Source organism: Saccostrea echinata, unplaced genomic scaffold, assembly GCF_033153115.1.
Source record: "Saccostrea echinata isolate AGI-Se365-2 ecotype Australia unplaced genomic scaffold, CSIRO_AGI_Sech_v1 ptg000010l, whole genome shotgun sequence".
NCBI lineage: Eukaryota > Metazoa > Mollusca > Bivalvia > Ostreida > Ostreidae > Saccostrea > Saccostrea echinata.
This window is the reverse complement of record NW_026889759.1, coordinates 4,321,597-4,455,675: the sequence shown is the minus strand read 5'-3', so window position 1 is coordinate 4,455,675 and position 134,079 is coordinate 4,321,597. Positions and strand designations below refer to the sequence as shown.

The window sequence follows — 134,079 nt, the reverse complement described above, 5'->3', positions numbered from 1 at the left end:
CTTGCGCGCGCGCCTTCGCGTGTCCCCTGTCAGTATCGTGTTAACAAGTACCCCTATTAACCTCGAAAACTAAATAATGAGATACAAACTGAATATTTCGTCTCGTATATTTCATAATTTCTAGATAATGAAAAACCACTCTGAATTAGACATTTGCATAAACTCAATCAAAATGTAAAAAGATTTCGGTAAAATGATAGCAGGTTTGGTTTCGAGTGTAACCTTTAAAGTGACAGAAAGATGGAGCGGGAAGAACATCTTCCTATTGTCCCGAGGTTTTCCGAATCCCAGCTGGCCAGCTTACATCGATTTCAATACTTTGTTTTCTATGTTTATTTACATGTCCATCAATACATAATAGTGAACGCGAAAACGAAATTTAACCGAAAATTTATGCGATATCTTTTGTTCATATTATCCAATAAATTCTTGTAAAACCTCGAGGATTTTTACTTTGTTGTGAAAGTTCATTATAATAAAAAATAACTTACCGACTGGATTTGCTTTTAACCAAATATAAATATATCTTTTTAACTACCATTTTGTCAAAACGTGAAATATTCTTATAATCGGTGCTATCGATCAGTTTAAGAGATTTCGTCCAATCGCAGACGGCGTATTTCTGTAAGTCCATCCCACGATAAAACGAGCGCACCTGTGCTTCCGATACCGCAAGTATCATTAGGTCAAGCTCTGTACCAAAAGAGGAGGATCGCAATATCTGCAAATATTTAATTATCCTTGCATCTGTCAACATGAATTTTATTTCACAACTTTTACATGCCATGTTCACAATCCTTAAATGGTTATTAATAAAGGTACATGAAGTGGGCCATTGACGGTTCTATTTTCTCTTGGGTCTCCGTGGCCGAACTTTGAGTGGACCACGTCGATGAAATATTGACGTCTATTGTGGTTTTAATTCCTCTCAATATTATCTTTTTCAACGTGGGTGTCTTTATTCGGTTTTCTAAATCCAAAATTTTATTTCCCAAAATGTAAAAAAAAGTGTAGTTTCTTGACATGTCTGATTTACTAGCTGGAAATCATTTTTTTTAATTGAATAATTAAATATTTCTACTTATACATTTTTTCCCTCAAATGTATTTTCTTTTGATGCACATGTACAGTTGTCTTGCAATTTAATCTCAAATATATGCAGTTTTACATGTTTATGCTATGAATTTAATGGTTTTACAAATTCTCCATATATAATCAAAAGCAATGTCTAAAAATGTAATTTCTTATCAAATTAACATATTATATTTAATAAGTGTATAAACAGTATCTAGCAACAAACATTATAGTACATAATTCCATGATTTTATGTTACTCTAGACAATATTACTTAATTATCAGCAACGATCAACATTTTCGGGATAGCATTATGGTTTGTTCAATGCTCGCTCATTATTTCCATATTACCAAACGTAAATAGATTATATTTGTGGGAATCCTCGTTGCTCAGTTGACACTTATTTTTCGGGAAACCAAGTGACACGCTCCGATCCCCTTGGAAAATCGCAACATGAGTTTCCTCGGGTGAAGAACTACGACCACCAAATGGATCTTGTGGACAGATTTGGACGCCAATCTGAAAAAGAACAATACGTACCAGAGGTCAGTCATCAGCGAAGAAATTGGATTTAGATACAACATAATGTGATTTGAGTGGCCCGCGGGATGAGGTGGTGGTCTTCGGTTATTCGCAGATGCTTAGGAAACAACAGAGAGGGATGGTCTATCACACGGACAGGTTTAGTTTGAACGGCTACATATGGAAATATAAGGCTACATTATTTGTATAACTTTATATGTAGACTGCATTTCCTGATGGAAAAAAAATCATGAGAAAGTCACGTGACATCCTGTACTTTTTTTCGTGTGTGTTCGAAATAAATGAAAAAGAACTGTGATCAATCTCATAAATCCTGAAAACGACACTTCAGCGTGAACAGGCTAAAACACGGACCCCTCAAAACACCAGAGACTAAATACAAACATTTAAAAACAAACTTTGTTTAAATTCTTTTTATTTATATAGTTATGAAATCTAATTAATTTTGTGGGGTTTTTTAGGGGGGGGGGTTACTGTATGAAGGTGGATATACATTGGAGTACAAAGTAATTGCACCGTTTATGCGAATTATCATGTACTTTAGTCCCCCCCCCCCCCCAAGGCTTACTTTGAAATTATTTAAAACAAATCTTTTATTTGTTCCCCCTTTTTTTGGTTTGGGGAGGGGGGTATCTTTCTTTTCCTTTTATTTGAAGTTTCGTTTTCAATTCTTTTGTTTCTTTGTTGCGTGTGTTTTGTTTTGTTTTGTTTGTTTTTTGTTACTTTGTTTGTTGTTTTATGGTTATTTTTGTTAGTCTTTGTTTTGTTTTGTTTTTTTTTTAATCATGAATGGACCGTGTGTTACGTATAGTGTCTATTTTTGGTGATATATTCCTTTACACTATAGTGATATTTCAGCAGAATATAAATTGCACCTGATTATCAAACACGTGCCGGGAATTTATTGCCAACAGGAACAAGAGCTAGCGCATATTAAACGAATCAATTAGGGCCGTCTGATTTCTATTGTTTTATAACTGTTATAGAAGACATTTGATCCTCATAGAATTTATCTATGAATTACTGTGCAGACAGCCCCGGGGCTTCAGGCATTTCTGCTTTTTTTGGCCAGAGTCTTCTATTCATCACGGCCTTTGGTCATCGGCAACCTGTAATTTTCTTGTACCCAGCACGTGAGAAAACCTGCTTGGGTCGAGTGCCTTCGATTCCAATATATTTACTTAACTTAGGTTAGATAGGGTGAAGGGTCAGCATGAAGGGAGAATCTTCCCCCTCATACAACCCAGCACACGCGGAGGGTATCAATCTTATCTGTACAGATGTTATTTTAAGTTTTGTGACAATGGGATTAAAAATCTCAAAAAGCCTCTATACACATTTATCATAATTTCTCAGTATTGCTGGCAATACTTTATTGGGATGATCAAATAAGTCTTCGTCCAGAATATGCGTTTTGGCGTCAAGTTGCGGGTAGGCGATCCCGCGCCTGTTCGCGTGGCTTTTTATCCTCCCATCCTATGGGTTTTACTTTTTTGACTGACTTTTAAAAAAAATATATAGAATTCTAATTATACGGGCATTTTGTTAAACACTCGCAAGTTTGATATTGTGAGCACCGAGTACATTTAACGTTTTGGTGACATTTCATTCGATACACCATATGGCTACATGCGGGAGGATGATTTGCTCTCTATAGTTCTTTTAACTACTGTTTTATATCCTTGTGCAATGTTACTGAAGACTTCAGTCCTCTCTAATTACAGTGGAACGAGTCTTAAATAGGAGTTATGTTCAGACGTGAAAACTTCACTAAATTGTTTGCACCTTAAGGAAATTCAATTCTGTAAATACATTCGTTCTCTTCACGAATTAATAGGATTTGTTGTGGGTTTTTTTTTCTTATCTTCCATTTTAAGAAAGCGAGATTATATATCATAAAGACACTAATTAGGTTTGATAGAAATGAGAAATAAATTTATATGTATTTAAAAAAAAAAAAGAATATCGCCTTTTGCAAAAACACATAACTGAGTAAAAGACAAATGGAATTGATTGACCAAGAGAGAATCTATTTAAGCTGGTCGATTTCGTTTAAAATGCTCTTTCTCGGGATTTTTTTTTTCATAACCTAAAAATCATGAAAGATATGATGTTACAAAGTTGAAGAAAATTTCTATTGATCTGTTTTTAAGGACCAGTGGATATACGATAGGTAACAGTCACTAACTCAACTTTTCTATTTCACAAAACAATGATAGAACAGGGCAGTTTTTATGGAGGGAAAAGGAATTTGAAATTTACGGGTTCATTCCTTCATTGGGATAAAAAAGATATCGGGAAACTTTATAATTTCATAGAAGCACTGTCATTGTATGCAAATAACAAAAGAACTACGCTTTAACAGTACTAAAATATATGCAAAAGAGGTTAAAACACGTGTAAAATTCACACAAGTGCTTTACCAGCAAATATTGCAATATTGAAGTCTATTTAATGCATTTTTGGAACAAAAATCCGCCAAATATTACCAAGTCATGCACGATAACTCTTTGATATTGAAATAAATAAACATATTGCGATTGTTCGGATGCAATTTTGAATTGACTTGGCCATCCTTGCAAACAAAGTCATTTAGTGTTGTGCATCAACAAACCCAGATTTACGAGGGAAGGCACAAAAAGGAGCCTCCTCGGCATTTAAAACTGTATGCTAATATGCCTTTGAATGACCAAGAATGGAGGGGAACACACAGGTCACAGAATAAATTGACCACCTGGTATTACAAGTAATACGAATGAAATCATAGCAAAGTGATTTGAAAATTGTAAAATCGTTATTTTTTGTAATTGCTTTACTTTCGTGCATTTAAAATTTTGAAAATCCTTTGCAAAACTCCATTAAGAAAAAAATTATTAAAAAAGTATATACATGTACTCAAAGGGAGACCAAAAAAATTTTAGCGGATGGCAGTAAATACAAAATTTATAATATTTCAAGTAGGCTAGTTGTCACGTTTTAAATTTTGTATTTACTGCCACCCGGTAAATTTAGAATTCACAACATGACACTTGGCAAACCACTTTTATTTGTTTTGTTTGTTTTTTCCTGTCGTTTTTGTTTTTTGTTTTTTTGTTTTGTTTTGTTTTTTGTTTCTTTCTTTCTTTTTTTTTCTTTTTAATTTTTTTTAAAAAGTTTTTATTTCATTTGGGGGGGGGGGGTTGAAATATTTTAAAATCATGTCAGCCTTGAAGTTCATATACGAGTATTGAGAGTCAGAACTCAATACAAGTTGACAACTCAATCGGTGACATCAGAATAAATTATTTACGATTGCTTTGAAAACGGTTCATCTTTCTTCTTCATGACTTCATCAGAATTAAGTTTTAAAAGGCCAGTATTGGTTAATTTGTGCCTTTTACATTGGACATCTGGACAGAGTGTTTCAGAAGGTGCTTTTAAAGAACATCTTCCCAGGAACACGCCAAGCCGTGTATTTCCATTTATTCAAAAGCATGTACCCTTGATATTCATTTCTGTAAATAATATTTTCATTTAAACTAATCCTAAAATCTTTATAAATTCAAACACACGTATATTTTACGCAACACCAGCGAACTATATGAAAATCATCGCTCAAGTTGAAAAAGAAGCTTTATTAGACATAATTTCATTGAATTTCTAAAATGAATATGAAATAGGATCGCGGCGGGCAAATTTTTATACAAGCGATTCACAATGTCAAAATGAATGTTTAATTATGAATTTATAATGTGTATCAAATTGTGCAGTGAAAGAAAACCACATTTCCGAATCTTTTCTCTGTTTTCACAGCGCGTGGTCAATTCTTTTGCTCGAGCTGACCTCGATGGCTTGAACAGTTGAACGCCAGCAATAACGGAAGCACCGCACGTGCTTATGGTTTGATGATATTTCTTTTGAAAATCAGCATGTTTTGGAGACATTTAACTCGTTTGAATTAAATGTTTGCGGTAATACACTTGGTTTGAAACCTTGTAAAATACTGTCTGATCTGTGCATTTTGCAGCATAAAGTGACATTTCTCTCTCTCTCTCTCTCTTAACTATAGGTTTCACAAAGAGTTGGATATAGAATCGTACGTACGTACATGTATATACAGATTTTACTGCAAAATTGTTATTTCTGGTATTCTGAGGTCAAACCTAACCAATAATTTGTATTTTTGTTATGTTTTAATTGAAAATCGATAGCAAATTAGAAGCGAAATAAATTAATTTTCATATATACATATGTTGAACTTGATCGGAGTAATCACTTCATTTTTATAAAAACCTTCTTAACGAGGTCTTTTCCTAAAATAGCATCGATATTCTCACATCCCTGAAAAGATTAAAGAATTCAAACTCGGAACAAGCATGCTCATATTTTTTGAGCGCGAGAAACATTCGAATTCTTTAACTTTTCTTGAAAAAAGAAATAGATTTTTTTTAATTCTTTCATTTTTTTATCCTTAATTATGTCTTACTGCAAGGGATCAAAAAAGTTTTATTTTCGATATGCTTTTCTCTGCTACTGATGTTCTTGAAAACATTTATTGAGAATTTTGATAAACAACGGTTGTTGATATGTAATATTTCGTTCAAACGGACACGCGCGGAGAGTGAGAGAGAGAGAGAGAGCATAAGATACTAAAAAATAAATTGCATTATACTCGAAGAAAATATAATTTATTACATAACTTTTACATCATTTTTTATGTGCAGTGGATATGCAGATCAGGTTTCTTACCTTCTAGCGTGGGAGGAGGGGGAATGCATCATCCTGGTGTCCGCATGAAATGGCCTCTAGCTACGTATCTGAAAGCTGAGGCTATTTTAATATTGCTAAATTTGTGTTGAATTTTTAGTTTATATCATGTCAATATGAAAAATGTCGTATTTGTTTGAATTATTTCTTGGAATTTTAATCACGGCCTCAGAAAATATGTTAGCCGGTTTCTAAAAGCAAATTAACTATTAATTTTTCTTAAATTCACATGTGAAATTCTTCAAAAAAAAAAATACCGGACATGCTCTATTCCATAGTATTTTTAGACAACTAGAAATGCGTAAACCTCATAATGAATAAATTATTAAATTGATCCCTAGTTAAAAATTATACAGCTGAACAGCACAAATCTTAGCTAATATTTATTGTGACTAATTTATTTTATTAAATTGTACAATATTATGTATATTACGTCAAGAAATGTTAAATACTGTAAAAATAAATAAGACAAATATTATGTATTACAAATTGTTGATTATATCTTTTCTTTTGGGAAAAAATATACATATATTTGTATTTTCGAGAATTTTGAGCGATTAAAGTGGATATGCTATATATACATACATAAGCAAATTAAGTTTGTTGTGGAAGACATTACAAATGGACAACTTCATTCAAAAAAAAAAATAATAATAATAAGATCCAGCAATCATGGCAATATGCTACAAAAACTAATGCCCTGTTTAAAAAAAAAATACATATTGTCTAAGAATAGACTTATGAGGGGAAAAAGGTATTGTTTCGTTTCAAATGCTGTAAAAATTACATAATGATTGAACTTCCTGTCTGTCAATAAAAGGATATTCATAACAATCTGGTCTTTTCTATTTAAGAGTTGAAGTAAATTTTATTCAGAATATCCTGTAGGTAACATACGTTTTAAGGTTGCATATCAATTATTTTGTTGCCATGTATCTATTTAAACAATAAAATGCTTTCTGTGTTTGTTAATGCAGGGACAACGGTTGCGACATTGCAGAAAAAATACATAACAAACGTAGGCGGGTTATATGTACTTTTTATTTATTTATTTTTATTTATTATTATTATTTTGTTATTATTTCAACCTTTATCCCTGCATTAACAAAGACAGACAGACAATTTAATATTGTTTATACATGTATTTATATCGGTATATATTATTTGTACAAAGAGGGCGAAAGTGGGTAGAATATTGTGTTATTGGTCCATATACGTTACATTGATGGAAGAGCCCATTTCTTAAGAAATCTTTCGAACAGATGGCCTTAATTAGTTTAATGTTAATGGATTGGATGAAGTTCATCTCCTTAAACATCGTGATGAAGTATGAAAAATACATAGAAACCACACCCCCCATCCTTCAATAATGATTATGAAAAAAAAAAAATTTAAAATTCGTTGTCAGTTTGTTTTTTGTTTTTTGCCCACAGATTGTTCTACAAAAATATGTGACAATCTATGATACTGTTTCGTTTCGTTTTATCTTTATATTTGGCCCTCTACTTACAACAGCAATATTTCTGTAACTTTTATTCATTTTTATTTTGTTTTAATCAACAAGACCCTTAATATTATTACTTTAACAATGCATGTGAATAGATTTAATCAAACAACCAATTTTAGACTTTAGGAGGCAGTGACATCAAAACTGAATATAGGTATTAAAATACAAATTAGCCTTATGGTAATACTTTTGACATCTAGCACGTGTAAACCAGCAGATATTTAATGAATTTTACTCTTCACATTGCAGCACGCGACACGGCACATTTCCATTACACGAACCTATACGGGTCCCGCACAAATTGTTACTGCAAAACTGGCCAAGTATACGTCAACCCAACACTAGAAACCCCCACATACATTCTCCTTACTTAAAGAAGGACTCGTGTCTTGGGCGCATGAAGAAAAGATTAGCTCTAAAGGAAGGTTATTATCAAAATCTCAGCCTGAAAAGACATGAAGGATTGGGTAACCTTTACGACGCAGTTGCGTAACTCATTAGTCAGTGAGCTCTTAGGAGGCGCGTGGCGCTCGCTGCGATAACGGTAAAGCCCCCACCGAGTCGTAAGAATGAGTAGCAGGTACCCGAATCCTCTTCGAAGGGGATCACATTTCTGCACGTGTAATTATTTAACATACATGCACACCAAAACACTTTTTTGCATTAAAATTGAAATAAAGATGTCAAAGTCTTAACTGGAAAACTATGTTCGTGAAAAGGAGGGACAAAAATTAGGTACCTGCAACATATTTTTAATCTTGATAAAAATAAAATTTATAGATTTCTTCTTTGTTGGGATAAAGTTTTCCATATGTTTTTCCTTTTGTTATTAAGAACAATAAGATGAAAGCAATTAATATTGTTCTAATCGCTTGAAATACAATATGGAACCATCAAAGGCTATTCAATGCAACATTTAAATCTAAGCAAGAGACATATTAATGAAGCAATAAAAACCACCGCAATGCAAATATGGGCTTCTCTCGAGCGGGATGAAAATGAATGCCATTCTTAGGATAAAATAAAGATAAAAAAAATTATAGATGTTTGATTTTTAGTTAAACCCTTTAAAAAATATCCATGATTCTTAAAGTAATTCACTTCATAATAAACGTTCTTATGTATCCGATTACATTTAGTTTTGTGTGAGTTATGTGGGAGTCAATTGGCCGTGTTTACCTTTCACGCCCCCCTGAACAGGTATAATTTAATGCCTGCAGAAACCACTTGTTCCCCCAAAAAGTATCATATGTGACGATTGTGACCGTTATTTTGGTTTCTGTTTCATCCTTTGTCGCAAAAATTTATGAAGCCTTGCTGCATCTTTCAGTAGGATGAAACCACATTTTGGACATTTTTACCCCAGCTGTTGTTGTTGGTGCTTTAAGAACGGTTGCAATCTTTATTGGGGGAATCACTTTCTATGTAAGGAATTTAATTTTTTTCTGATGGATACGAATGAAGACAATATCAAACACTGTGGCTAATTTTAAACTACGCTGAATAGTTGGTTTGATCTTACGAAAAATGACACCTCTTATATTTCTATACAAGGCAGTCAAATATAGTAATAATAATTATAATTCTTTGTATTTTAAAATGCATTTGCAGTCATTGTCTTTTATATAGAAAAACAGACACCCCTGAAATTTTCAAAAAAAAAAAAAATAAATAAATAAATTAAAGTATTAATTAGGCAGTTTTATTGGTTGAAGGGCCAAAACGAATATTTCTAGCGTTTTGATTTGCACATATCTTATCGCTTTGAATAACAAAAAAGGTAAAAAAAAAAACAAAAAACTTTACCCTCGGATTTACTTGTTCTTGTATGTCTCCTTTTTTCTAAAACAATTTATTTTTCAAATTTAGATGTAGTTGAACGTGCTAAGTCCCTCCGACATTAACAACATGCCTAGAAAACGCATATACTGATATTAATTGATTCCCTTCTTTTTTACCTGCCAGTGAAGCACATTTAAAAATAACAACTATGATGTTTTAGTCCTCGTCTGTATGAAAGTTTCAATTTTTAAAGATTCAAGAAGCCATGCCTTCGCTAGGATTATTTTCAAAGTTTTGTATCGAATTCCGTTCCTTCTCCATCGGAATAGGGCTCCTTCCTGAGAGGAAATTATTGGTAGAAAAACTAACTATATATTATATTTAACCAATAGACGCTCCCTCCTTCTCCCAAATTGTCATATTATCAATATGTGATCTTGACAACATTTCACTGACTTTTTATACAAAAAGGAATAATTTTTGTAAATGACATGGGTCGTGACTTAGTCACGTACTTGGTATATTTGGACAAGTGAAATTTCCTTCTCTTCTAAAATCGGTGATTCTGAACAATAACAAAAGTCTTTAAAGCTTCGGGTCTAATGAGAGAGAGAGAGAGATTCAAATATCAAAGTAGGTCTTACAAAAACTGATTTTCGTCTAGCAAGTTTCATGTAAGCTACGTGTGGGCGTAAATACATGGTAAAACAAAATGGATGCATGGTTTCGTATATGTTTTGGGACTTATAATGTTATTTTGGTTTTAAATTATGCATATATCAGATTTCTAATTTAATTATTAAGAAATAATGTCTACTTTTTATGATGTTCAATTTTTTTCTTTTGCCTTTATCCTTATAAATCTATGCATTTTTTAATCACTTTATAGGACATTGTTGAGAAATCTTTAATGAAAAATGAAATTGTTTGCGGCTAAACTCATTAATTTTACACTTTTTTAAAAGCTTGTTAAAAAGCTCATTAATTTTACACGTTTTTTTTTTTAAAATAAGATTGTAGCATCTCTTCTTACCCCCCCCCCCCCACCCTTTAAATTCGCTACCGATTATTATATGATGATTTAGTGTTTAATTAGAAGAAGCAAAGTCACTCATTCTGAACATCGTCCGAGAACAAAATTCAGAATAATGTGGCTCAGACAAGTAATAGCATTTTATCTCACTTCAACTTAATTGGCATTTCGTAAAACTTAATTAAACACAAGTGATCAAATTTTATCTATGTAGAGAGGACCACTTAAGTTATAAAAAAAAAAAGTGTCCAATTCCATAGACATATTGTCAATAAAAGATCTTCAAAAACACCCCGCCCTCCCAAAAGGTTCAAAAACAAAATTGTTGAATACAAAATCCATGTTCCATATACATGTACATGTATCTACTGCTAGTTCATATTTCATTTTGACGCAAAAGTTTGCTTTTATTCAAATGAAATCTTGCCAAATACTCATGTTTCCTTCAATAATTAAGATCCTTCGTCTTATTTTCAATTACAATCGTATTTTTAAAAAAAGGAAGGAAAAAACGCCCCCTCCCAAGAAAGGATCGTGTCTTAAGCAGATCAGACATTTACATCAGTACTACTATAATTACTATTTTCTAGAATGAAATTATGTAAAAAAAAAAAAAAAAAAAAAAACACCCACACATAACAAAGCGGTATATTCAGTTATCCATCATGAACCCGAAAAGCTGAAACTATTTAAAGCACTCATGTTTTTACCTCACTTGAGCAATAAGCTCAAGTGTTTTTCAGATAATTTGTTGTCCAGCGTGAGTCTGTCTATCTATCCGGCCACCATCTGTAATGTTTATATATTTTCGGCTTCTTTTCTAGAACTCGGTTTCATTTTCAGACCAAACTAAGGATCAGTTTCTTTAAAGGGGAGATAGCGAAGGAATGCTAAATATTTGGTTGCATTATTTAAGAAACCACTGGGTCCGAAAAGACAGGATTTAATTGAAATTTTCCTTCATAGATTAAAAAATTGATTGTTGTCCCTTGGGTTAGGGAGGGGTCTTAATAGGGGATAAATTTTTTCTAAAGAACAGTAGAACCATGATAAGTATAAAATATCAATATGCACACATCATCAGGCTGGTTGCTAAAATCATGACCTCCAGCGGTTGGGTGGGTGAAAGTTTTACATGGGAGCATACAAGAAAAGAATCTCTAAAAATCTTCCCAATGATTTATTAGGCATATTAATATCAAAGCATCCTAAGGTAGTGCAAATTCAAGTTTGTTCGAATTGTGGCCTCAGGGCGTAGAATAAAGCCACACCAGGGAGAAGACTTTTTTTTTGTTTACGTGGGAATATATGGGAAAAAAATCTTTTCAGGTCTTTTTCTCAATTATCAAGGCCATGATAAGTCCCACTGGTATGAAAGCATCCTCAAGTTGTGTTTCAAAGTTCTGTTATGTTCTTAATTTGAAATTCCTGGGTGGAAGTATTATCATGTTCTGTTTTTTTTTATTTACCCCCACCCAGTTCAATACCCCGGGGTTACACATGACCTCTTCGTGCTAGGATGGTATCACTCTTTGGGGTAAAAAAAAATTCATGGGAACCACATGTAGGAGAGAAAAAAATCTTTTAGAAATCTAAAAAGTAATATAAAAAATAACCTCGAAACGGGAGGGGTCAAATTTTATTTATTTCCTTCTAGAGAATAATGAATCATTGATAGGTATTATGATTTACTTCCAATATTAAAGTATCTTTATGATTTACTTCCAATATAAAATCTTAAAATGAGCTTTATTGCTTCATGTTCCTTTTAAGAACAGATTCGGAGTAAACTACATGTAAATAGAGGTCATTTGTATCTTTATGAATCTATGGGTTAGACTGTGTCCTCTCTACCCCCCCTCCCCCCCCCCAAAAAAAAAAAAAAATAGATCAAACAATCAAACAAAAAAATGTTACTCTATACTAAAGACATAAAAAAATATACGAAATATGATTTGAATTTTAAAAAGGGTATATAAATGAAATACTAAAGCTTTGTTACCGATTAATTAATGACAATATTTAAATGTGTGCTTAACATATACTATCTGCAATACAAGTAAATAACTTCTAATGCCTCTAATCAGTGGCGGATCCAGGAATTTCATAATGGGGGGGGGGCAATAGAAGGCGGGGGGGGGGGTTCGGGGTGGCTGCATTGAAGCCCCCAGTGGGTCTAAGGCAAAGCCCTGGTAAGGGTCCGGGGACGAAGCCCCATGAAGCTGACGAATACTTACAAATAAGAGAGGTTTTTTCCTTGATTTTAGGATAATGGACATATAAGTTCTACATACAAAAAATTCAAACGGGGAGGGGGGGGGCGTGCGCCCGGCGCGCCGGCCCTGGATCCGCCTTTGCTAATCCAACTTTGCTTGAATTGGTAAATTGTTAATTTTCTAATCGTTCTTTAATACTAGCAGTATTGGCCCTATGCAAGAAAAAAATATTGCTATAATTTTCTCCACACGGTAATATTACATGAATATTCACACACATATATCAAGATTATTTTAATTTAAAAAATGAAAAAACGGAACAATTTCAAGGAAAAATAGGCTTCAATCAGGCAAAAATAATATATTATCAATACTTGATTTTAGATTTGATAAAACTTAGAATGAAATATGAAGATAATGAACAGTATTCAGTCTTGAAAGTCCAATGAAACGATACAAATTTGGAGCAGAGCACACATGGACCTCAAAATTTAGATTTGGGATCAGGTGCCATGGAGGAGTGAGCATCCCCTGCCTACCGGTCACACAGATGTTCAAGATCAATAGGTACTGAATGTTTTAAATATTCCTATTTTAATTTTTTTCACCACTTAAATCACTAATATTCTCATGTATATGCGTATACTTTTTGTCTTTCAACTAAGGGGTTGAGTTTACACAACATGGGTACCAGGGGATTCCTACAGGTATGAACTGACTACTTTTCATCACTTAAATATCTTGAAGAATACCAACTGCAAATATATCAAAACAAAATATTTTTATCTAAAAAAAATTCTTAAATAAAATCTTTGGATACACCCTCTCCCAAAACAAATGACATACAATATCTTTATCGAAACTGTGTCAGATTTTTATGAATTATTTCGAAGAGAACTAATGTATATCTGCATCCGTTATTCAGAAAGAAAATTTATATGTGTATGCAAAACAATAAGCAGACAAACATAATTTTCAAAAAAAGAAACCCACCCCATTAAAAAAATTCAAGCCAAAAAAATAGAATAAAAATGAATAAATAAAAAAATAAGAATTTAATAAAAATCATGCGAGGATTAAAGAGTGTATTCAGCTATAGTAATAAAAGTTGCTGATTGGTAATTTGAGAGGGATTTCATAAAACACCGATTATTCGAAATAATATGTTTTTTAGTGGTTCTGTGTCCTGTATGCATTGTCAGTAAGAAATACTGAATGTGGACATTGTACCGCCGTCCGCCTTATGTCAAGATACGGAGTCCGCATATGTCTCTCTCCAGAATGGGAGAGGATCACCTACAATTCGGCCGTGGTTTGCGACGATGAGAATGGGACATTAATATTTTTGTTCAGATGTCGTCAAAATCCAAGCAATTGCCACTGTCTGTCGGTATACAGTTAACTTTGCTTAACGGCAGAACTTTTTATAAATGTTGTAAAAATAAACTGAAGAATGTGATATCCAAAAAAGCCCCGTTAGAATCGCTTTGATTAAAAATTTTATTGCAAATAAATGAAATTTCAGTCGGATTCTTCAGTGAAAATTCATGGTTTGGAACGAACTTCTGGGTCTAAGTTTCACTGTTAATGAGGCATTGATTGGGTTCACGTTATGCAGTGTAATAATAATAAGCTTGTCTTACGCCACTGATGTAAACTGTCTTGATGATGATATTTCTTAAAAACTTAAGCCACAAGCAGCGAGGCGGAAATTTAAACCCCCTGCATGAATACACCCCAAAAGTTGACCAGCAGTGCGGAAACAAGATTTCCAGAAACGCCATCGGGTCTTGGACGAACAATATTATATCAATAATTCATAACACAGTATCCATTTTATAATTTGACATTTATTTGGTTGGAGATTCCCTCCACCCACTAATTACGGGGTAGGTTAATGAGGGTTGGATTATTGAGTAATCAAAAATCACCTTGCTCTGTTACATCCTATCATTGCACAAGGCTGATTTCAATTACTTTATGGCGTATTCAATACGTTTCCTCCCAATTCTTGACCAGTCAGGCGAGTTCTCATATTGTTGTTTGGCAGCTGGACGAGTTTTCATTGCCGAAGAATTAGGGGTTCATTACTCAACACCCTTAAGTAGAGACGCAGTGAACAATTTTCATTATTTCATTTCTTATTTCTAAATTTGCTCCTTAAGTTGATGACATTGCGCTGCTACCTCTATCTACTCATCTTAAAAGTTTTCCCATTCTACCCCCCCCCCCCGGTTTTTTTTTTACCATGATGATCTATGTTACCTCTTTTAGAACAAAAGTAGAACGCGAAAATCTAGGAATGTTGAAAGGCATAAAGAATTTCATGTATGTTTCAAATTTTTCTTAAATTGAAAAAATGAAGACTATTTATAGAATTTGTAGAAAAAAGAATAAAATCTAAAATAAAACAAAATCTTGCGTTATTTATATTTTCTTGCAAACTTGTTCAATATAGCAGCGGAACTTGTTAGTCTCTGATGTTCTCTAGCCCAAAATGTGTCGAGGATCCATCATTTCATTAAAACTTTTACAACTCCTACATTATCAAAACGATAATGTAATTCAACATAACATGTAGTTTAAGTCTAAGATCTACTCTGTATTTCATTTGAAAGATAGGGAAATAAAGTTGGGTGATGCATAAATGTCGATTCTTTGACTCTAATGAGAGGCTATAAAATTCAGCTTTTCTCAATGAAAAATGTTTTCTTGGTGGCATTGTTTTGTTTTCATTCATACCAATAAATTATTTGAAATTTTATACTGTGAAAACTAACAATTTTGGGAAGAGATAAAGAAAAGGTTGCAACCTCCCAATGTTTGTTTTTTCTTCAAGTCGTAAAAAACAGGTTCATTGAACTTAATGGGATTTAAGGGTATTACATTATAAGAATTGGAAGGGAGGAAAAAAAGAGAAAAGTCATTTGATTTTTGGACGAGAAAACAAACTATTTACATATTGTGTTCAGATCTTTCTCTCTTTCTTTCACTCTTTCTTTCTCTCTTTCTCTATCTCTGAATTTCTTTCATTACATGATAATTAAGATATGGGGATATCTAGCTACCCTCCCCACCACAGTGTGTGATTTTTATGCTTCTGACGCTTGTTCTTGTGGCAAATCCTTTTTACCAAGTGTTACTTTGGTCACTTTTTGTGACAAAGTCCCGTCCTTCGTGTGTAGTCGCACTTAATTCCAAGCTTTGAATAACAGCCAATGTGTTTGACGTTTTACAGAAGCAATTTGCAGAATGCCTGTTTCATTTTGTTCTAGAGAGCAGGTGATGACAGCTGCAGGGACGATATTGCCGATTTTACTTGATATTAAATGATACTGATCACTTATTTCGTAACATGTGCATCTGATTTCGCGGCATACGTCGTTTTCAATGCAGGGAGAGTTCCACTTGTAACGGGTAGGAGCTAAATCCCTAAGTCGGCCTGCTGCGCTGATTTCTAAACACTGCACATTAGCTTGATATCTTTGTTTTCCGAGGATCCTCGAGTACTGTAATAAATCATGACTAGGTTTACATGTGCATTTATTTGTGTGCTCTTCCTCAGAATCCTCCCGGTTTGGTCTTTGTTCAACTTAGTTCACCTGTCGACCCCCTAAAAACTCTTAACTTGTGCCAAGCGTATTTAACAATAGAGGGGAAAAAACTACTCAATAAATACCCTGCATTTTTTTTTCAGTTCCGATCATAATTAGACAAAATGTCGGACATTACTGGTGGAACATTATGAAAAGTGCACAACAATACTCCAGACAAGTATTTCACCATTCTTGTAAGAAGTCATTTTACATAACTATCAAAACAGCTGCAGCAGCATTAAAACAAGCCTAGAAAACAATATGCACCAAAAATAACCTCTTTCCGATGGGCTGAACGGAAATAATGCAAAATGGAATCAATACCATTAAGGGATACCCCTAAATCAACTACGTTTTGAGGTTGCAAAAAACATAAATGACTGCTAATTCTGAAAGACACAGTACACGTTTCTTTTAAATCAGGAATGTCTGCTAATTAAATTCTAGACATTTTTTAAAAAGTTGAATTCATTAATTAAAAGTGCGTCTTAATATTTTTGCGCAAAATGTAGTTTTCAATTTTCCCGCCGTTTTTGTGTCAATGAGCCACAAAATAATTAGAGTTGCCGATCTTGGGCTAAATATCGATTTTAGACGCTTGATGGCGCTCTTGTGTTACGCGTGTTTGTTTACAAAGAATCGAGAACAGGCAGATTGTTAGAACATTCAAGGCTCAAAGAGAGCAAATTTAGCATGGAAAAATTCAGATTCTTTGAAATTTGTATTTATAGTGTGCGTAAAAATCAACATGAGGCATTTTTATGATGATGAAAAGAAAGAGTCTGGACACGTATTATTTTAATATTTTTGATAAAGTCATTATAGTTCACATTTTAGATTTATTTTATAAACTAAATTCATTTGGCACGTTAGAGATTTTTCTTAAAATGTAGATGTAGTTGATTTATCATGCAAGATATTCTAAGAATGACAGCCACCATTCAGTAAACAAATTGAGCGGTATTTAATCGCTGTTTTTTCTGTTTATCAAAGTACAAGTAATCTAACAGGATTGTGACATTTGCGCGCCTTTTGCGCCATATGACGTAGAGTTCAAAGGTCAGTACGCAGAAAGGAAGTGTATCAATCGTCTGTCATGCCATGCTTGTTGATATGTTAGATGTTTACATAAAATTGAATGAACGAATTGGTTTAACGAGGGAATGTGAATGTCATTGATTGATTCTAGGTAGGTGCATAACTGCAATAGAATGTTCACAATTTTGCTTGAAAGACAGGCCTGTTCAAACTAATAAGAACCACCACTTTTAAGCTAAAACTCGATAGGTTGGAGTATACTACTGAAGATGCATAAAAAAAATGAAACTTGCATTGATTTTTTTCCCCAGTGATCATGATTTTAATTAAGTCCTGGCGAAAGAATCTTTTAGCAGGTTGGGACCAATCGACCAAATGGGATATTCATACCCGTCAGGGATATAATATCCCAAATTGGATATAAATTTACAGTGCAAAAAAAAAAAATTTTTTATGTTGGCTATAGATATCATAAATCAGCATCAAAATACTTAAATGGAATACCTTTTGGCATGCAGATTTTTCTGCAACCCTACAGTTTTTTAGATTGATCCCCAGTTAAGAAGTTTAGGAACTTAATTAATTCCAAGGGATCAACCTATAGCTCCTATAAACAGTGGGCATACAGCATTTTAGCTTGTTAACCAAAAGTTATTCCTTTATAAGTAAAGTAAAACTCGAACAGTCTTTTAAAATAATGACATGTGCAAAAGACGATGTCTTTATTGAATATGTTTCAAAAGTTACCTCATTAAAATTTTCGATTCATTAAAAGTAAATTGCAAGTTTGGTCTGGGCTAGTGATTTTGTGGTCAGGGCTAGTAAAAATGATGGGAAGTAGCCCTATTGGTTTAGTATTCGTAAAAGTTAATGTCAAACTCTGTAACTGTAAACTATCTTAAATTGTGTTCATTGAGGTCTGGATAAGTACACAGGCTTTCACAGGGTTGTGGTTAGTTTTTGAAACCTTAGGGGCCATGTGGGCTCCTAACTTTTCAAATTTTACGGGCCCACAATGTGATCCACGGGCCCACATTATATGTAAATTAAAAATAACAACAACAAAAATCCTTAATTTTTTCTAATAATTTTTTTATTTGTAGTAATTAGTATCTATACAGTGATTTATTTTGGTGTGCGTCCTGCGTAAATTACACACAAATTTTGCCCAGGACGCATTATTTCAATAAATGTGCATCCCAATGGATGCACTGAATTTAAAGAAGGACATTTATTATTTTAAATTGTTTCCATATAATCTGATTCAAAACTTGACCGATTGCATCATTTCCACGTGCTAAGCGATATAATATGCATGAGTAATTTTAACAGGTATAAGTTTGCCAACAACAGGTCAGATTTCACAATTCACTGTTAAATTGCATATAACAAACAATTATCAGAAAATATTTATAAGTAAGATAGCATAGTTCGATTATGTCTACGTGTACCAGGGACCTATATACTAACTATATAGGTCCCTTTGTGTACTAGGCTATACCTTTGTATTCAATTATAAGATGTAATTTAACCTATGTATTTTAATTTTTTCCTTAGAAGCCAAGACGTACATGTATAAAATACGATCATTTTTCTTTCTGACTATTTTTCATTTTTTTAAAAAACTTTCTCTACTTTTTTTAATAGAACAACTGATCTGCTTCTGTGCTTTTTATGACGAGATCTTATTTACGATCCCTAAGGCCTTGGTTTCGGACGCATTGATTTTGGCATGGGACTCATTATTTTCATTCAGAGGGGTCCTTTGGACCCATGATAACCATTTTCAAAATGAATCACTGTCTATATGTTCACAGTATATGAATTTTTGTCACGTTTTCTCTTTTCTAAAAACTTTGATCCGATAATATGTTCATTACATTTTGTAGTGTTTAACCTTATACAACTGCAGCGTCTATGGTTTAACAAGGTTACATGCAACCTTTGATGAAGTTTGATCCCAATCTTTTAATATGTGCATTTGACACGGTAATTATGTTCCCCAAACGAAGTTGGGGAACATATTGTTTTTACTCTGTTTCTTATTATTATTATTATTTTTCTTCTTCTTCTTCTTCCTGGGTACTTTTTTGTCCGCGAGTGATCTCGTCAACTACTCATCCGATTGAGGTGAAACCTTTTTAGGGTTAATAGGCATGTTATGTAGATTTGCGGAATCAAGGTCATTTTTAGCGCACGTGCATGCACGTGCGTGCGCGTGCAATGCGTAAAATGACCAATATACTTGATATAGCTGTAACTTTTATATTTTTTGATGAAATGCTTTGATACTCAGAATATAAGGATATATTAAAAGTGTAAACAAGATGACATGGTCAACATGCACATGCATGCACGTGTGCGCACGCGCAAAGCGTAAAATGACAAATATACTTGATATACTCGTAACTTTTATACTTTTTGATGAGATGCTTTGATACTCAAAATTTTTATATATATTAAAAGTGTAGACAAGACGACATGGTCATCGTGCACATGCATGCATGCATGCATGCACGTGCGCGCGCGTGCAATGTGTTAAATGACCAATATACTTAATATAGCCGTAATTTTTATATTTTTTTATGAAAAGCTTTGATATTAAGAATATACAGATATATTAAAAGTGTAGACAAGATGATGTGGACAGCATGCTCATGAATGCACATGCGCGCGCGTGCAATGTGTTAAATGACCAATATACTTAATGTAGCTATAACTTTTATATTTTTTTATGAAAAGCTTTGATACCAAGAATAAACCGACATATTATAAGTGTAGACAAAATGGCATGGTCATTATGAACATGCATGCAGGTGCGCATGCGTGCAATGCTAAGATGACCAATATACTTGATATAGCTGGAACTTATTTATTTTTTTGATGAAATGTTTTAATACTGAGAATATAAAGATGCATTAATAGTATAGATGAGATGACATGGTCATCCTGCACATGCATGCACGTGCTGCGCGCGCGTGAAATGCAAAAAACTATCAATATACTTCATTGGCTTATTTAATGAAGCTTACAGGAAATAAGACACCAAAAGGGTGTTGGGGAGCGTTTGGGGAACATCTGTAACGGTCCCCGTTACAATTATAACTAGTTCAAATTCTGTCTGTGAATAACTAGTCCAGATGGAGTGTGCGACAACCATAGACGATTGATACAATATTTCTATTTGAACAATGTCAAACATTTGCATTATCATGAGATTTAATGGAGATTTAACCGCTTCGATAAATTGCCTTGTTTTAAACTCAGTCACGTACATACTTGAATAATATGTAACACAAAAAATCTAGGTTAGTAGAGTGTTTTCTTAAAAACTGAAAGTACATAAAATATAAAACTGAAAGATGAATATGTTCTAGGGAAAAAATCGTTCGCCATGTGGGCGACCAGATTTTTAATATCTGATAGCCCACAGTAAATTTTACTGGCATTTGCGAGTGGTTATCCACAACCCTGTTTTATTTAGATCACTTTAATTCGATTGTCAAAACTGAGGGTATAAAAAAGGCGGGGAATTCAGAGACCCAAGCTAGTTTCGACGAAAGAAAAATAGGTCAATTTTTAAATTGATTTCGTATCTTAGGAAGTATACTGAATTTCGGAATGAACTTTGGTAGTAATCTAGTTTGTTTATATTTGAAAAGATATGGATAGAAAGTGTAATTTTAAATCATTTATTATGCCCCCTTCAAAGAAGGGAGGGCATATTGCTTTGCTGCTGTCTGTCGGTCCACCAACAGTTTCCGTTCATTTTCTTTGCAGAAGTTGCATATATTGAAATGAAATTTGGTATACAGATTGATCATAAGAATATCTAGGTCAAGTTCTGTTTTGGATACGATTGAGCAATTTTTGACAGAGTTATGCCTCTTGAAATTCCAATTATTGGGGGGGGGGGGGGGGAGGGGACATAAGTGTTTCACAAACATCTCTTGTTAATATTTCATTGGCAAAATTGGGTACCCTATTTGAGAAGTTCCACACCTTTATTTTTTTTTATACCTGGGTTTTGTCAGTTGGATTAAAGCGATCTAAAGGCCTGTGGCTAAGTATGATTGCTTCACATTGTGTTAGAATTTTATTTATTAATTATCTTGTTGACCAGAATTTACCTCCTTTAAAATTTTATCCAGGAAGTAATTGTGGTTACATATCAATTGCTTTAGATAGGCTAGCCCATAAACTTTTTTAGAACTTTGAGTGCAAAGACTGAACATACTGAAGGAGACACATTTTTATGAGTGATTTTTTTTACATGTATTGTTTTCAGAAGAGTTCAAAGTTTAAACTAGCTGTCACTGCACCAAAGTGTAACTTTTTTACATGCTGAAAAAATAAATTTAAGAAAAAAGTGTGATAAAATAGCTAAATCGAGCAATTCTGAAAGCTATTCATTATTTTATTGCTTATTCAAACTATATAGCTTAATTGTTCATTGCCTTGTATACCAGTTATAGTATTGTTCTAATTTTCTTAAATTATAAATTTGATATTGTAATGCTCAAGTTATATTTATGTTAAAATCATACAGTTAAAACATCTAAAATCCACTTTCAGAACAAATGTGAGTAAAATGTTCCAGATAATCAAAGGATGTCTGGAGAAGAGTACACAGAAATGGGATGCTTGTGTTGAAAAATCCCTAACAGAGAACGTTGATATTGTCTGTGAGGTACATGTAAACAATATATTTGTTTTAAATTTAACAGTTGGGATGAAGTTTTACTATTTAAAAAAAAAAAGCAACAATAAAACAATCTTATATTTGTAACAGTAGCAGTAATGATGTTTTTATACTTAATTTTCATCTTCCTTTTTTTTCTTAAAATTTCTTAATATCTGTATGAATAACTTTTGTAATTTCAGAGCCTACAGAATTGGGAAGAAAATGCAGAAGAACTCGGAAGTTTACAGGAAATGTTGTATGTCCTCTATACAGCAGCCTCAAATGCAGATGTGGCCAAAAAATTCATCGAAGTTGGAATAAGCCTGATGATAAGTGTTTTGAGATTTATTTAAGATTTTACTCTGAATGATGTAGTTAGCTTCATGATCAAATCTGAAGGAAGTGTGTTAATGGTTTCCAAAATGTTGAGCAAAAAATAAAGTTTGAAAGTACACCCACCAGTATATATACAGTAAAACTTGTTGAATCCGGATGTTGTGCATTCCGGCATGTTGTTCAGTCCGGCGTAATACTTTAGTCCCTTGAATTTTCTTTATAATTTATGTTTAATAAATGTTGTGCAGTCCGGATCTTGCCTATTCTGTAAACCGGCCGCTATTTAAAGAACTTACTGCTCATAATTAGTACAAATTATCTCCTCTAATCCGGCCACTTATTTTTACCTGTGCCCGCTGGTCATTAGAGAAGTCTCGCGTGGGGCAATTATTGTCTCATTAATGATCTATCCTGTATCGACAGTTTAGATTTTAACAAACGTGATAAAAAAATTATTAATGGCTTAAGTAAGGCGAGGAAACTCGCAAAAGAATGAGTGATATTTATGGTTGCGTGTAGCATGTCTGTAGAAAAACTTGGAGACTTTTCATGACCTCCTTTCTACTTTCGTTTTGCGTGCACGACGTGCAATTCGAATTACTTCCCTTTGTGTCGCTAGTTTACAACGACCAAAGCAACAGAAGATTTTGGTTCAATATTCATTACATGTATAACATTTGAAATTAACAAATACAGTGTCTAAATATTCAAACATATTAATTTTAAAAGAAAGAAATTAATTAGGAATCTGTCCCTAACAAAATAATATTTACAGCTACGATAAGGTTTTTGAGTGTATTTAAAACATTTAACGATTTTCAAATTTGATAAATGACCAAGAGATATTATATTTCGATACTGAATAAAAAACTTAAACAGAAATGAAAATTCTGAAGAACAAACAGAGTTCAAAACAAATGGAAATAGACGATTTTTTCAAGTGAAACGTAAAAAATGACACATTTGATCAAGTATTTATTTACCACTCTGTGTTTATATCTATGTAATTTTTAACTTGCTATAACGGTTCAATTTTCTCCAATCTGGATGTTGCCGAATCCGGCTAAAAATTTTGGAACCACTGGTCGCCGGATTAGACAAGTTTTACTGTACTATTATTTATAATTCATTTTTCTTGTTCACATTGAAAAGATTTTTGATGAAGCTCTTAGAAATCACCAAAAGGGAAAAAATGAGTGGGAAGTAATCGAGGAACAAATTCTGGATGTTGTCAATGTAAGTGCCTTCTTGAGAGCGTTACTCTTTAAATTTATTGTATATACTGTGGCATGTGGATTGGTCTGATAATCATTAAAAGTCAAAACTTATTTAATAATGCTAAGTGCAAATAATGTGAAGGAAATGCCCAACAACGAAGTACAGTCAACTCTAATTATCTCCAACACCAATAATGAAATAAAAATAAGGATTAAAAAAAATTATAATTTGGAGACATCAGAGGAACTGAGATATTGAGATAATAAAGTAATAGGGACTTCCAACTCACTTTGTGGTATTCAAGATATCAATGTTCAAGATACCAAAATTCAACAGCACAACTGTCTATATATACTTTGTATTAGTATGCTGAGAAGTAATTTATATTTTAGGCATTAGCAGAGGGTTTGTCTGAGGGTATGCAAACAAAATTCATGAAATTTTTTTTTGAAGTTTTATAGTTGTACATGTATTCACTAATTTATTTTGTTATTTTAAAAATAAGGTATCTTTTTCAAATGTCTGTCTGGATTAAAATGTGGGTTGATCATGGCCCTTTGGGCTTTATGGTGATCATGTAGCACCTATATTAATATCCCGGTAGATGTTTAAAAATGATACCTTATATTTACATTTGCAATGGCTGGACAACTTGCCCCCAAGACAGGTCGCCCCCAAGACAACTCGCCCCTATTCAGGATAACTCGCCCCCAATTCAGGACAGCTTGCCCCCATTGAAGACAACTCGCCCCCAGTTTAAGAAACCAACAAATATTAAATATATTATATAGATATTTGAATTTAAAAATGTTCCTAGAAAGTTAAAACAAACAACTGAAAATAAAATTTCTCAATTTTATTGAAAATAAAACACAACACAAATAATTTAAACACTAATATCTATGGTTGATATTGACACTTTTTTGATATATCTTCACTAAATTCACTAAATTCACACATTTGTTTACATTTTGATCACAAATAAAACTAAATATATGTAATTTTCAGAGCTTGCATGCTTTAATTCTTCATCACATTGAAGCTGCTTCTGAGCTTGGATACGGCACGACAATATATTATGATAAATCTTTTATGCATACATAGTGTTTTTATACAAGAATATGATGAAAATGCATAAAAAATTAAATAACAGGCCCGTAGGAAGCAATTTCAGTTTGGGGGGGCACAGCCATACATTTTCAGTTGAGGGGGCACTATCAACTACCAAAAATTCCTTGACAAGCTAAAAAAAAAAAAAAAAAAAGGTCCTTAGACGTTTTTATTGAGGGGGCACAAGTATATAGTAGCTATGTTTTCTATAGTAATCTATATATCGGTAAATTATTGGGGGGGCACGGCATGCCCCCCCCCCCAGTTCCTACGGCCATGAATAAACAATATTTAAAATATTTGATTATAATTTAAATTTGCATATAAAATATAAATAATTGAATAACAGGTATTTTTTTCCCTTGCAATTCACAAGGAAAAATAATGGGGGCGAGTTGTCTCTATAATGGGGGCGAGCTATCTTGAGTGGGGGCGAGTTGTCCTAAATTAGGGGTGAGCTGTCTTTAATAGTGTTGGAGGCGACTTGTCTTGGGGGCGAGTTGTCCCGATTCCTGTTATATAAGGGAAGACTTTAGGAAGTATATATATTTGGAAATAACATTGCATTTTAAGCTTTTCTAAATGTTTGCTTTTCTTTTCATTAACCTGTATTTGTTTATACTATGAAATAAATTTTGATAAATTTATACATTTAAAATTTTTTTAAAATCAATTTTAAGTGGAATAAATGAACATAATTGGTATGAATATACAGAGTACTGTGGAATCATTGTTGTTCTTGGGGGACCAATGTTAGTGGATTTTGTGGGCCTCCCTTACATTGGAATTTATACCCCATGAACCAGAACTTTTTCAACACATTGGTTTGAACCAGTATAATTTTGCTTGCCAACAAGTATTGAACCCCACAAAGTAGAAAGATTCCACAGTATACATTTCCCTTAATTTTAGTTTACTGTCTTATTGTAGATAGAGAAAGTTTTCTTTTGACATTCTGTCCAAAATGTTTGGAATTGATCTTGAAGAAACAAGAAAACTATCTTCATGGAATAGAGGTTTGTATCAGAGTTTCAGATTCTGCATGTTTTGACCTCACTATACAAGCATCAAGGTGAAGAACATCTGATTGCCTGAATGAATTTTATATTCTTGAAAGGAAATTGAACTTTAACTAAAATTAAGTTTTTTTTAGAACTCATACCATGCCCAGAACCTGTCATGGTCATTTTTGAATACTTCTGTTTTCACAAGAAAAGCTAACGCACATAAATTAATACATGAGTAAGATCATTCACAAGTTGTCTTTCATGCAACCTAGATTTAATTTCAGGTTGTCAAGATGAAATTTAGGATAAAATGCCATATGATACATGATATATTGCTTGAAAATGTACATTAATACAAAATATATAAGTGCTTTATTGGTTGAAAAATTTAGTCTTTTTTGTAGGTTCTTAAAGGTTGCAATATGGTAATGGAAAACTGTACTCTGGCAACAAAGGAAAAGATACTGAAGAGAACAGATATTCCTGGCAAATTGTAAATTATTGTAAAATATAGCTTTATCCACTGATATGTTTATCAGTCATCACTTAACAGTGTAAAGAAAATGTTTAAGATCAATTTATTTAACTTTCAGGAGAAGTGTTGCAGCTAAGTTAGAGATTTTGGGAGGTAACTACTTTTCTGTCATTGTCATTGTATAGTATTCACGGTGAAATAGATTTTAAATACATTTTAAAGGGATGTATGCAAAATAATACAGTAAAACTTGCTAATAAAGAACTTGCTTATGAGGAAATCTCCGTTTTAAGGAAACTTTTATGAATCCCATAGAAGACTTTTCACTCTATTTATTATATGGATATAAAGAATCTTGGTTAATATGTTGACGGTGCGACCGTTGGGGTGAGCACAATGTTCACTTAATTTTAAGATCCACCTCTTCAAACCGCACAAGACATTTGGAACATCTAGACTGTGACGTCAGATGACGTCGTATGTTAGCTGCATTTCCATAAATGGAGTTTGAAAAGTGCCAAAATTTTAACAAAGAACGTTTAATGTGCTATCTGTATGCAATATCCATTAAATTAAGGTGAGTTTATTTTTTTTGTGAAATTTAGTTGTTGTTACCGTGCGGACGAAGTTAGCAGTGAGAACAACAAGCGATGCCATGTGGGTCCAGAATTACTGCGGAAAAAAATTCTATTGAATGAATGTGCAGTAGTCCGAATTTTCTCTTCACCCAGGCGTTGTCGTTTAAGCTGGCAGTGACGAGCGGTGATTTGCGCCGCTCGCTGCACTCGCTATAAGGAAGCAAAATTTGAGGTCCCAGTAACTTCCTTATGAATGACTTTACTGTATTTATCGCTAGAATAGGAGGGCATTTCTTCCATGTTTAAAATCTTTTATATATATATCACTGCATGCTTTTAGAGAGTTTTTATGAATGAAAATACCCTAGTTATTTTTTCCAACAGATTATGAATGTCAAGTTGGAATAATAGAGTGTCTCTTTCGAATTATCCCAAGGAAGCAAAGAATGTATTTTGCTGAACAATTCTTCAGGGATGGAAAAATTCTACAACAATTCATGCTTATTAAGGATGCCAACTTTGAGACCGTAAGCTTTTCAATTTCAAGAGAGACAACCATTAGATTTTTATCAAAAAATGATAATTGCACATCATATAGAATTCTTTGAGGGAAATTTAAATTAATTGTTTTAAGAATTGTACGATGAAATGCTAGCTGAAATGCAAAAGTTAATTTTTTGGGTATCTATAAAAGAAATAGATCAAGAAAAGTACAATATATATACATAGTGAATCACTTGATACAGTCCAACCTCATCATCTCGAACTCGATGGGACCGAGAAAAAACTTCAAGATATCCAAAAGTTCAAGATATTGAGCTTAAAATGCAGGAAGAAAATAGTGGTTGGGACTTTCAAATCACTTTAACATATCGATATCGAAGTTCAAGATATTGAAGTCCGGCTGTATTTTATCAGTGACAAATATGAGTATTACAATGCCCTCATATTCCTACAGTGCATTTTTTCTCATACATTATAGGACTGCAGAATCTTCTTGAATGAGTTCAATGCTTCCTTGAACCAAAAGTTGTAAGTAAAAAGCAAGAAAGAAAATTTGCTTACATCAGCAGTTGATATGGATATCTTTTTTTATTGTGTCACCTGTGTAGCTTGGAAGACACACAGGAATCGCTTTGTCCATCATCTACCTGTCTAGGAGGATTCACACTTTAAACAAGAGGCACATGGGCCACAATGCTCACCTGAGTAACTTTTGGGATGACTCTCATATATAAAATCAATCATGGTCCTGCAGCTAATGCTGATCTTGAGAATAATTTTTTTAACAGCTTTTTCCCAAATATTCCCATGTAAAACTTTGATCTCCCATTGTGGCTCAACCTCATTGGGGGGGGGGGGTCACTATGATTTGAAAATTTTTGAATCAGCACTATGTCAATAAGATTTCAAGCCCTTTAATTTTTAAGAAGGTTTTTTAAAATATTTTCTTATGAATTCACATGTAGAGGATTCCCTATTTAGGCCCCACCCTATCCCTGGGACCAATTTAGAATCTATATTATCTAAGGATGCTTGTAGATTAAAAGTTTGCTGTTCTTGAGAAGATTTTCAAGAAATGAAACTTTTATCCCCTATCGTGGCCCAACCCTATCCCACAGGGATTGACATTTTGTTTCAGATCCACTTGCCCTTTGAGCAAATGAACAACTTAGAATGTGAAACTCACGATGCTCAGATGACCATTAAGGCCCATGGGCACCCATATCAAAAAATAATACATAAAAGTATATTTTTAATATATTTTTAATACAATCATTTTCGTATTGTTTAAAATTAATACAGAAAAAATATATTATTTTTGTATCACCAACAAATAGGTAGATTATTTTTGTATTAAAATCTGACTTTGATTTTTTACAGGGTATTATTTTTGTATTTTTTGGGACTTAGATTATTTTCGGTATATCATTTTTGTATTTTTGTGGACTTAGTTTTTTTCAAGTGTATTTTTTCTGTATTAAAATTGAACTTAGTAATTTTACAGAAAATTACATACAGTTAATCTGTATTATTTTTGTATTAAAATTGAACTTAGTAATTTGACAGAAAATTACATACAGTTAGTCTGTATTATTTTTGTATTAAATTTGGACTTAATAATTTTTCAAAAAATACTATACAGTCAGTATGTATTTTTTTTATATTTATTTTGGACTTAGTGTTCTCTTTAACTGAAATTTGTATTTATTTGAACTTAGGAAAATTTACAGAATGTCCTTGCAATAAGTCTGTTGGAATTAATATTTTTTTTCTCAGATTTTATTAATTAAGACCACTGCTATAAAGGTTGCTTTTATACTATTTACATTTAATTGCTATTTAGAACAGAAAATTTCAGTAGTTTAAATTTGTTAACTAAACAATTTCATTTTTAAAACATGTCTTTACTAGGTGTGAAATTGTCATTTTGAAAGAGATAGATACGTCTAAGGGAACACCTGTGCTGTACATGATAGTTGTAAACACGCGGTAAATTTTGAAGTTTCAGAGTTTCAGACTTTCTTTTTGTGTTGAAAATTTTACAGCGTGTTTACAACCGAGTGTTTACAACTATCGCCAACAGCACAGGTGGCCACCTGCAGGCTAACAATAGAGGAGTACATGTTATACTACTCAAAGAAATAACATGATTTACCCGTGAAAACACATCCCAACCAAAAAAAAAAAAAAACAAAAACAACCAACATGGAGAGTTCCACTAATTACAGTACCTACGATGTTTTCTTGACTAGACAACTCAAATTAGTATACATTATATTTAATTCAGTACGTATTACAATTACATGAAATAGAACTATTTAATTATCCGCTTTTAAAAAAAATTAAATAAGAAATTATAATGAAAGAATATCATGAAATAATATAGAAAATGTTGTGAAATTGGTGTAAAGGATAGTTGTTAAACATTATTTCAATCTCTGGTACCGTATGTATGAGTTAAGTTGTCCGTCAAAAAGGCTATATATTATGTATCTACCGCTCGTTTTGATCATTATATTTGAACTTTATGGTCTACTTCACAGGTCAACTTGAATATAAAAATGGCTGCTCTCAGCGGAAATGATGACCGGAAATAACGATGTTTCGTAATCGGTAAATTCCGTAAGGAATAAAAAAATGATTCTGATGATTAAATTGAACATCGTTTTTTTCTAACATAATTTTAGGTTTGTTCAATTGATTCAAGATATTTAAAACCATGTAAATATGTTTTCTCTAACTGTTCCGATCTCAACATCGGTAATTTTCGTATATATGACACAATATGATTGGTCAGATTTTAAAACTCTTCCGTACTGTTCTCTGATTGGTCAACAATATTTCACCCACGCCATTTTGAAAATTCTTCCCGGGACGTGTTGAGAAAGCTGCAGGTGATTTTGAATAAACTCTCATTTGCTCGCGAGTAAAATGGATCGAAAAACAGAAGTTCAGCATAATCATGGTACACAGGATCATATATATGAACCAAGGAAAGCAAATACATAAGGAGACTGACGTTTTTTAGGCATCATATCCGGACTTTTCTGGTGTAAACAACGACAGTTGCGGTAAGATTATGTATATTTTAGCACATTAAAGTTTCAGTTTTTTAAATAATAACTTAGTACAAAGATAGAGGAACAAAGAATGCCTTTTTTACCCATTTTGTAGTATTGTAGAAAGATAAAATAGTACGGTTATTGGCCATGTGGGGAACAAGGGTTTTTGTGATAAATTCTGATTGGGGAGGGAGGGGTGGAAGATGGGGGTAATTTTCAAGCCTTTGGCTTCCTAGTTCTAATTCATTCCAATTTTTTTAAGTTTACCAGAGACGAATTATTTATTTTCCCTTCAAAAACAATTCTGTAATTTGTATAAACTCAAATTTTTTTTAGGGGGGGGGGGTTAGGTTGGGTTCGGGGGGAGGGGGCAGTTTATTTAAATAACATTGGGGCACACATTTTGTTTAATCTTTCAACATTTTCAAGGACAGATTGTTTATTACAAATATATTTTTTAAAATATTTTATAAATCAGCCCCCCCCCCCTTTTTCTTCTCCAGATTGTCAAATCAAATGGTTGTCCCCTAAGAAACCCCAGATTAAAGAAAAGTAATTTCAATGGTACAATTGTATGGAATTTGGTGAACTCCGCTGGATCTTTTGGAATTTCAATTTATAATTATTGTTAATTTCAGTCAGCAGAACATTGAAGAAAAGCTGATTAGTCATGGAGGAAGAAGATCCCTCTCAAGAAAGCATTGCAGGTGTGTGAGCTAAACAAAATCTATATAGAATTATTTTGGATGTGAAAATGTGTGTTTTGTTGAGGTAATGGTTCATTAAATTTTATTATTATATCATTCTGTTCTATATTTCACAGTGATGAAGTCAGATGAGATGACAGGTTGTGTGATTTGAAGATGGACTTCTGCAACAAAGTAAACACTCCTCTACCTTTTCCATACAAAAGAAACAGCAAAGCAGAGAGATTGAAACAGTTGGTAAAAGTACAAAGAAAACAGGATTAGTTAAACTTGTGAAAAATATTAGGACTATTGAAGAGTAGATTATATGTAAAAAGAAAGATCAAGACTAGAATTGGTAGCTGAATCAGTAGCCTTGCCACATTAATTACTTTTTAATTAGCTATTTGTACATTTAAGGTAATCTGACTGAGTTACTAAAATTGTTATTTAACAAATATTTCAAATAAATAAAAGATTTTTGAATAACAATCAATAGATGCTATTAAGAACCTCAATCTCCAACCCCTTTTCTTCAAATAACAATTTTTGCCCATGATCATTTTTGTAGTTTTTAAAACTCTGTTTTGTATTATTTTAAGCATTTAAATGTATTTTTTGTCTATCATTCTTGTACTTTTTTGATATTTTTGAAATACAATCCTTCATGCTGATAAAAATACAAAAACAATACATATTAATACAAAATTAATACATTCTATATTTTTTTCATACTTTTTTGTGTACTGTATTATTTTCATATTTTATATCTTTTTTGTACTTTTAATTGTTCCAGATGAAAAAATACAAAAATAATATATGTGATACAAAATTAATATATTCTATATTTTTTTTGTATTTTAATTCTTAAAGGTGAAAAAATACAAAAATAATATATGCTAATACAAAATTAATACATTCTGTATTTTTTCTATACTTTTCTATGGACTGTATTATTTTTATACTTTGGAGAGGAAAATAGAGAAATAATACAAAAGTACAAAAACAATACGTTTTTACAGGTCATGTGTATTATTTCTGTATTATTTCGAAAAAATAAAGTATATTAAAAATATATTTTTCTGTGTTTGGCTTTTAAAAAGTCTATTATTTTTGACCTAAATTGGAACCAAGATTTAGAGGGTTCCAAATTTGGTCATTAAAAATATACTTTTTTTGTATTATTTTAGTATTATTTTCTTGTATTATTTTTGTATTCATTTTCGATATGGGCAGGGCTCTAATTGGCGACTAATTTAGTTGCCATGGCACCTAAAAATTTTGTTTGGCGCCTAAAATTTCTCTGTAAGTCGCCAAATAGGCGACCATTTTAAATTGATTCAGCGATTGTCAAATTCCTGAACTATAAATATATTTTCAACATTTTTTTTCTAAAGAGGAGAAAAAATGTTTAAAAGTTAGCAATGGTTATGCGCCTGGCGACTAAAAATTTGTATTGGCGACTATATTTTTTGGAGTAGGAACCAACTGGTGCCTAAATTTTAAAAGTCACTTAGAGGCCTGCCCTTGAGTCTCTTGTTCTATATATTCACATGTAAAACTTTTATCCCCTATTGTGGCCCCACCCTATCCACAGGATATGATTTGAACAATTTTAGAATCAAGAAGCTCATATTTTGAAAAGTTTACATTAAATGTCCATTAAATTACTTTAAATCAAAATTTTTGAAACTATTGAATTTCACCTGGGGACAACAATAAGAACTTTCTTTTATGTACATGTACATTGCATGTAATTTTTAGGTCACCTGAGTAAAAATTACATGTAATTTTTATGTCACCTGAGTCACTTGGGTGACCTATTGCTATCTGTATTTGTCCATCATCGTATATTTTATAACATCTGAAAGTTTTCAGCCTTTTCTCTGGAACCACTGATCCAATTTCAACCAGTTTTGGCATATAGCATCTATTGGTAGAGGGAAAAAAAATTCTTAATTTCATGGTCTCTGCCCACCAGGGGCCAGAGAGGTGTGGCTAAAACTATCAAAATTAATGCAATCTTTAAATTGTAATAAGCATTGAGCCATTTGCCAAAATTGTGAAATTCATGGCCTCAGGGTTGAAGTTCTGGTGTTAGGACAGGGCTCTATAGGTCATATAGTGAAAATGCATAAATTCTTCAAAAATCTTCCCATGTATGTTTAGCTGACAAACTAAATAATATTCTCTGCTTTTGAGTATTCATCAGGGAAATTTAGTGTATGGTTATGATGAGAAAGAGTGTTTATTTTTCAAAATTGTAAAATTTATAGCCTCTGAGACAGGGGTTCTGGAGTCAGGGTGGGGCTCTATTACGGTAAGATCTTGTATGGGAATGTTTACTCTGCTTTAAGAGAACTTATTCCCCTTTGTTTTTCACATGATAATTAATCAATGTGAATAATGTAATTATTAGAGAGATTAAGTAAAAGTATAATGTAAAAGGAATTTTTAACTTATAATAAGAAAATTACTTTCAAAGATTTTAATAGTCAGATGGATTTTTAAATAATAGATGAATAAAAATGAGACAAAAATATCATATTTGTACATCAAATATTATTCAAAGACCAAGAGAGGTCATTCAGGGATAGGATTTGTGCTGGATATACTTTTTGAACATTGTGTTTTATGTTAAAGTACTGTTGTAGTGTTTGATGATAGTGATGGAGTGTAGAAAACACTTCAGTAACTGTATACAGGAAAGTTTTTGAGTTGGTGCTGATTACCAAATTAAGTATTTTGTTGATCCCTAATCATCCTTTTTCTTTCAGTTTATTTTGTGTTATATAATTATTTACTATTCCATGGATCCTTTACATTGTTGTATTATACTCAGGTGACTGTTAAGGCCTTGGGCCTCTTGTAATACAAAGAGAGGTGATGCAATTGATCATTGTGGCCAATGGCCTCTTGTTATTTAAATTTAATCACCTTGACCATAGAGTACTTGCAAGAATCATTCCTTAAACACTCTAGTTTTTGATATATATTATTCATGTATGTTATATTAATTGCATTACAGAGTGTATTCCATTCCATGTGCTTGGGCTGTTTTAGGAGACAAAAAGGTAGTGTCCTTAACATACATGGTGTAACGATATACTGTAATGGTATATTGTGATGTATTTGACTTAAAGTCAGTTACTAGTGCAGCAATTCAGAAAACCATTTTATTTTTGATATAGTAAAATTTAGAATTCATATCATTTAAGCACTTATTTCATAAAATGAATATATGACTTTAAACATACTGTAATAATTAATGAATAATTGATTCTACGACTCTAATGTACATGTTATTAAAGTTGTACATGTATTTGTAGATTAAATAATACCTTTATTCTTAAAAGTATTACAGTACTGTTATAATTTTTGAAAAGTTGGTTTTTGGTTCTTTTTATAGAGAAAGAATGAAAAGTGATACTTATCAGTATGCATCATAACACACAAATCAAAATATTAATATATCTTGATAAGTTTTTTCTTGTGTCGATACTCTTTATCTTTGTTTTTGCAAAGAAAACCTGAAATGAATTACTTTGTTTATTTTAGCTTGTCAAGCCAAATGATGATGATTATGATCACTTCTGGGTAGATTTTAATACAGGAACAAAGAGAATAACCGTATTTTGTGAACAGATAAATGATTCAGTGGTATGAGGTTTTAAATATTTATTTTTAAGTTTGAATTAAAAATATTTAGAACTGAATATCATTTAAACATTTGAATCCTATTGTTATATAACAATTTTCTTCATTGCAGAAAGAGAGTGAATTTTGGGAAACCATTTCTATCAGGAATGAAGATGTAAAGGAAGTAAAAATTCAGAGTATGTGATAAAATCGTAATCTCTGGTTTAGATTTGTGAACTGTGTATCCTTAATCACTTTTGCACAACTTCAGGATTTTTGCTATTTAATAAAAATATTTTATCAGTGTATAAGTGCAAATTGCAAAGACACAAATCTCCTGCTTCATAGAACACTTTCATTATTTCAGAGAAAAATGGAAGTGTGAATCTTGAAATCATATTTGAAAAACCAATTGGAATACTGTTTCCAAGTCAATCATCTGTAAAAGGTCAACATATGCAGATACATTTTCCCACAGATGCAGATGTTGAGTTTGTAGTAGAGAAGACACTTCCAGATTGTTGTAATATCATTGAGGTGAGTTCATTTAAACAAAATGCTTTCTTTGTTATACTCCCCACTTGAAAAGCAGGGGTATGTAGTAATGGATGATGTCCATCCGTACACTTGGGGATACCCATTTCTTATCTGCAGCTTCTCCTGTACTACTGAATAAAATATAATGAGACTTTCACATAATCTTTATTATGTAGTGCCATTGTGCATCTCTTGAATATTGTTTTATCTTATTGGGGGGTGTCATTTTGTGAGTGCAGTGCTCACAGTACCTCTAGTTTGTTAATGCTGGATTGTATTATTGATCTGTATGTGTCACAGTATGTTTCATTGATGGAAAAGCCCATTGCTTAAGAAATCTTCATATAGGTGGTCTTGAAAAAAAACTGTTACTAAATAGTTTAGCTTTAATGGGTTGATCAAGGGAAGTAGTTTTCTTAAGAGAAAATATTCAGTGGATGTAAATTTATTTGTACTTCAGTACTTTATTTTAAATGTTCAACCAACAATTAAAGCCAGGCATTCAAACAAGCTTAAAGAATAATGCTACATCCCCACATTGTAGCAATAAATAATGACAAATTTTAGTTCATTATTTTGTATCCAAGTATGAATAGATATGTGTGTGTTTTTTTCTCATTAAAATAAATATAAAAATGAGTTCGAATATTGCAGAGCTCACAGAAAGCATCTACAGTGGAGTTTCCTGTAAAGATACAGAGAGATTTCTTCTGTGTAAGTTAGAAAAATTCTTATAATAAATGGTATTTACAACCTTATAATGGAGGGGATTAAGGAAATAAATAAAAGGATCTATTGTACTTAATGGTCATGATCTATCAGTCTATATTGATTCGCTTTTATATTTCTATTCTTTTCTTTGAAAGATTCTTTAAGTTGTACTTAGTTATTAATTAATTAAGGCTGTTGTATTGATACACATATTAATATCAGCATAGATACAATTTACATATTAAAGTTGAATATAATTCTATAATGCCTTCATAACAAACTACCAGATCATTCTTGTGGCTCTGATTTCTTTATCTAATATATGGTATACTAATTAAAACATTTATAAAAATATGAGATTACCATAAGTGTTTATGTCTCTGATGGCCCAAAAGTCATCTGACTTTGTGTTGCTTAATTTATGAGTACCTAGTATTTTGTTCAAATTCTGAATAGACTGATTAAATTCAAAGATTATTGTGCACATTTAATGACAGTTTTATACAAGAAATGATTGTTAGTTAAAGGCATGAATTTTAGCTCACTTGAGCCAAATGCTCAATTGAGCTTTTCTGATCTAAAAGGGTAAAGGTGTCCATTTGTCTTTGTGTCATTTGTCATCTGGGAACTTTGCACATTTTTGATTTCTTCTCTATTACTACTAGGCCAGTTTCATCCAGACTTGCCACAAAGCATATGTGGTTGAAGTTTGTTTGGATGTCCACATTCTATCAGGGAGAGATATTGAAAAATTATAACAAAAATCTTTTCAAGAACAACTGGGCCAGAGAAAGAAAAAAAAAACTTGTGCGAAAGCTTCCTTATTGAGTGTAGATTCAGATTTGTTCTAATTATGGCCCTATGGGATAAGATGAAGCTGCAACAGGGGTTCAAGTTTTACATAAGAATGTTTAGGAAAAATATAGTGTAGATTCAAGTTTATTCAAATCATGACCCTGGTGTGGGGTAGGGCAACAATAGAGGCTTAGAGTTTTAAATGGTGATTTGGAATAAGATATTTGAACATAGATAATCAAAGATTATAGTGCTCACCTCAACCAATGTTATCTTTCAGAAAGGCTAAGTCTCAAACAAAACAAATGTTCTGATAGTGACTAAGTGTACATCCATAAATGCAACATTTATGTTTGGTCTCGGGTAGGATTTTTAGTAACTTGGGAATGAACTTGCTAAAAAAAAAATCTTTTTTAACAATCTGGAAAATGTAAGATTCAGCACCTAAAGCAAGCGTGGTAGTGTGCATCCCTAGATGCATTCCATGGAAGTTTGGTTTGCATAAGACTTAGAGTCTTAAGCAAGTCTGGTAGCTTTCAACCCTGCATAAATCATCCATGCAAGTCTGGTTTAGGTAGGGCTAAAAGTTACTTGGGAATGGACCTGCTCCAAAAACTTTAACCTATTCACTCATCTGGAAAATGTAGGTGAAATCCAGGATCCAATGCAAATTTGATAGTGAGTCTCTGCATCCCTAGATCATTCATGCAAGTTTAAACACCATAAGTCTTACAATCACCTGAGAATGGACCTGCTTCAAACATTTTAACTTGGTCACTTAATTATCTGGAAAATGTAGATCAGATCCAGCATCTAAAGCATTTTGGTAGTGTGCATCCCTAAATGCATTCATCCGAACAAGTTTGGTCCAAGGACTGTATATATTAATGGACCTGCTCCAAAAACTTTTAACCTGTTCACTCATCAAGAAAATGTAGGTCAGATCCAGCATCCAAAGCAAATCTGGTAGCTTTCATCCATACATTAATCATCCATGAAAGTTTGGTAACCATAGGGCATATTGTTACTTTAGAATAAACCTGCTCTAAAAACTTAAATTTGGTCACTTATCCAGAAAACAGGCCAGGCTTTGGGGCAATAAAACTAAGACAAGCTCACTTTTGATCTCAGTCTCACTTTTCTGCTATTAATTCCTTTTGTAAAAGTGAGACTGGGATAAAAAGTGAGCTAGTCTAGCCCAGGGAGAGAATGATTACTTGGTTGAGAGTTGTGGCCTATTGACCTATTGTTTTAGGAAGTGCCAAAGCCTGCTGCTGAGAGAAATGCTCGAAAAGCCTCTAGTCCCTGTACACCCTTGCACCTAATTCAAAATAACAGGAAGATAGAAAACACAGAAACTGAACAACACATGGCAACTGAACTGAACAAAGAAAGAAAGAAAGACGATGACAAGGATTTATTGCAAAACAGAAGGAGGAAAGTCCAGGAAGATGAAGTTTCTCTGTCATCAAAGGCATCCAATGCTGCATCTCCACTGAAAATCTCTTCAGCCACTTTCTATTCAAGTGTGGTGGGCAGAAATGAACATAAAGGTATATTTAGATCTTGTTTTCATTGTCATACTTTTAAAAATTGTTAGATGCTGGACAGGGTATGAATGATATTTGCTTTTAACATACTTTTATCTCAGTAAATTGTGATTACTGTTTTTGTCAAACTTTTGAAATTAAACGATGTTGCTTTGTAAGAAATCATACATAATTTCATTGTTGTGCAATTTTTTTTAGTTTCCACCCCAAGGACACCAGGTTGCAGAAAGAAAAAGAAAGTGAAAACACCTGTTGTAACTGTCACGCCACCAGTTAAAAAGTTCAGATGTAATGCACAGAAAGTGCAGAAAAATAGAGCAGAGAATGAGGAAAATAAAAAAGAGGAAAGCAGCCAACCTAATGTTAAACAACCAAGTTTTAAAGGTACTTGAAATATGTTATTTTCACTAAAAATAGTACAAAATCAAAAATATTTGTAAAGGATAAATTTATGATCATACATATTGTCCAGATTAATGAAGTATCACATTACAGGCATATTTTTTTTAAATAGATGATTGATATAAGTGTAAATTCTGTTCCCCTCAACTTTCCTGCTGAAGGTGAAGCGTCCAGATTATTGGCATTCAAATTACTGAGGCTCGACCGTATTTAATTTTCATTTTCAATCTATTTTATGTTATTCTTCTTAGGTGATGCTTTTACTATGGTAGAAAAAGTAACAGCAGCTAAGAATGTTTTAGCATCAAAGAGTTTACCTGAAAAGAAGACTGAAAGAACTGAATCAGACATGGAAGATATTAACTTTGATGATGGTGATGCTGTTGAAAACTTTGGAAATCAAGACAGTGCACAGCTAGATTTTGTTGAGGAGTCAATTGATGCACAAGCTCCTCTAGTTCAGAAAAAGGCATTAAAAATGAAATTAAAGGAAGCAAAAAAATCAAATTTGAAGTCCAAATGTGAGGAAGTTGTGAATGACAAGGAATCATTAGATACAAGAACAAAGTCCGACTTGACCAAAGAGTTCAAAAATATCATATCAACATTTGCTAGAAAAGATGAAAAAATTTCTGAAACAGAAGATTTGAAAAGTAACAGGCCATCAAAGTTATCCCCAAATATTGTGAGGCCCAACAAAAATAACACAACAGAGAATGTGGAAAATACTACATCATCTAATGATGAAAGACAACAAATATTGACATCTAGAAACAATACATCAAACAGTGTTGAAGTGAAAATAGGGCTCACAGAACAAATGGATGAAAGTGAAACTGACTCACAAACTGATAGCGTCTGTCTTGTGACAAATGCAGGTATCAGTGTACAATCTGATGCTGAAGAAACAAGGAATATTAATAGTCAACAGGAGACTGCAAAAAACACAGATGGTAAAATCAAAGAGAACAAAATATTTAAAGCAAACACAGAAAATAAAGTATCAAATGGTACTGCAAGAAGCAAGAAGAATCCTGAGAAAAGACAAGGTAGAAAGAGAAAACCTGCAAAGAACTACAGTAACTACAGTAAGCAACAAAATTTATCACCAGTTGTGGAGATTGAGAGACTGGATTATGGTAAATTCAAGAATGTTTATAATGATAAAGAATTAAAAACTGACAAAGTGCATGCCTCAGAAAAATCTGGTCAAACAGGAAAACATCGTGGCAGACCAAAGAAGGCAGCAGCATTAGATAAGAAAACATTGAAAAGGCCCTCAACAGGAAGTCTGTTTTCCTTATCAGAAAAAACTCAAAGCTATTTAGAGCATGGAAACAAAAGAGATGCAGTATTTCATTGGAAGGACAGTGATGAAGAAGGTGACTCCTGCAGTACTAAAACAACTCTTAGACCATCTTCTCAAGCAGATCAAGATACCCAAGAAAAGAGTACAGAAAGTGAAATAGATGTCATTCAAGAGAGTCAGGACATTGCTAAGAATGCCTATGAATGTGCAAGTAACAAAAGTCTGAATACAGACCTTAGCTTCAAAGAGAGTCCTTGGTACAAATGTATGCCAGAGCACTCCAAATACAACACTAAATGGTTTAAAACATACGGGAAAGTTAGAAATCATCAAAGAGAGAGAATGAGAGGTATTCAATGTGTAGGAAGCAGTGGAGATAGTCCTGCTGTTCAAAAATTCTCTCAAAGTGTTACCAAGACATTGTCAGTGCAGATGACTTATTCTTCACAATGTGTTTCGTCTCCCAGAGGAGATGCTGATATTGATCCTTATATCTTTGATGATAATTGTTCTGAATACAGCAACAATATGATATCATCTAAAGAAAAACTTACTAAACAGAAGTCAGCAAAGAGAGGAGGAAGAAAAAATTCCAGTGATTTGGTACATCATGATAAAGAAAGCAGTAGTTGGAAACGGAGCAGATCAAAAAAAGTACAAGATGACCATGAGAGAAAAGAATGGAATCTTGAAAGTTGTAATAAAGTTTCAAACAAGAAAGGGGACGTATGCAACTATGAAACAAGGATGGGAAGTAGTCTTACCAAGTATTGGTACTGCAACCCAAAAAATTCTGTTTCTGTATATCAGATGGAAAATGTTTGCCAAGCGAGTAGGGAAAATTTGCCTCCAAAGTCAAAAAAATCAAAGAGAACAGAGAGACAAACATGCAGACAAATTAAGTCTGATGATGAGAATAATTATGCAATCATTTGTCTATCAAGTCCAGAGGAAGAGTGTGATGATGGTTCCATGTCCAGTCATATGTCGGAATCTCAAAATTTCTCTACCTCAAATGCAAAGTCATGGAAACCAACAAATTCTTACTCATTTGGAAAAGAGACTACTTGTGTAATTATTGTGGATTTTCTTTCTTTTTGGAGGCCAGTTTAAAATTTATAATATTCAGAATTAGAATTTATCTGTAAGTCTCTCCCTATTAAAGTACACTTAGTAAATAAGACAATGATATTTGAAATGAATCTTTTCTTCTTGCAGAATGGTATTAAAGATGTTAGTGAGAGTAGTGCTGATTCAAGTCCAGTACCTAGAAAAAAACACAAAAAGAGGTTTGTTTAGTGATTTAATATCATGTAAATATTTCGCAAAGATAATTTAGTCATTTGATATTTAGAAATATTGAAAAAAAAATCATTATTCTTGATCTTTTGTTTTTTAAAGGTCAAAGGTTTTGCAGCCTCTGGATTCTAGTCCTACCAAAACACCAAATCCTCAACCAAAAACTCCAGAATCTATTCTATCGAAGTTCAGAAAAAATTGTCAGGTACTTGCGTACCAAAAAATTATCAATAGTTCCTGGTTCAGTGTAATTTTAATATTGGAGATGTTTTGATGATATTGATTTTCTGCTGTAGAAATTGGTTGAAGAATCAATTTGCTCTGAGGAAAATGTCATTTCAAGGTAAATGTAGAGTCTATACTTCAAGTTACCGGTATGTATGATATTTATTTGAACAATTAAATTTATTACGACTCTAATGAATTATTGTGTTTAGGGTGAAATACCTATCATACTTCCTCCCCCCAGCTTATCCTTTGCAGTATTTAATTTTTTCGCTGTGCATTTCTGTATGAAATATTTTTTAGACATAGAAATTAAAAAACCTGGCCCCAAGACCATAAACAGAATAGACTTAAGTCAAAATTTCATATAAGTGTAACTATTGAAATCATTTTGAAATTGAAATTTTCTTCATGTGTTTGTATTTTTGTCTGTGTTTTTTTTTTATTTGTATCTCATACAAACTTTCAAGTTTGGTAACATTTTTTATATAAAACTGGAGATGTTAAAAATCAAAATTTTGACAAGTCTTTTCTCAGTTTATGGTCTTGGGGCCAGAATGGTGTCTGAGTACCATTACATTGAGTTTTGATTACCTTCCATAATTTTTATCTATAATAAAGTTCCCTTTATTTCCAGGAAAGCCATGTACAATATGTCAATTTGTTTATTTCAGTTTGCAGACCCCTCTTCTACCTATCAGTCCATACATTGAAAGGCATGGACAAAATGAGGAATGTGAAAATGTATGATTCTTTATGCTTAATCAAAGTGTAAATGTAGAAATTTAATTTGTATTTTTTTAAAGTTAAAGTAGGTAAATAGATAGTAGTTTGTGTCATCAAGAAATGTGATTAAATGTATTGATATAGTGTAATAAATTACAGAGAGAAGATCAGGCCACTTCATCACAAAAATCTGAGACTTCTCAAGAAAGCCAAGGTAACGAACTAAAAGATTCAGTGTTAAAAATAATCATGGAAAAGTCTATGGTAGATTAAATGCTTGTGTAGTAAAAACTTTGATGGAATATATTACCTAGTTGTAAAACACTTTCCAAACTGGTGTGCAGTGCAGTGACATTTTTAAGCCTTACCAGGGCTTTCAAAAAAAGGAAGGTCTTTTCACAAGGAATACTAGTACACATGTGAAGTATGACAGCCCTTGCACCAACTGCTCAAAAGTTATGGCCAAGGTTAAAGTTTTTTCCCAAAAGTAGGTCAAACTCCAAGGTCAAAGGGTCAAAATTCTATCCAAAACGTATCCAAAGGAGGGTCTTGTCACAAGGAATACACGTGAAGATTGAAAGCCCAAGCAACAACTGTTCAAAAGTTGAGTCTCATTAGATTTTGCAAAAGTGGGTCAAACTCCAAGGTCAAAAGGTCAAATATGATGGAACCCAAAGAAAGGACTTGTCACAAGAAATATACACGTGAAATATGAAAGCCATACCTCCAACCAATCAAAAGTTATGGGCAAGGTTAAAGTTTTTGCGGACAAACAGACAGACAGATGGACAGAGCAAAAACTATATGCCCCTGAATCTTCGATTACAGGGGCATAAAAAAGTGCCATATTAAACTGGAGGTATATTTATGTTGTTTTTCATATTGGCATAGCTCTAGCTATGAAGAAATTAGCAATTTTGCTCAAAAGCATGTGTTTTTACATTAAAAACCATTTGATTGGACTTTTTAAAATTTCTTTAATATGTATATAGTTTATGTAAAATTTTAGAATTTCAAAAAGCTGAATTTTAAGAAAATTTATTTTAGAGTCCATTGAAAGTGGCTGGAACCCCTTGAAGAGAAAATATGCAATATCCTTTTATGCTTTTGAACTACAAAGTGTGTTACATTTGTAAATAATATTACAGAATAATTAAACATTATTCAAAAGAAATTTCTGAATTGAATTTGTGACATTTGAAATAAAGAACTTGAGTATAATCACTCACTTGCCATTTGAATTAATTATTACTATATATAGTTTTTATTCTAAAAATAATTCACATCTTAGTAAAGTACTTTTATGTACTTGATTTAATAAAGGCTTTTAAACTTCTTGAGAAAAGGATGATATGTATGAATAGACTAGAGAGAAGTTTATTTAAAAAAATAAATATTGAACTTGACAAAGACAGGAAAAGGAGAAAAATTTAATCACAGAAGAGGAACAAGTAAGGGAAAATACTTGTCAAGCTAACTGGTTGAGAGGGATTCAGACAACACAACAATACAAAAGAGGTAAGCCTGAGCTAAAATTGTTTCAAAATCTTATAGTTTACTTCAAAAATTACAATTGTTAATAAAGTATGACATAAGTACATAAGTGTATGCCTCTTGACTTTTTTGTTAGCTCACCTGAGTCGAAAACTGAAGTGAGCTTTTCTGTTTCCTGTCATTGTTGTCATCTTTTCACAATTTGATTTTCTCCTCCAAAACTATTAAGCCATTTCAACCAAACATAGTACAGAGCATGTTTGGGTGAAGGGGATTCAATGTTTGTTCAAAGGAAGGGCCATGCCTTTTTAGCTCTGCTGGTCAGAGACGAGAAGAGCTCGTGTGATAGTAAGGTGTCTGTCTGTCCGTCTGTAAACAATTTTTCAAAACGCTACTCCTCCTACAGTTTTAGTCTGATTTCAATATAACTTGGCAAACAAGTAGACTACACTAAGATACATTAATTCTGTATATCGGTTTTTAATTTTGATGAATGGTGTTGCCATGGTTACTAAAATTAGAGATTTCTGGGAAGTACTTTCAAAATGCTACTCCTCCTACAGTTTTGGTCTGATTTCAATATAACTTAGCACACAAGTAGACTACACTATGATAAATAATTCTACCTATCGGTTTTTGATTTTGGTGAACGGTGTTGCCATGGTTACTAAAAATAGAAATTTCTTTGAAATACTTTCAAAACGCTACTCCTCCTACAATTTTGATCTGATTTCATTAGAACTTGGGACACAAGTAAACTAGACTATGATACATAATTCTGTCTATCTATTTTTTGATTTCAATGAACGGTGTTGCCATGGTTACTAAAAATAGAAATTTCTGTGAAACTCTTTTAAAACCTTACTCCTCCTACAGTTTTTGCAATCAGACTAAACACATTGAACAGCAAAGTTAGTATTAATCATTTTGATATGGAATCATCGTTAAGTAGTTAGATTTAAGTTTGTTCAAATCATGGCTCCTGAGTCTAGGGTGGGGGTACAACAGGAGATCAAAATTTTATATAGGAATATACAGGAAAAATCTTTAAAATTCTTCCTTGTATGAATAGCAAAGTTATTATTAGTCATTTTGAGATGCAAGCATCCTTGGGTAGTTTAAATTCAAGTTTGTTCAGATCAGGGCCCCTGGGAAAAGGTTGAAGCTACAATAGAGGTCAGGATCATACTTTTACAAGACAGTATATAGGAAGAAATCTTTCCAAAAATGTCAAGAACACATTAAATCATATTAAATTGCAAAATATACCAATGTTATGTGGATACTTTTTAGCTCACCTGAACCAAAGGATCAAGTGAGCTTTTCTATCTCTGTCCGTCCTCCATCTTTTTCATTACATTGTGTAGATTCAAGTTTGTTCAAATCATGACCCCTGGGGGAAGGATGAGGCCATTATGGTTGGTCAAAGTTTTACATAGAAATATATAGGAGAAAATCTTCTCAAGAAAAGCAGAGCCATGATTAGTCATACTAATAAGAAATCATCCTCAGGTGGTGTAGATTCAGGTTTGTTCAAATGATAATTCCCAGGGGTAGGGTGTGGCCCCAATCATAAATGGATGGTCAAAATTTCACATATGGTAGGAATATATTGGAAAAAATCTGCTGATGAAGAACAGCAGGGCAATAGTGACTCAGGTGAGCATTGTGGCCTGTAGGCACATATCCTTATTTTACATAATGCATGTACAGCAAAAACGAGTACCATGTTGATCGTATAGATGTCGAAGCATCCCAATGTTTGTGTAATCAGTTTTAATTAAATCATAGCTCTCTTAGAGCTAGTTTTTGGTCCACAATATGGAGTCAAATTTTTTATCAATATTAAATTAAAGAGGGAATTTTTTTTTTTTAAAAATCAGCTGATGAAGAATAGTATGGTTTAAGTAACTCAGGTGAACATCGTGGCCCATGGTCTCTTGTTTTGTATTTAATTTTTGTATACATATTTGACTTTTGAAATAGAGAGACTGAGACTAGATTTGACATGCAATTATTCTTGGAAAAAAATTTTTTACCTGAAAATGTCTTTTCTTGTAGGTGATGATGAGAAAGAAAATATGTCTATTTCTGTTAGTACTGCTTCATCTCAAGAGATAGAGAGTGTAGTTTCAGAGAAAATCAGTTCATTTGGAATTGAAATACAGAACCAAATGCAGGCAAGTCTCAATTTCTTGGTACAGTATACAGTTTTTGTCAGAATGGTTATTTCGTACACCATATATCTTTATCAATCTGAAAACCTAAACTGGTAATTTTATCAGGCAAAGAAGAAACAACTTGAAAACATTGCAAGGGATGTTCTAAGATCACTGATAAAGACTTGTTTGAAGTCCCATACACAACTGAAGGAAAATAGGTATAAACTTAAAACTACTGCAAGTAAGATTTTGTCTATATACATACATTTGCAAGCTAAAAAAAAAAAACTTGAATCCAATACTTGACAGAAAAGTTTGTTACTTCCGTAAGATGTGTGATGATCCTAAAAGCATCATTTATACAAGATCAGAACTACACGATAGATTTCTTATCTGAGCTTTACTTACGGTTGTTTGTAAAGTTTGTGTCATGCTTTTCAATCAAATATGAGATAAATTGAATAAATCTGGTTCAGTTGAAGGCAACCTTTTAACAAGAGGCCCAGGGGCCACATCACTCACCTGTGCACTCTGGCTAGGAGAAAGCAGAAATCAGTTCAGTCTTGAAAAGTTTTGATATAAAAGTGGTTCGAGGGGGGGGGGGGGGATTTGAATTTTATACTTCAAAGGGATGCTTTTGAATTAATATGACAAATAATGGCTATGCTGTTCTTAAGAAGACAATTTTTATTGATGTATCATATGTATTCCTTTGTATAACTATGATCCCCTGTTACGGCCTCTCTATTCTTCTGGGGGGTCATGATTTGAACAAAATTTGAATCTACATTACCAAAGGATGCTTCCATTTATATGACTTATTATGGCTTTGCTGTTATTGAGAAGAAGATTTTTAAAGAGTTTTCCTATATATTCCTATATAAAACTTTTGATTGCCCATTGTGGCCCCACCCTACCCCCAGGGGTCATGATTTGAATAAACTTGAATCTACACTACATGAGGATGCTTCCATATAAATTTGACCAATCATGGCTTTGTTGTTCTTGAGAAGAAGATTTTTAAAGAGTTTTCCTATATATTCCTATGTAAAAGTTTGATCTCCCATTGTGGCCCCACCCTACCCCCAGGGGTCATGATTTGAACAAACTTGAATCTACACTACCTGAGAATGCTTCCATATAAGTTTCATATTTTCAAGCACAGTGGTTCTTGAGAAGATTTTTAAATGATGCCATTAATTTTTCACGAATTCTCAATTATCTCCCCTTGGAAGAAGGTGTGGCCCTTCATTTGAACAAACTTGAATCCCCTTTACGCAAGGATACTTTTTGGCAAGTTTGGTTGAAATTGGCCCAGTGGTTCTTAAGAAGAAGATGAAAATGTGAAAAGTTTACGACAACAACAACAACGACAGACAACGGACAAATTTCGATCAGGAAAGCTCACTTGAGCCTTCGGCTCAGGTGAGCTAACAATGCATTATATCTTTTATATTTATTATCAATTTTAAGAATGATGTCAGTATTACTTTTACTCACTTCAACCTATGATATTTGTTTATCTAAGGGTTTCTATCTCTATGTTATAGTCAAAGTACATGTATACAAAATTCCAAATAGTTATATGGTCAAGTGCACCTCATTGTCCAGATCTCTTTTCTAACTACACCAATAAAGCTATTGTTTCATCAGAAATTTCTTGGGTTCAAGTAGAAATCAAATAATTTTCTTTAATTTTGTTCCAGAACTAAATATATTGAAGAATTTCAACTCCGGATATCAGAAGAGTTAAAATCTCTAGAGAAGGATGTGATAAGTCTCAAAAAGACAGAGGATGAATGCCTGGTATTATTTACTTAAGTTTTCATTTATTTATACATGTACTGGTAAAACCCTGAAAAAAATTTGTGCGAATGTATGTAGAGAGAGAGATATACATACAGTCAAGCATCATTAGCCCAGATGCTTGTGTTCCCAAGCAAATTGTTTAGATAAATAAAGTGTGGAGACTAATGAAACAAACTTGGTATATAAGGATATAAATTGTTCCTTTGTCCAGATTTCTGATGTCCAGATTAACAAGGCTCCACTGTATTTCCATTGGTGAAAGTTGACAAAAAACTGAATTCTCTTGGTGATGGTGAATTTTCTATAGGCGGGGGGTCTAAAAATCAGTGGTTATCCTCAGATAATTTTTACTGGAAAAGACCTGTTGTTGAAAATATGTAACTTGTCATTAAACAATATAACATGTTTATCTTTGTCTGTATGAAGATTGCAGTTAAAGTTATAGGTACGTGTGTTCAACTTGCATGTTCAGCAGATAATAAATAAATACCGAGTAGGTCAATCTTTTTCCAATCAATCAAGTAGATACATGTACTTGATTGCATGGATATAACTGGTTACAAGGTTTTGACAAACATTATTAACTTTTCTTGTAAACCTTTTTATTCAGGTGTATTTTGAAGAAAAACTTAAAGAGATACAAAGACATACCAATAGTCAAGAAACAAGGTAATGTGTGCATCATAGTGACAAGAAATTGTCTCTTTAGATGAAAGATTATATATCTTTTACACTAAAAATCCCACTGTCTTATGATTTATTTATTTTATTCTCTAGCATACAAAATATGGTAGCTGCAAAGGAAATTTTTGTGAAACAAATGCACCATAGTGAAGAGTGTGCTGATAAATCTCAGGTAATGATTTTACAGACTAATAAACCACTTTATTATATGATTGAATAATTTCTATCTCACTGATTGGCCAACATCCAACGATGTAGAAAAAATACTAAGATATATTCACCTGCATGTGACCTTCCAGGTGAATATCAGTATTTATTTTCTCTACATTGGTCTAAAAATAGATCGGGAAATTCCAAATTGATACAGATAGTTTTGGAAAGCTATTTCACTTGCTACTGACTTCCACTCAGGTGAATATAACATCATATATAATTTGGGGTGGGGATTGTTGTGGGGGTGGGTTCAGGGGAATTTTTTTTAATTGCCAAAATATCTGAAACAACCAGCTCAATTTTCCATATTTTGACACATTTTATTTTTTGATCCATTTCAATCATTCTGTTGATTTTTTGTAAAAATTGAATTATACATTTTCTCTTTAAGAGACTTAAAGTGTAGCATATTTACATGTGAATTTTCAATTCCAGGGTTATGTATGTTCTATTTTTACATCACATTTTACTCAAATCTACCGGTATCAACATATTTTACTAAATTTTAGTAACAAAAAGGTTGCCTTAATAAACAGCATCACACAAGTTTGCGTTTGATCAATTGATAGTTTTTAAATAAGGCACATTCTCAATTTCACTATCTTTTTACAAGGGTCTGATGGGCCATATTTCAAAATAGTGGGCAAAAATTGTGCATTTAAATTTCTTTCATATTACATATAAAGAGAAATTTGTATCCTAGAACAAAATATCAAAGTCTCAAAAAAATTGAATTTGAGGAAAATTTTGGCCTATCTATTGTGTACTACCTTAAAAACAATCTACTCTACATTTCAGGAAAAAAATGATAAACATGAAAGCTTCTTAATGGAATATAGATTCAAGTTTGTTTTCTTCAGATATTGATTATCCCTACACTACCCTTTCCTTACTTGTGGTTATATTACATGTATTACAGTTATGGATTATTTTTAATTATAAAGAAAATTTTTATAACATCAATTGCCTGTGGTAGTGAAGGTTCAAACTGCTCTAATTCATGGCCTACTTTGGAAATACTAGTAGGTCATGCTTTTAAAACCATTTTCTGTATATTTCAGAAAAAATGATAAAACTGATAAAACATGAAAACTTCTTGATTGAATATCGGATTTAAGATTTTTCAAAGATTGGTAATCATTCCCATACTCTCCTTTCTCCACTTGTAGATTTCATAATAAAACTGTGAGAGAGAGTCTTGATTCATAAGTTTTCTATTTTTTTTACAGTTTAAAGTCAAGAATTCCATTAAAAAAGAGCTGAATACATTGAAGACCAAATTGATATCCAAAAATGTAAGAGCAGTGATCTTTTTAATAATATGTACATTTTAAGATCATCTGAGTCATTCAGGTGACCTGCAATCTGTTTTTGTCCATTGTGGTTCATTTGTTGTAAACTTTTGAACATTTTCAGCTTCTTCTTACAAACTATTAAACAAATTTCAACCAATTTGGTATACAGTATATATGGGTAAAGGGGGAAAAAATGTGAATTTCATGATCTCTGCCTCCCAGAGTGCTTGATGGGTGGGGCCAAAACCATTAAAATTAATGCAATCTGCCTCTTGTTGCATATGCAGTCAACATGGGTCCAATTAATAAATTTGTCAAAGTTGAGGCCTTTAAACTCTCTTTGAATCTTTTGAATCTTTTTTAAACATTTTACATCTTTGTCATTAAGGTTGGGGCAAGTCCATATGACTACAATCATAAATACATGTAGTTTGTCATAATAGCTGACTGTTTACTTGGGTGCAGTAAATGAATAAATCGGTATTGTTGATTTTTTTTCTTAGCAACAAGAAGAATTGGATAACATAAAGCACTGTCTTCAGAGGTCCCTTCTACTGGATTCTTAGCAAGTGATCCACACACACACACACACACAAAATGTATTTTAGTTTTATTTATATTCCTTAACAACACATTATGCAAATATCCTCTTGCATGAGAGTCGTAAATCTGAAAATCACAATCATTGTAAATTGTATATCACAATATTATGTCTGCTATGATTTCTGTTTCTGCAAAAAAAAAATATTTATACATATATATACTGGTACTACATGTAAAATATACCCAATAATTGGAAGAAATATGAATTGGGAAAACTTGTCTGTATTTTATTGAATGTGTAATTAGTATTCCTGTATGATCTAATTGCTGAATGAAGCAAACAAGCTTTACTGTGATACATGTATTAATATTCAATATGAATTCTCTTGAAAGCATCACACTGCCACAGACAACATTCTGTTATTCACACAGAAAATGGGCATGTTAAAAGACCCAGATAATTTTGTAATCTAAACTTAAAAAAATTAAGTTAAAAAAAACATTCCTGGCAATTTTGGGCCTATACAGACCTGAAATGTATTTAGTTTGGACAGATGGGCATCCAATTTTGTGATAAATTGCAATACATTTCAGTATGTACATGTATATGTTTGTTGTTGATACTGTTTATAATTACATTATAGTAAATAAATTATACATAAATGTTTTATGGTATTGTCCAGTATTATTGATCAGAAGAATGTCTACATGATATATTTATCATCAAGTGCTGGCTGCTGATGGGATCCCTCTGGCCCCACTGTCAGGTCTCCAAGGCTTTGCCTTCACTCTGTAGAACTTGGTCCCAACAGGTACCTTGAATCTGTTCTGTGGCTAAAATAAATATTAAAACATTTAACTTTTAATTCAATATTTTGAAGCCTGTAACTCTCCCAATACAAGTCTAAAGTATGTCATTTTTGATATCATGTATTGACAAGCATCAGTGTCCTAGTAAATGTACATGCATTAACTTTACCGAAAGCTATCCTCTTGATTAAGCTTTAATACAGTAAAACACGCTTATAGCAAAGTGCCAGGGACAAAAAAATTTGATACATTATAAACATAATTCATTATAGCTATTAAGTTCACTATACATTTCTAAACCATGGGGAAAGAAATGCTTTGCTGTAAGTGTGAATTCATTATAAGCGTGTTTACTACAACCATGTTTTACTGTATACATACCTGGTATATATGTTGGTGCAGGTTAGCATTGTAGTAAACTAGAAAACTGACAAGGCCATACAGATTTGATCTTTTGGCCTTGATAATTGTTCAAGTGAAATTAAAGTAAAATGTTGTCTCCCTCAAATCGTTCTTATTCTCTATAGTCAGCAAAGGTAGAAAAAGATCTATTTATTGTATGAAATGTAAAGGTTGCTTTTCCAACCCATGAAAGTATTAGTGAATAGATAGAAATCTGTATTTGAACTCCTTTAGTATTAAAGAGAGAATATACTGTCATTAAGGACAAAATACTGATGGGTAATATTTTCTTTGAATCAAGAAAACGAGACAAGTTCACCCAGGTCTCCCAGTATCTATTGACCTTGACCAAGTCTTCCCATATCCATAAAGGTTTGTAACAATTCCTACCTTACTACAGAATACATTGGTCAACATGTCACAAAGCACCATTCAAGCAATTATATATCAATAATATTCTTTAATCAGTGGACTTAAAATTCTTTGCATTTTCCTATAATTATCCCTTTATCAATTAAAAACATAACTAATAGAGGATTATGAAGATCACCTTGACAAAGTAAGGCAAATCTCGCACTAAATTTTTTCTAGTACATGTAAGTGTGCATATCTGCAAGTTTGGTTTCAGTAGGACTTGTAAGCTACTTAGGAATGGACCTGCTCATAAAACTTTAACCTGGTCACTCATCTGGAAAATATAGGTCAGATCCAGCATCTGAAGCAAGTCTGGTAGTGTGCATCCCTAAATGCATCATCTCCTTAAGTTTGGTCCAGGTAGGTCTTAAATTACTTGGGAACCTGTTCACTCATCCAAAAAATGTAGGTCAGATCCAGCATGAGAAGCAAGTCTAATACTGTCCATCCCTAGATTCATCATCCATGGTAATTTAGTATATGTCCTGCTAATAGTCACTCATCTGGAAAATGTTCGTCAGATCTAGCATCCAAAGCCGATCAAGTAGTGCATATCCCTAGATACATCATCTCTGCAACGTAGGTATAGGTAAGGCTTATAATTACTTGGGAATGGACCTGCTCCGAAAACTTCAACCTGTTCATTCATCCACAAAATGTGGGTAAGATTCTGCATCTGCATCAAAGATTGGTAGTGTCCATCACTATATGCATCATCAATGCAAGTTTGATCTAGGTAGGGCTTACAGTTCCTTGGGAATTCACTCGTTACACTTTAATTTGGTCATTCAACCTGAAAATGTTGGTCAAATCCAGCATCCAAATCAAGTCTGATAGTTTGCATCCATAAATGCATCATCTACTGTGGAATCATCATAATTCGTGGAGGCCAACTTTCATGGATTGCTTAAAAGGTTCGTGGGGATGTCATTTCAAGTATTCACTTGTATCTGACTGAAACCCCAGTATATTAATTTGTGGAGGATGTAAATTCATGGATGAAGGGTAGCCATGAATTCCACAAAGAAATCTAATGACTCCACAGAATGCTAGTTTGGTCCAGGTAGAGCTAATAGTTTCTCATCTGGAGAATGTAGGTCAGATACAGCATCTGAAGCAGGTCGGCTAGTGTACACCCCTTAATGCGTCATCCCTGCAAGTTGGGTAAAGGTGAGGTTTATAACCATTTGGAAATGGATTTGCTTCAAAAACTTAATTTGTTCATTCATCCATAAAATGTATGTCAGATCCAGCATGCAAAGGAAATCTGAAAGCGCCCATCCCTAGATGCATCTTCTATGCAAATTTGGTCCAGGTACATGGTAGGGGTTATAGTTACTTGGGAATGGACTTGCTCCTATAACTTTAACCAGGACACCAATGTCCGTGGTATAGCACAAGCTCATCTTGACTTCGTCAAGGTGAGCTAAATATACTATTTACAGATGGAGAGTTATTTCAGTGTTTTACACAGGATTCTAAGAAATGTATATATTTGTACCTTTTTAGCCTGACAGTACTCCTTCTCTGTAATTTCTGCCAGTACCCATGATTTCTTTGTTTCACCGGGATCTGTAAACAATGTTTCATCATTATTAGCAAATAACTAACCCATTTTTATCAAGAAAGAATTTAGACAAATATAGTTGAACTTTGTTATCTCGAACACCAATATCTGGTATACCAGGATATGCCAAGGTGAGTTGACAGTCCCAACCACTTTTTCTTTATGTTTTTTATTCTTGTTAACTCTATTCAAGATATCTTGAAATTTAATCTTAAATCTGTCGAGTTTGAGGTAATGAAGTTTGACTGTAGTATGTTATTTACATATATATCTTTGACCTACTTGGTCTAAGACCCAGAGTTTCCTGGCAGTCTGTATGAAGAAAGTGAAGGGTACTTCCTATAGTGAACACAACATACTGGTCATGTCTGTCATCTAAACAGAACAGTGCCAGATCTCCAACATTACAGCTGAAAATGAAGAGGACTTGCATTAGATAAGGGAGGGACTAGTGTCACTTATAAATATGTCTGTTGTATAGTTGACTTCTAATACTGAAACTTGTGTCACATGTCGTTTTATGCAGACATGGTGTCACAGTGATAACCTAGGAAATATCTCTTGAATGACTAGTGGAAACACAAAGGTCAGTGCAAATGATTCTTTTGCAGTGCACTGTCATAAATTCTCTTTCTATCACACACATTTCAATTTGTTTGAACATCATTTTAGTTATGACTGTGAACTAAACAAATTATCACTTAAAGCTTAAGAACCTACGCAACGTAGTTTGAACTTTGTCTCTTTCCCTGGAGTTGAAGAGTTCCAATACTTAAAGGAACTGTGTGCTACATTTTAATGTCTATATATGCTTTTGTACACTTCTAAAACAAGTTTGGATAAACAAAACATCTAGAATACATGTTTAGTAATTTTTGTATATTTTTCTTTGAATTATACAAGAATTTTCATTAATTGATATCTTTTCAAAACCCCTGGTAATGCATGCTGATTTTTTGTCTACGAACATCTGATGGCACCATAATCTTATATTAAGAATATCTTGAAAAATTATCAGTAGGTAAGGTATATTGCGTATGTCCTTAAGAACTGCAATGTAGATTTTTCATGAGATACTGAGTCACTGAAATTTTGCTGATGCATATATACCAAGTGCCTCAATGTCACCAATTTCAGGACACTATTTGCATGACAGGAATGAATATCTTTTATTCGTATAAAAAACAAGAAGTCTGTGAGCCAGTGCTCACTAATAATACCCCTGCGCTCTGATGTGAATACACATACAAAAATTTGTTATGTGTGGTACGGACAGATGCACGGATAAACAGGAAGTTGACATCGATTCATACAAATATGATTCCCACCGTATGGCATGCCTAAACAAAGGTTGTGCTAAAATTTCAAGCATCTGCGATGAGTAGTTGCTGAGAAAACTGCGACCAAAATTTGTTATGTATGCTATGGACAGACGCACGGATCAACAAGGTGACATCAGATTCATACAAAAATGAATCCCACCATATGGCATGCCTAAACAAAGGGTGTGCTAAAATTTCAAGCATCTGCGATGAGTAGTTGCTGAGAAAACTGCAACCAAAATTTGTTATGTATGCTACGGACAGACGCACGGATCAACAAGGTGACATCAGATTCGTACAAAAATGAATCCCACCATATGGCATGCCTAAACAAAGGGTGTGCTAAAATTTCAAGCATCTGCGATGAGTAGTTGCTGAGAAAACTGTGACCAAAATTTGTTATGTAAAGTACGGAAAAATGTACGGATAAACAGGAAGTTGACATCGGATTCGTACAAAAATAAATCCCACTATAGGGCATGCCTAAACAAAGGGTATGCTAAAATTTCAAGCATCTGTGATGAGTAGTTGCTGAGAAAACTGCGATCAAAATTTGTTATGTATGCTAGGGACAGACGTACCGATCAACAAGAAGTTGACATCGGATTCGCACAAAAATGAATCCCACCATATGGCATGCCTAAACAAAGAGTGTGCTAAAATTTCAAGCATCTGCAATGAGTTGCTAAGAAAACTGTGACCAAAATTTGTTATGTATGGTATGGACAGACGCACAGATAAACAGGAAGTTGACATCGGAATTGTAAAAAATGAATCCCACCATATGGCATGCCTAAACAAAAAGTGTGCTAAAATTTCAAGCATCTGCAATGAGTTTGCTGAGAAAACTGCGACCAAAATTTGTTACGGACAGACAGACAGATGGACAGACAGACACACAAGGGTAAAACAGTATACCCCCCTCTCCTTCGGAGCGGGGGTATAAATATATACACTGACCTAGTAATAGATACTTTATCTTCAGCAATATTCCTTGTGCTAGCAGTCATTGACATCTCCATCTAGCAGGGAAAAATAAGTATGTAGTATTTGTATATAAGACAACAGTATTCATTGCATAACATGAAACCTTCTTTAGTTGATATGATTAAATTTCAAAGCCAACATTTACATTTTTACATTAATAGTTATATTTTCCCAGTTACAAACCTATGATTTTACAAAGAATATTTATATTTACAATAAGTATAGATACAAGTATGATCTGTAAACTGTCATGCATAAGCAATGATTAATGTCAAGAAATTACCATTTTCTGCTGTAATTCCACAATCTTCTCAGATTTATTCTTTAACTCCTGTAAGCAGAATTTGTGTCATAAAAAAAACATGACTCTCTGAATACAAGAATGGAATTGAATTTTAAATCTAGGATCTCAAAACTTGAAGTATATATAAATATAATTCCAACATCTAAACTTACATCTTCTAATGTTGTAATACGGGAAGCTTCATTTGTTTGACTACAAAAAACATTAATCACATTTATTAAATAAAAAATGACAATTCACTCAAATTTCAAAAATGTCTTGTACAATGTAGAAAAAAGAAAAAATACCTAATCTCCATCACTGAGGGTACAGAGACAGCTGACATGGCCTGTAATTGTGACTGATACTGAGACAACTGTTGACGTGTCATGGCTAGTTCATCCTCTATTTGACGCTTAGCAGCACTGTGAAAGACAAATATTATGCAATAATTTATCACTTTCAAAATTTATGAGAAATCAAGTACAAACTTAAAAGTTAATCTGAAAGCACTGAGCATTGTTTCAATTCACAAATTATGGTTTGAGTGCAGGATTTATATGAAGGATGAAGTATTAACCTATATTCTTTTATCTCTCTTTCCTTATCTGTAAGGTGTGACATTGCCCTTGTCTTAATGTCCTCTAATTTACTTTTTTCCTCATTCAGCTTCAGAATAGTTTCTACAAAATACCAGCATACAGGTAAATGCTCATTAAGTTTTATGTATGGGCTAATAATACATGCTTAACAGTGTAAGTATCATCTATACAATATATGCATACCTTGATCAGTGGACAGCTGTTCCAGAAACTCTTTTTCCTTATTTCTGAGATCTTCTATAACTTTGTCTTTTTCTTGAGCCAGTTTGATTACAGCTTCATTAAAGGCAACCTGGAATTGGTAAAAGTAAGTCGATTAAACAAGACTTTCTTCCTGAAAGCATTTCTGAATGAAAGATTTTTCATCACTAATTAAGAGATTTTATCCTGGATGTGTTGACCTGTTTTTCAGCCTGTAAACTATTCTGGATGGCTGTTAGAGAATCTGACTTTTCTTTTTCAAGCTTGCCAATCAGTTCAGAAATGTCTTTTTCATACTTTTGTTTCAATTCTATTAGAGCCTGTAGAAAAAAATAGTTTAATCATACATGTCTCTGAAGATCAGCTTTCTAAGCAGCAAAATATATACATACAGTTGAACTTCGGTATCTCGAACACAGATATCTCGGTTTTTTCTCAGTCCTATCAAATTCGAGATAACGAGGTTTGACTGTATTGTCTTTAATTTTTTTTACTTCAAAATTTTCCCATAAAATATCCATCCTGTGAAATATGTGATATTTTAAAGATTTAATTTTCCTTGCTTTCATGGTTTGACCCATGAATTCATGTCCTTCACTGAATATTAAAATTTCAAACTTCAAATAATTCTTCACTCCTTCAACCATGCAATCAATTTAACATTAATTTTTTTTTTTTCTCTCTTCAAACCAAAATATTGACCCCATGAAAATAAGTCATTTATAGTAAACGAAAACCAATATACTTTTCCTTTGCAAACTCCTAATACATGTCTGAGAATATCATATTCCTAGAACAATGGTGTTTGGAAAATTAAGATTAGTCTACATTTGGTTATCAATGTACCTTATCTTTTTCAGCTGTAAGCCTCACTTGCAAAAATGCCATCTGGTTGCTATGTTCTTGGGCACTAATGACAGTCTCACCATCACCCAGACTTGTCTGAATCTCCTTTTCTTGATTTGCCTTTTCTTTCTCACTCTCTGCTCTACTATTTGTCACCTCAAGTGATGTTTGAATCTCTTGTTGCTGGACTTGTCTAATGTCTGTCTGAGTTTCCATTTCAGTTCCCTCCTCACTTTTCTCCAAACACACACTTGTTTGTATACCTTGAGGGATTTGAGTTTTGATTTCAGTTTGTGTTTCTATATCCATTCCTTCAGGATTCATAGTGAGGCTTGTTTGCATTTCTTGCTGAACAATCACTGGGGTATCTGTCTGTGTATTCCTCTCCTTCCCTTCCTCCATAGTCAAGTGAGTCTGGGCCTCCTGCTGAACCACTGTCACCCCTTCTGTCTGTGTATCTACTTCCATTCCTTCAGTCCACAGAAGGCTTGTCTGAGCCTCCTGTTGAGTCACGGGTGTAGTATCTGTCTGTGTCTTCATCTCTATTCCCTGCCACTGTTCGGTTTGAATCTCTGTTTGACTTGTGTCTTTCACATCTGTTTGGACTTCCTGTTGTACACTCTCCTTGCTAGCGGTCTGTGATTCCTTGTGATCATACTCTTTCTCTGTGTATAAGTTTAGTTTTAATTGAAGTTCATCAATTTGTTTCTTTACTACTTCCTCATTATGGAGTTTTTCTTCTTGATACTTCTGTTCACTTTGTGACATGAAATCTCCTAAAGCTTTCTTATGATCTTCCTCTAAGGTTTCTTTTAATACTTGATATGATTTATCAAATTCTGTATTCAGTTGTTGAGACAGTACTTCTAGTTCATCATCCTTTTCCTTCATCAACTTTTCCTTTTGTTCCTTCAACTCACTTTCTAACCTTTCAATGTGTGTTCTCTGTATAGACTCAGTTTCCTCTCTGTGTTTAGCTTCCAGTGACATTCTGTGTTCATCCATTTCCTTTTTCAGTTTTTCTTCAAACTCAGCCTGAAGTATTTTTGTGATGTCATTTTTCTCCTGTTGAAATTGAGAAAATAATTTTTCTTCCACTTTACTTTTTTCTGTGCTTAAGCTTTTAACTTTTTCAGTAAGTTTGGCTTCAATAGCTTCCCGATCAATTAATTTGTTTTCCAGTTCTGAAACTTGTTCTTGATACTCTGCCCTTATCTTATCCAGTTCAACTTCTAGCTCAAGAGAATTTTCTTTATTAATTTCTTCAATCTTATTTTTATGTTCCTCTTCCAATTCCTGTTTCTCTCTTTCAAAATTTTCCTTTTCTTTCAAAATTTTAGTCTCCAAGTCCATTACCTTCTGTTTTAGATTTTCAATGTCATTGTTTAGGCTGGAAATTGCAGACTCCTTTTCAGAGATTTGTTTTTTGAGCACTTTTTCTTTTTCACAACACTGAGCAATAGTTTCCTCTTTTTCAATACTCTTTTCTCTCTCTTCCTCTAACTCCCTCTTTGCTTTGTCAAGATCTTGTTGAAATGAAACAAGACTATCTTTCAATGTGTCTTTAGTATTTGCAATTTCAGATGACATAACATTCTTATTTTCTCGTACACAGGTTGATAACTGCAACAAATCACACTTAAGTTCTAATGCCTCCCTTGAAAAATTCACAAATTTGTCCACTTTGCCTTTGGACTCTTCCAGTTCTTGGGTCAGTGTTTGAACTCTATCCTTCAATATTTTCACTTCCTCTGATTTCTCCACAGGGAGTAATGGTCTTGCTTTTGGTTTGTCTTCTTTACTAGGTGGTGAGTCAGCAATTGAAGAAGGCATGGAATCCTCAATGTAGAAGTCTGCTGTAGTGAATTCCTGTGAAGTCTCCATGTCTGGGTCAGTTTGTCTCCTTACCCTCTTCTTCCCTGATGGGACACTCTCGGAGGTTTTGTCTTGTCCAGACAGTTCACTCTCTGTAGATTTTAACTGCTCTCCTGAAGAAGTTGAGGCCCCAAATGATTCACTGGTTGCTTCCAAACCACACACAGATTTTTTGGCACTATCATTACTCTCACATTTTATTGCACTTTCCCCTGGATAAGTTTTGTTAAAATTGTCTACACTTGTAGCACTTGGTAATTTGTCTTTACTGATAATTTTCATTTGTTTTGTCAGTTCTTCTGAAAGACTTTTAGGCATTAATAGTTCGGGTTTGTCAGTACAACTTTCCTTCTGAATCTGCAGCAGGAGATTTGGATCCATCTCACTGCTAGCCACCTGCTGTTCCAATGAAAGACTTTGTTCTGTGGTTAGAAAGGTTTCTTCTTCATCACAATTGTTGATTATCTCTATGTCTGAGGTAGCCAATCCATGCCCAGTGCCTCCCTTTGCAGCAGCTTCACCAAACTTGAATAATGACCTCTCAAAGAATACATCCTTCATTAAGAATGACACATCCAAAGGAACCCTACGAAGAAAATAAACCAATTCATTTTTTTGTGAAAGTTCCATGACATCAACTCTCTCTCTTTCTCTCTCTAGATGAAAGATCTGTGAATTCATCCAATCATATAAAACAGAAAGTACTACAACAAATACATTGTATACAGCTGTAATTTTGCAACAGTTTCTTTGCTACTGTTTTCACAGTTTGTAGAACAATTGAGCTCAAAATGTAGTATAAATATGATTGACTCAATACCTTAAACATCAGTCAGCAAAATTAAAGCTACCAAGAGTACATGTTTTTGAACATTACCAGTATGTCTTTCGTGATATGGCAAACACAGAGCAAAATATTGATTATCATAACTTACTGGAGATTATGAGCAAGTTCTGGAACCTGATTTCTGAGCATGGTCACATCATCAGGTGTAATTGGTGGCAGACTCTGATCAAATGCCTTTGGTTCCTCAGTCTGTGAAATGGATAACGTTTATTCAATGTATTTGATGAAACACATGTACATGTACATACATTCATCAGACTGGGGATAATAATTATGGCACTACTTACGGCAAAAGATGCAGGAGAATCTTCCAGTCCATTGAAAAGTGACTGAAGGAAATGGTTACCTACAACAGATAAATCACTTACCGGTATTCTTGACTTCAAGAGAAATACATTTGTAAGTATCAAATACTTAATTATGAATTCTGCGAGAATATTACATAAAAAAATGTTATCATAACTGAAATTTTCAAATGCATAAGCATAACTGGTATCTGTTGTAGAGAATGATTTTAAACTGGATAAAATTGTTATCAATAAACTTTTGAGAGTATTAGACTAAAGTGCATTTGTTTCTCAGCATTTTTCAGCTATGTTGCAATGATTTGTGTTGTACTTACCAACTTCTGTTTGGAATAATTCTCTCCTCTTTACTTCATCTTCATGAACATTCTGTGATTCCACTGCTAAATGTGATGCCCACTGTAAAGACAAGAAGATGAGATGATGGATTATTGTAGTTTAAAATGAAGATACTTGAATATGTGGCTTTTTTCCATCTAAAGAAAATTAGATACATTTTTTTTAAAGTTCCACATCCAAAATACCCTTATTTGAAGTACATTAGCATTTGTCAAAAGCAAACTTTTAACTCATATTGATTGTTTGTAGAAGTGCTAACTTTGGAATTATGTGTCCCTTGAGTCTGAAGATATAACTTTGAGCATCATATAAACATCAGTCAAAAACAAGACTTGTGTGAGCAGGGGTATTACTAGTGAGAATTCTCTCACAGAATTCTTGTCTGTAAGAGAATTCTCACTAGTAATACCCCTGCTCTGATGTGAATATACCCTCTCATGTTGACATCGAATTCATATAAAATTGAATCCCACCATATGGCATGCCTAAACAAACATTGTGTTTAACTTTCAAGCATCTGCACCAAGTAGTTGCTGAAAAAACTGTGACGGAAATTTAGTACAGACAGACGCACGGATAAACAGGAAGTTGACATCAGATTCAGACAAAAAAGAATCCCATTACATGGATTGCCTTAACAAAGATTGTGCTAAAATTTCAAGCATCTGTGATGAGTAGTTGCTAAGAAAGGGTAAAACAAAGCTCATTCAGAGCGAGAATACAAATGTGATTTTAATCTACGCACTGTTACAAATTCAGAACTATGATGACCTTGAGAGTTTAATCTTGCATGAAGCTATCCAGTTCAAAGCAAGAATAGTGTAAAACATCAACCAGTCAAAGGTTCAATGAAAAAAAATCTGAGTCACACTGGTCAAAAGCAACATTTGACAAGATAGGATTATAGAATGAATCCAGAATTGACTTGGACATCTGAGAAATAAGATTGTAAGGAGAATGATTAATATCAATATAAATTTATGGGTATAAGAGAAATAAACTCAGACATGTATACAAATCAATATTTTTGGAGGTTGTATGTATAAACTAATAAACTTGAGATAGATTTCAATACTGGTGCATTTATAACTATTTAAAATTCTTGTTTTAATAAATCATGCTGTGTTAGATGACAACAAGCAAATAACTGCTTTTTAAATCAGTCTTTTGATTTTGTCTGAATTAAAAATGTTCATATGTTGTCATTTTACCTTTAAAAACTGAGTAGAGAACTTCCTTCGTCGAACCACCTCCACCACCAGTTTAGCATACACTTGTGGAGCTTCATGGATCTGTTTTAAAATGTCCAACCTCTTCCTTAATCGCTTAAGGTTTTCATGGTAAATCATCAACTTTCCATCTACATCACAGATCCTCTTTTCCACCAACATCACCCATCTACAATAAAGGGAGATTTTGCTCATTTCACCAAGGAAATCTTTATAATTTCTATTTTTTTTCCAAATGTAGACTAGAATGTGCTCATACAGAAGACAAGTGGTTAAAAAAGTACATGTATTGCACCAATCCATCCTTAAATCAGAAATTCCATTTAAAGTATTTCATTTTGAGGAGTAAATGACACAATACCTGAGTCTTGTGTGAAGATTGACAGACAGCTCTTCCTTGGCCATCTTGCACTTTTTCTTGGTTTCCTGGAGCTTTTTGTGATTGTTGACCATCACCACTAACTGTTTTTTGTGACTGTTACAGAGATCTGGCAGGATGGAGGTGTCCCTTAGTTTACTGACCCGTGTCTGGTTCTGGTATAATGCCTGTTGAGCAAAAAAAAAATAGACATGAATTTAAAACTCGGCTACACAGTGACCCTTTTTCAAGCCTTAAGGCAGCTTGGTTTGTTATTAGTCCCCTACCGGTGAAACCGGAGGGGACTATAGGTTTCCTCTGAGTCTGTCCGTCCATCTGTCTGTCTGTCTGTCCCTCTGTCTGTCCCACTTGGTTTTCTGCACTTTTTCCCTAAACGCTTGCAGATATTGAGCTGATTTTTGGTATGTGAGTGTATCTTGATGAGTTACAGATCAAGTTTGCATTTCGTTCCGCTTCATTGATTTTTGATGGAAATACGGCCTTTTCAATTTTTAGGGGTTTTCCGCAATTTTCTTCTTAACGCTTTTAGATATTGAGTTGATTTTTGGTATGTGACTTAACCTTGATTAGTTATAGATCAAGTTTGTATTTCATCCCGCTTCATTGATTTTTGATGGAATTATGGCATTTTAAATTCTTAACGGGAACCAGATTACACTTGCCGGTAGGGGACTAGTATTGCTAATGCAATACTCTCAGAATGCTTGTTATATATAAATAGCAGTTGGAGAGTAAGGAAACGGTGTATTCTGGTTCTTTGTGCATTATTTATCAAAACTATATAAAAGTAACTTACCGTCATAAATACAAAGAGTATGAGTGCTTAAAACATTATTATTTTCAAATAATCAAATGATCAAATAATAAAATTTTCCAGACTTATGGAGAAACTTTTTTGCTAACCTGTGCCAGATCACTTTGTTCCTGTACAGTCTTCTTTGCTCCATTTAAGATCTGGTCCAAGCCGTACAACCTGTCCTCAATGCCCTTGACCTCCTTCATGCTGGGGTTTTCCACCTGTTTAAAGGTGTCCATGACCTCTGACATAAGGTTGTCTAGTACCTGCTGATCCAGCTGTTCTGTTGCCTTCAAACACTGGTGAACCATGTCGTGTAAACTGTGCTTGGGGTCCTTTTGAAACAATTCACCAAATTAAAAAAAAATTAATGGTGATTAAGATTTCATGTACTTTGACAAGCAAAAATAATTTTAACTCTATAAAAGCACATATGCTTTACTGATGATGATCTATTTAAGCATACATTATTGTATACTAGTACCTGTGAGCTTATCCAATCAAACAAGTTTTTATTTGATATGGAAGAGTCCTCCACAGTTTGCAGAAGACATGGCAGAACAGGAATCTTAGACAGAAGATCTAGTGAGGATGCCACACTGAAATAAAAAAGCAGGTACATTGTAAATGTATTAGCAATACATAATGACATACCGTAAAAACATGAGACATGGATTTCCATGAGTGAGCTCACCGGTGGGGGGAGGGGGGTGTCAACAAGTGACTGACTCTCTGTGTATACAGATCATCACATTAGGTTTATTATACATGATAAAACATCATCTTGTAATAGAAAAATTTGTGTAAGCTAAAATAAGCTACTAATGTGGCTCTTGGAAACAAATTTCATCTTTTTCGATTAGTTTGCATTTGAATGATTAACATTGGATGAGAGTCTTGATACAACTTGAATCTTATATAATGAGTGAGTCAAGAAATTGTAACTTTCAGTGTTTCTCCATAACAGAGTTAAAACATGGAAACATATTCAAAATGTTATCTGACAATGACTTTAACCTAACCAAAATATGATTTACAGACTCATTTTTTGAAATAAGCAATCTTCATGTTAAGTATGGCCTTTCAACCTAATATTAAAATTATTTTTTTTCTGCCAATGTATCTTGCATAAATAACTTTGAGTCAAGATCTTTTCCTACCCTCTGGTCATTAATAATTTTCAATATTTTTGTGACAAGTTAAGAATCAAATATGAATTTCCTTTGCTAGTGACCCTAACTTTGAGTCGGTGTTGTTAACTTTGCTTACAGAGCACAATAAATAATATTACTACTGACCTGGACAGCGTTGACAAATAATCCTCACGACAAGAAATATAGCTGGTGTAAGCCTCTGTGAAGATCTCTGATCTGTGTTTAAGGGCACTGTAAACAAAAAAAATAAAATACAATTACTAGCTATTTAGTTTTATGGACTTGCTTGCCAACTGCTCCACTTGCGAAAGATGAAGCATGCCAACATGCAGTGTTTACATCATATTTACAGTGTTTATATCATATTTTAAGTTTATCTCTAAGTTTATCTCTAAACAACAGAATATTCAATATGACTTTTCTAAGCATAAGAAGAGGCTGATCAGAAATTTGTATTTCCAACAAAATTTACCATGTGATGTCTTCTAAGTTGGCAACGACAGCTGCCCAGCCTTGTTGTTGTAGATGTTGATCATGAACCAATTTCTCACAGGCCTCCTCTTCCTCTTTGTCAACATCATGAATTTGCTGAAATTATTTAAAAAATAACTGATTTAAAAGTTTATAAAATTAAACTTAAATAGAAATGCTTTACTTGTGCTTTGAACTTTCTAAATGATACATGATACAGACGTATGAAATAATTGCACAACATGATACATGATACAGACCTATGAAATAGTTGCATAAAAATCATTTGTTTTAAAGTTATTTACAGATTGATATTATTCTTCAATATCAGATCAAATATTCAATTGAACTGTTTTACTATTTTTACTTACTATTGCCAGTTGAGATCTTGCCACGACGGTCCCAAAGGTTGGAGGCAGAAGGAGTGAACCCTCCACTTGACTAGGAATATCCACATCTGTAGAATTGTTTCAGAAAGTTAGATCTTCTATTTACTTGTCTAATAAAATTCCACCTGGTTAATTTGGATCCAGCACTGTAACTTACCTGAACCATAGTGTACACTTGGTGATGGAGGGGTTGCTGCCTCTATCGCCATTTTGCTGAACAGATAGATAGGGTTTGTATCCTGGAATGCAATAATTAATGAAATTACATTCATAATTTATATATATGCATTCTAAAAACCTAAAAAAAATAAAGTTAAATCAAATTAACAGTTCTAAATGTTTTTCTTTTACACGTAACAGTCAGTATTACCAGGGTACATGTGGACTAATGTCCACACACTAACATACCACAGGGGCCGGTAACATACTATGTTTTTATGTAAACAAAAAGGAAAATTTCATTTTTGTATATATAGTGATCAGGTAAAATCAAGCAAAGTATGATACTGGCCCCTGTGTTATATACTTACACAGAACTTATACTTGAGTGCTTACAGTGCCAGCACTGAGGATGGTACTGTTGATGTGCGTACTAAGGACAGACATACTTACACAGTACTTATACTCGAGTACTCACAGTGCCAGCGTGGTATTTGTGGACATGTGTATTGGGGTCCAGACTTTCTCCTCCACTGATTAGTAACACCTGCTTGTCCTCTGATATGTGACATGCCTGACTGATCACCTTTTGTAGATCAGCCACACTGGAAGAAAGTTCATAAGAGAAGTAAATAAACATAAGTGAAATAAACATGTGAAAATACTGAAGTTCAACATGCCCTTTTTTCCCTTAAATATACTAGAAATTTTCATTTAATTACAAATGATATTGTTGTATTTAGGTCTGCATGTACACAGTATAATTTGAACTTGGAATTATTTACCTTCCTGCTAGGAGACCCATGTCAAAGGTCATCATGGTTCCTGTATCAACATGGAAGACATACAACATCTTGGATCAATCTGAAATCACAAAATAATAATAATAAAATCAAATCAAATGAAATTATCATTCTTGTATTGTTCTATTTCATAAATGTTTGCTATGAGTGGTATACATATATATTTCTTTTATGGAAAATCTGATTATGATTTACTTACCCAGAAGTTTACGCTCTTCAAATGCACAAGGGTTGTAGCGATGCATAATACTATGCCATTTAAAACTTACATATTACATATATGCTTCGTGGCTGCCAATTATGAATAAATGTTCCTATACAGATAGAATTTTCTATTCTATGCAAAATTGAAATCTATTTGAAAACAGAATGCCATTTGATATATGGATAGTGTGTGTGTTTTAATTTTTAATATATTTCTGATTTTTTCAAGATTTTGTCAGAAATTAAATATTCAAAATCAAATATATCAATCATTGTGGCAATATTGATAATTTTAAATTTAATTCATGTGTGAGGAATATAGATTTATGAAAAAAGTTTTTAAAAATACCATTTATGATGGAAGTCCTTAATAGAGAAGATGTCAGGATTCATTATTTTAAAGCACAAATGAAAACTTTTCAATATATTTCTATTGGTTAACTGAGATGAGGCTAAGATATCCTATTTCCTGCACATAAAAATTCTTGGAATTGATAACTGAGTCAAGATACTAATTATATCCCTAGACTGTGTTCATATGAGTTTTTCTGAATAAAAGGAAAAAGAAAAAAAAAACATTTCAAATGAATTATTCTGCTATCATGAAAGACATTGCACCCAGCTGAGGCAATCACTCTCAAGTTACTTGCTCCTAAGTTACCAGCTGTTTTATTATGCAATACCTGATTTATCGACCTTTTTACCTTACAGCAATTAATTATAAATACAAATTCATTTCAAAACTAATAGATATTAATTTTTTACTTTTTCTTTGTTACCTACCTGTTGCACTTGATCACCTTGATCTGTTATGTTTACAAATTCAGTCTTCTGATCGACCAGATGACGAATGAATAAAGAACAGCAAATTCCGCTCATTCGGGTGTCATTCTCTAAGTGCCACAGGTATATCAGTATATTTCGTCATACTTAGAACAATATTCCTTGATTTTCAACATATTTAACGTGTTTCGTTGAGTAATCTATATTTTTACACAACAAAAATATTTGGGAAGACATTTTCCATGTTTACAATTTAATAACATAGAAGAGTTCTCTAAAGGGGGGATAACTCCTTACGGTTGATACGAAAATCTTTTATGACGAGATAGTTAACTGGCCAAAGATTGGTTAGATCTCTAATCCATGTTTCAGTAAATGAAACTTGAAAATGTATGAGAGTGAATTATTTTTTATTTTTTAAATGTATCCAAAGATATACCATTGAGCTTTTGAAGAATCTTATCCTTCTTTAAATGAGAAAACAATAAATCAGCATATTAGCCATTTAAATTTAGTCCCAGTACCCAACTCGATGGCAATTTGTTGGTTCGTCCTTTACTGTCACGCCCGTTTGAAACTTTTTTTTCAGACTGGGAGGGGGACGGGGGGCAGGTGCATTTTCATCCATATTTTCAAATTTAACTAACAAACAATGCATTTTAACAATATACCTATCATTATTAAAGCATTCCATGCTTGAGATCTCTGATTTTTTTTCTGTGACATGTAATTTAAAAAGAGTATATTTTACAAAGTTTTACCTAATAAGATGTTTTTTTCAAAGTTTATTGTAAGTTTGATAAAAACAAATTCGGATTAAAGCCCCCCCCCCCTCCGGATTTTTATCGTTTCAAGTTTTCAGTAAAAATATGACCTTGGAACCCCTCACCCAGGAAACACGGACCACATGTACATATGTAAGATGGTAACGAGATTCATATAAAAGTCATGAAGGAATCACATTGTAAACTCCATCCCCCAATCCAACGAAATAGTTTTTCTTTACAACCACAACCCCCTCCGTGAAAAATTCCTTGATCAGCGCATGCATGGTGTCTCGAGATTTTTATTTTCTTCTGGCTTGGGCAGTCTAAGTTAGTCAAGTATCTAGATTTTATGATTACTAGTATTTATGCATATGTATTGTGAAATTTTGGTGATTTATTAAGGTGGTTTTTAATGACCGGGAGGGAGAGTTCGATGTGGAAAAATGCCCCCTCCCCCCAAACTGTAGAAAAATGTTGAAAAGTGTGGGGGTTTTTTGTTGTTGTTTTTTTGTGTATAGAAAAGAACCCCTAGGGATCAGCATGTGCAACCTACAAGAAATTGACATCTGTTGAAAATTGACCCCATCCCTAGCGTATCCAGAAAGAACAGGTAAAATTAAAATAAGCATATGATCGCATTAAACTGATTGTAACTTTATAAATTATACTGAAGTAAGGTAATTTGGTAACAACTAACCATTTGGGAAAAAATATAACTCGACTTGAAGATTACATGTGACTTGAGGACCAAAGAAGGTCAAAGGTCAAGGCTACCTGCTCACACCATTGCCATCAGCATTTTCTCCATTGACCTTGACCAACTTTCCTGGTCAAAGTTCAAGAGTTCCATCGCAAGTGCTTTTATGTTTCTGCAACTCTTTATTATGAAGTTTATTAAGACTATAATGAAGAAAGCTTAAGAAAGTCGGCTGTCAAATGTAAATAGATGCTGTCATTTATAAGACAATAATACCCGCACGCACGATGCAAGGAAAATCCTGGACAGTTACTAAGAAAAATTGAAATGAAGAATTTTTACATTTCATTTCCAAAGAAACGGTGGATATTTTGAAAAATTTAAAACTAGAGTTAGTGATTATTATTTCTGTAAAGTTTCATTAAATTTGTCCGAACATTCACAGAACAGACAAAATCATAGGCGGGGCAATTATGTCGCCTCGACTTTGTGCATCAATAAATAAAATTCATAAATAACTAACAAACCCACAATCAATAAACAGATGGCATTTAATAGATGTTTGAATAAATCTATGACATATAACATGGAATGAAAACAACGAATTCTTTCTAGTTTTCTTGATGTCGAGTCTCTGATCAATATTCAATATCATTGGAGTCATTTTATTTAAAACCAAGAAAATTCTTAATTCTTCTGCGAAGGCTCTTCTTGGGAGATACAGTTGCCTGAAATGAAAAAAAGGTATGATAAGTTATTACACCTCCTAAAGTCTTTTAGTGTGATAATGATAAAATGACAATGTAAGTCAATACTGTAAACTTGCCATTGTTGCTTCAGATATACAAATTGTGGATAATTCGTCCAAAGAGTTACAAACATTGGGCATGGAGATTTCAGTGTATATGTTGGTATGTGCTGCATCAGTCTAGAATGAAACAAAAAAAGAGGAAAAATTTCAAACAGTGTGGAAACCATGATGGAATATGATATAACATTTACTTCAATATAAATACATTCGTAAATAGATTTTCAAATGTGAATGATTTTTTTTTATTATGCGTAGATACTTTTATTTAGAAGCCTGAACAATCAAGTCCACATTTTAAAGGCTATGTTACCAGGGTGGACAGTCTCTTATTACAACTTTAATCAGAAATAAACAAAAAGTTTTTTAAATGTTCATTTACCATTCACTTTCAACTACTTTTTAATTATTAAAAAAATAAGTTTCAATAGGGAATACATGTGTAACTGAAAAGTTTTAACATGTACCTTGAATTCGGTTATCCCGAATAGAAAGAGCCTTCTTGGAATAAAATGGTCCTCGTTTTTAACCTCGATATTGGTCAGTGGCTACAAAAAACATAAGATTTTAATTGAAACTAACATATTCATTATTAATTAAACACTATTAACCATTAAATCAATAGCTCTTGTACTCGGTGCTTTAAAAATCGTTGAGGACATAACAATTATAATAGAGTGTCATTCGTTATATATACAGTCTTAATATCCTCTTTTCGCCGATAGTTTACCTTCATTCTGTTGTTTTAACTATTTTAAATTTTTCTCATGACAAAAAGTCAAGAAATGATATGGCATACCTGTATGTTACTTATTTTTTGTCCATGCTGATACACTTCTGTTTTCAAACCGGTCTCTGGCTTTTCATCATTGAAAATTTCTGTAGGTTTGCTGTATAAATTATGAGATGTTCTTTTTAGAATCCGCAAAAATATGAGTGCAAACGCAATTATGTAAAAAAAAATATATATATATATAGTTACACATTAAGTGATAAGACAAACTCATTAATTTCAGTGATGCAATACCTTAAACCGTTATTCGTCTTCTCCTGCACCTCTTCCTTTGCATTTTGGACCTTTGTCATCTCTCTTGCCTGGTCTTCTGGGGTAACTTTCTGGGGTTTCTCTGGAATCTTCACCTTTACCTCTTCAATCGGAACTGATTTTTGAATTTCTTTTTCTGTTGCGTCTTCTTGATCTTTGCTTTGTAATTGAGCTTCCTAATAATAAAAAGAATGGAGGAATATTTTGATTTTCCTGAATCTATTTATATCACGCTCCTTTACATAAAAATGTGAGAAGACTGCTTGAAATACCCTTGCTATTGTACATACCTTCGTTCTTCTTTCGTGTTCTTCAACTTCTGTAGCCCAGCTATAGTTAAACTTTAAAATATCTAGCTTAACATCCTGAAATCATATTAAAAATGTATTCTTTAAAAAATAGAAGGAAATTCAAAACATTTCAGTAGTCCCATGATTATGATCAATTCATTGGTTTATTTGTATTTTGGGTATTAAGGTATTGGTAAAACATTCTCTGGTCTACAGTATACGGACATGTATTTTGTCATTTACATGAAATTTACAAGTTAATAAAAGTTTTTTTCCACACAGTTTTTGAAGAAAAAAAAATGCAGCACTGGGAAATATATAGCAACAGTTTGGAAAATTGTACTTACTAAATTTGTAACTGGCTCCTCGCCAAAATCCAGAAATGCTTGTCTACAAAGAAAATCGTGAGACTTTCAGGCAAATATCCAAAAGCATATCAGTACACATATATAAAGTACGGTAAATCAACTTGCTTTGATATATCAGTAACTTTATTCCAGTTCCACGAGTACGTAATTAAACAAGTTTCCAATGCTATAGAAAATTACCCATAAATGGATCTGTTATTATCGTCTGACGGCCATTGTTTCTGTTTCATGACATCTGTAGGTTCCAAAGCTTTCCATTTTGCTTCCTAGAGGACAATATTGCTTATCATTTCTTTTTAAATCGTCTTATACCATAAAAATAAAACGGTCATACTTGTTTTGTTCATGTTAGCAAAGAGTCATTTGGTGATTTTGTTGTTCACAAAATATTATGTTTTAACAGTATGTAAATTAGTAAAGCATCGAAAGATACAAATGATAATACACTTAAAATAATGAATGACCACACTTCTTCAGAATCGGGCAAGTAAGTAATTTGTATTGTCTTCTCACAGACAAAGTTAATGTGGATAACTGATATGTATTTATTTACCTCGGTCATTCTTTCTTCTCTCTCCACCTCATCCACCCAACTGTAATTAAACTTCAGAATCTCCAACTTTGCATCCTGGAAATAAAACCACAAAGTTTGTTCATTTTTTTTTTTGGGGGGGGGGGGATTTCATAAATTCAAAGAATGTTAAATATCTACAATAGACATCGTCGGTGGTACAGTGCATGGACTTCAATATTTCAACAAATTTCGTTATGTATATTTTACAATACTACTTGCTAGTCAATAACCCTATATTACTACCTAATATCTTAAAATACGGCCTTAATTTTCAAAACGTCTACTTACTAAATTTTTAACTGGCTCCTCACCAAAATCAAGAATTGGTTGTCTACAAAGAAAATAATGAAGGTTAACAAAATATTCAATTGATATATAGAATTGGAAATCAGATTGCTTTGGCGTGTCAGTAACTTTCGCTAGAGTTTGGCAAGATTTTACTGGAAAACACTTCCTCTAGGGTAGAATATTACCTATGGACGACGGTCTTGTTATCTTCTTCGGACTTCCATTGTTTCTGTTTCATGGCATCTGATGGCTCCAAAGGTTGTCTTTTTACTTCCTATAGAGAACAAATTTTTATCATCATGAGAGTCTACTGCTTTTTATCTTAAGAAAAAAGTCATAACAATACAAACTTTCCCTTTTCTTATTGTTTGTTTGTTTGGCTGTTTTTTTTTAACATATTGGGTATGATATCTTATCAAAAATTGGTTTTATGCTATCACAGTAATAAAACATAGAAGCGAAAGACTATATTTTGCTAACATTATCAGACATGTAAGCAGTGTATAATAATAAATCTCTTCTCACAAGCAAAATACAGTAAATCAATGTGTATAACTTTGTATACATTTACCTCCATTATTCTCTCTCCTTTTTCCACTTCAGCCGCCCAGCTATAATTGAACTTTAAAATCGCCAGTTTGGCATCCTGAAAAATGATAAAATACAATTTTTTCAATGATTGAAGATATATGTATTCAAAAATTCAAATTATGGTAAAAAGAAATATCTTTTAATTAAAAATGAAAAAGCAGAACGCAGAATTTTAAGGGTTTCAAGTGATTTTATTACTTAAAATAGATAAAGCATGAAATAAATGTCAGATGAAATTGTCTTGTAAAAGGATCCTCAAAATGCTTTTATTTTTATATCAATATGATAATATTTATTCATTTAAATCATGTTAAACTCAACATTTTGACAAAAAACGTCAATATGATATGCACTAGAGATTAAACTATGTACGTGTAATTATGTGTTCCAGCTTTATTGTTGAAACAATATTATTCACAAATAGCAACTATATATACTTACCACACCTTTGACTGCTTCAGCTCCAAAATCCAATTCGTCATGCATGCTTTTCTACAAAGAATATGAAATATGAAATGATAAACGTAAAAATATTCTGTAACTGAATTTATCGTAAAAAACATGGAATGAATTATTGTAATTATGTAAGCATCTTTACCTCCAACATCTTTATCCAAGTTTTGTTGTAGCGACAATTGTTTCGTCACATCAATTGTTACGTTCGATATCACGTGTTATTATGACGTCATGCACATAATTTCGTTTCGCTAAAACTTGAATATTTATGCGTTCAAGATGTGACTGCGGACTTATAATATGTTTATCATATGGCTATATGGTTCTGGTTTACTATCTGTATTTATTATTATTATTTTCATATTAAACAAATTTAGGATTTCTTTTCCCTCCATATACATTATGCCTATGAAGCAATGGATTAACATTTGTGAAAGGAATTTATTCTCTTCAATTCATATTGGTTACTGTGGAATAGTCAGTTGAAGTCGGTTTATTAATTATTCTATTTCCCTGTAATTTTTTTTTTTACATAAATAATTCTTTGTTCTGATTGTATGGTGCTGATTTTGTGATATATTATAAATGGCAAAATTTCTATATGTTCACTTGGTGTTTTTCAGTCAAAATTGTCCAAGGGTTCCAGATTACTTGCATAGGGTTGCAAGTTTTTTAATGATATAGAAAAGAAGTGTCCTTTCTGACATATTTTATTTCCTAAATAAAATCTGCAACATGACGATCGACTTTAAAGTCGTCAAGTTGCAGATTTGATTTAGGAAAATAAAATATGTCAGAAAGGACACAAGGATCGTGTCATGTATACAGAGTTTTTTCGCCTCGTGTTATTTTCTCCCTTTATACACTTGTTTTTTTAACGTCCCTTTATACGGTCTTATCCGAAGGACCGGTCTCCACGTCTCACAGTGGGATTCGAACTCGCGACGTAAGGATCAACTCTAGGCCTAACCATTGCGCCACGCTGGCGACTCACACACTTGTAAACAATTTCCCCCGTTTTAACTTCATTTAGACACAGTATGTTAAAGAATGAATGCTGTCTCCCTTCAATTCGTCCATGTTTGAATTCGCCCTCTCGCGAATAGGACGTAATAGTTCGGAAATAAAACGGGGGCGAACATTTCTCTGTAGACAGTACATGTATATGGAGCGCCAAATTAAGCATAAACTCGAGTAATTGAAAATATCATTTTATATTATATTGCACACAATTTGATTTTGCTCTCATCAATTGAAATGAAAGGAGCATCAATTCAATTGGAGAGAGCAATAATATGGTGGAGATATTGCTCGCAGACATTAATTTAGACCTCGGTCGGGTATAAATGATACAACTGGAGATATTTTTTTTTATTATATTACAGCGATTTTGAAGGACGATTCAATGCAAGCAAAAATACCTTTAAAGAGAGAAACAGTTGTATTAACGATATCATTATTTAATTCATGGATGTTGAACAGAAGATACCTAGCTCTTTTGAAATTGTTGCCCTCTCGTAACGAATTCTTTCGCGGATTTATTGAATAACGATATCATTAATTTAAACGAAGAGAACAAAAATTCAATTATTGTGCGGATTAATTGAATTATTGCTCCCTTTAATTGAGTTATTGCGCGCATGGCTGCATTTCATTTCCGGAATTTTTTTTTCAAATTTTCAACTTTTCATTTCCGACATTTTATAGTTTTCATTTCCGACATTTTAAAGTTTTTATCACCGACATTTATAAGGTAGTACTTTTCGACAATGAAAGCAGAATTGAAGTTAAGATTGAAATCAGATATGCTAGTATGCAAATTATCAGGCATACAGAAACCATTCGAGGGAATACACTATCATCGTTGATGGAATTCTTTTTTAGGTCACCTGAGTCACTCAGGTGACCTATTGCTATCCGTTTTCGTCCGTCGTCGTCCGTCGTGCGTTGTGCGTCGTGTGTTAACATTTGAACATTTTCAGCTTCTTCTCTGAAACCGCTGAACCAATTTCAGCCAATTTTCCCATATAGCATCTATGTGTAAAAGGGAACAAAATTTGTGAATTTCACGGTCCCTGCCCCCCTGGGGCCTGAGGGGTGGGGCTAAAACCACCAAAATTAATGCAATCTTTAAAAATCTTCTTCTTTACTCCTGGACAACAAGGGGTCAAACTGTTGGCATGATTGTAATAAGCATTGAGCCCTCTACCAAAATTGTGAAATTCATGGCCCCAGGGTCAGGGGTTCTGGTGCTAGGGCGGGGCTATATAGATCATATAGTGAAAGTGCATTATTTCTTTGAAAATCTTCTTCTCTACTCCTGGGTATTATTGAAACAAATTGAATACATAGTTATGATAAGCAAGGGTGACTCTACCAAAATTGTGAAATTCATGGCCCCAGGGACAGGGGTTCTGGTGCTAGGGTGGGGCTATATAGATCCTATAGTGAAGGTGAATTATTTCTTTGAGAATCTTCTTCTCTGCCCCTGGGTATTATTTAAATAAACTAAATACATTGTTATGATATGCAAGGATGCCTCTTCCAAAATTGTGAATTTCAGGCTCCCAGGATCAAGGGTTCTGGTGAAAAGGGGGGGGGGCTCTATTGATTATATAGTGAGAAAGCAACATTTCTTTGAAAATATTCTGGTTAAAAAGCAAAGAAGCTAAGTGTATAGTTATGATGAGCAAGAGTGCTTCTTCCAGAGTAGTGAATTTCATGACCCCCTGGGTCAGATGTACTGGTGTAAGGGTGGGGCTCTTGATAATATAGTGAAAATGCATTAATTCTATTAAATAATCCTGTCTGCTCTTAGTGTTAAGCAGACAAACAAAGTGATTACTTATGATGAGCAAACTTCTGGTCCCAGGGTGAGAGGCTCTGGCGTTTCTCGGTGGAGAGGGGGGGGCTCTATTGATAATATAGTGAATATAGTGAATCTGTAGTAAAAATGCATTATTTCTTTAAAAATCTTCTCTGCACCTGGGCATATCAGAGGCAAAAAGAGTAAAAGTTTTAATAAGGAAGGGTATTTTTACCAGATTTTTGAACATCTGGACCATTTGTTCAAGTGTTCTGGTCCTGGCCAGGGCTCTAATAATTTGTATTCTACTGAGAGGAGTTATTCCCCTTTGCCATTTACTTTTGATAATTAATCACTGTAAATAATGTACTTGAAAGGTTAATAGAATAGGAGAATTATGCAAGAATTGTTATTGTATAATACAAAAAGTACTTTCTTAGTTTTAATGATCAGGTAGACTTGTAAGTAGTAGATAAATAAAAATCAGACAAAAATAACTTGTCTTATGAAATGTTCATCAAAGATCAAGAGAGGCCAATGTAAGAGATTTCAACAAGGAATTAAAATATTACAGAAACACTGATAGTTTGTTAATATACTTATGGTGAGAGTGATAAATGGGGAAGAGATTAAAACCTAATTTATGAACTGTTGATGAATACTAGACTAATTATTTTGTTGATCCTGATCACCCTATTTTTCTTGCTTTTGGGCAACAAAGCTTCACCTTTTAGTTCATTTTATACTCTATGGATTCTCTAAATTGTTGTATGATACTCAGGTGACCGTTAAGGCCCTTAGGCCTCTTGTTTTTTTGTTTTTTTTGTTTTTTTTTGTTCTTTGTTTAATTAAGAAAGGAGACATATATACGCATGTAGCGCAAGGAAAGATGCAATAAATCTATTCTGTGCAACGGATGAATATGGCTAATAATGAAAAACATGTATACATAAAGGGTGTATTATATGTTTTTATTTATATTTTTTAAAATTCCATTTCCACCTACTTGGTTAACATTAAATTGCCGAAGAGTAGCCTTGCAAAAAATCCGGAAATGAAAAAGATTAAATGTCGGAAATAAAAAAAAAAATAAATTGTCGAATGAAATTAAAAAATGTCGGAAATGCTATGCAAAATTCCGGAAATGAAATGCAGCGGCGCGCATCGAATCGATTGCTGATATCATTAATTAATTTGAAGACAGAAACAATTTAATTGTTGTGCGCCTTAATTCGGCAAATTAATTGTGATATTAACAATTATTCAGTATAACTCAAAACTGCGCAATAATTCAAAATGGAAAATATCATTTATAATTTATGAGAGCTCTCTAATTGAATTGTTGAGCACTTAAGATTAATAGATGATTTTTTTTCAAATAATTAAAGACATCTTCAGTTGTTCGAGTTAACTCGATAATATGATAATCTGGTGCTCCATAATTCCCAGATAGTATCATTTTTAACAGGCAAATTCATTATCTTAAAAAAAAAAACGCCAGCAAAACGTATACATAAAAAAGGTATATCTTGGGTTCTTGGAAATAGTTTGCTTTTGCTGTTAGCTTATCAAATTATGTGGTATGGCCATTTTAGAATTCAATGTACTTTTTGAGCAGAAATTTATCAATACACGCGTACTTTTTACATGAAATTTTAATTTTCAGGATCTTCATTCAAAGATCAACTAATTTTAAGTTTATTGCATATAAGCGGCTCCTTATTCAATAGTATTTGATAGTTTTATATAATTTTTAAGGAGAAAAAAAAACTTATTTCAACGTTATTTTTTTTTTTACTTTCATCACTATAACTTAAAGAAGGCTCCTATTGATTTTGAGGTCAAAGAACAAGGTCAGAAATGCATATGTTACATACGTATAGTTTTCAGATGATAACTTTCGGTCTCCATAAGCGTTTGCAATGAAACGTTGAGAGGAACTTGTGAGTTGATAGAACTTGTTTCCGACGCTATTGATTGTTTGTCAATAAAAAACGTTGAAAACAAACAATGAAACGTAAGGTGATGAATTTCTTTAACTTAAAAAAAAGACCTCTATTGAAGTTAAAACCAAAAGCTGAAAGGTCAGGGTTGACTCTTTTTCCCCTCTCCATCTGCATTTTTTCAGGTCTTTCTCCCCTTTCTTTTTTCCACAAAACTTCCCTGAATTAGCTTGTTGGATTTGTTTTATAATTCTATCTGATTGGCGTTGCAATAAAGATGATGGACGAGCAAGAAAAGACAATACCCATCGTTAGACAAATAAACCAAAAATTAAATCTTAATCACAACAATTTTTCTTGGGTTATTTTAGGTAGGTAGACACTAATGTATACTTTGTGTAAAATTTCCGCAATTTACAACAATCTTACAGGTACTGACATTATTCGTCTATACAATAGCACGAATCCCTTAGATATTTACATGAAACGTTGTGAAAGATTCTTAATTCAAGTCCTAGCTGTAAATTACGAACGCCTAGAAGAATCAAATGAAGAAAACAAAATAAAAGTTATTACATGCATTACGACATAAAAAGGCGTAATAACGAAACTGAAAATTCTTCACTTGGGCTTAAGAAAATTTCATGAGAAGGAGTTGTAATTGATATTTGTTTCGCTGTTTATTCGATTGGCAAGAACATTTTATGTGCAACAACAGTTTCTAAACCGAAACAGGTTACTAACAAATAAGTTTATGTTATGGGTATCATCAATCTGTTTAAAGTCAATATATTTCGCACATTTTATGGTCTTCACTATGACCTTGTTTGGAAGTGCAACTTTTCATTGAGTAGAATTTTGACTGAAGTTTCCTTACAAATTGTAAGACCACATTCTTGCACAATTCTGATTGGCGTGTGTGAGCAGTCGACAGGGGTTGCTTACCCCTCAATTGCACCTGATCCCACCTTTGTTTTTCAAGGTCTAAACATCATAAAATGAGAAGACAAGTCAAATTTCAAATAAATATAGCATAAATTTGTTTTGCACTTTGTTAAACATGATCGTTAGATAAAACTCAAGATATTCAAATTCTAAAGTTTGACTTGGTCTCTTCTCAGTTTATGGCCTTGGTGCCTTGGGTCCGATTTTGGTCCGATATCAATTTTGTTGTTGTTTGATTTTGACCTTAAATTATTGTTCGTCATTCTCAGATTTCATCTATATGTATACAGGAACATATACATATTCCTTGTTGACATATTCATATCATTCAAGATGGTAAGAGCAAAATCGCATTACTCAAGATATGATGAACACGGATCCCCCATTCTTCTTTTTCCCTCTTGACCATACACCATATCTTATTCTTTTCTTCAGTATTCCCCATTTCTCACACATATGCATAATTATTTTCATCATTTTCTTGTTCTATACATAGATTCCGTGGATGACTGTTTACTCTTAGGTGTTCACTGTTGGGGGTGGGGTGGGGTGGGGTGGGGGAGGGGTGGAGATGGGAGATAAAAATCGAATTATATAAAATCTGACTTAAACCATCCAGAAAATTGCATGGAAACATGATGTATATGTTTTAAGAAATGATATCCACAACCTTTCACATGACCCTAAAACTGAATATTAAAATTTTTAGTAAAAGAAGTTCACTCTCTCCTTCCCTGGAAACATCTACAAATCATACATATCATCCACATCTGCTTTAATATTTATCGGTTCCGTTTTGTACGGATCTCGATCTCTCTCTCAAATGCAATACAGAGACAAGGATGTCCTCTTAAAAATCAAAATGACAACAACTAGAAAACCCACAATCAATAAACAGATGATATTTAATAGATGTTAAAATAAACCATTTGACATATGTTATCAAATGAAATGAACAATTCGCTATACTATTATATGATGTCCAGTCAATGGGGTACACAATGTAAATTGGGGTCATTTTATTTAAAACCAAAAAAATTCTTTATTCTTCTACGGAGATTCTTCTTGATAGATGTGGATGTAGTTGCCTGAAATAAAAAAAAATTAGATATTAAACCCACTTAAGTTTTCTAATTTGATAATGATAAAATGCCATTTTTTAAAGTAAGTTAAAAACTTGCCTTTCTTGCAGATGAGATTACTTCATTCAAAGGGTTGGGAGAATTGGATGATTCTGTGCATGAATTATCTTTGCATGAGTTGATCTGTCTTGCCTCCTCATTCTAGATTTTAAAAAAAATATATATCGATCAGTGTGGAAATAATACTCACAGCACAAATACATGCATACATTATATTTCTGTTGATAGACTTTTAAAAATGATGGATTTTTTTTTCAGTATAATGACAAACATTTTATTCAGTGGAAAAATGAATCTTGTGAAGTTCAAGTTATCAAAGCGGACAATCTCTTGTTAAATTTAATTAGAAATTTAGACAAATATATGTTTCATTGAATTGAATGAATGATTTACTTTTTAAATTATTGTGAAACAGATAGGAACAGGGCATAGAACTGACTGTCGCTTTCAAAATGTAAGTTTTTTAACAGACATCTACCTTAAATTTGTCTATCCCAAATAGGAAAAGTCTTCTTGGAACAAAATGATCAACAATTTCAACCTTGTGATCGGTCAGTTGCTGTAAAAGACATACTAGTAATATATTGTCTCATAGCATGTATACATGGTCGTGCTAGTAACTATGTCTGGTTATAAATTAACATTTTTCTTAGTATTCATTGTGACTTTTTACCATAAAAAACAGTATACATGTTTTACTTTAGGAAACACTTAGGTTATAGCACTAATAGTCTGATAACTTATACCAGTCTTGAAACACATATTCTTCTTATTTAACAATTAAACTTCATTTTATTGTTTTATTTATTTGAAATTTTACGTTAAAATATGTCTAATCATCATCACTTTATATGATTTCAACCATGCCAATAGAACTGTACCTGCAAGTTTCCTGGCTGTCTTTCATGATGGTACTTTTCTAAGTCTTCTGTCCCCAAACTGATTGTCTTCTGGGCATTGAGAGGTTCTAGCGGGTTACTGTAATGAGTTATGAAATAAATGATGAATGTACACACAATCATATTAAAAAAAAAAGAATTATACATGTACATCAATTAATTAAGACTTCACTCATTAATTCCATTAATTAGATCAGTCAGATCTATAATCATTAACTAGAAAGTAAAAGATGAAGTGCCTTGTTTCGTTATCCCTCTTCTCCTGCACCTCCTCCCCTGACAGCAGATTCTGAAGTTTTACCGACGTCTCATTTGCCTTGTCCTTAAGTGTAACTTCCTGGGGTTTCTCTGGCATCTTCACTTTTGCCTTATCCATTGGAATTGTTTCACGAATCTCTTTCTCTGTAACATCTTCTTCCTTTTCATTTCTTGCTTGAACATCCTATAGAGAGCAAGCATAGTTACAGATGCTGAGATGTTTTGATTATTTTGAACATAATTACACATGTATATACTGCTCATGTACATGAAAATGTGATACCACTGCTTTGAATACATATAAATCTGATTATTTGCTAGTTTGCATACCTTCATTCTTCTTTCGTTTTCTTCAACTTCTGTTGCCCAATCATACGAAAACTTCAATATCTCTAACTTAGCATCCTGAAAGTATAACATCAAATTTGTTAAGTAAAAATTTTGTTGAATTTTTGTTGAATTTCCAAACATTCACAGAATTTCGTCGAATTTCCAAACATACATATGTATATCATTTTTATTAGTGATCCGGTGTTCAATACCTAGACATGTTATGTCATTTTCACCGTGAATTCAAAATCTAAGTCTAAAAAGTATTTTTCCATCCAGTATTTGAAAAGAAATCAGTACTGAGATACATATGGGTACTTTTTCAGAAAGTGTACTTACTAAATTTTTAACTGGATCCTCGCCAAAATCCAGAATTGCTTGGCTATAAAACAAAAACAAAAACAAACAGTGACATTTTCAGCAATTATCCAAATGCATGTATAGTGCTATAATCGGCTTTACTTTGGCATATCAATGATTTTTTGCAGTTCCGCGAGTAGGTTATTGGAAAACGTTTTCTCTATAGAGTCAGTTAACTAGTGTATTACCTATCAATTGCCTTGTTTTCTTCGTTTAACACCCGCTGCTTCTGTTTCAAGGCATCTTTTTGTTCCAGGGGCTGCCCATTTGCTTCCTAGAGGGGAAATTTTTATCATAATGAGACTCTGTTGCTTATTATTAATGCTTTACAATAAGTACTGTCCCCTTATTATTGGTTTTTTTGGCAACATTTCAGATGTTGATAAAAATTATGCTTTCATAATAATTGAATTACATAGCATCGAAAGATACCAATAATGATAAACTTATAATTTAACAGTGAATAGACAAAATAAATATGCAATGTGTGTATAAATATATATATATTATACGGTTAGATGATACATTAGGTGATATCGCTTTGTATATATTTACCTCCATCATTCTTTCTTCTCTCTCCACCTCATCCACCCAAGAGTAATTAAACTTCAAAATAGCCAGTTTCGCATCCTGAGGGAGAAAAATAGATTTAGCAAATTGGGACAGAAATATAAAGGATGTTAGAAAATCGTCTATTGTATAGTATGTGGGCTTATATTTTAATATATTTCGTATAGGACATTTACAACTTGCTAGTCAATATTTAAAATAGTCAACATCAGTATTTTTCTACCCATGCAGTATTTTAAAAAGAACTCGGAGACATACATCTCAAAAAAAAATGTACTTACCAAATTTCTGACTGGCTCCTCACCAAAATCAAGAATTGATTGTCTACAAAGAAAACGGCGAAAGATTCAGGAAAATTTCAAATTAATGTATAGTTCTGCAAATCGCCATGCTTTGATGTATCAATAACTTTCGCTATGTTTGGGAGGGGTTACTGGAAAACGCTTTCTCTATGGTGTCGAATATTACCTATTGATGGTCTTGTTATCGTCGTCTAACTCCATTTGTGTCTTTTTCAGGGCATCTGTTTGTTCCAGGGATTGCTTTTTTGCTTCCTATAGGGAAAATCGACATAATGAAACTATTGCTTTTTATTGATAAAAAAAGGCATACTAATAAAGACTCCCTTTTCTTTTTGCCTGTTTGTTTGGTTTTATTTTTAAATGTTAGCTACCATAATTGAATTGTAGTTTTGAGCCCAACATTATGCCATCACAGTAGTAAAGCATTAAAGCATTGAAAGGCCCCAATAATGATAACTTAGAGTAATAGATAGTCAAGAAGACTTTATTTTGCTAATATTATAATCAGACATTAGCAGTGTGTTGTGTAATGATAAATATCTTCTCACAAGCAAAAATGAAGTAAACTGTTTGTGCCATTTGTATACTAGTATATTTACCTTCATCATTCTCTCTTCCCTCTCCACTTCAGCCACCCAACTGTAATCAAATTTTAAAATCGCCAGTTTCGCATCCTAAAAATAAAAAAAAAAAATAATAAGAAAGGTTTTGAGATACTCAAAAATTCTAATTACGAGAAAATCTTTCTTTTTAAATTCAATTTCAAATATATGAAGGCAGAGTTGGACCACGAGTTAAAGACAAAACAGCTAGATTTTATGCACTAAAATGTTAGAGAAATCATTAAGTGCAATCCTGCGTCAAAATGCTATTTTGATATCAAGAAGCCAATTTTTTTCTTAATAAAAATCCATTATTATATACGCTAACATTTCAGCAATATGACCAAAAAGAGTAAATTCAATGCCATAATTTCCAGTTGTATTGTTGAAACAATATTATTCACGAATTCTTTGCAAATGCACTTACCACGTCTTTTACAGCCTCGGCTCCAAAATCCAACACGTCATATATGATTTTCTATAAAGGATAAGGAATATGAAAAGTTTGACACAAAAAATTCTGTAATTGAACTTACAAAAAAGCGAAATATTGTAATTTATGAAAGCAGTTTTACCTCCGACATCTTTATCCAAGTTTTGTTGTAGCGACAATTATTTCGTCATATCAACTGTTACGTTCGACATTATGACGTCATACATAATCTAATGTCTTGGAGGCAACTGCTGTCTTATAAGGGAGACAGCCTGGTTTATAACATGTAAATAAACTTGTTTATAACATACCTCTGTAAATCACATTTTTTTTGCGTAATTAAGATCGTCTTTTCGCGAGAATTTCATTCTCGCGTATATTTTTATTGTTAAAGAATATAAAAAACAATTAACAAAAATTAAATCCGTGATTTCTTTCCTCGCTTATTAATACCAAATAAAAATATACTGAACATTATGACCTAACCCTCAGTTTTTTTGTCTTTTTTTTTTTGGTTGCAAGAATGAATGACAAAGTTATTCCTCTCCTCCTACATTTCTCATTTGCTTTCAATGTATATTAAGTATTTTCAAATGACTCAAGAAATCGTCGTTTAAATTCTCCGCCAATAATTGGTCCTCTAGAAGAGAAGAAAAACTCCAAAACCTTCTTGCACGTATTTGGCTAATGCGTGAAATGTGAGAGTTCTGGCAACCAGATTTATGTAGAAAAAACTCCCAGTTTGCCCCCAAGATGAAAATGAAAACTTCAATAGAAACTTTATTGCACATCTTTAGGACACCGCGAATCATATTCCAAAAGATGAACTGGTTACTGGCAGTAACTTACTGCTTGTGTCAGACTTACCGGGATAACAAAATTATTACCGACCTTGTTTTAGTGATTATACTATAAATAGGGAAATTGTTTGGGACCGCAATATCAGAAATATGACAAAATTTAAAAACAATATTTTTTCCAGGTATCTGTAAGATCAAACACAAAGTATATACATGTAGTTATTTTGACATTTATTCGTAATATTTTCAAGGCAATATGTTACGGGGGAAAAGAATCAAAAAGTTAATGTCATATCTGCTAAATCTAGTTAAAATAGGATCTCTTGATTCGATCACGTAGATTGTTATTTCTTTGTTTGCGATCTACTGAGCGGATCAAAGGGTCTCGTTTTCATATTGCAATAGTAATGTATTTTGAGGTTTTTTGCGATTTTCAGGGAAAAAAACGTTTATTTTCAGGTCGTCGTTGGAACAAGTCTTACAGAATTTTACATTCATACCGGAGTGAAACAAGGGTGCTTGCTCTCGCCACTCCTCTTCACACTGTGCACAGACTAGTTCATGAAGGAAATAATAGTAACCAGTAAACCATGAACACAACCAGAAGTCTCTGTCGAGACTGTAGCTCTACTGGTTTGTACTTATAACAAAGGAAGAAAAAAGTAGCACTTGGACTTCAAACTTTGCAACAGCAATAAATAGAATAATTATCCTAGATTTAGTCTCTTTTTGTGGCAAGATTGCAATCAGACTAAAACTGTAGGAGGAGTAACCTTTTAAAAGAATTTTACAGAAATTTCGATTTTAGTAACCATGGCAACATCATTCAACAAAATAAAAAAAAAAAAGACAATTATGTTTCTCAGTAAAGTCTACTTGTGTGCTAAATTCTATTGAAATTAGACCAAAACTGTAAGAGGAGTAGTGTTTTGAAAGCATTTCAAGAAAATTTCTATTTTTAGTGACCATGGCAACACCATTCATCAAAATCAAAAACTGATACAGGTTATTCAGACCGAAACTGTAGGAGGGGTAAGATTTGAAAGTATTTCAAAGAAATTTCAAGTTTTAGTAACTATGGCAACATCCTTCATTAAAATCAAAAACCAATATAAAGAACTATGTATCTTAGTGTAGTATACTTGTGTGATAAGATATACTGAAATCAGACCAAAACTGTAGGAGTAAGGTTTTAAAAGTATTTCACAGAGATTTCTATTTTTACTAAAAATAGAAATTCCTGTGAAAAATTTTTAGTAACCATGGCAACATCCTTCATTGAAATCAAAAACCAATAAATAGAATTATGTATCTTAGTGTAGTCTATATGTGAGCTTAGTTGTATTGAAATCAGATCAAAACTGTAGGAGGAGTAGGATTTTGAAAGTTTTTAACAGGAATTTCTATATTTAGTAACCATGGTAACACCATTCATTGAAATCAAAAACCGATAAATAGAATTATGTGTCTTAGTGTAGTATACTTGTGTGCCAAGTAATACTGAAATCAGACCAAATCTGTAGGAGGAGTAGCATTTAGAAAGTTCTCCCAGAAATCTCCATTTTTAGTAACCATGGCAATACCGTTCATTGAAATCAAAAACCGATATACAGAATTATGTATCTTAGTGTAGTCTACTTATGTGCCAAGTTATATTGAAATCAGATCAAATCTGTAGGAGGAGTAGCATTTTGAAAAATTGTTTACTGATGGACGGACACCTAAACAGACAGACGGACAGACAATGGACACCTTACTATTGCATAAGCTCTTCTGGTCTCTGACCAGTAGAGCTAACAAGAGGCCCATGGGCCACATCGCTCACCTGAGCACATTGGCTAGGCAAAAGCACAAATCAGTTCAGTATTGAAAAGATTACCTGGGGTTTGGGGGGGAGGGGGGCTTGAATTTTAAACTACCTGATGATGCTTCCATGTCAATATAACAAATGGCTTTATTGTACTTGTAAAGATTTTAAAAAAATTTTCCCATATATTCCTTTGTAAAAATTTGATCCTCCATTGTGGCTCCTCCCTCTCTCAGGGGTCATCATTTGAACTTGAATCTACACTACCTGAGGATGCTTCCATATCAATATGACTAAACATAGCTTTCCTGTACTTGAGAAGAAATATTTTCTCTATATGTTCTTATGTAAAACTTTCGATCCCCCAATGGGCCCCATCCAACCCCTGGGGGTCATCATTTGAACAAAATTGAATCTACACTACCTGAGGATGCTTCCATATCAAAATGACTAATCATGGTTTGCAGTTCTTCAGAAGAAGATATTTCCCTATATATTTCTACTTAAGACTTTGATCCTCCATTGTGGCCCCATCCTACCCACGGGGGTCATGATTTGAACAAAATAGAATCTACACTACCTGAGGATGCTTCCATATAAATATGATCAATCAGGGCTTTGCTGTTTCTGAGAAGATTTTTAAAATTTTTCCTATACATTTCTATGTAAAACCTTGATCCTCCATTGTGGCCCCGCCCTACCCCCGGGGGTCATGATTTGAATAAATTTGAATCTACACTACCTGTGGATGTTTCCATATAAATATGAACAATCTGGGCTTTGCTGTTCCTGGGAAGAAGATTTTTCCTATATATTTCTATGTACAACTTTGGTAGTCCATTGCAGCCCTGCCCTACCCCCGGTGGTCATGATTTGAACAAACTTGAATCTACACTACCTGAGAACGCTTCCATATAAATATGACTCATCATGGCTTTGCTTTTCTTGAGAAGAAGATTTTTAAAGATTTTTCCTATATATTATTTCTATATAAAACTTTGATCCTCCATTGTGGCCCCGCCCTACCCCTGGGGGTCATGATTTGAACAAACTTGAATCTACACTACCTGAGGATGCTTCCATATAAATATGACTCATCATGACTTTGTGGTTCTTGATAAGAAGATTTTTAAAGATTTTTCCTATATATTTCTATGTAAAACTTTGATCCTCCATTGTGGCCCTGCCCTACCCCTGGGGGTCATGATTTGAATAAATTTGAATCTACACTACCTGTGGATGTTTCCATATAAATATTACTCATCATGACTTTGCTGTTCTTGAGAAGAAGATTTTTAAAGATTTTTCCTATAAATTTCTATGTAAAACCTTGATCCTCCATTGTGGCCCCGCCCTACCCCCGGGGGTCATGATTTGAATAAATTTGAATCTACACTACCTGTGGATGTTTCCATATAAATATGAACAATCTGGGCTTTGCTGTTCCTGGGAAGAAGATTTTTCCTATATATTTCTATGTACAACTTTGGTAGTCCATTGCAGCCCTGCCCTACCCCCGGTGGTCATGATTTGAACAAACTTGAATCTACACTACCTGAGAACGCTTCCATATAAATATGACTCATCATGGCTTTGCTTTTCTTGAGAAGAAGATTTTTAAAGATTTTTCCTATATATTATTTCTATATAAAACTTTGATCCTCCATTGTGGCCCCGCCCTACCCCTGGGGGTCATGATTTGAACAAACTTGAATCTACACTACCTGAGGATGCTTCCATATAAATATGACTCATCATGACTTTGTGGTTCTTGATAAGAAGATTTTTAAAGATTTTTCCTATATATTTCTATGTAAAACTTTGATCCTCCATTGTGGCCCTGCCCTACCCCTGGGGGTCATGATTTGAATAAATTTGAATCTACACTACCTGTGGATGTTTCCATATAAATATTACTCATCATGACTTTGCTGTTCTTGAGAAGAAGATTTTTAAAGATTTTTCCTATAAATTTCTATGTAAAACTTTGATCCTCCATTGTGGCCCCGCCCTACCCCTGGGGTCATGATTTTAACAAACTTGAATCTACACTACCCGAAGATGCTTCCATATAAATATTACTCATCATGACTTTGCTGTTCTTGAGAAGAAGATTTTTAAAGATTTTTCCTATATATTTCTATGTAAAACTTTGATCCTCCATTGTGGCCATGCCCTACCCCTGGGGGTCATGATTTGAATAAATTTGAATCTACACTACCTGTGGATGTTTCCATATAAATATTACTCATCATGACTTTGCTGTTCTTGAGAAGAAGATTTTTAAAGATTTTTCCTATATATTTCTATGTAAAACTTTGATCCTCCATTGTGGCCCCGCCCTGCCCCCGGGGGTCATTGTTTGAACAAACTTGATTCTACACTACCTGATGATGCTCCCATATAAATATGACCCATCATGGCTTTGCTGTTCTTGAGAAGAAGATTTTTAAAGATTTTTCCTATATATTTCTATTTAAAACTTTGATCCTCCATTGTGGCCCCGCCCTACCCCCTAGGGTCATGATTTTAACAAACTTGAATCTACACTACCCGAAGATGCTTCCATATAAATATTACTCATCATGACTTTGCTTTTCTTGAGAAGAAGATTTTTAAAGATTTTTCCTATATATTATTTCTATATAAAACTTTGATCCTCCATTGTGGCCCCGCCCTACCCCTGGGGGTCATGATTTGAACAAACTTGAATCTACACTACCTGAGGACGCTTCCACATGAGTTTCATCTTTCCTGGCCGTATGGTTCTTGAGAAGAAGATTTTTAAATGTTGCCATTATTTTTTCACTAATTCCTAATTATCTCCCCTTGAAAGAGGGCGTGGCCCTTCATTTGAACAAACTTGAATCCCCTTTACCCAAGGATACTTTGTGGCAAGTTTGGTTGAAATTGGCCCAGTGGTTCTTGAGAAGAAGTCGAAAATGTGAAAAGTTTACAGACAGACAGACAGACAGACAGACGGACGCCAGACAAAATGTGATCAGAAAAGCTCACTTGAGCTTTCAGCTCAGGTGAGCTAAAAATGGATATCAGCTGGACCCTGACAGTTATTTTGGAAGACCTGTACTTTGGTGCTGATGTTGAGCCCAATTTGGTTCACCAATGCAGCTAAGACATTTGTCTTGCTCTGTATGTCTTAATGGTGCAAGGTGACACAAGTGCCAGGTCCAGAGAGACCAATGTCTTGAAGATCAATACGGGAGCAGAGAGCAGCAGAACGTATCATACTGAAAAATGCAGAAAATAAAACAGGAAGTGCAAGACTTTGTCCATATGGGAAATAAGATCATCTCAGATGTTAACTCTGAGACAGACGTACTTGCCTCTTGATCAAAAACCATAGAAGCTTTTCAATCACTGAGGAATATCTGGAAATCTTCAAAAAATCAGCATCATCCTCAAATTAAGAATCTTCCAGAGCAATGTTCTATCAATCACACATTGTTTGGAGCAGAATCATGAAAGTTAAAAGGATAGTCTTGAAAATGTGATGGTTAGGACCATGGATATCAGCCTGGGTAGCTCAGTTGGTAGAGCACCTGACTAGTAATGCAGGGGTGCCAGGTTCGATTCCAAGTTCAGCTATACATTTTCTCCTTTCCCGTTACAGATATTTTAAGTCGGATAATTTGGAAAAATTGGTGAAGACGTATTTTAATGTTAAAAAAAAAGATTTCCACCCCTGGACTTACAGGTGAAAGTCCTTTCAGGGGCAAATAAGAACATGACTTGTGTCTTCAAGAGCGAAGAACAATTTAAAGAGGGAGGAATGTGATGGTTAGGGCCATGAATATCAGCTGGGAAGCTCAGTTGATAGAACACCTGGCTAGTGATGCAGGGGTCCTGGGTTCGATTCCCTCCAGCTGCCCTGTTACAGAAAGAAGTTGCAAATACACTCATATGGTTTCATGGATGTGGGTATTATTGCTCTTAAAATACTGGGAAATCAGATTTTCATGGGGGATTAATTTGTGTTGTTTTTGTGCTATGAAGAGTCCGAGATCCATGAATTCATACCTCCCATAAAATGTGAAAATCACATAGTCCTTTATAATGTTTCTCCTTTAACCACGAAATCAAATTCTTTCGTACCAGTAATTTTTCCTCAAACCACGAAAATTAGTGATTTTACAGTATGCATATTGATGTTTGAGATATTGAAGCTCATGTCTTTGGACTTCTACTTTTCAATTTTAAGAAATTAACAAGAAAAATGAACCAACATCATAAATTAAGACTTGTTTATTGATTACAACGTCTTGGACTCCAATTTCTCTTTCCAACACAACATATGTCTTTTTTTCTTTGCAAACAAAACAAAAACTCAAACTCTTTATTCTTCAGAGTTCATGTATATTTGAAAAGGCTCTAAATGACTAAATAGCATTAATCCTGCTCCATGGAAATTAGTTCTTCCCTGGGATATTCTGGGAAATCGTTAGGATCAATTTCCTTAATTTGAAAGAAATGGCCACACCAGCACCTTTTGGGCTCACCCTTGTATAACCAGAAGTACTGCATTTGGGCAGTGTCTTCATCACCTGTAGAACAGAATCATTTGTTATTTTCAAAATCATACAAAAAAGGTTGAATATTGTTCAAATTCCTACACATATCAACATTACTGAGTAAAAATTTTCCAAATCAATGCAATACTGCATAAATTACAATTAAAATAATATTATAATTTGGTCTGATTATGCATCATTGTTATGAAATGTTTAAATATTTTATTTCATTAATGATGAAATGTCTAATTTATAGTAAAAAGTTACCAAAATATCAGCTAATTAACCTACAGATTAAATTTGGACAGTTCAGAACATGTGCACCTGATGTATAAATGCATCCATATGTCAGGTGCCTGTGGTTCACATTGTTCTAAGAACCTATTCTCATGTATCAAAACCCATAATTACAAAGGTTTTCATATTTAAAAACTTAACTGTAAACTCAGTTTGGACAGTTTGTGTCTTTCTGTTCAGTGAATACTTGAAGTCTTAGGAATTATCCGTCAGTATGTGCATTGATTATACGCAAGTCTGCACAGTGTACATAAAGGCAACTTTAAATTATAGAATATGCTGAACATTTTGTACCTACAAGCTTATTCCCTGTATATCTGTACATCACCACAGTTTGTTTCTCTATTTAAGTATAAAAGTTTCTATATAATCAGGTATTTTGTTTATATACGGTTTGTAGTTTGAATCTTGAGGTACATGTATGTCACTCCTCAGCTTTTGAGAAAAGTTTGGTCAGAACCTCCAACTTCAAAATAATTGATTACAACTTAATTTTTATGACATATTTGAATTAAATGCAAATCATGCAATATTCAATTTAAAAAAACTGCTCACAAATTCATAAGAAACAAGATTTATGGGGGACTGTTTCTTGTGGTGGAAGGATATTAAGAAGAAAATTCTTCAAATCTACACATTTTTTTTATTTAATATCACTGTGACAGACTTTGCGGGGGTAAAAAAGAAAGATACATGTATAAGATAAAATTCACATTTATTTTGGCCTGAAAATCACATATTTTGACCAATATCTCAAAATTTACATCACTGGTCCCTACTTTTTCTTTCATTATTTTAAAATACATGATACTTTCAACTGATAAGCACTAAAATCATAAAAAGCCTTATACATATATCTAAATATTTTATTGTCTATTTAGATTTTTAATATCCCCCAAATATGATATTTATTAGTGTAAAAATTTCACAAAATAATTTATGTGCATTAATTTCAATAATAAATATTATTCAAACTATTTTACACAAAATAAGATTATATTTATTGCCATGATTGCATTTGGTAAAATATGATAAAGGTTAAAGTGATTAAACTAAATTACTTAAGTTATAATTAAAGTGCAAGAAGGTCAACTTAATTGTATTGTACCGTTGCTCAGCAATATGCTCACTGACTCCCAATTTTCTTCACAATTCATGCTATATGAATAGTTATCTAAAATATACTTCTCAAAAATTCTTTGATATGTATTATGTCATGAGTGACATACCTTACAAGTCTGTACAGTACATGTACATATATGTAGGTCTGTACAGTGTATCTATATGTGTGTACAGTCTATACTTTCTGTACTAGTATGTCTGTAGTGTGTATCTCTCAAGTGTACAGTGAGTATTTTCAGTATTGCATTCACCTATAAGTCTGTACAGTTTGATATTAAGCTAGAGTGATAGAACCATACACTGAAACATGTACTTACATATACACCCTACAAGACGTCTGTCAAACACTGATGGTACAATATGTGGGTTTGCTTTTGTTCCAAATCCTGGCTGTTTAATGTATGTTTTATTTTCAAATGGGTCCTGTAAAAAAAAAAAGAAAAAACTCAATAAAATCTTCTAAAACACAGCAAGTATTTATTTTGTTCAGTATAGTAGAACGTCAGAAGAAGACAGAGCTTGCATGTTATATTAATTAATTAATTAATTGCTTCTTGAATAAAACAGATGAAGAAATAAACCAAATAAATGTCTCTGTAAAACTTCTTAATTCCACAGACTACATTAGCTATACTTTTAGATAAACATTTAAGAATTCAATCAAGTTTTAATGATATTGGTGATTATAGAACTTTTGACCTCTAAGCATTACCCAGTAAACCTGATTTTTTTTTTTTAAATTTTTGAATTTGATACTAGCATAGTGTTACACTGAGAGGCAGAGGGGTTGAATCAGATTCAAATGCCTAATGAGAAAACCAGTTTCCAAAGATGAAAATCATAAAAGAAATGTTCAATTGACTAAGGAAATCAAACAAAAGTATAAAAATCAAAAATATTTCTTTTCCTCAGCCATGTTATGTGTGCATGTTTTTTCTTACCAAACTTAAGAGATCAAATACTAGTATATTGAACTATATTTCTTCTTGTTGTATGAGCAATGAAGTAATCAAATATGAATTCAAGCTATTTGATAACATTTTTATATTAATCTGACAATGCATATCCTTAACACTTGATAATTTTTTTTTTATTAAATTTTTCATACATGTTCTACAACAGAAGATTGTTCAGGCTGTGTTCTACAATACATAGCCTGAACAATCTTGAATCTTTGCATACATGTGCATGTTTGCATTTTATATACCAGTATATTGACAATTTGTTGTCTTCACAGTCTTGTACATGTAGTGCCGAAAAGAACATTGAAAAGAATAGTTTTTAATGGTTTTTTTTTTTTCTGATTGGTACTTGGTTCAGACCAGCATTTGATTGCCATCTATAGACAAAGCTTTAATGCATGGTATTACATACCGGTAAGTACTGGTAATTTTATCTAAATCAGGGTTCCACTAAACCAATAAACCAAATAGCTTTTGATTAACATAAAGCTCTTGGATCATTAATTGCACTAGCAGTAGAGGAAACGTTCACTACTCTTATCAATGTACACAATGTCCTTGTCACAAAACAGGAAAATGTAACTTTACTTTGGTTCTAACATTAAGTAAGACCATCTTTAACAAATTGTCTGTTTGCCTTTGCCCTTTCCCCACTGACTGACTAAAAATGGCCCGACTGAAAACTTTTTAAAAACCTCCAGGAAATGATTATGTTTGTGTTAATCATTCCACAATTTTCTCATCCAGTTAGAAGTATTTAATTATATAGTTGCAAATACTTTATCATTATCATGCTAATCTATACAAGCCCATATTAATAAAAATCCCCCTTCTTAACAACACAATTTTTCTTATTCTGAGTCTAATTATTTTTTTCTTGAAAAAATAATTGCCGTCAAACACACACTTACAACAATACCTCCAATAAAAATTTCTTCCTACCTTTCCTTCCATCTCACACAAAATTTCAAATCGTTCTAGTCCAACAGCATGTCCTCCCCAGTCTGGAACCTGACCCTCAATTTCTAAAAATATGATTCAAGATTGCAATTATTATCATCATAATACATGCATCCTTGTTTAATAATTCCCCTATCACTTTTTTCAATGATAGATGACATGTTTGAATATTAATTTCTAAATTTGACCAGCATGAATACATGCATCTTTGTAAAAACACATTATTGACAGAAGGGAATTTTAAATAGTTATTAACATGATGGATTGACAAATGAAATTAGCAAAATTTGCAAAGTGTGGACTGTGGATTGGACTACTAGCTGATCCATTTAATTACCATTTTCATTTAAAAGTTATTAAAGAAAAAAAAACAAGATTATGCCATAGTTTATTTAATTCTAAGATACAAACAAAAAGGAATTGTCAACATTATCAATAAAAAGTCTGTGCATTTGATCTAAAAACCATTTGACATTTTGTTTATCTTTAATATTTCCATTAAAAGATGTAATATTAATTGAAAGAAAATCAGGGGAAAATCTGGAATATACTAAAACATTTTTAATAATAAATATTACAAATATTAATATAAAAAAAATGAATAAATAAATAGAAACAAATCAGAAATTTTAATTCTTATACACTTCGACATTTGTCTCCTTTAATGTTTAGTTTTGAAGGACATTTAAGCAACACAACAACAACTTCTGTTCTAAGCGCGTTTTCTTCTGATCACAGTGTTTAAATATTAACAATATGGGTATTACAAATGAGCATGTTTAATTCATGACAATAAATATAAAACTTCGTCGTTTTCCGGCATATTTCGATAATTCTTTAAAAGTCAGAGGAAATTCGAAAAATAGTAATCTTCGAGAATATGCACTAGCAACCTCGCCGATTACCTTCAGAGTATAATTATTGTCAAGATTTTGAGCTGTTATTGAGATAACATACATCTTATTATTATAAATGATAATAAAATAATTATTTTTCATAATTGTTATGGAATACGTGACAAGGATTAAATATAAATTTTCTTATCCCAACTCTATGTCACCTCTATTTCCTTTAAAATGGTCCGTGAGAGAGCCTCCAAGATTAATGGCTTTCGCCGTAACCGGCGCACTCGTATGTAGCAGTCGCTTTGAGTCCCTCACACTCCTCAGAAGAGTCCTACACAAGGACGAGGCCATTTTTGCAAAGAGAGTGCGATCAAGGTCAAGAACTTCGCGCCGAAGTCTCGCTCTCGGGAGAGGTCAAATGAACTGAGTAACCGGTTCTTTAAATTATTCGGATTTGATTCCCATCCTCAAAAACCAAAAATTACTAAAATTTAATGATTTATATACATGAAATGCATGATATAAGATGTAAAGAAGAAAAAAATCATTTAATGGTATCATATAATCAACTAATCAACCTTTTGATACTGGAAAATAACTTAATTATAATTCTTGAGATCAAAATGTACATTTTTATGTCAGTTAATAACTCAAAAATATTAAATGATGCTTCATAATTGCAATGTGAAATAATGAACAGAAAGTCATCATTTACATGTATACATATATAGAATTCCACCAACTGAAACAAAATTGTCAATGTAAAAAGTTTTTCTTATTAGCCTGATTTAATTAAGGTTGATCAAAAATGTTAAACATGTCTGATCATAAAATTATAACTTTTTTCATTTTTTTTTAAGTTTGAGAGAGAGAGAGAGAGAAAGAGAGAGAGAGTGAAGCATGCAGAAACTTTTCAAAAAGGTACAGGCTCTTGATGCCATATATTTCTCCATTAATTCACACACACATATATAATATTATCATATACATGCATGTATTACATTAAATGTGTTTTTTTTTTGGTCTTATCCTGATCTGCTGATGAAGATGCAACTGTTTTGTACCCTGAGCAATGAGCTCACAAAATGATAACCCTGCTCCATTATGAGTATAATGGCAAAGTCCATGTTTTGTTATCAGAAGGCCCAATAATGTGACTGATATCAAACGTACATTAAATAGGAGATGCACAATGGAATTATATAAGTAGTGAAGATTCTGGGAAAGTCTCCCCAATAAATTTTATTCAGTGGTATAGGAGGAGTTGCGGATTTTATTCAGTGGTATAGGAGGAGTTGCGGATTTTATTCAGTGGTATAGGAGGAGTTGCGGATAATTATAAGAGCTTAAGATGGTCACACTATGGAAAGAATTAATGGTAGTTTCTCTGTTTTGCTGTGGGAAATCTCCAATTATGTATCTGATCAAAATGTACAAGGCACAATAGGACTGTGTAATAAAGATTCGGTGAAAGTCTCATTCAGCTTTATTCAGTGATATAGGAGAAGTTGTGGATAAGAGATGGGTATCCCCAGTATATATTATAGAAAGAATGGCAGTACATGTATACATTGTTTTGCTATGAGAAACCTGAAATGACTCTGTCTGATCAATCCATAAAATAAGAGGTGCACAATGTAATAAAGATTCTGTGAAATTCTCATAATCGATTATTTGAAGAGAAACACACTTCTTCTTTTTTAATTCAAAGTTTATTAGATCGTGACGTTACACAAGTAAAGTCTTCTTCGATATAATAAATCACCTATTTACTGAATATTCGAACAATAGCAAGTTTATTGTCCCCCTCGATAGGAACATATAAAATTTTATTCAGTGATAATAATTAGGAGGAATTGCAGCCAAGAGACCAGCTACCCCCAGTATTATAGAAAGAATGCCACTGTCCATATTTGCTAAGGGAAACCCCAAATATGTGTCTCATCAAAATGTAAAATAGGGGTGACTTAGTGGCATTATGTAAAAAATATTCTGTGAAAGTCTCAGAAAATTTTATTCAGTGATAATTAGGAGGAGTTGCAGATAAGAGATAGGTACCTCCAAGTGTAAGGGACGTACGGACAACACCATCACTAAATACCCCGTTTTTCAAGCAGGGAGTATAATGACCTGTATGATACATTAACAACAAAAGTAAACATAACAGTGAATGGAAGGAAACAATTGTCACTGCAACAAAACTTGGGTAAACTAGGGGTACTTTGATCAATGAGCTCACAAAATTATTCTTTTTTGATAAAAAAAAACATAGGTAATCGAGATTACGAAGCTCACCTCGACGAATGTTATCTATAAGTAAGGCAAATTTCAGATATTTTTTTTTCTAGTTAGGGTACATCCCAAGATCAATATCCATGCAAGTTTGGTTTAAGTAGGACTTGTAGTTACTTGGAAATAGACCTGCTCAAAAAACTTTTTAACCTGTTTAGTAATCAAAAAATTGTGGTCAGTTCCAACATCCAAAACAAGTCTGGACATTTTCATCCTTAGATGCACCATCTATGCAAGTTTAATCATAACAGGCCATAATATTATATGGCTTCTCTAAAAAAAAATTACCCTGGTCACTCATCTGTAAAATGTAAGTCAGATTCAGAATCCAAAGCAAGTCTGGAAGTGTCCATTCCTATATACATCATCCATGCTAATTTGGTTAAAATATGGCTAAAATTCACTGATGTGGAAAATCTAGGTCAGATCCAGCACCCGATGCAGGTTGGTTAGTGTACATCCCTAGATGCATCATCCATGAAAGTTTGGTCCAGGTAGGGCTTATAGTTACTTGGGAATGGGACTGCTCCAAAATCTAAACCTGTTCCCACATGTGGAAAATCTAGCTCAGATCCAGCATATGAAGCAAGTGTGGTAGTGTCCACCCCTGGATGCATTACCCATGCAAGTTTGATCAAGGTAAGGCTTATAGTTACCTGGGAACCGACCTGCTCCAAAAACTTTAACCTGGTCACTCATCTGGAAAATCTAGGTCAGATCCAGCATCCAAAGCAAGTGTAGTAGTGTCCATCCCTAGATGCATCATACATGCAAGTTTGGTCCAGGTAGGGCTTATAGTTACTTGGGAATGGACCTGCTCCAAAAACCTTAAACCTGGTCACACACCTGGAAAATCTAGGTCAGATCCAGCATCCGAAGCAAGTGTGGTAGTCTCCATCCCTAGATGCATTACCCATGCAAGTTTAGTCCAGGTAGGGCTTATAGTTACTTGGGAATGGACCTGCTCCAAAAACTTTAACCTGGTCACTCATCTGGAAAATCTAGGACAGATCCAGCATCCGAAGCAAGTCTGGTAGTTTCCATCCCTAGATGCATCATACATGCAAGTTTGGTCCAGGTAGGGCTTATAGTTACTTGGGAATGGACCTGCTCCAAAAACCTTAAACCTGGTCACACACCTGGAAAATCTAGGTCAGATCCAGCATCGAAGCAAGTGTGGTAGTCTCCATCCCTAGATGCATTACCCATGCAAGTTTAGTCCAGGTAGGGCTTATAGTTACTTGGGAATGGACCTGCTCCAAAAACTTTAACCTGTTCACTCATCTGGAAAGTCTAGGACAGATCCAGCATCCGAAGCAAGTCTGGTAGTTTCCATCCCTAGATGCATCATACATGCAAGTTTGGTCCAGGTAGGGCTTATAGTTACTTGGGAATGGGACTTGTTCCTAAAACTTTAACCGGGACGCCGACACCGGGGGTATAGCATAAGCTCATCTTGACTTCATCAAGGTGGACTAATAAAAATGATAGATCAAACACCTTCTGTTTTTTAATGGAAAACATCTGCATTATATTGAAGTGAGTTCATTCTTGGTTTCCAAATTGATCCATTTTTTCTTTTGTCCTTGAATGAGGAACCAACTCAGATAAACACCTACAAAGAAACACCTGAAATGCTCCCAACTCTTTGAATGAATTCTCAATGTGTATATCTAAAATAACAATAGTAATTTTAATAATATATTACAACTGGTATTTTAAAATAAAAGACTAGAACAAGATAATAACTTCCTTTTACTGTTTTTTTTTAATAGGCAACATCATGTACAACTACCAAAAGAGCATTCTTCATAGGACTTTAAAACAAAATTCTTGGCTTGGAATAAAATGAAATCATCACATTGATAATCTCCCATGATTTCCCTACATCTTTAAAGAATAGAGAGAAATGGATAATTTCATGGTATATAATATTGTTTGATGTTATCATTTATCAAATCACACTATGTTTAGTCTTTTATGATTTTCAAAGAAGACAAAATCCATGTCTTGAGAGAGAGAGAGAGAGAGAGAAAGAGGGAGAGAGATTTGCAATGGAATAGGAAAAAAAAGTGATAAATATTCTAAAGCAGGTTGTAGGTGATATGTTTATTTTTGAATTCCAAAAATCTTATCACCTTGTATACCAATCAAAACAGACAAAAATGTTGTTTCTCAGGTTTTACACTGTATACAGCTTAATTTGCTTATTTTGGTAACAAGTTGTCAAGAAAACATTCATTTAACATCAGTTTTGAATTTAAAGCTATTTTGTATTTAAATCACAATTTCCTGATCCTTCCATTGAGATTTCTAGTTTTTATTTCATAGCACAATGTACATGTATTATCCTTTAAACACTGGAAAAATATTTTGATCACTCTTGCATTTGCATTGTTTGCAGAAATACAAGTAAATCAAGATAATATTTCACACCACCTGTTAAGTTATGCACCCAGAAACTCATTAAAATCTGGAACTTTACACACATCTAAAAAGGAGCAGAGAATTTTTAAGTTTTTATTCTTTTTAAAAAACAGGTACAAGTTTGAACATAAACAATGATAAATAAATTGTGTAATTTTGCACATTTATATTTACAGTTGAAAACAATTCTAAGGTCATTTGGGATCTCCAAATGCATCAACTTCTTCCAACCTGAAGAATATTCCACATAAACATCTTTGTGGTTCCCCTTTATGTAGCCACATATATTCTAAAGTGTTCGAGTCTTCATCACCTAAAATAAAAGTTCACATCAATTACAATGAATTCTTTGACCATGCTCCTGCAACCTGCAGGTATCGAATTTGAATATGTTTATTCACCAATCAAGGGCCCTCAAGGGGCATGTACAATTAAAAACAATATAATCATGATTATATCATTGACTTAAGTATTGTAACAATGTTAAACTTTAGAAAACAACATGAAGCATCTGTTCAAGCTCTTATTGTTAGGAGAAACCTTTAAACTTAAAAAAACAATATACAGTCAAACCTTGTTATCTCAAACTCTAAGGGACTGAGAAAATACTTTGAGATAATGGTATTTTATCATTCATTTTTCCATGTATTAGAGTTGAATGCAGGGTAAAGGGGAGGGGGCATATAATTAAAACTATGTGTAAATTTTTACCAAAATTGTTATTATAAGTACATGTATTTTTTTTTAAATTATGCAAGAGTTTGCTTGCTTGATGTCCAGGGAGGGAGCATTTTTCTATATATTGCACACATATTACATATATGTACAATGACCAACTTAACCCCCCCCCCCCCATCTTGGTGCCTGAACCCTATTATAGGAAATCATATATGTAACGATTCTTGTAGGTGGACACTGATTCATTTTTATTATTTTACATAAAAACCAGTTGTTTGATGTCAGGAAAAATTTCCATGAAACTTATGCCTTTTGAAAATTTTCAATAATGCATTTCCCTTTCATGACCAACCTAGCCTTTCTCTGGATGTCAAATTCAGACCCCATAAGTCATAAATTTCAAATTTTTGGTGAAGGGCTATTATCCCTTCTTGCATAGGTTGCTTGTTGGATGTCAGGAAGAATTTCTATGAAGTAATACAGATTTAAACATGTATAGGACTAACTTATGCCCACCCTGGAGTTTGTATCCAGAATGCATGCAGCATAAATTTCACAGTTTTTTGAAGGCTATTTCTCATTATAATCTCACAAAAAGTTTTCATGCTTGATGTTCATCTGAATAAGATTTTTGAAGACTAAATTAATTCAGATGATTTTGGTCACATCTCTCAGGCCCCATTTCCTTAAACTTTAACCTGGGGATATAGCATAAGTTCATTTCCACTTCATCAAGGTGAACTAAATATTGAAATAAACACACATATGTTTAAAGAAGGGTCTTTTAAAGTTCAAAAATTTACAATCAATGAACTCTACAGGAAGGACAAGGGAGCAATAGGTCAAGTGAATGACATGTTCCAGTAATTTAGTCATTATAACCCTGAATAATATTCAAAGGTTAAGTTCCCCCATATATTACAAATTCTACCTTTTTTTCATCCTAAACCAACAATTAATTTCCTACTGGGTATTGTTCTTTATTTATAAAGCTTTGCACTTCATTCAACAAAATACTGGCCACCAGCCCACCACCATTGACAGCTTTGTGATATTTAAAGAGAGAGCAGGACATATTTTAGAACCAAGATACAAAACCTAAGAACAACAATTTTTGCAGGAAGCATCCTCAGGCAGTGTAGATTCAAATTTTCTTAAAATCATTGCCCCAGGGGTAGGGTGGGGCCACAATAGGCAATCAAAGTTTTACATGGGAATACCATATATGAGAAGAGATCTTTAAAAATCTTCTTCTCAAGAACTGCAAAGCCATGATTAGTCATATTTATGTGGAAACATCCTGAGAAAGTGTAGATTTAATTTTTTCAAATGATGACCTGGGGTAAATTATCTTCTCTACATCCTTTGCTTTCTTTGTGTTGGATATGGACAATTTCAAATACATGATAGATAGACAACCAAATCTGTAACAATGGCAATTTGTGTACCTATCAATTTTCTCCACATATTCAGTTAATAAAAATATACACAATATATTATTTTATGGTAGGTATTACATATATTTCTTTTTTTTAATACTGAAAATATTGATAAAATTGATAGGTTCACTGACTCCTATGCTTTTAAATAGACCTTGTCTTCAATAATTATTTTTGTTTACAACTTTGAATGATATACCATAATAACTTACAAAGACAAGCAATAAGCCTTTTTTCCTTGGTTGATGGTATCACATAAGGGTTTTCATGCTGCCCATATTGAGGCGTCATGTGTATCACTCCTGTTGAAAATACATCCTACAAGAAAACAAGCATGAAAATGTTAACATAGTGATACAGACCAAATTACTCTTGACTTTCATCTGAACTATCCAAGTTTAAATCTAGTTGCCCAAATAACTATAGCAAGTAGAATTTTCCTTTTGTTAAAGGCCAAGATTTTTTTTTTTTACCAAATGATAGATCTAAGGTATAGGTGCGAGTAATCTGTACAGGTGTGATCGTCTTAAAATGTCTTCAGGCCCTGAAGTATGTTCTTAGACACATTCTTTCTTCTTACATTTCTGATGTATTTATGTATGTGAGAATTTTGTTCAACATAACTTTAAAATGTGACTATGAAATGTAACCAGAGTTATGTACAAATGCAACTTGTCTACTTTAGTATATGCGAGTATGGGGTATGAAAGAGTTTGTGTGAATGTCATTGTGGTATGTTATTTATAGACACTGAACAGACAGTCACATGACTTTACATACTATTCACTAAATTCCCGCTTTCTTTTACTTACAACCCACACTCCTAGCCTAGCCATTCAACTGGATAGATGTCACTAAAAACAGAGAGCAATATTTGTTAATGTGCTTGTGCATGTCCCAGTAAGAATTTAAGACAATACATTCATGGAACTATAAAGTCTAGTCTGTTATAACTGTCTGTATGTTCATCTATATTGTCTGTGTTTTGTGTCATTTATATGTTGTGTGTCATTATAATATTTCAGGTTTTTCTTTATTCAACATCTTCATTAAACTTATCTGAAACCTGAACCAGTCTTTGATGTTTTCTACCACTGGCTAAAAAAGTATATGAAGAAAATAAAAAATGCAATCCAAATATGCTGGGAGTCAAGAATCCAGAGTAAGGGATTTACAGCCTGCCTGTTCTTAGTTGTAGATTGCTGTCAGGAATAAATATGGAGTGTAGATTGCTGTCAGGAATATGGAGTGTCTACCCCTATAATCATAACATTTACCTTTGTTTCTTCAGCTGTTAGCATTTCGTACTGCTCTAAACCTAAGGCAAACCCAGTAAACTCTGGAATGGGGCCATGAACATCTGCAAGAACATTGTCTTTTAATCTTAGATCACAAGTTCACATTGATGGTAAAATAAGCCTATCTGTGATATGACATTGTTTTAAAATTGTTCTACAATGTATGATACATATCTCGTTTTCCTATCGTCCGAATTACTTTAGTTCGAAAAACATCAAGTGCAAGAAATAACAAAATTAATCAGTCATATTTGTGTTACTTGATATTGTGAGTACATGTACCTGCATTTGCACGGTAAACGCTGTCGATTTCAGCAGGTGCTTGGTCTCCTTGAGATGTAGAAATGGGCGTATCTTTCTGATTTTCTGACTTATCCACTGGCTTCGTTTCTGTTGTCTGTGACAGTGTATGAGCGTATACTGTGGGAACTCTAGATGCGTTTACAATCGTCTTTCTCAGAAAACGACACAAGGTTGTAGCCATGTTGTTACTTAACAATCAATCATAATGAAAAATCCCGAGAGTGCATGTGAGAAATGAAAAAGTCAAATACTTTCCGAAAGAGACAAATTATTATTTCGTTCCTGTACTGTTTCGTGATTAAAACAGGCGGCATTACTATTATTTTGCATGTATTTTTTTCTTCTTAAAGAATATTATGTCGGTTTTTTTTTTGCGTGTCCTAAATATACTAACGTCAAAGAATTGATATTGTCAAAATCTTGATGTTACATGAATGCACGCAGTAGATATTGCAAGAAAATTGATAAAAAAAGAAAAATAACTCAGATGGATAGAGAGAAAACAAGATGCGTTTGTGAAACACTATGCCCTCGATGGTAACACAATTCTGGAGTGGGACATAGACTACAGTGTAATAGTTATGGCCAATGTTAAAGTTTTTCAAATGTAGGTCAAAGGTTAAAGTTGAGGTCACATGATCAAAAATTTCTGTACCAATGGAAAGGTCTTGTCATAATGAACACTCATGTCAAATATTAAAGTCACTCAAAAATTAGGACAGATCCCGCATATGAAGCAAGTCTGGTAGTGTCTATCCCTAGATGCATCATTCTTGCAAGTTCAGTCCGGGTAGGGCTTATAGTTACTTAGAAATTAACATACTCCAAAAACTTTAACTTCATCACTCATCTGGAAAATGTAGGTCAGATCCAGCATCTGAAGCAACTCTGGTAGTATCTACCTCTAGATGCATCATCCATGCAAGTTTATATATGTGTGGAAATGGACTGGCCCCTAAAACTTTAATCAGGATGCCACTGCTGGTGAGTAAAGCATAAGCTCATCTCGACTTTGTCAAGGTGAACTGAAATAGGAACCAAGGCTTCGGTTGAAGATCAATGATTCAAACTTCTTTCTTATATACTGGTACAAATTTTTCGTTCCTGGTGCAAAACTTCGAAGAAAATTTTTTTTTTTTTATAGAATTCATGAATTTTATTTTACAGCAATAAATAAATGGCAAGAGAATATTTTTCCCTTTGTACAACATGAAATGGATGTAATCTCTTGATAATGACACACTTCTGACATACTTTTCTCACAGACACAATTTTTCACACATCCACTCTTAATTTTTCACAATTCAAAGCTTCATTAAGTGCACATTTAATTAATATTTCAAAATACTGTCTGAATAATTTTCACTTGTGCAATTGCAAGTAACTATGGTGAGCTGAGACTGCTAAGGTTTGAATGTACATAATTTGGTCCAAATAACGAAATTTTTACTTGTGGTTGTCTGTGTATACAAAGCACTTCTGGGCTAAATGCTGAGGCACACTGCCTTCTGGACTAATGGTCTTGTACTGTAGTGAAAGAACAGGGTGTCTGTGTCCGTGATTCACTCAGTCCTGGGGATGCAATGCCACATTCTTCCCATTTTTGTTAGGTGTGAGGATGATGCAGTGTTCCAGGAATTTGTACAACCTGTATTATGCACACAGATTCAGACACAAGCTAATTATCAGCTGGGGCCACTTAATGATTTCACTTTCACTCTAGTTTTGTCTACAACATCAAGCAAGTTCTTGGAATCCATTGCTAAGACATGAGCTGCCTTCAGCATGCCCTTTCTGTACTCGACATCCATGGTTGTCGTGCTGTACTGGATCGCTAGCTTCATGGCAGCAATAAGTGATGCCATGTCAGTTGATAAAACATTTTGCGCCATTTGTACCTGAAATGATACACCAAACACATATCATTAAAATGCCATTCTCACTTGCAAGATTTAAAATGACAATTTTTGTGAAAATGATCAAATTGAAGTTAGCTACAAATGCAGACAAAGACGTACATCATGGACAAATGAGGCAGGAAGAGTAGGGATGAACTCATCCACTGCTCCTAAAAGAGTACGCAGCTTCACTCCAATGTCCTGTAACAAAGAATCATTCTTTTTTACTGGAACAACAGTGGGACTACAAAATTTTTCAATTTTCAGTGATGTACTTAATATGCGAAATATTAACCCTAAAAATGTAAATGGTGATTATGCAATCTTTTCTTCTTTTAGAACTAAAATATTTATGAAAGAAGGAAAAAATTTCATTAGGTGCAAGATTTACATGTACTTAATTCAAAAGACATGCCATTTTTTAAAAATTTGAACAAATTTGAATCGATGTCACTATTGAAGAAGAATCAGTTAAAATTTAACGAGGTTGGATCCTGATATTTAAAGTGTTAAACTTTTTTTGTCAAGTATATTTTTAGTTTCTACACATATAGCTTAATTAAAAATCAAAACAAAAAATGGGGGTCAATATGCTTCTTTTGGCGCTACAGTACATTTAATATGACCTTTTTGCACTGAAATTTTTGTCTTAATCAAAAATCACATCTTCGACGTTTTCCCTCCAATGCTTTTATCCAAATAAATCATGGGACAAAATAAACTATTAGCCTATTTGAAAAAAGACACATTAAAATTGTGACTAAGAAAAAGTTTCAAATTGCTTCGCATAATCAATTATTTGACCTTTCTGCACTCAGAAAATGTGATTTTTCTGGCATTAAAAATTTAGCAAGCAGGAAAATTATTTTAAAGTCTTAAACTTTTGCTGAATTTAAGCAGATTGATCAAAGTTATCTTATATATTCAGAAAAGAAAAACAAAAGTGGGGGTCTATGATGTAAATTTTTAGATATTACTAAAAAAGTGTTAATTTTTTGTTAAAATTGGCTCAATTTTTTTCCTGGACTTTCAGAATATATTTACTATATTTGTCACAATATAATGAAAGAATTCATAAGAAATAATTTAATAGATATTTCAGAACCAGAATAAAACATTTCAGTGCAAAAAACAGCTCTGTGTGCAACCAGCATGGAAAAATAGGAATTTAAACTTAACAGTACTGTATATACTTTAAAAGGGAAAAATTGATCATTTTCTTCTAAAAAACCTTCCGCCACAAAATATAGTTCCTGGCTTAATCCTATTTGAATGGAATTTAATCACGTTTTTTTCATTGGATATAGTTTAATTTGCATTGTAGAATCCAAATTTAATGTTAGAACTTAAAAAAGATACAGAATTTTAGAAATAAAGGTCCAGACCAAAATCTGCTCAAAGGCTCAGGATCGAACCTCCTTAATTCCCACCAAAAATGATGAGGTAATTTAAACAGATTCTCACTTTGACAAGGTCTGTATATTCCTCGGCTTTTACTCCACTGGCTTCCTTTGTCAAGGTCATTACAGACCGCACAACATTAGTAGTACTATTGTATACATTGTCATTAGTCCTGTCCAACTCAGGAGGCTCTGGTTGCCATGGTGATGACACACCATCTGACCCACTTGTACTACTACTTCTGCTACCACCTAAAAATATTTCAATATTTCTTTTTTTTAAATTGAACTTGAGACTTGAAATCTTTCGGACATTCAAAAAAGGTCTTCCTCTTTGAATTATTGAATGCTTGGAAGTGACACCTTGGTTATACATAACACATCTCTTTATTGTAATACAAACATACCGATAAACATACATGAATTGAAGAAGTTAAAAGGTTTGGTGTAGATGTTTTTATTGGGGGGAGAGGGGTAAAAATTACTTTAACTCTCCACATTCTGGAATAATTCTTAATAACCTTCCTCAATCTGAGATGTATATTTTACAAACGGCACTACAATATTTCATTATTCATCTTTCTTTCCAACACTTACTTGATGTGCGACTTGTCATTCTGTTGATGGCATCTGGATGAGGAGGAATGGGAGGATTTTCTTTCTGGAGGGGAAGAGTATTTGCTGGGGAGCGATTATTGGAAACTCGCCCTTCCTGTTTGATTGCACCTGGCCCTTTATCTCTTCTCTAAGAAATAAAAAGAAAATTACATTTTTGCAGTATTTACTATTTTTTTAATCTTCTAGAATCTAAGTAATAGCAATCTGACTAAATGAATTTGAGTTTATGTTTGTTAAAGTCTTGTATAAGCTTACTAGGTGTTTTTCTGAGTCTTGCAGCCACTTGGCATCCTCCTCAGACTGCTTCTGTTGGAGGATCAACTGCTGTTCTATCACAGTTGCATCTTCCGAATCGTTCAGAAGCCTCACCGGCACTTGTGGCACCCACTCATTATCAGAGGACGACTCCTGGTGAGGATTCTGAGGTAAAATTTCAGTTATCACAGTGGAATTAATGGGGGTCGGAGAGGCATTTCTCTGACCCGTTGACAACATTTCTGACAGTTCATGAGGATTTCGAGGCACATGGTAACCTGGGTAGCCTGCCCCTCCTCTTCCCATGTCTGGCACAGATTCAGAATTCTGATGAAGGTGGTGATGCTGTTGCACTGAGGTGTAACCAGAAGATGAGGGGAAGTAATTCTGCAGGTTGATTTCTCGAGGCCCCTGGTGACCTGGGATCATTGACATGATTGGAGGACCTGTGTGGGTAGGGGCTGGGGGTTGCTGTGGACTGGGTCCCAGTGGTGTACTGTGACTAATGGGAAGGTGCGTGGTGCTTCCCCAGGAAGGAGGAAGAGATTCTACACTATGGTTGCTGGATAGATTTGGGGTGGATCCAGCTGGTGTCATGAAATTGGGGCGGGCTGGTTTCGGAGGAGGTTCCTCAATATCTGATCCACTGGATCCTGCTAAAAAACACAAGGAACATGAATTTTTATTAATGTTGAGATCTGGAATTTTTTTTTTTAATCAATTTGCCAAAACATAATTGTCCTTAGATTTCAGACCTATTCTGTAATGTTGAACTTACTCCAATTGATCTCCTGTATCCTTCTGTTATCTCTTTTCATCTCCTCAACCTGGCGATTTCTTTCTTCATCTAAAATTTCTCTGTAAAACAAATGAACTGTCTGATTAAAATAATTAATCCAAAATGCAACATAAAAGTATATGTAGTTCCAAAAATAACACCATTATAAAAAGTGTAATTTAAGATAAAATATGGACGAGACTTACCGCAGGCGTACTTTGACATCAGAAAATGATGGTCTCTTAGAGGATTCATACGACCAGCACTGGCACATGAGGTTGTACAGGGAGGGTGGACAATCAATTGGGAGGGGGAGTCGCTCCCCATTCTCTATTTTCCCAATCACATCATTGTTTTTTACTCCTTGGAATGGTTTAATGCCATACATCAGAATCTCCCACATGCACACTCCTATATAAAGAAGAAAGAAAATTCATCAACAAGGTCTTACATGAAATTAGTAATAACCTCAAAACATTTTGCTAACAAAATATTTAAAGTGTGCAAACATTAATTTTTGAATCAATGTCAGGAAAATGAAATCAGTTTGAACATTAATATTTCATCCTGTGATCAAAATATTCAAACTCTTTGAAATACTAACCAAACATCCAGACATCACTAGCTGTTGTGAATCTTCTAAAATTTATAGACTCGGGGGCCATCCATTTAATAGGGAGCTTCCCTTTTGAAGCTGAAAAATTAATTTTACTTTGTTAAACTAACATCACCATGGACAAATAAGGAAAATGAGTTTATCACTTTTGTATATATCTGTTTCGACAGAAAGTTTGGAAAAATTTTTGACATAAGAATGAATGACTGAAATACCTTTATAATAACTTTGTTCATCTACAATTCGGGACAAACCAAAGTCTCCCAGTTTGACACAGTCATGAGAGGACACCAAAACATTTCTAGCTGCTATATCCCTGAAATTATGAATATTACAGATGTTTATTCTTCTACCAGAATACCTAATAAAATATTTCTGAAAACAAGAAAAAGAAAAACCTCCAAAATGAAAAAGAAGAATACCTATGGACAAATTTTTTGCTCTCAAGGTAAGATAGGGCTTTGCTGAGCTGATGACAGTACAACATCAGGGTACACAGGTCTAGCCTTGTACGGTTGTTTTGTAGGTAGGCTCTCATCTAGAAGATAGGAGCACAGGTCAATGAAATCATAATTGTATACATGTGTACGGCCAAAAAATGACAGTACTAACATCAAAATGACTGCAATAATACTTCCAATACTATTTGGGGAGTTATTGATCTTATCAATAGATGTACTTGTATTAATCATTTTCTTTTTTTAAGATGCACACTAACCTCTCCGTGTTTGGCTAGCTCCATGACGATCCAAACAGGAAGTGTCTCAGAACAGATTCCTACCAGGTGGATAATGTGGGGGTGATCAAACTGCTGCATAATCACTGTCCAAAAAAAAAAAATCATAAAATATAACAAAATTAGGATATTCACAGAACAATCCCCTCAACAGAATAAAATTACTGCATTCATAATTTGCATTATATGAAATCCCAATATGTCTATAACTATCATATGAACTATCTTACACATTAGAAATATTAGATGTATATGTAAATATACATGTACATACATGCTTCTTCAAGGAATTTTTCCATCATGGAGTCCTCATTATCCTCTTTACAAGTTTTCACAGCTACTGCAGACTGCAGACCATCCTGTCAAAAGAAATATTAGCTTGATCACTCTTACACGTTTGGGGAGGGACAGGAGATGAAAAATCGGATTTTTTTTTCTTTTTAAAATTTTATTTTTTCAACTAATCAAAAATCAGTAATTTAGATATTTACATGAACTAATAGTAAACAAATCTAAACATTCGGGAATTCCTGAAGTAATGCCTTTGAATATAAAAAAAAAAAATTTTCCATGTGGTATTAATTTACACTATGTATGCAGTAACAATTTTCCATGGAAATTTGTCCCAGCATACTAGTACCTAAAGTACAATTAAGGCATATAGGGGCAATCTTAAGAAATCTGCATAATTTTCTACCCATGGATTGAACAGAAATTATGATTCTGCGTGGGAAAAAGCATGTTTACAGTATTTACCTTGTCTGTGTAAAGTCCTTTGAACACATCCCCGAACTGGCCCTCTCCTAGCACCTCCAATAACTTAATATCCTCCCGCTTCAACTCAAAATTACGAGCTGTAAAAAAATGACAACAAAGTCAGCAAAGTGCAAAACATTGAAAACATTGAAATTTTGGCCTGATAGCTTTTTCTTCCACTATTGAAAAGAGAAGGTTACTTTTATTCAGAATTTGAAAGAATTTTCTTGTGGCCACCAACAATTTGCACCCGATTTCAAAATGTTTGGTTTCAGAATACAATATGTCAATTTACACCATCTTTACAAATGTATGTGACTAGATTAAAGTATATATGTACACTTAACACTCATGTACAAGTTTGCAGAATTGCTGTTTTGATTCTTTATGTACATTGTTCATGAAGATTACTGCAGGCATAAAGTGTACATGAACTTGCAAATCATTCCTAAAGTTTATTTGATTCATAAACAAGCCATGCATTAGCCACATACTGTTGGTCATGCTTTGTAATGCTGGGGAAGTCGATAAACTTTTTTTACTTAACAGTATACTAGGTCAGCAAATATCAACACAATCCCCCCCTTTTTTGGGGAATTCTCAGCTACCTACAGTTGAGAAGCCACACAGAAGCAGTATATACATTGTAATTACAGAACTACTTAGACACATCCTTACACAATACTCATATCCTGACTCTTTACTACTACCAGAATTTACTGTATTATAACATTTAATCCATGATAAAGTGATAATGAATTAGTGGGAAAGAAATATATATCCTTTCAATCCTGCTGATTAAAAAAATTGCTTGACTAAATACATGCAATTATTGACTAAGAATATACACAAAAAAATCTTTGAGATAATACACGTATTGAAATTTATAATTTTATTCCAACAATGATCCATGGATGTGTTTTAGTCAAAATAAGCCAAGAACTAACTAAAATTAGGTAGGATTTATAACAAGTACTAGTAAAACAACATATTATAAATTTAACTCCCCATATTTTCTACATGATAATTTTTGATAAGAATGATTCCAAATGATTAATCACATCTACTAGACAACTAATACAGGAGAATATCACACCAGTTTTTTTTAAATAATTTTTTTTTATTCAAATATGATTTAGGGGTTTATAGGTAAATATGATAAACTTGTTAATTATTTTGGACCAGACATGCATGTTTGTACACAGATCACGATGCACGCAGTCGCACAACTCACTTTTCTTTCGTCGTCTGCTACCCAGAGGGCCTATGACACATGAAAACATGTCAATGATGATGTTAAAGAAGATGTCACTGATTAGTCTCCTCATGTTATGCAGAAGACATGATTTTAATTAATAATCTGAATTTTTATTTTTTATTATAGTTAAAAAAAAAAAAAATGTTTTTCATCACTTATTAGTGTGTTACTGAATATATTTCTTTAAAGACCGACATCAGCTTACAGTTAGAAGTATTCAGATATAACAATGGAATTTGGAAAAGATTGACAATTATTGCATTGTGTGTGTGGTGTAATGTCTAAAAGACATTTAATGTTGTATGTTCCTCTGATGTCAGAACCTAATTGAACATGTAGATGATAGTTTTCAATGAAATAATGTTGCAATCAAAAGAAAGCATCAATACTATCAAACTAAACAGGAAATAAAATGCATGTACTTAAATACAACAATCAAAATTCCAGTCTTAACATTTATAGGTAAATACAACAGAGAGAATATATACAAGAAAGGTTAAAAATCGTGTACATGTTAACAACAAAATCAACAAAGACTATAGTTTGAAAAGTGAATTCAAAGGAAGGATTTTTTTTTTTTTTTATAAATGTACAAGTGGACACTTTTAAAACAAACACAACGTTAAAGAGAGAGAAAGTGAGAGAGAGAGAAATGGCAAACTTAATAAAGAAAAGAGACATGATAAGAAAAAGACAAGTACATGTAATGTATAAATGAAAGTTGAAATGAAAGCAAGGGGAGTTCAGATTGGAAATTGAGCAGAAAGATCAGAGAGGATAGTACCTAATTTCAGTGACTAAAGAAGACTTACAATTTTTGAGAGTGGGAGGGATTTTTTCAGTGAAGGGGGGTGGGGTTTGAGATAAGGAGGTTTTCTATGTTCTCTCACCTGCTGGAGTACTGTAATCCCCCTCATCCTCCACGATCTCAGCGTAATCTGAAATCCCTGTAACAACCACAGGTTACAAATGAGACGTGACATAGCACTGTTATACATCGTGACATGATATGATGGTGTGATGGGTGTACTTCATGCCATGCACTGAATACAACAATAATTTTAATCAATTAAAATAGAGTATCATTTGTTTAGTTAACAAAATCTGCCATACAGCCACACACCATCTAATTATTAAAAAAACACCAAAGAGTAATAAAAATAAACTCATTCCACATTCAAGTAAAAAGGGGCTAATAATTACTATACACTCCAGGTGGGAGAAATATAAAGGTGATCAAAGGTAGCCAAGGGGTGGATCTACTCACTGTCATGGTGGATGATGTCTTTTTGTCCCGACTTCTTCATGCTGGACTTGGGGGTTCGTGGAATGCTATCCCCTGAAGTGGCAATTGATAAACAATGTAAGCATTAAAGGGTCACATCATTAGTATGAACATGTAAAAGCAGACAGGAAGCTGGCAAGGACATCACTTCCTGTGTTGTCATCAAACCACATGGAATGTCAGTTATGTAGTGTATATGCTTCCATTACGTAAATTCAAAATTTCCTAGTGACCAAACTTATGACTTATTAACTAAATGATGTAAGTTTGTGTCCAATAATCTTATTAATCAGGTAATTCTAGTCCTAAATATATACACCTAAGGATCTGTATTTAAAAGTGATTCAGAATCAAATAGCATGCCGTAATTGGAATGTCTGGGGGAAACATAATGAATTGCTGGTATACTGGAGGTGCAGACTTTCCATTACTTCCTTGTAATAAAAAAAATGCAAATGTATGCAATTCTAAGTTAGCAATAGCTACTACAAAATGTATTTGTAAAAATAAAATGATAAAAAATGTTAGTAAAAGAAGAATATAAAGAAATATAATAATGTCAAATTCAAAACTCTGTGACATGCATAGTTCATGCATCACAAACCTTTTTCTAAGCGTGTGAGGGCTTCCTCCACTGATAATTGCCAATCCATAGAAGCTTAATTAATAAAACCAGAGGAAACAGATGTATATGTACCAGTCAACAAGGACAGAAACACTATACACATTAACACAGAGCAAAGTGAGACTCATTCAAGCAACAACAATTCTAGATGTATCTGTAGATGTTACAAGTACCAGATTTATATATAGGTACAAGTACATTTTCACAATAAATAAATTATTCCTGTTTCCTCTTTCCTCAGAATCTATGGGAATAACATAAGGTAAGTTTTTCTCTACCATTCTATACAGTTCTTATTAAACTATTTTTAGATACAATAAAGCTGTACTAGGGAACGATTCAGAATATGAACTTTGGACTAAAGTATCACACTAATTTGAGCAGGTGTTCAGATGTTCAGACAAGATAAATGTATCAGGTTCTAGAATGATAGAACAGGAACTGCATTTAAAAAATATTCAGTACAAATGTTCAAAATGAGCAGTTCAGTGCTGCAGAACTGATTGTGTACCCTACATATTTTATTCTAATTATTAACCATAGAAATATCCAATTAAAAATGTATCCATCACTGTTTCATGTAAATTTAATTTGTAAGGTTTCTTTTGCATTTTTTTTAAACATCTTCCTTTTTCTCTCACAGGAAATGATGATGCATTTCATTTTACCAAGAATATGATTCATAAAGCTAGAAGTCTTCGTCCATTTGAGTATATGTATACACAATATGTACAGAATAATATATCAAATATTTAAGTATATGGACAAGGCATAATTTTTTTTATTTCATATCCAGAGAAATTATTAATCTACATATATAAAGAAACAATCCAATTAGAGATATGAATCATTTTTCTTGGAATGGTTATACTGCTTACACAAAGCACAAAAAGCCAAACAGACAGACAGACAGACAGAACTACACACCTTTCCTTGTCCATAATGAAGTACTGATGTCATGGACAAGGCGACAATAGCCATCAATGAGGTCTGCCATATCCTCCACCTCTGAGGGTGAGGAGGTGATAGTGAGGGGGTCCACCGCCCCAGCAATCTTAATCTGGAGGATCCCCCTTCCATCCTGTGTGGTGGTCTGTATGGACTTCACTTGAGAAAAGTCTGCCATATGTACAGGCTGAAAGTAGTCATGTTTAACATAAAATATAATATACAGACCTCTTGCATAGATATACAGTCAATCCTTGTTATCTCAAACTCGATGGGACCAAGATAAAAAAATCGAGATAACCAAGGATTTGAAATATTAAGGGCAAAATCTACTTTAAGAATAAGGGGTTGGGACTTCCAAATCACTTCGACATATCCATGGTGTTCAAGATATCAGTATTCGAGATACCAAAGTTCAACTGTAATTAATGGTAATCATGTGGCTTATATCATTTAAAGAAACAAGCCTGATACACAGTACTACTGTACACTTACAGATGAAGATTTCTCAGTCTGGTAGCTTATTCCAACCTCTGGTCCAATCACAATCTCCATGGAAATGCCCCAAGAAGTAGTAGACTACAAATGAGAGAAGTTTAAGAGAATATGACAAAGCATAAAACATTTATGATTTATAAAGTCATTATAAGAGAAGGCACTGCCTCAATAAATTCCACTGTTTCTGTATAATTCCATTATCATTCAAGTAAATGAATCCCCCTGGTAAAACATGTATAACTAAATAGAAACTCCCAAGATAATTAAATCAATATAAATTGTTAGTGTTTTTTTTTTTCCCATGGAAATTCTTGATAATAATATTTCCTATCAAAAACAAATCCACAGACTTCCCATCTTTTGTTCCAATATATACGTGTATAAGCTGACAGTAAATTACTTACTCCCACATTACATCGGAATCTCTCTTGGTCAAACTTGTTCACCGTCGCCAAAGTCTCAAAAAATTTGTAAACACACTCATGCTCCTTCAATTGGGCATACTGCTTAAAATGGTTCTGAATTAATTTCCTAAGGTTCTTTGACTGCAAAACAAAATGAAAAAAGATCAGTTATTAGTGTGTATTTTGCTTTCAGAATTACCATTACTTTTATACATGCACAGTGTATCCAGGTATAAATGATACAATTTTTTTCAAGTTATATGACTTACAGTTCACACAATTACATATGTAAATTCAGTTGAGTATACATTTGTACCGAAGTTGAAATAGAAGGTTTCCTTTTTATATAATTTATTTTAATCTCTTTTTTCCCTACATAAAAAGTACCCTTTCAAGGGAAAGATTGGTATCATAATCCTGTTTGATTTAATTTCTTGGTCTTAACTACATCAAGCAACAAATACAGTAATATTCTGCACTTTTTACATGGAAGGAAATAGCTAGATTACACATGTGGATCGTGGCAATGTCATATTATGGGATTTATGTACATGTATATCAAATTCTTTTTTTTTCTTTTGACCTTCTTACCTTCATGGAGTCTGTGACTGACTTTGGAAGAAATCTTTTAAAACCAATCTCTTTCTCTAAATACTCAAAATTGGATTTCTTGTCTAAGGCTACTTGTGGCATATCTTTAAAAAATCTCCTACAATGAAATAAATATTCATCAAATGTTTTGTGTTTCTCACCATACTCACTGGCTGCATTTCAATTAAAACCATTTAGTTGATGAAAAAAAGTTAAGTAAATTTTTCAAGATCAGAAAAATCAATTGAATTTTCCTAAAACAGTAGTATTCAGCCATATTTCCTTTCAAGAAACTTAATACAGAAAAGTAAATATGTCTGTAAAAAATAATCAAGGAAGAAGAAAATCTGTGTAGATCTTTAATAATTGCAGTTATTATTACACAAGTTATGAGTGCATATGGAATACTTAAAATTTGCTGGCTATAATTTCACCGTACCTCATTTCTATACAGCCTAATCGGATAGCAACATCTGGTTCTATGGATTCTGCTATGTCTCGCATGTAATCATTCCGTACCTATAAAAACAGGTCCAACTTATTTTTTTTCCATTTCATACAGGTATGTACCATTTTACCTTCTAGTAGCAATTTAAAGTGAAAATATAGTAGACGTAATTATTACCCTAAGATTTCTATTTAATATTCAAAACAAAAGTATGGGAACAAACAACTCATGATTGTACTGCTGTTTGAGTATATGATTCACTACATGTACTAAAAAAAACTACTAACAACTTTTTTCTATATATATGATTTAATAAAATTATTAGAGCAGGAAATAAACAAATCCACTTACTTGGTCATATAAGTAAAAAAAGGTCACTTTATCTCTGGTGTATAGGTCCGCTATATTCTTTGGTAAATATCTGACCCTCAACTCATACCTAAATAAAAATAGAGAATAAAGTAAAAATTTAAAACAATAGGCAGGTGCTATCTGCAAAAACACTGCTTTTCAGAGCTTCCAGTAAGTGCTTGAAATCATACAGATATAGGGTGGTTCTTTTACAAGTCACCAGAAACATGCTTAAAAATTCTCAATCCACTTTAACACATTACACTTTAGTTATCAGATTTTGGCTGGGAGTCATCCTAATGCACTTTGTACACTCAATTTACAGCCATTTTTTAATGCTACTGGCACCAAATGTATGAAGCTTTCACTGAATCATAACAGAAAATATTTATTGTAAAAACTCGATTCATAATTAACACCTCCAAATGGATTTTTGAAAAATTTGATGTATTTGCAAAACTCTCCTCATCAAAGCCAGTGGTATATTGTTATGATGACCAATTCCTACTCATCTTTGACCTCTTATAATCATATGACCTCATCTTGACCTCATCTTGATATGCATGGTTTTAATTAAGATCTCAGCCAAACATGGGAGTTTTCTGTCTGATACAGAGCATTTATCATATTTAAATTTCTCCATACACAGACACACAAGTGGAGAGAAAAAAAAAACTGTGATCTTAAGGATACACAACTATGATTTGGAAAATTTGTGTAAAAATAATAGGGCTTCTGAAATTCCTCAACATATTTTCATATTGCCATTACCTCCATTCTTCAGGTGGGTGAGAGGACTCGTACTTCTGCCTGACCTGGTACATGGACAGATTATTGTGTAGCCAGTAGGACTCTTTGGACTGTAGGTGTACCAGTTTGAGGGCATAACATTTGGAATAATATCGTTCTCCTGCAGCTAATCTGCCTACTACTAGCTTGATGATGTCCTAGAAGAAAACAGAAAAAATATACATAAAACATATGTTAAATGTACTCTGATACCTAAAAAATGTCATACTATGGTTAATTAAACTATTACATACTACACTTGACTCCTCAACTCCTCCTAACCCAATATATAAATTCATTCCTTAATTCATTCTGCTTAGTCTACGATTCCTTACTACCCTCTACTTTATTAATTCCCTGACCCCTTAATAGATTAAGTCAGTTTTTAGGCTGAACTTTAATACCCCCCTCCCCCAAGTACTCTCGTACTAACTAATACTAACCAACCCTTTCTCCCTTTGTTAGGAGAAAAACAAAAAAACATGCCCTTGATTATGAAATAAATTTCTTAAATGCTTTAAACTTTTATTATTCCTTTTTTGTAACTTAAACACACACAGAATTATCATTGCTACATTAAAGTTGTCTTGCTGTTAACTGAAATATTATTTAAGAATTTTCTGCATATGTTTTTAAAAAAACCTAGATGAATAGGTATGGTTACACTTAGTTAATGATTTTCTGAAAACATGCACACACCCTTAAGCACACAATAAATTAAAATCAAAATAACATGTTATTAAATAAAATGGCATACTCAAATTTTCAAATCATACAAAAATCAATATAAATTAAAAGTTGTTTCCTTTTTTAAGACATTCAGGAGGAAGACATGTGCACTGTAAACAATAGGATTAGAACAAACAATGGGTTTTGTGTTAAAAATAAATATAGGAAAAAAATCTGAGGCTACTATTGTTGAAGCTATAGGGCTATTATTAGTTATGCGTAGGCACTTAGAGGGTTAATACGTAAGTATATGGGATCCTTGAAAAAATGCATATTGGGCGAGGCTTCATGGGGTTCTTGAAAAAAACATATTTGGCCAGTTGTAAGCTGCTCGAGCCCAATATGCATTTTTCAAGGACTCCATATATTTCCATATTACCCCTCTAAGTGTCTACATAATAAATTTATCCTGTCAAAGATTTTATTAAGTTCATTTTCTCCTGAGTGAAGCAAACCATTCCTTGACAATTGTTTACATTGTGACATCGTCTGATGCTAATGTGACCTTCAGTTATTAAGCTCCTTGAGAGGTTTCAGTTTCTTGAAAGCAGTAGGTCACATGGAGGGGATATATTGATATGATATTGGGTCAGTAGGTCATGTGGAGGGGGCATATTAACAATATCATGTCAGTAGGCAGCATGATATGGTTTTATACAGTATTCTTCTCAACCAATGAAATTTCAAATTTTTTTATCAGAGGCAGGATAAACTAGCTTGTAGTAATTCATAAGTTTGACAATTTTTTATGCATAGCTTTTAAAACATCATCTTATATAGTGTATTAATTAGGATTTTACTACACTCCTGAATCTTGACTTTAATATATGATCTGCCATTAGGGAATTACAAGAGGCTTATATTTGTCTTTTTAGTTGTGCAGTGTAGGTATAATACTGACAAGGTGTGTCCTTGACCTTGTCATGGATGTCAGATTCAGATGAACTAAAATAAAGATGGCTTAATTAATAACTGTGTTTTGTCACCTTGGGAACATAAATCCTTTTTTTTTTATCAAACCAGTGTGCCAGTGTGCATAACAGTGAGCTACATGTACAAGTGTACGTCTTGAACTCATTAGAGTGATTAAATATGGTAATGATCTCTATACATGCACATAAAAAACTGAATGTAACTCAAGTTAAGTACCCATGATTCCTGGGTATATATCCTTCAAGTTCTTGAATGACATTACCCATTAAACCAACATGCAAATCACATATTTCACCCACACATAAACTGGTGTAACAAAACAGAAAGACGCACAAATCAAAATATGAAAGATATAAAACATGTTAGGACACAATAAATGAGAACACACAAATCAACATAATTATACACATGCGACAAAACTGCATAGTAAGACCCCACGTGTGGTTAATATCTGACTCATGTAACACGTCCCGACTTCCTATGGGTCCCTTTTTTGAAAATACTTGCTATGTGGTTAAAATCAATATATTTTGCTTATTATACCTGACGGTTTCCCCTAGACTGTATGAGTCACACAAAACAACTAATGGTAAACAACTCCCTCTCTATTAGTTTACACTTTGATTTACCTGCGTTCAATTAAAAATCGGTAATGCTTTTAACAACATGGAAATTGCTTTTTATTTTAGGTTAAAGGGTACATCAATGTGATTTGTAACTACAAAGTGCATCACTTACATGATAATTACCACTTTAGCCCTGTCACCAGAATGGTAAGACTCAATTTATTCAATTTATTACCACAATGAGTCTGAAGGGGGGGAATTGGGGAAGGAAATTTCAGAGTCAAGCATTCAGCTAAAAGTTTATTTTTGGTAATAAAACCAAAACAAACACATTTTTATACTGAATGACCAATTTTCAATAAAATTTTTCAAAATTTTACAAATCTTTGAACAAAAAAATTACTATTATTCAATACTGGGTTATTCAAAGAAAAAAGACTTAAAATCCATAACAGACATAGGTTTAAGAGGAAAATGGGGAAATTACATTAAAAGAAAAGGACCCAACATAAAAAAACACCTGATTAATGGGAAAATAAAGCCAATTTTTTAAGGAAAAAAAAAATATCCATAAAGCTATACATGGGTTGTGGAAAACAAAAACTGGACCCTTTCATGCAGGTCCCCGTGACAGGGAAAATCAGCAATGTTCACATCAAGCCAGTGCAAAAAGGTCATAAAATATACCACTACACATTAGACAGATATCCCGGCTTACCATAATCTAGAAAAAGGAAAAATCAATTCAGATGTGTTCAGAAATATGTGAGATATTACATATGATACAACATCATCGCTTAGATACAGAGATATGCACTAAATCCTCTCTAATAAATTTGATTTTTGCACCATAACACTCCATTTCAGATTAAGCTATGAACAAGCTCATTCTCCAGATTTCTGAATTCCAAAGTTCTTTGTAGAACTTGAAATGCTTTACAAATCTATTCTTCTGCATTGTCAGGATATGTGGATACAAGAAGTGATCTAGAATACTAGTGAAATTCTCTAAACGCTACACATTTCTAATGTCATGCACTAAATTCCTTGCCGTTAAGTCATCTTTACAAACCATGTTCTGCTACTCTATACTACATGTATAATTCACTTAATCATGATTTTAAAAAGACACTTACTGCCAAGAAAAAAAATTCCTGGAAATATTTTCCCATGAAATGCTGATAATAATATCATTCCTAGGCTAATGAGTTTCTAGAAATCTCTGCATAAAAGTTGTAAAATTGTGGCCATTCACGGACACTTGAGTACTAAAGTGCCCTCAATGGCCATTTTTGACTATTTACATGACTGAAGACAATGTCTGTCATCTCTCTGTTTCCTGAATAGTCCCTATTTCCTGATATAATCTCTACTGTTATATTTAAAAGGCAATTAGGCTCACCTTGACATCCGTAGCATCTCCATATTTCACCATGTTGAACCCCCCATTTGGGAGGTGGACTTTGAGGATGGATCTGTCCATCAGGAAACGTTTGACTCGTAGGTCACTCTCGTTTTCGGCGTCAATTAAATCGGAGCACTGCTCACACTCTTCATCTTGTATAATCTTCCAGAGTTTACTCCATCGTGCGATCTGAAAGAGGGAAAATGTTCGGCTATTAATGACAATACAGGTTTATAAATACCTGGTACTATCACGTACAAACTTATATGTGTTCCATCAACTGGATGGTGTATTAAACTTTCAAGCTTGTAGACTCTCGAGAGACAGAAAGATACACCATCAAGTAGTGGATCTTGATCGGTTAAGTCCTTTCCACTACACAGATAATAACAAAAAAAAAGTTTGGGGTGGATAAGAACATACACAAAGTGTTGTAATGTTGTGAAAGAATGTGCAGACTATCCTTTAAATCATCTGCTATATAAAACTGAAAGACAAAACCACAACCTGAATCAGCGGGTTGCAAAGTCAACAAGTCATGGTGAGTTTTCTAATAGCTGTGTTTTTTTCTTATACAATATATTCCAATTTATAAATGACCTATCATCCTTGTGCAGGCCTATTTTCTGAAACCTAATACAAATCTATGAGCAAAAAATAATAAACAACACAATATGGTAGTTCACGTTCTGGACTAAAATATGAATTCTATAAATCAATCACTTACAATTTTCCATACATGTCTAGTAAATCACATTTTAAACAAAGTTCTTCATGATCTCACTATATCACCATTTAGAAATTGAGCTCCTATATAATATATAATAGATCACAGTATCACCCTGTATATAATTTAAGCTCCTATAAGCCGAGTTCTTTATCTGGTACCGAGGACTATACTCGGAATCTAGTTTACACCCTTCATATTATTAAGTTCAGCAGTTTCCTTCACATCTTCCTAATCAGTTCCTCATTTCCATAAATATATCTAATTGTGAAAACTATCATTTAGGAGCAAATCAAGTCACAGTTATTCCCAAGTGCTGTTTAGAGGGACTTGAAATTATTTCACATAGGCTATTTCTATCTGAGACTTAACACGGGAGAGCTCCACTACAGACAAGCTGATGGCACAGAAGCTTGTCTAATGATAAGTTCTCAATGATTTTGTGAATGACTAAACATTAGATAGGTAACACAATAACCACACCTTGCATGAATACACACACACAACAACACTTGCACATGTGGAATTCTTGTAACATGACCCTTTCACACATCTGTAGAAGTGAGCTGTTTATTTTACCTGGCAAATTCCTTTTCTAACCTCAGACCCCCATGACCCGATCACAGGTAGATCCAATACACAAAATGTAAACAAGTAAACAACACTTACACTGGCCAGTAACCATTTATATCCCCACTGTATAAATAACTTCCGGAATATGTCTGTTGACCCACATTCTGACTGGCTCCTCCCACACTAGATATGTAAGTAAAAGGCCCACTCTGATGGCTAGGGGTGACCCCCTAATCTCTCACCAGACACCAAGAAATCTCACCAGATGTGAGCAGTGGGGGTACTTTTCTAGCACTACAGATTAGGCCACCTGTCTTATAGCAGGCTAGCTCTGTTTTGACAGCCTCTTAAAATACATTGATATGTTTCTAAATAAATAACACAATGAATGGCAACTTGAGAATTGATGGATTACTATTACTATAGAAAAAGAATGGCATGCCATTGCTATAAGCACGTGTTTCACAGGGAAATGGAGACAGAAAGAATAAAATGTAATAAACAGTTAACAAACTGCCAAAAAAATGTCGGAGAAATGCATTCATGTATGACTAACAGTTAATAAAGTGATGAATGTAGCAGTACTGCACCACTGGCAGATCAGGTCATATGCAGAGTATCTGACTAAGTTTTTGGTCATATTTAAACATAAATAAACAGTTATAAAACAGAATCCATAAGCTGAACCAGTTAGCAGAACTGCAGCCATCACTAAAATGAAGGTTCTTTTGTGAATCTACTGCTTTATATGTATATTGTTACATTTCCTCAAGAATTACTAAGGAACTCGAATCAAATAAGGCTTAACAAAATACCGAAGCAAAGTTTAAAAGAAATTTTTCTGTACAAATACAAAAAAATGAAAATCTGTGAACTTAGCATAAATCATGTTGACCCAAAGAAAATTGATTGGAACTAGAAAACAGCCTATAATCAAAAACAGACCTCGTCAGTGTCCTCGTAACATGTGGAACAAAAGCATCCGAGAATCATTTTACCCCCCGTACTCACACAAGTCGCCTAACTTACTGTCAACACAGTAAAAAGTGAGTAACATCAGCGACAGTACATAAGTACTTTAAAACAAAAAGCCACTCGACACTAACCTCTTCATCTCAATTGTTTCCAAATTCCTTTCACTTATAGTCTTAATCTCATATATAAGTGTAGGCTCGCCACTGATTTCTTACAAGGTTTAGCTAAATTTCTCGGAACACACACACGGTAATATTTATTGTCTCAAATTAATGTTTCCTTATTAAAAGAATTATATCAGGGTATAATATCAGTTGCCCAAAAATATTTTCCTGCCATAGTGTCTGCAAGTATTAGACACATGTATGTATAAAATGACTTGTTAATTATAATGCAAGTATATGTAATTTCCTTGATCACTTTAATACTGATATGACAAGGAACCATCGTCACAAACCATGGCCAAAGTGTACGATCCTCTCCCATTCTGGCCGTGGTTGAATGATAAGAGAATACTTCACAGCTCATTAAAATATTGACCAATGCGACTACAGCATAGTCGGATAATGAACTTTGATGCGACCTTTAAATACCCAATTGCAGTATACGAAATATATCTTGTATACTGTTGATGTCAATTGTTTACTTCAATTGCGATGGAAACAAATATTGTCATTGGCTGAACATGACATCACAATATAGAGGCGTAAATATTCAAGATAACAAAACTTTTTGTGATCAAGCAGCCACGGGTAGGAGAGAGCTATATACGGACTCCGGACCGTGGCTTGAGACGATGACAAGGAACAAACTTCAATAACATTTGAAACCGAAATGAGTCTTCTCTTCCAAGACAGATTACATGTATTAATAAATAAATCATCAATCCTACTCCCCAGATGAAAATAATTGTCTTTGTTTAATTTTGTACCACTCTGAGCATAGGAAATATATGATTTAAATCTCATTTTAAAGTATCAAATCATGCAAATGTTGAGGTTTTTTGGTATGATTTAGTCCATTGAAGATTTATCTAGTAATTACCTATCACTGATGAAATTAAAACATTACAAAAATTTACAATTTTGACACATATTTGAAAAATTAACTAAATATTTCACAACATTTAACCATATTTCTGATCCTCTGCTCCAACACTAAACCTCCTTGCATGTATAAGAAAGATGAACAAACATTTGCATCTTCCTATTTTGCAGGGGGGGCTTTCAATCTGAAAACATGCATTGTAATTAGAGGACAGCATTAATCCTAATCAAACTAAAAATCAAATTCTCACCCAGCCAACTGTATAGCTGTTAGTTTGGAACTGTTTTTCTCAATCTATCAATCTGACAAGACAAAATCTTTTTTGACAAGAAGACACTACAGTACAGTACACTGTTGCCAAAATCCATGTTTACAATGATATATTGACCCTGTGCCACATCACCTACAGCTACTTCTGGTCTTTATAGTCAAGTTGTGCATTCCTGTTTTTTTTTTTTTAGTATTCTTTCTGGCAACTTGTTTTGGTTTGATTAGGTGCATGGCAACTCAAAGAGGGTTATAAAAAATGTTAAATCACATATAATTACTATACTAAACAGTTTTACTATATATGCTGTAAACAATTTAAGAGGAATTTCAAAATTAACATAAATATACCTTTTTACCATTGAATATAAAACAAACTAGAAAAATCTTTTAAGGAACACAATAACTGGAGTTCCTGTTTTTTGTAATGTGCCAATTTCTTTAACTATCCCATTGGACGATACTGAAAAGAGCTAGGCATTATTTTTTATGATTCATAACAAAGCCCATACAATGATCAATACAATACTGAAGGCCCAGCAATGCAATCTGCCTGACAAGTTAAGAAATAACACATTATAAATATTGATGGATGATTAGGTTTTCAGAAAAAAAAATTCACATAATAATGTGAAGCCCACATTCCTTGTTACACAATTACAGGCAGCAAACTTTGAGCCACTGCAAACCAGATTTTCTCATAACGCATCCTGCTGTTTAGGGAAAGCTAAATTATATTATTCACAAAAACCATACGCTTCTCTTTCCTGCCTCACAGACATACAAACAAACAATTGTCAAAGAAGGTGCCATACTTCGATCAAGTTATATATGAATTATTAATTTAACCCCATTGTCAGTTCATGTCCATAAATCTTGTGGTTAATAGATATGAAATAAAAAACCCACATGAAACAGTTTATAATGAAATTTAAAGTGCAGAAAATCAGAAATGTGGATCAATGATCAAGTGGGGTTTTATACTAACAATCAATGTATTCCATTCATATCGCAAAGATAATCCATTCCTTGGTAGATCTGTTGGAGCTTATCCTTAAAAATTTGCAAAAAGAGGGTCACAGATCACATAGAGGCTGTCTTATGATCAATAGACTGGCAAACATTGTTAATGAAAATCTACAATACCACAGATAGAAGTCTGTTATTGTATGTAATTAAGGTTTGATGCTTTAAATATACATATATGTTCGTAAATACATGAGAATGAGGCGGCCATCCAGAACCTAGGTCAACTGTCAATTCAAAAATGAGGATTACTTAAAGAGGATTTCTATTGCAAATCACATTACGTGTTATAATTGCATGTCTCTGTATAGGAATCGAATTAAACTTCAACAATAGATAAACAAACAAAGGATTACTCCCAAACATACAATTTAATCCAAATAACTAGAAAATAGGATGGTGTTCCCTCTAGCATTTTAAACAAATAAGGAAATCATTGAATCAAAGGCGTGTGCAGCCAAGTCGTGAAAATTATTGCCTTAGCCCATAAGGGTTCTTATATAATTATATACTACACAAGTAACACAACAAAGTAATGGCCATCGTCCAAATCGGGTGAAGAAATTTGACTAATTTATGAACAGGCTACATTTATGACGTTATAGGTACTGTTATTACTGGGTAATACACAAGGAGAATGTTCAACACACACACACACCCTTACCCCTGTTACAGAGCCTCACATTAAAATCATTTACATGAACATGACAATACCTCAGAGAGACGTTTTGAGATGCCTTTGGCATGGGACAGTTTCATGGTCTTAAAATGGCAGCAGCAGCAAGAATAAAGCCAGCCCCAGCAGCGCTGGGAGGAAGTCTGGTCACCTTCGTAAGTCTGTGGGGGTGGGCGATGTGTACAGATACTGGTCAGTGTTCCCTCGTGGGTCAGATAGACTAGGTGTGGTAGACCCACATCTCCTATAGGGTATGTAGTCTTTGAAGAATTTGTAGAGTTGGTCATGGTCAATTAGTCTGAGCGATTCTCACCTCCCCTCTTTGTTGTCAGTGTGTGGGTACAAGCAGAGATAATAGTTCTATCCCCTCTGGTCAGACAACTCAATGAAAAACAGTAATTATCCCATTACGAGGAAGGTCACATCAGATAAGCTTGTCACCCGATTAACACACATAATTACCATTTCCTCCTTCAAATGTTTTTGTTTCATTTACTGTCATAATGTACACAGTAGTAGATTGATGATATCCTTATTGTGAAAAAACTGTCACTAAAAAAATACAACCATCATCACAGAAATTTTTCACTGAGAAACCATAGTGTCATCTTCACTTGTGGCGCAATTACTTTGTTCCCTCATCCTAAGCTGCTGGGAAATGGGAATTATCCAGCATATTGATTTCTCCACCATAATCAACAGCCGTCTGCTTTAAACCAGGGAATGATGCATTTTGTTCAACTCCAACTTGCCTTCTTTCTCTCTTTCCATTCTTCCCTGTATTGTCTTTTTATTCATATAATGTGACATGTGCTGTATTCAAAATCTTCATTAGCGATTTAAATATCAATTTTGGCTTGATCGATTTACCTAGTGTAAAAATCTGCATTAGTACAAATTCATTCATCCACAAAATAGCCTTGCCCAAAGGTAAACAATAGATTTTGTGCAGTCATATTCCCGGATCATACAATGTACTGCAGTGTTTACTCAGTCTTGATCCCACAGGGACTTAGAGCCGTTTGACATTCACTGACTTCACCAGTCGCGCTTATGTTTTATTGACATAATTATTGTGATAAATATAAACTGCACCTTTATCTTCCTCAGGTAATTAATACAGCCCTACAGTCATACGAGGCTCCATCTGTTTTGTCTACAATGGCAGTATTTTAGGGCCCAGTCAATCAAATTTCTCACATTTCTATTCTTAAATGTCTCCTCTTTACACCTTAAGCGCCAAAATACCTCCATTTAATACATCCCGTGGTCAGAATAAATCTAATTCTTAAAAAACATTTCAGCTCTATTTAATAAAAGAAAGTGTAATTTAAGATTGCTAAGCCTCATTTTAAAATAGTTCACTACTTACATATCTTCTGCATGTCCATGCATAGTCATTCTGACAAAGACATGGGCTTATGAATGATATCAGATTCAAATCTTAAAATGTGCATCATTTATAAAGAACAAACATTTCAAAAGCATACAGGATTTGATTTGAAAATTCTCATTCAATTAGATCAATAAATGGGTCAGAGTTTCAAAAGACGATGTACCATTACTGCTTTACTTGACAGGAAATTGTTTTGCCAAATCAATAAATCTGATATTGCAATCAAACCTGTTTTCCTCGTTTATTCACACAGTTTTTTCAGTTTAATAAAAAATTCATATATCAATAAACATATCTTGTTATTGATAAAAGCTTTTTGGCAAAAAGATTAGCTTCTTCATTGGAAATTAGCTCATTGAACTGTCAAATCAACCATCAAATGTTTTTTTTTTAAAGTTGGCATATGACAGTTTAGTTATGCAGAATTTGAGAAATCACGGTGGACTGTCATTTATGGTCCAAGTTTGTGTTCAAAAGACTCTTAATTATTAATTTGGAATATAACGATTCACATACCTCATAATACAATGCATACCTCAATTAACTATGCTTAGAGGAACAATATGTACATGTATCTCAAAATGTACAATTAAGAGGGCTGGGTGGTTGTGGCCATTTCCAGACTATATTGATCTCCTTTAGAAAAAGAGCTTCATATAAAGATATACAAAAAAGATCAAATTTTAAAACTAAAACGTATGAAATTTTTGTTTGCCAAATGATAGTTGATAGCTTAAGATATCATATCTAAAAAATTAAGTTATATCTGATGGTTAATTTGTTGACCTCCCAGCCTCCTTAAGGTTCCTCCACTCTCTGCTCGTTCATATTAAATCTTTCCTTCTTGTTTATGATTATCCAAAAGAACTCTAATCTATGATTAAAATGCACACAATTTCAGCATACCTTGTGGGGTAAAATTTGACAGAAATGGCCAGTAAACTCTACAATTTTAAAAAGGAATAATTGTCATTTATACCAGTTAGAGTTATCTCTCTTATCAGAGTATCAATGAACCTTAAGATATGAAAATTAAAAATAGTACTAAGATAACTATTCATTAAAATCAAAAGAATTAAACCAAATAGGCCAAGTTCTTATTCTAATGAATAATCTTGCCCTTGATCAAAAGTGTGCATTTGAAGACATATTATTTTTTAAAAGCATATCCTAACTACCCTTAATGAAGATCTAAGCAAAAAGCACAAAAAATAGGCGGGTTTTTAAATACACAATCCAAGTGGACTGTGGGTCCAAAATTTTTCATTTGCTTTCTACGAAATGCTGAAGACAAACCTGACTCTGGCATCAAAAAAATTACACATGTATGTCAAAATAATTAAATCAACTAGGTCAAGTTCTTATTCTAACGAATAACCTTGCCCTTGATCCAAGGTCAAATTAAAAGATACAAGAGATTGACTGTGAGGGGAATTCCAGTTATGTAGATATTTATCATGAAATTAGCAATCTTCAAATGTTTAATACTGTAACTTGAAAACCTTTGATCAGCTGTTCAATGAGCATGTATCTCAATAACTTTTTATAAACACTCACCATTACAAGCTATGGAACTTTCCCGATGCATATTAATTTTGAATATGTTTCAAAATCATTGAAATTTTCAATTTTTTTTTTAAATACTAGCTACAAAAAAAATTAATAGTATTCCACTTCCTGGATATCTTATGAAAAACTTGAGACTGATTACACTACACCTGTTCAAGTAAAAAGGCCTGTACTGTAGCAGTGTAGTAATCCAAATAGATTTTTGAAACATGGATGAAAAAAAAAAGACATGTCTCATTGCAAAGTAAAGATGTATGGCAATGGGAAGAAAAATTAACATCAATAATAGCCAAAGAATTAATCTTAGTACCTCCACATGATAACACAAACAGACAAAATGGAATTTGGAACCTCCCTATAGATAAACATAATCTTTTTTTGCGAAAAAAAACCTAAAGAACTATACATTTAGTTCAATACAAATGCAAAACAATCAGATGGTAAGTTAAAACAGCATTTTCTGAGGAATATAAACACTGTAAGACCTAAAAGTCTTGTTTCCTTACAAAACAAGATGTCAACATATAGCTGTCACTGCCATTATGTACACAAATCAAACACATCTGTAGCAATCTGTTACATACAAACCTACACACCTAATCTCCTCAATTATCAGGACAATACTTGTACAAAAAGGGCAGTTACCTCTGGTTATCAAATCCAGAACCCATACAACGTACACACAAACCACACAAAAATAAACAATCATAGAGGAAAATGACAATAACGGCAGTTATTATTAGAGATGAATACTCACTGGACCGTGACATGCCCACAATCAATGATGGATTTTTATCCTGCACACAGAAATTTTTTCTGCCTCTGATAATGCACAGCCAGATTTTTACATCCACATGGTTTTACTTCATTGTTATCAGTAAATCTACACAAATTCCGCAGCATTTAATGTTGCCAACATCTTATATGTTAGAGAAAAATCGCCCTCTCTTTGCTACCACGCTCCACTCCCACTACGTTTTGAACCAACAAAGAACGGTTGACATTTGTGCAGGCCTTTTGACTTTTAGACGTGGGTTTCTCTCTGTCTATATGAACTTTCGACAATGTTTCACACAATTTGTTAATGAAGCGAGACTGATGTGTACAAAGCTATGAGGTGTAATTTTTCAGCTCATACAGATATGGGTGGATTGCTATAATATTTTATAATTGAAATATAAAAGCAAGAGAAAATGGAGCTTTTCTCATTAATGTAAACTAATAGTAGATTACACATCTGTGATTCATTGCTGGCAAGCATCAAGTGTAAAGACATTTAATCATCATTCAAAATTAATAATTAGATAAATGTTCCAACTTTTATACAAAAAAAAAAGAACTAATTTCAGGTTTCCTTGTAAAAACTCAAGGGTTAAGGGTTAAGAATTAAAGAGATTTCAGAAGTACTACTTGAAAAATTTAAATTGTAATGTATTCAAATGTTTAACAGGCAAGAACTTTCATTGACAAGGAAGTACTCCGTTTTTGTTTTTTATTTTATGATGGTGAAAAATTGAGAACATATGATGACCAAAGTCAACCTTGGTACAAGGACTCAAACATGAACTTTTTAAAAATATATTTTAAATATATATTTAGAAAAAAATTATCAAAAATCTGCAGTTCACTTCTATATGATGCCCTAATGTTGATAAACCAATTCAAACTTCCCATTATTTCCTCAGAAAACATTTCCTGATCTTAGGTATATCTCCATTATATCATTAAACCAGTAAGTGAGAAGTACTGGATAACAGTTAATTTTTCTCCTCATAAAATATTCTAAGTAGTGTCTTGTAAAATTTATGATAGGCCCTCACCACAGCGTAATCATAATTATGTGCAGTTGAGGACGTATTAATTTTTAAAAATTGAAGAGATGTTGCATCACTGCCAAATATAATTAATTTCAGTAGAATTTCCATCTACAGGTTAATGTATTACCAGTACATTGATCAATACTGTAGGCTTCTTTCTAAACAGTGACCAGTTGTACAGGTATAAGCATTCAAAGCACCATCATCGTCATTTAATCACATATAAACAATGACTTATATTTATCAGTAATAATAAATCATTTGAAAGACATATATATTTAGGAGACATTATATGATTGAATAATTCCTAGTTCTCTGATTGGCTGAAATCCAACAATGTAGAAAAAAATACTATGTTATGTTCACCTGCACGTGACCTTCCAGGTGAACATTAGGATTTATTTTTCCTACATTGGACTAAAAATAGATTGAGAACTTCCAAATTGATACAAACAGTTCTTGAAAGTTATTCACTCACCTGACTTCCACTCAGGAGAACATAACATTCAGGTACATAGAATCGGGAAGAGATAGTGAAGGGGGCTTGCCCCCTCCCAAGTCCCAACACTTTTTTTCTGAATGTAATTTTTTACTATTAATTTAGTATAAAAATGTTGTTCAATGAAAGGCTGGTCCCCCATAAAATTTGGAGTTGGAGAATTCTCTTTTTTTTTTGGGGGGGGGGGGGGGGGGGGGGCTTGTCAAAGATTTTTTTTTCAGGTAAGTTGTCAATTTTTTCCCCTCATACCCCTCAAAAAATTGATCCTATATGCCTGACATTTTTTGTCTACATTGCACCTAATACAGATTAACAATTCCAAATTTATGTAGCTGTTATGTTTATCTGATCTCTGCTTCTCTTAATGCTTTTGCTGAACAAACTCTATCATTTAATCATTAAATCATATAATACAACAATTATTGCTTTTTTTTCAGTCAATATGATGGTTTAGCTACCTTCAAAGTACAATATTCACCTTGCCCTTTGGGTTTGGTGAATATTGTACTCCTCAGGTGGCTAAATTTTTAAATAAACATTGGCCTAAGAAACAGCAATAATTGTCTAATATATTTATAAATGAATAAAATATTCAGGTAACCATTTTTTTAGAAATATAAATACTGTGACTAGATGATACCAGGATAACCCATTAAAGCTCCAGGGCTTATTTCCAATGGAGTCCTAAAAGCAATGGCTATGGGGTCCCTATAACACCCGATACATTGCCTTTAAATATAATTAAACAATGCTCAAAACCATTTTTCACAATAATATATACCTTTACTACCCAAAAATGAAGAAGTGTTCAAACTGATAATATTCAGGATTTATATAATACTGGAGCACTCGTTCATACTGTGCAAAATAGAGTCAAATTATTTAATTCATTTAGTATGTGACTACTGATGTTACATGCAAAATGATTTTAAAATAAGTAAAATGTTGCGAAAATGATTTTAAAATATGTAAAATGCTGTAAAAATGATTTTAAAATATGTAAAGCACTTATATAATTAGAATACAAATGTATAAAACATACCTGCAGTTACCTGTAATATGTCTTGGTTATAAATATGTCTCTCAAGGTTTTAATGACTTTCTGCTTGCCTCCACTACAGCTCTGGAATTAAAGGATGTGTGTGTAGAATGACATTATAATACACCAAGCACTGGTTTTTGAAACAGGAATTTAAATAAATTTTGCTAATTTTGTAGTAAAGGACTTTCCACAATTTTTTTTTTTTAAAATGTGTGTGATGAAAAAATCAGGTACCCATCCATCTATCTTTTTAGTTAACAATTTTTTTAAAAAAATTTGTTTTCTTCTTATTGAATCTTGATAAGGTACAACAAAAGAGGTAAAACTGACAGAAAATATATATCAAACAAATAAATAAACACCCCCCCCCCAAAAAAAAATCAAGTCTGCATGGAATACATGTAAATATTTTGGAGTAAATCTAAATAAATTAAAACTATTCAAACAAAAAAGAAAATTAAAAAATAAAATTAAAAAAAAAAATTTCACATGAATGATCAAAGATTGATGATTCAATTAATAGCTAGTCCACATAATCATTCTCTTTCAAAATACATACATGTATATGATACATTACCTCTTTTCAAGT

At 33.2% G+C, this 134,079-nt stretch overlaps 6 protein-coding genes and 1 long non-coding RNA gene across 20 annotated transcripts; 1 reads left to right on the top strand and 6 right to left on the bottom strand.

Moving 5' to 3' along the window:
* Positions 1 to 17,577: 17,577 nt before the first annotated feature.
* On the top strand, positions 17,578 to 50,641 carry LOC133184494 (synaptonemal complex protein 2-like). The gene is made up of 32 exons (XM_061319583.1): positions 17,578 to 17,687; positions 22,112 to 22,226; positions 22,421 to 22,549; positions 23,700 to 23,792; positions 24,167 to 24,191; positions 25,815 to 25,900; positions 26,296 to 26,384; positions 26,485 to 26,519; positions 27,329 to 27,471; positions 27,927 to 27,976; positions 34,225 to 34,270; positions 34,755 to 34,856; positions 34,966 to 35,032; positions 35,203 to 35,372; positions 36,027 to 36,086; positions 38,134 to 38,431; positions 38,627 to 38,812; positions 39,082 to 41,210; positions 41,358 to 41,428; positions 41,541 to 41,643; positions 41,735 to 41,781; positions 42,338 to 42,407; positions 42,549 to 42,603; positions 43,437 to 43,521; positions 43,801 to 43,907; positions 45,945 to 46,063; positions 46,169 to 46,263; positions 47,752 to 47,851; positions 48,465 to 48,523; positions 48,632 to 48,710; positions 49,981 to 50,046; positions 50,550 to 50,641. Exons 1-32 carry the CDS (start codon positions 17,668 to 17,670, stop codon positions 50,610 to 50,612), a joined length of 4,962 nt encoding a protein of 1,653 aa, XP_061175567.1. The 5' UTR covers positions 17,578 to 17,667; the 3' UTR covers positions 50,613 to 50,641.
* Positions 50,641 to 68,001, bottom strand: LOC133184203 (RB1-inducible coiled-coil protein 1-like). The gene is made up of 25 exons (XM_061319149.1): positions 67,757 to 68,001; positions 66,752 to 66,830; positions 66,445 to 66,571; positions 65,965 to 66,046; positions 65,790 to 65,875; positions 65,420 to 65,535; positions 65,092 to 65,178; positions 64,278 to 64,392; positions 63,901 to 64,128; positions 62,980 to 63,164; positions 62,601 to 62,787; positions 61,368 to 61,449; positions 61,033 to 61,091; positions 60,834 to 60,934; positions 58,024 to 60,484; positions 57,378 to 57,497; positions 57,160 to 57,268; positions 56,955 to 57,057; positions 56,683 to 56,799; positions 56,548 to 56,587; positions 56,375 to 56,422; positions 56,065 to 56,126; positions 54,065 to 54,192; positions 53,717 to 53,787; positions 50,641 to 51,423 (listed from the first exon to the last, which is right to left on the bottom strand). Exons 2-25 carry the CDS (start codon positions 66,817 to 66,819, stop codon positions 51,313 to 51,315), a joined length of 4,893 nt encoding a protein of 1,630 aa, XP_061175133.1. The 5' UTR covers positions 66,820 to 66,830; positions 67,757 to 68,001; the 3' UTR covers positions 50,641 to 51,312.
* A 2,568-nt stretch (positions 68,002 to 70,569) lies between these two features.
* LOC133184493 (uncharacterized) lies at positions 70,570 to 72,930 on the bottom strand. Its single transcript, XM_061319582.1, has 8 exons — positions 72,779 to 72,930; positions 72,594 to 72,636; positions 72,285 to 72,359; positions 71,912 to 71,997; positions 71,711 to 71,753; positions 71,364 to 71,438; positions 71,056 to 71,249; positions 70,570 to 70,576 (listed from the first exon to the last, which is right to left on the bottom strand). Exons 1-8 carry the CDS (start codon positions 72,829 to 72,831, stop codon positions 70,570 to 70,572), a joined length of 576 nt encoding a protein of 191 aa, XP_061175566.1. The 5' UTR covers positions 72,832 to 72,930.
* Positions 72,931 to 81,633: 8,703 nt separating this feature from the next.
* LOC133184610 (uncharacterized) lies at positions 81,634 to 82,349 on the bottom strand. Its single transcript, XR_009720825.1, has 3 exons — positions 82,303 to 82,349; positions 81,964 to 82,038; positions 81,634 to 81,817 (listed from the first exon to the last, which is right to left on the bottom strand). It is a non-coding gene; the product is annotated as an uncharacterized LOC133184610 (long non-coding RNA).
* Positions 82,350 to 91,085: 8,736 nt separating this feature from the next.
* On the bottom strand, positions 91,086 to 95,949 carry LOC133184609 (cytochrome c oxidase subunit 5B, mitochondrial-like). Its single transcript, XM_061319696.1, has 4 exons — positions 95,768 to 95,949; positions 94,690 to 94,772; positions 93,103 to 93,208; positions 91,086 to 91,399 (listed from the first exon to the last, which is right to left on the bottom strand). Exons 1-4 carry the CDS (start codon positions 95,901 to 95,903, stop codon positions 91,245 to 91,247), a joined length of 480 nt encoding a protein of 159 aa, XP_061175680.1. The 5' UTR covers positions 95,904 to 95,949; the 3' UTR covers positions 91,086 to 91,244.
* Positions 95,950 to 100,350: 4,401 nt separating this feature from the next.
* Positions 100,351 to 104,202, bottom strand: LOC133184608 (cytochrome c oxidase subunit 5B, mitochondrial-like). The gene is made up of 4 exons (XM_061319695.1): positions 103,969 to 104,202; positions 103,666 to 103,748; positions 102,601 to 102,706; positions 100,351 to 100,584 (listed from the first exon to the last, which is right to left on the bottom strand). The coding sequence occupies exons 1-4, from the start codon at positions 104,168 to 104,170 to the stop codon at positions 100,466 to 100,468; spliced, it is 510 nt and encodes a 169-aa protein (XP_061175679.1). The 5' UTR covers positions 104,171 to 104,202; the 3' UTR covers positions 100,351 to 100,465.
* A 1,397-nt stretch (positions 104,203 to 105,599) lies between these two features.
* LOC133184201 (focal adhesion kinase 1-like) lies at positions 105,600 to 133,520 on the bottom strand. 14 transcript variants are annotated; one of them, XM_061319148.1, is made up of 26 exons: positions 133,501 to 133,520; positions 121,874 to 122,065; positions 118,226 to 118,401; positions 117,455 to 117,542; positions 117,095 to 117,174; positions 116,656 to 116,773; positions 116,065 to 116,205; positions 115,658 to 115,741; positions 115,142 to 115,349; positions 114,194 to 114,247; positions 113,572 to 113,643; positions 113,195 to 113,251; positions 112,281 to 112,310; positions 111,047 to 111,144; positions 110,565 to 110,649; positions 110,273 to 110,376; positions 109,977 to 110,092; positions 109,770 to 109,870; positions 109,543 to 109,632; positions 109,145 to 109,349; positions 108,939 to 109,018; positions 108,161 to 108,816; positions 107,885 to 108,032; positions 107,352 to 107,539; positions 106,008 to 106,088; positions 105,600 to 105,887 (listed from the first exon to the last, which is right to left on the bottom strand). In XM_061319148.1, the coding sequence occupies exons 2-26, from the start codon at positions 121,952 to 121,954 to the stop codon at positions 105,675 to 105,677; spliced, it is 3,354 nt and encodes a 1,117-aa protein (XP_061175132.1). In that variant the 5' UTR covers positions 121,955 to 122,065; positions 133,501 to 133,520; the 3' UTR covers positions 105,600 to 105,674. The 14 variants fall into 14 exon arrangements, with proteins under 14 accessions (XP_061175132.1, XP_061175130.1, XP_061175127.1 ...); XM_061319146.1 differs by having other exon boundaries at positions 133,491 to 133,510; XM_061319143.1 differs by lacking the exon at positions 133,501 to 133,520 and adding an exon at positions 130,890 to 131,062.
* Between the last annotated feature and the right edge of the window lie 559 nt (positions 133,521 to 134,079).

Bases quoted from the DNA above. Each gene is read 5' to 3' on its own strand.
- LOC133184494 (XM_061319583.1), top strand. From the start codon at position 17,668: ATGTCATTGATTGATTCTAG. The intron at 23,793-24,166 runs GTAAGTGCCTTC...TTTATATTTTAG, and splicing joins AAATTCTGGATGTTGTCAAT to GCATTAGCAGAGGGTTTGTC. The intron at 35,373-36,026 runs GTGAGTTCATTT...CGAATATTGCAG, and splicing joins ATTGTTGTAATATCATTGAG to AGCTCACAGAAAGCATCTAC.
- LOC133184203 (XM_061319149.1), bottom strand. From the start codon at position 66,819: ATGTTGTATGTCTTCCATGTTGATACAGGAACCATGATGACCTTTGAC. The intron at 65,179-65,419 runs GTAAATTTTGTT...TTTTGTTTACAG, and splicing joins AACTTAGAAGACATCACATG to TGCCCTTAAACACAGATCAG. The intron at 64,393-65,091 runs GTCAGTAGTAAT...TTTTTATTTCAG, and splicing joins TATTTGTCAACGCTGTCCAG to TGTGGCATCCTCACTAGATC.
- LOC133184493 (XM_061319582.1), bottom strand. From the start codon at position 72,831: ATGAAACAGAAACAATGGAAGTCCGAAGAAGATAACAAGACCGTCGTC. The intron at 72,637-72,778 runs GTAATATTCTAC...TTTTCTTTGTAG, and splicing joins AACAAGACCGTCGTCCATAG to ACAACCAATTCTTGATTTTG. The intron at 71,754-71,911 runs GTAATTTTCTAT...TTTTCTTTGTAG, and splicing joins AATAACAGATCCATTTATGG to ACAAGCATTTCTGGATTTTG.
- LOC133184609 (XM_061319696.1), bottom strand. From the start codon at position 95,903: ATGGCCTCGTCCTTGTGTAGGACTCTTCTGAGGAGTGTGAGGGACTCA. The intron at 94,773-95,767 runs GTGACATAGAGT...TCATATTTTTAG, and splicing joins CCATTTTAAAGGAAATAGAG to AAATTGAGGGTCAGGTTCCA. The intron at 91,400-93,102 runs GTAAGTACATGT...TCTGTTCTACAG, and splicing joins ACGTCTTGTAGGGTGTATAT to GTGATGAAGACACTGCCCAA.
- LOC133184608 (XM_061319695.1), bottom strand. From the start codon at position 104,170: ATGGCTACAACCTTGTGTCGTTTTCTGAGAAAGACGATTGTAAACGCA. The intron at 102,707-103,665 runs GTAAATGTTATG...GTTTTCTTGTAG, and splicing joins TAACAGCTGAAGAAACAAAG to GATGTATTTTCAACAGGAGT. The intron at 100,585-102,600 runs GTAAGTTATTAT...CTTTTATTTTAG, and splicing joins AAGGCTTATTGCTTGTCTTT to GTGATGAAGACTCGAACACT.
- LOC133184201 (XM_061319134.1), bottom strand. From the start codon at position 127,454: ATGACCAACTCTACAAATTCTTCAAAGACTACATACCCTATAGGAGAT. The intron at 116,774-117,094 runs GTACGGTGAAAT...ATTTCATTGTAG, and splicing joins TTAGGCTGTATAGAAATGAG to GAGATTTTTTAAAGATATGC. The intron at 116,206-116,655 runs GTAAGAAGGTCA...TTTGTTTTGCAG, and splicing joins CAGTCACAGACTCCATGAAG to TCAAAGAACCTTAGGAAATT.